Source organism: Candoia aspera, chromosome 18, assembly GCF_035149785.1.
Source record: "Candoia aspera isolate rCanAsp1 chromosome 18, rCanAsp1.hap2, whole genome shotgun sequence".
NCBI lineage: Eukaryota > Metazoa > Chordata > Lepidosauria > Squamata > Boidae > Candoia > Candoia aspera.
Genome location: NC_086170.1, coordinates 1923603 through 2061043, shown reverse-complemented (window position 1 = coordinate 2061043; position 137441 = coordinate 1923603). Strand labels below are relative to the sequence as shown.

The following is a 137441-nucleotide window of genomic DNA, read 5'->3' as shown; positions in this document are numbered from 1 at the left end:
GATTTTAGAGCTTTCCCCCACTTGCCTCCCAGGTGCTCAGTACCTCGAAGCATCTTCTCAAGGTAAAATTGCAATTTCACACCTTCAGGAAAGACGATCTGGTGGGGGGACGGAAGGGGGAGAAGGGCAGTGGCATTGGCAGGACTGAAAACAAAGCAAAATGCCAGGAAAGTGAGGTGGGCCTGATTTTTCAGCTACGAAAAGAGGTTCAGTGTTGCAGGTGAATGTGTCCCCTATCAGAGCTGACTGTTTTACTTCCATCCACAGCATGCTAGGATCCGTACGCTGGATTGCCAAAAGCATTTTCAGGCAAGACCCTCTGGGCATGTTAAGAACTGGCCAGAACTCTTGGATGGAACAAGCAGGAGAGAACTCAGTTCACATTTCCCAAATCTTCCCATGCAGGTACTTGAGCTCAGAAACCTGGCATTCCTTCTGTCTGGTCATGTCCTATAAGTGTGGATAGAATAGCAGAAATTACAAGGCAGAGGAAGAGGAAAATAAATATCAGATTTAGGTTTTTAAAAGCTTTTCTTAAAAAGAAAATATTGAAGGGGGTTCTCTTAGTAAGGCAATAAGACTATCTTCTGAGATAGACATATTCTGGATTCAAATTCCATTTCAGCTGTGGGTTCTGGCTGCAGGCTGTGATGTGGGAATTCCAACGTGTCAGGTCATTCTAAAAAGCAAAAAATGGGAAGAAGGTCTCCCAAAGGGTTTTGGGTTTCACAACTTTTTTTTTTCCCATAAAGATACACAGACACACACGCACACACGTTTCAAGGTGGCCTATCGGTTGAGAAAAAAGCCAGTTTGGACCCACCAGCATGCCATTTGGTGCAAAGGAGCTGCTCATTCATTCTGATTAGGCAGCCCTCTGAAGGTGGGCGGAAAGGTGAGGCCTGGACAGCTGCCCCGTGTGCTGTGAAAAGAGCCCCATATGGAGAGCTCTAATATCTATTAACAGGCATCTGTGAGCTAAATTGAAAGAATAATGGCTCATCCCTTGGTGTGGCAGCCGCGACGAGGCAGACTTCAGCACCAATTCATCAGAGGCAATTTCTGGTCCTTACAACCCTGTTAAATTCAGCCTAGCAGGTGGGCAGGGAATTAAGCCCGTGTCAGTGGGAGGGATGGTGTGATTTTCTTCTTCTTTTTCTTGTTAATGGTTCCCGTCAGCCCTGATAGTAAATACATGTAATTCTACCCCTCTGGTTCTTTTCCTGGGTCTTCTCCCTTGCATGGGGAAGCACCTGGTTTTCAGGGAGCCTCTGCGTGATTTGGGAGGAACTGGACAAATTGGCAATGATGGTGGCAGAGGAGGCCCCAAAGCCTGTGCACCTCTGGGTGCACAGAAATATTGGATGTACCTATGTTTACAATATGTGCATGCTCTGCACCTGACTTCAGTCACGGACATGCTCGATGATCCTTCCCTACATGGCCCTTTTCCTTTTTTTCTCCTCCCCACCCTTAATTTTGAGCCCTTACTTGGTTTCCTTCTACCTTGCTTCTAAAGAGCATGTTGAGACCTTCATCCTTCTGGTCAATACCATCATTTTGCCTTCATTATTATCCTAAATTAGCACATCAGTTGCTGTTCATACAGGGAGTTGGTCTGGTAGAGGGATCCCCCTTCCCTCCATAATGAGTGGATTCTGAATTATCTCTGCAGAAATGGAAATTGTCTGCCTGCCTCTGGTGGCATTTTCTCCCTGGGGAAAGGTTTTGCCAAATTTCATATCCAGGTTGACTTGGTGCTGCTCCTGCCTTTTAGCTTTTGCTCAAGATGGTTTTAAGTGTTTGTGCGTGTGTACTTTTTACCTACAGTTCACCTTGAATGTTTTATGGGTGAGACAAGATGGGTGAGATTTCAACTTATTTATACTCACGGCCACATCCTTGTTTAGCAGAGGCAGGAGGAGAAGTAATAAAACACTAGCATGTCAGTATGGAGCATGGAAATGATAACTGAGCCAGACTCTAAAATTACCGAAGAGGATTTGGCTTTTCCCCCCCAGAGGAGAAGGGGCAGTTATATGCTCAGCTGTACAGAAAAACAGCCTTGCTGCTCTGTGTTGAAATCTGAAGTGTGAAAACCAGCCCTACCGTTGTGCATACCGGTCTGCAGCTCGGCTTGTACTTTCACAGAGAATGCAGAAGGGTTCTGGTCACACAAGGCCCTGGACCACAAACTGCGTTTTAGGGTATTGTCAGAACGCAGCTTCTGTGCTTAGCTTGTATTCAGTGTGCTGTGTGAACCCCCCAAATTAGACTAGTTGAGTAATTAACTTAATCTGAGCGCTTAGCCCCAGGATGGCCTGTTCTATAAAAGCAGTGCTTTCTGTGAAACCATAAATTTATGGAGCCTTTTGATCGGCAGGGATACTCTTCCATTCAGATTGGACTTCTCAGTCCTGTTCCCTGGAAGAAAAATGCAACCCTTCCTCTTCCGTTCCCATCCTGCTGGGCTCCTAAGCTGAAGAACTTGGCATCTGAGCCAGAGACCTACCTTCAGAACATCCTTTTGGACCTACTGCCACCTCCTCTTTTAGCAGTAGCCATTGCAGACACGTTCAGAGCTGGCTGGGTTTTCTGCTCCGCCAGTTTGCAGGGGTGGATCAGCTTCTCTTAGGCTGAAGCCCAGATTTCGAACTTGAGTCGTGCTTTGGATCTTACAATGTTGGCAGCTTGCTTGTATGTTCAAGGGCATAACCAGCTTTTAGAAACACAAAGGACGGAAGCAAGACCACCACCTTCCATCCGTGCGTAACTTTCGCTTTGCTCTTACAAAGGTTGCATCCAACATCTTACCCAAGGTTAACCAAAGCAAAGGCTTTTGGACTGTCGCTCATTTGTCACCAGTGAAGAACTGGAGGTGATGCCATGGAATATTAGCCAACATCCCGACAGCTCAGGGCAATAGCTGGCTTTTGGAGGATGCCGTTGGCGGGAAGTAATCAAAAGAAGTTCGTCTTTGCGGGGGGAATTACCACCTTGAGTTTAGGAGCAGGACTGTGTATGGCTAGCAAATGTGCCTAAGGGAAGGGCTGGCCCCATAGCTGAGGCTTTGATTTGAGCGTGGATGCTATTGTCCCTAGTACCCGTTTTTCTCCACCCCAAACATTGCTCCAGAACTCCATCAGATTTTGAGCACAGCTAAGTAAGAGGTGACCTCGGCTGCTTTGAAATTGACTGGTCCTCAGACCACCATTCATTCTGCTTCAGAGCTAGTAGTGCCTTGTGTGTTTGCTCTTCTAACCACGGCGTGCCTAGTAGATTTACGGGCCAACTGTTTCCCCATGCAACTCCCCACCTCAGGATGGCTTTCGGAGGGATTAGAACAAATTTGTGGAACACCATAATATCTGTCTGTAGCTGCTAGTCACACCTGTTGCCTCAAACATCGACTCTTCTTAGGTTTTGACATTTTCCTGAAGTTTTTCCCGGATTAAAATCAGGAGCTGAGTTCCCCCTGGCTTTTGAAAGGGAGACAGAGACAGGAAAATAAAGGTGAGACTGTGCATCCCGAGGTCCTCAGGCCATGCTTTATTTGTCAATTAAATCACGAAATCAAAGTTTGAGCTCAGTTCTTTGATAAGGAAAAGGAGAAAACCGAAAAGTAAAGGAGGTGCGACACCACAGAAGGGCAGAGAGAGTTTGCCATAGTTTAGCACAACCACGGATGGGAAGGGATTAGCCACGACCGAACCAGTCCTTTGCCGCAGTTCCTTCGTGGTTCTGTTGGATCTGCAGCACTTTGCAAATATTCATGGACTGACTTACATTGCGAAATGTGATGGGAAAGCCCCCTCCCCTCTTTTTGCAGATCAAAGCTCAGCTGGAGGGGACAGGAGCAACGCAGACTGGAGATTTTTCTTTCTTTTTCCTTTTTTCTGGCCCATGGGCAACCATACACAGCAGGACAGCTCCGGAAGCCAGAAGGGCTGTGGATGGTTTGTTAGCAGGCAGTGAACGTTTTCCAAAAGAAGTTTTTACACGGAGCTTTGCGGACCCTCTCGGTGGTGTGTCGTGACTGCCCCAGCATCAAGGGTTCTTCCTCCAATTTTATTTCTAGAGGGTTCTCTACGTCAGAAACAACTGCAGCATCACGATCTACATCTACTCCATTTAGGAGCCCTGCTAGCATTTTCAGGATAAGAGCTTTCCGAGCTTTGGGCTGCTCCTATAGTCACAAAAGAGGCAGGAGAGAGAGAAGGGGGTTGGGGGACAGAGGAAGGGGCTGTGAGATTATTCATCCTTGCCGGAAAGGGGTTTTCTTTTAAGGAAAAAAAACACAGGGAAATTCACAGAGATTCTAATAGTCACATCAGGTTTTAGATTTTGATTACCCCTTCCCATCACTGTAAGGAAACCGTAGCAGATCCTTGGCATTAACAAGATCCTGCCAGCTCCCAAGGCAATTCTTTTCATTGTCTTAGCTCATCCTGAAAAGCTAACCAAGATTGGACAGGGTTTGAACCCAGAGGGGAGCAAATCCAGGAAATCCCAGGGCTGTAGGCTACAGAGGGACACTGCAAGAACATCCCAGAAACAACCATCCCCAGTTGCCGGCCACCTTCCTACTGTCGCCAAGAAAAGAACCCAGAGGTTTCCACGTCACCAGAAGTCCAGCTCGGCTCAAATGTGACTTCACGCTTCCTGATGCAACAGGTCTATCAGCGATTTTATTCATCTCTCCCCACCCCGCCCCCAGTTTCAGAGGCTGGTGGGAAGCAAACCCGTGGATATCCATCCTCACATGCCACTCCTGGTCTTCTCAGGGCCGTGGGGCATCTGGCTCGAAGAACAATAGGTCTCCTCAGCAGAACTGCTGTTGCGTCACATTCTAAGCCATTTAGTGGCTATACTCAGGACCCAGACATCTTTTGAAAGGGACTTGTTCCAATGTTTTTCAGGGCCATCTGCATGTATTGCTACAACACTGGACTGTGACAAATGCCCTGGCACATGAGAATATAAGCAGCAGCTAATTCTACCCTTTCTGACAGTGCATAACACTGCAGGAGGGTTTCTCCCTACCTGCTCCTGATCCTTTCAACTGGAAGAGCCTGGGTTTAAATTTTCCACGAGCAGCTGGTGACCTCTGCGATGGAGATAAAGCCCTTTCCGAACCAAAGCACCAGCAATTTATGTCCCTTCAAATGGATTTGGGACACGACTGATGATGCAACATAGGTTATTTTTAAAAAAAAACTGCCCTAGTCTGCATTTGTCTTGGGCACAGCCTAATGAAACAAGGAGGGTCCTGGAATTCTTTTCAGACTGGGTGTTTTAAAAAAAAAATCTCCCCCTTTTCTTCCTTCTCTGGAGAGAAGGCGTATGGAGCTCTGGGGGGACTTCCTTGTGAGGGAACTCATAAAAGGTGGCATTGCTATTTTTCAAAATTCTATTCACTCTTCCTTCTTTTTGCAGTTCTCAGTGCCAGATTAAACTGAAAATCTACATTAAGGCCCTCGTTCTTCTGATCAGTTTGGTTGTCTTTTTTCCCCAATACGTGCTTGCTTTGTCTCTGATTTCTCCTCTTTGTCTTCGTAGGGACCATCTCTTTAACCCACACCCTTTTTAGTAGGATGAGAAAATATTTTTCATGCACCGACGACCCACCAGCCAGAAGCGTTGACTACTTTATTATTTTCCATAAAGCCCAATTCCTTAAAAGCCTCCTTTTCCTCAGATTCTGAAGGAATGTCATCCTTCCCGACTCACCCTGCTGCTATGTGCAGAAAAGTTGTCTTCTCCTGGCAGGGCAGCTGCGCGCATACTCCATGTCAGCAGAAGCACTGCAACAAACCTAGCCACCATCTGCATGATGGGTAGATCTCAGGAAGCTTTTGGGAGAGGCTGAGAGGCAGACCAGCTTCAGCACATTCTGCCTGGTCGCAGCATCTCCTTTTATAAAACCCTCCCTGAGCTGTGCCAGGTGACGGAGACAGGAAAGACTGTCTGCCAAGCCAATGAAATTTCAGAGGAGTGCCAGCACCAGCCTGTGTGAGGAATGAGGAATCTGTGGTGATCCAGAAGTCTGACAAAACGCAGCGGGCACTTAGCAGAAATTGGGGGGGGGGGTAATTCCTCTAATGATGATGATGATGATGATGCTTGAAATCTAGACACAAATTTCCCCAAGTTCTTAGATCTGCGACTTGAGTAAAATTTCCAGGGTTGTGTAAAACAGTCAGCTTAAGTCCTATGGATCCTTCAGTGCAGAAGCGAAGAAATAGTTCTGTAAAGGCGGCCAGGTTCCCTGCATTCCCTTACGCCTTTCTTATTTCTTTTCCTTGACAAAAGGCCAAGTTCTGCAGACTTCCTCCCCACTCCAGGCTAAGTCCAGTGAACAACAGAAGTGAGAGAAGGAATGAAAAAAATGCAAGGCATTGGATACACAGATTGATAGCATGCATAATCCTGTGTGTTCAGAGAGACCTTGGGTTAAAGTAAAACATGCAAAACAAAGGGGCTGCAAGGTTCAGGGAAGTTTACTTTTTTTCCTGTTAAATGCAAATTCCTTTCCTGGTGGGGCTGAATTCTACCCTGAGAGGCCAGAATTTGCAGAATCGTCTGTCTTTCCCTCCTCCTCCCGTCACAAGTGAGAGGCTGGTTTTACCAAAGCATGAATTGCTTACAAGGAACTGGTCGGGGGCCATAATCACTGACCAGACCCTGTGCTTTTAAAACAGCATCCATTCGGCGTATCCTTCATTCTCATCCTCCCCAGGTAAATATGCTAAAGTTTTTAGCTGATCCATTTACTGCTGACAACTGGCGACTTTATGCATCTGTATTATATTGGGGTCATTGTTTGGTAAACAACAGATTATTGTGGTTTCCTGCTAGGCTTATCTTTGGGTTGGTGGGATTTTTACAGTGACATCTTCCTTTAAAAGCTCTCCCGTTTCGCTAGTTCGGAATATGACATGTGTTCCAAAGGTGGGCCCAGTGCTGCAATGTTCCTTTAAAGAACATATCCAGGAAAATTGAATTGGCACATAAATAGCCGTTTTAAAGGAGTCTGTTGTTTTGAATTGCCGTGTAAAAATTAGAAATAGCCAATAGCTAAAGATTCAGAAAGGGAAGTTATGTAAGACACCTCTGGAGAACATAGAAGTGAAATGCACACACAAGCACCCAGCAGATACTTTGCTGTACATATTACTGTGTTACAGATGTATTTAATAAAGTGAACATTTCAACAATCTTGGGTTGTTGAAGGGACTTTTTATACAGTGCTTGAACTATAGGAGAAAAGAGGGAACCTTTGAGAAATCTACACACTACCTCCATGTCCTCTTTTTCATGGTGAATTCGTCCACCTGAAACGGAAGTTGCAGGCACCTTTGGTCGTGCCAGGTAGTTTATGGCAGTGGATGTTCTACACATCTGGAAAGCACTAGATGGGGCCCCATGCCCTAACCCCAGAAGTTCCAATGTTCTTTGATCTGGTGGAAGGGGATTTCACTTGAGTGCCTGCTTCCTGCCGCTTTTAGTTTGGGGAAAGGTGATTCTTCAGTGATAATTCCCTTTTTTACAGGCAGAAGATCTCAGGTTTAACCCCTGGCACCACCAGAAATTGACTGAGAAAGGGCTGTACCTTGCAGGGAGAATTCCCAGGTTCAGTCTCTCCCATCTGGCTTTCTAATGACCTCATTTTTTCACCGTATACTTTCCACCTTTATCCTCCTAGCTCGGATGCTCTGGATGTGCATAGTAAGTGCCTGGGAGAAAAGATTGCTTATGGGAAGCCACAGTCGTCCCTTCTAAAGGGCTCTGGAAATGAATGCGTGCAACATGAAAAGGCCAGACTGCTTGTTGGGGCATCCATCATTTTTATGCCATCTATTTGAAGCCAGTTTTGCAGGCTCCAGGAGAACATACTCAAGGACGGACTGAGCATGGAAGCAGGAGTGTGACCCAGTGGGAAAACTGGTAAGCTGGGTTGGGTGTTTGGCGGACCAGGCTTGCAGGTTCTCCACCAGTAGCACAGCCCATACTAAGAGGGATGAGCCACAGATCTGAAAAAAGAAACTTTTAATCTTAACTCTTTAAAGAAAAGCATTCATCAGCCTATTCAAATCTGTGCGTAAAGCACAGAAATGCAATATAACTGCAGTGCTGTGCAGTCACTGCAGTTGGGGCCTTGCTCTGATTTGCAGACTTTGGCTCCCAAAGACTGACGTTTCCCCTGGAAAACCCACTTGCATCCTTCTTCCTGAGACACCAAAGTGTCACAGTGTTTGCTCAACGGCCTCACTCAGCTCTGCAGTTCTGAAACCCAGACTTCTCATCATGCAGATGTGATGGAGAGTCAGTTTGGTGTGCTGTAGTGTAGTGGTGAAGGTGCTGGCCCAGAAACCAGGAGACTGTGAGTTCTAGGCCTCCCTTAGGCATGAAAGCCAGCTGGGAGACCTTGGGTCAATCTCTGTCTCTCAGCCAAACCCACCTCACAGGGTTGTTGTTGTGGGGAAAATAGGAGGCAGGAGCATTGGGTATGTTCACCACCTTGAGTTATATATGTATAAAGCTGTGATAACAATCTGAAAATAATGATAATAATAAAATAGTCATGTAGCTGGAACAGAATGGCTGCTGGTTAATTCACTTACTTAATTAAATGCGAGGCAGTCAATTTGTCATTTGAGTCAACCTCAGGGACTGCTGTACCTCTGATTCCAAACTTGCCTTCCGGCTCAGGTGTGTGACACTGACACACTTTTAACACTGTTGTATGTGTAAGAAAATAAGAGAAAGAAACCTTTTAGGCAGCGTTTCTATTCTTCCTCATGTTGCTCTGCAGCTGTTGCATTTGGTCTCTCTATCTAGAGTTGGGGAAGTAGCAAACTACAAAAAAATTACTGGGTGAGAGAAGGAACTTCCTCTATGGGGAAATGTTACAACATTGGAAAAAATATTAGGGTCCAGTGATATAATAACAATTGTGCAATTGACTGGTGGATTGGAGATGGGTTTTGCAGAATTGCATTGTACAAACACTCTGGTACTACTCAAGATTCAATTCCAGAACGTGACCCTTTTTCAGCACCTTGGAGAGAGCTGGGCTTCTTCTCTGAGAAAGGAGAATCTGGCTTGACTGCCAGATTTTAAGCAAACAAAACAAACACCAGATTCTGTGTAATCTTAAAAGGTCCTTTGCTTACAGGTGTCACTGTAAAAGGAATGGCCAATGACATTGGTTGTGTATGGGCATGGCCAGAGAAGGTGCGGAAGGGGGATTTAAAGTCTCCAATACTTTAAGATTGTAGGAGAGGCAGTTTAGTCTGTGTTAGCCAAAATTCATGCTAGTTTTTTTAGAAGTGGCAAAGCATCAAAGCAGCTAACAATGAAAAACAGAATATAAACATTTAAAAACAGCAATTTGGACTGACACCCCCCCCCACACACACACACAGAAAACCCCTAAGTAGGACCAGTCCTTATTAGGTGGCGTAAACAATTAAAACACAACCTAACAATCACATAATTCATTTTTATGTAATTTTATTAAAGATTTTTACAAGAATAAAAGATAAACATGAAAAATATATGAAAAAAGTTGAAAAAAAGAAACAAAAAGTGCAAGCAACAGTACAGATAAAGATAGAAAAAAGAAAAAGATATTTTAAAAAGCGAGTTCTGATCTCCTTTACAGCAGGTAAAACAAACTTATTGCCTTACCTCCCTCTTTAAGATTACATTACATAATCCCCTTCTTCACACATTCAACCCTTTTTAATCAGCAAATCCAAAAATCACCAACTCATTTTTTTCCCCATTTTCAGCAAAAAGTCCATAAAGGGTTTCCAGTCTTTCATAAAAGTACTTGTTGTTTTACCCCCGATCAAACAGGTCAATTTTGCCATTTCTGCAGATTCTGCTATCTTCACAATTCACTCCTCAATTTTCATAGGGAAAGCTTGTCAACTGTTCTATAAGTTGTTTATAAAGAATTCCTTTATCTTTGTTTGGAGCATGAAGTCCCAAAGCCATGGTTTTGACTCCAGCTAATTCAACTTCCACCCCAGCAAATCGACCATGTTCATTAGTCAATACAAGTTCTGATTTTAATTGGGGATTAACATATAAAACAACTCCATTAATTTTTTTTGGTCCTGCTGAAATAAATTCTTCTCCCAAATTTTTGCAAGTCAAATACTTTCTATCCTTTTTTCTAATATGAGTCTCTTGTAAGCAAACTATGTCTTGTTTTAATTTTTTTAAAGAATGAAATATATATATATATATATATACACACACACTTTTTTGAGGAGCATTTGCTTCATTTATATTTCACGTTAGACATTCTTCTGGAAGAATTTGAAAACCTGGTTCTGCTGCCTCACTTGGGGTGGGAGGGGCACCAGTTCATCTTGCGGGTGGCTAGTATCATAGATCTCTCCCCAGCAAATAAGATCTGCGCTGCTTGGCTTTTATATTTTATATCTATTTTATCTTTTTACTGATCTATTTATATTGTAATTTATATGTTTTAATTGTGATTTTATTGTAAACCGCCCACAGTCCCCTTTTCGGGAGAGATGGGCGGCGATAGAAATCTAATAGATAGATAGATAGATAAATAAATAAATATCTTCATCTGGATTCTCTGGAATGGCTCTAAATCTCAAACAAAATTCCTTCTAAGCTCCAGCAGAGCCACATTATCCATCCCTCTTTTTAATTCTATATCTCTAACTTCGGATCTACACTCTAGGATTTCTCCAGACGTTTGTTTTATATCTTCAGTCATTTTACACAATTATCCATCTTATCCAATCTTTCTTCTGCCTTTTTTTTCCCCCCAAGGGTCATACATTTGGCTTCAAGTGACTGGGCCAGTTTAGGCCCTAATTCATCAAACGTTGATTGAAGTAAACTTAAAGGAATTGCTTTCTCTATCTTCCTACTCTGAAGAGCTGTTCTGAAGAGCCTCTTCTGGCTTCCATTCTTCTTTGCGCACTGCCATTTCAGAAGTGAAAGGGTTAAGCAGAAAAGAAAGCAAACACACACTTCACTCCCTCTAGTCCCTTTAAAGCTGCAATCACAGGCATGCATCCCAGCCAAATACACAGGCTACTCAGACCAGTGTGGACTTTCGTTTTTGTAAGTCCAGCCAATTATCAAGCATGTTGAGACAAAATGAAAAGCATTCCCATGGAAGGGCTAAATCCAGTTCATGCCGTTGAGATTTTTATAATGCAGATTCCTTTAAAAATTAAACCTTGAAAACTAAATCTTCCCCTTCTTCTGTTGTTAGCGTTCTTACATGGTCCTTATTATCCAGCTTTTTGCAAAATATTCAATATACTTTAAGTTACTAAATCTTCTTTTAAATTTATAATCCCAGAAGGAATGAAAAAACACCGAGAGAAGTACTTGCTTGCTTCGAAATAAAGTCTCTCTTGAGCTGAAGAATAATTATATTCGAAACGTGGTTAAGAAATGAGGATTGGTAGGTCCTAGTGCCCATGTAGGCTACACCCCAGCTGCAAAGGAAGATAGGGTCCCTCAACTCCCAGTCACTCACGTCGCAAGCCAACCACAGCAACTTCCGTCTTTGCAGTCAACTCCTGGGGAACAGCCGTCCAGAGATCAGGATGATTCCTAGCTTCCTTTTTTATTCGGAGGAAGTTTGGCATTCAGCGCTGGCTGCCAGGTGTCAATCAAGCTGTGGTGTTGTCTCCACTCCTTGAAGACGACTAGATCACCATAAATCCTCACTAGAAGTCCAGTGACTGTTTGAAGTTATGATGGTGCTGAATGAAGGGGACTTACGATGGGTCCTCATAGTTGCAGCCTTTGCAGCGTCCCTGCAGTCACACGACGGGCACTTGGCAACCAGCTCGCAATTACAGCGTCACAGTGCCCCCAGTCACATGATCACAATTTGCGACCCTCACTGCCGGCTTCTGACAAGCAAAGTCAATGGGGAAGCCGGCAGGAGGTCGCAAATGACAATCACATGACTGTGGGATGCTGCAACTGCACAGGGTTCACCTAACGACGGCAACTGGGACTGCCACAACTGCCGTCATAAGTCAGTGCAGTCATGTGACATCGCATTTTACGACCATGCAGCTTAGTGATGGCCAGTCCCAAATACCATTGTTAAGCAAGGACTACGTGTAATAGCAAAAAGACGGGAGAGTGCAGTCTAAACTTATACACAATGCAACCATTTAATGAGCTCCACACTTCCATGAGATCCCCAGCCCAATGGCAAAACCAAGTTTTGAGGGCCTTCCGGAAGGCCAACAGGGTAGGGTCCAATCTCACCTCACAATTTAGAGGCCATCTAACTCCAAATGACTCTGGACAGCTAATGCTAAGAGCAGGAACAATGAAAAAGGAAAAATAAAAAGAAATTAAGACATGGCATTGATGCTTTAAGACTCAGCAAATTATGCTTTATTGTGTTTTCTTTGTTTAGAAAATCACAGAAAGGGTGGGATCATGTTTTCCTAGTTAAGTTGCCGAGATCATGTGGGATGACAATGCCAACATCGTAGTTGGGATTGTAGTTTGACATCATCAGAAGACTGGGAGAGGCAGCGTTAGATGTCCCACCGTCAAGCTGATCTGAAGATTTTTGGAGTTAATCCATAGCTCATTCCGAGAAGTCAGGGTCATCTGTGCCATTTGAGATTTTGCTGGGAGTTAGTTTTTTGGCAGGCCCAGCATCACTTTCAACTTTTCCCAATATTGTTTAAGCTTTGAATAGGAAAAAGAAAGTGTAACATTTTATAATAGTGGCTTCTAAAATTTCAAAACTTTTCAAATTAACTTTCTTGCCAGGTATCTCTCTTTGAAATGTTTTCACCATTACGTCAAGAAGATCAGTACGTAATCAGGTCATATCTCTTTACGGCAGTGTAAAACAGGTGGAAAGTCTATGTTTTTGCTGTTAGCAAAGCATGAATTCTACTGGTTAAAATTGCAAACCTAACAACAGCAAGGGTTAATTTAGGATCTTTATCAGCCCAAAGAGGGGGCACATAGAATTCTTCCATCTATCCAGGAAATGGGCTAAAAAGAGGTAATAGTAGCTCATTAGAAATATTTCAGTCAAAATTACAAAAAAGCAAAACATGCGCCTGGGATTCAATATGTCCATTTCTACAAAGCAAAGCCTTTCAGCATTTTTCCAGAATTTAGCCTCCAGCCCTGCTGAGCAAACTGTATTGTTTGTAAATTGGTCAGAATATAAGTTGTATTGAGAGATAGCATAATTGTGTTTTAATTCTGTATCAAGAGTCCTTTGACTGAGAACTACCATACCCCGTTCTTATCCTAGGAACATCAACTTCTAAATGTAAAATTCCAATCTTTGTAATTTATCTTGTATTTGTTGTTTCAGGAAGGAGCATTCTGAAATATTTGTCTGTCCGAATAAGATGTATCTGACCCTGGGTTGAAAATGAGCCTTTAGCCAATACTTAAACACACATAATCATGCCCCCATTTCCATTTCTATGAGCCCTGCATGCAGATACATGGCCATATTACTAAAGTCTTCCAGATGTGCTAGCCTACAATTCTGGGGGGAAGGATAAGAGTTGTAAAAAAATGCCAACTCTGATTTAGCCCCTCCAACGTGACTGAATACAGACCTAGACTTTTGGCAGCCAAGCACAGGGTTGGCTTTATTACGAAGCAGAAAGAGGCACTTGCCTCAGAGAGAAGATGCTGGGAGGGAGCAGCAAGATATTAGAGGGAAAAGCAGTGTGTTATAGAACTGCTCTGTGCCCCTAAGCTATTTTATTAAGGGCCACAAAGCATGGAATCTATTGCTGAGGTTGAAGAATGATCTAGCTCCCAGTTCTTTCAACTTGTAGGGGTGGAAAGGCAGGGTGATAGCCTTTGGTTCTTTGCCTCCAGGAGATAGCAAAATCTTTCCAGGCACACAAACTTGAGCCCTCTAGCCTAACAGGCAAAATCACCAGCTTTATTTGTTCAAAATAAAACAAAAATGAAGAACTTTTTTTTTTCCTGGAAGGAAAGAACTAACATTTGTTGATGTCCCTGGCCAACTTGACACAATTTCCTTGTATTCCTAGGCATGAGTTGGCCACTGCTAATTATTCCATTGAGGAAGTTGAAAGGTGCAGCCTGGAAGGTAAGTACTTTTGTGAAAAAAGTTCTCTCCCTGCTAGGATTTTCAGATCTGAGCCTACTTGCTCTTTCTGCTAAAGTAAAACTGAAGTGCATGAAATTGAATTAGCCCCGTGAAGTATTCTCTATCATCAATTTTCTTCCAAATTCTGGTTTTATTGCTCCACCATGTATCTGAGTGCATATTGCTTAATGCCAGTTCATGAGATTACAAGTACATTTTTTTCCAGATTTCTTTCGGTGGGGTGTTTTACCAATATGTTACCAAGGCGGTGCAGAGAAAAATAATTAGGGTACACACCAAAGGACTCTAAAGTCAACCTATGCACGCAATAATCTTGCAACAGGGATTTGAAGAGAGTTCTTTCAGAATGGGATGGGAGTTCAAAGAACTGTACACTGTTCTGCCTTGTGACTAACTCACATTTTAAATATTGGCTTGGAGCAGAGAGAGAAATAGGCCCATCAACCCAAGACAGGGTCTTTAATTTGCTGTCATTCCATCTACCTACCTTTTTTCTGATGCTGAAGGGCTCTTCCTCTCCTTTGTCCTGGGGTGTATTTGAGAACTTGGTGTCCTGGTTCTTACTGTTCTCAGCCTCCTGGGCTTCAGCTTCCCCAGTTCCCACAATCAGAACCAGGAACAACACTGCTGACAGGAGAGGCAATAACTTCATGATAGGCGGAAGGGCTGGGGTCTCCTTGCGCGAGTGGAAAGAACGGGCTCAAGGAGAACTTGCCTGAGGGGATGGGGGCTGCTTTCCTTAAGTAGCCCTTGCTCAGCTCTGTTGAGTGACCCCACCTGTTTCTGGACTAGAACCAAGTGCAGTTTAGGACTACAAATGGGGTACATGCTGAGCTTGTTTCAGGGACCATTGGATGGACTGCATTCCATCAGTTGGTCCATAATGGTTCCACTGTGCAACCTTGTTGAACTAGGAACAGATAGTTGGGGAAGTGTAGAAAAAATAATTGCAAAAGGAAAATCTCGATATGACTTCCACAGTAGGGACAACGGTGGATGTCTAGTTGAACCCCACCCCTCCTCCCCAGGAACCTGGCTCTCCGCTCAGATTCACTTCCCGCCTAGCAGAAGAATTTTGTCTGAGGAATTTACCAAACTTTGGGCCTGGCAAGCTGCTCTTTTTCTCCCGCCCTGCATTTATTCTTAAAGCAGAGAAGGTATGGCGACAATGCCGTCATAGCTGTCTTCCAGTCCGCCTTCCAGAACTCTGGAAGAGGAAAACCCATCCTTGTAGCCGTCTGAACTCATTTCGGCCATTAATCGGGCTGAAGGTCTCTCCGGTGAGACGTGCACTAGGACCGTCTGTCCAAGCGTGTAGGCACAAGAAGCATTGGCGAGCTGGATTCAGAGGCATCACGGGCAGTTGAGAAGTGACCCACGCCTGTTGTTTCTCCAGGCGCCTTCACCTCAGTCATGGCCCATGCTGCCTCTGCGGCAGCCCTTGCTGGCCCTTTGCCCATGGATGGGACAGGAGGAAGAACAGGGAGGGCAAAGACTTCTGCCTGGCAGCTGGCAAGGACCCAGCCCAAGACCTTCCCCTGCTTAGTGGTGCCCGAGAAGAGAAGAGAAAACTGGGGGAAGCAGTCAGATCAAAAGAGGAGGCGGGCTCAGAGGGGTGGCTGGTGTTTTTGGTAATCTCATGGGCCAGGCGGTGGGGGACTTGGCTTTTGACCGAGGCCCTGGAGTAGGACCGCACAGATAGAAAGCATGGAATGACAACCGGAGCGTGCTGCGGGGCATCCCAGGGGGATGATTAAGGCACGGGGTTTCTGCCAGGAACAGGCAGCTCCCACGATGGCAGCTATCTATCTTTGGGTGGATCTATGTTCTTCTCTGGTCAGTAAATCACCCAGAATGGAAATGCCTGCAAACATGATCTCTATTATTTCTTAATGCTCTTCCACTTTTATAGCTGCACTGTAGGCACCAAATGTTCCTGATAGCAAATGGGCAAGGGTCTAGCACCTTCTTTGCCTTGCGCTGATGGGTGCCCCCAGGAGCCTTCACCACAAGCCATAGAGCCAGCTCTGCCAAAAGGAAGGGGAAGAGTCCGCGGCCCAAAACAGTCCGGCCGATTTGGGTTATGATGCATCCCGAGCGTCCAGTGCTGCTGCTGCCACCAGAGGCAGCAAACAACACAGTTCGGCCCTGACCTGCTGGGGGCCGAACAAAACCAGCTCAGCCCTACTGACCCGCAGCAGCGATGAAAAATAGAATTGAATAGAATAGGTTTGGGGACAATCGCCAGTACCAAGAGGACTGAAGTGAAATCGTTTCCAAATCGAGGCCTGGAGGTCAAAGAAAGACCCCTCGTGCTTCTTGCGAGACTTAGGGATTCATAGGGATATTGATCCAGCAACGTGCTATCTTTTCTGCACGCTCATCTAGTGCACTGCTTAAATAGGTCCAGTCCATGAAGCGACTGCCCTGCCAGCGGCTGATGGATTAGAGGGGCCATGCTTCCCTTTGCCATTACCCAGGAGAGGGATGACTCCGGAACACTCAGCGGTAGCCACCACGGAAGGCTTGGCGTGCCCCAGACAGGCTGTGCCCGAGTCACACCCAACGTATTTCGCAGGAGCTGGAAATGTGAGTGATCTTTGAAAAGCTGGACGGGGAACAGCATTGGTGGCCTTTTCCTTCCTCAGCCGTTGGGAGCCACACCGATAGGATGCTCTGGATCCCTGCAGCGATCTTCCGTATCTTTTCCCCAGCCTCCCAGGCTGAAAATAATCCCAGCAGCCAACCCAAAGCCTCACGCTGAGATTTTGCCCTGCTACCACTACTCCTGACCAAACCAAAGGCTGTTTTTGCCCAGTGTTTAACCCAACTACTGAATTAACCCGTTTTCTTGCTTTGCACAATAGCCACATAAAACACCAATCTTAGCATATTACACACACGCAGCTGCCATTTTTTGCTGGTCTGGTGTTATGTGAACAATCGGTTTCTTTTTGGAGGGTGGAAAAAAAGACCTGGCTTGCAGTCATTCATTCTAATTCTGTTCCTAGCATCCCAAGGTAGTTTTTTAGAAGTGACCAGAGGACCAGCAATTTCAATTCCAGTCTGACACAACAGGGAGCAGCGCGGTATGTACTGGCATGCCTAGACTAAGATCTCAACGCTCAGTTGCTTCACAATGGCACCCTCTGGTGGTAAACCAAAAGTTTTTGCCTCTGAAGTAACAATGTGTGTAGCACTGGCAATTGTCCTTGACTGAACTCAGAAAGTCAAATTGATTTGCATTTTCGAAACAAATTTTCAAAGCTCTGAATCGTTGTCTTAATCTTTCTGAAATTATTTGAAGGTAACTGACTCCTTGTATCAAATTAATATGGCAATTCGATTGGAAGGCTGAGTTGCCTTCAAATTGCATTTTCAAATCAAAAGTTTGCATAGCCTTAATAGGGGGGAAATTAAAAATGATGAAATTGGAGTTTTTCCAGCAATACCACACTAAGTACACAAAGAAAGCAAGGTAGTTTTTGTGTATAATTAATATTTCTCCTTTTTCTGAGACTCAGCATTTACTCAATCCCATTTTTTAAAACTGGGAACAATATTCCCCCACCCCACCCCAAAATAATTTCATTAAAACACTGCAGGAAATCAACACACACAAAGAAATAGCAGGTGCCTTTAGAGGGCTAGCAAGGAAAATAAAATAAATCCAGCTCAGCTGTTTTTCTGCTTAAAAAAGAAATTAAAGGTGCCATCTTTACATTTTAAAGGCTTTAGTTTCATTGCATCAGTAGGAAAAAAAATAGTTTAATCTGGGAGCAAAAATGAACCAGTACTGTCTTCAAAATCTTTAGTCTGTGATTTCCATAAACCTTGACCACTTGCCTTGGCCGAAACACACTGGCCATTCTCACCACGCAGAGTTCTATAAATATTTGGCAAATTCCAGTGTAAACACAAAAGACCAAAATAAAAAGGCTGTTTTGAAACCTTCTGGTTCTATTGGCAGAAATATTAGTGGTAATACAAGCTTTTCTTTTTTCTGCCTGCTGTCCTCAACCTCCCCCCGCCCACCCCAGGCCAAAAAAAGTTAAAAAGAAGAGACAAAGAGTTTCAGGCATTTTTTAAAAAAGAAAACAAAATTGTGTACACACACACACACACACACACACACCTCCAGCCTACTGCCTAGGCACGCTGTTTTCCCACAAGGCAGAATTAGTGACATGGGGGCTGGCTGAAATCAGGGGCCTCCAAGAGTCCATCTTTCCTCCCCAGGTGCTCTCCAGATATTATGGACTGCAGCCCCCAGAATTCCCAGCCATTGGTCCTTCATTTTGAACCAGGAGGATTGGAATCTGCCTCGGTATTTGAAGGGGAAATGGGTACGGCTGGATCTAAGGGCACCTGCGTCATCATCAATCTGGGAATTTGGGCACTTGCAGTTCAAGAGGTCCCAAAGAAGAGCCGGCTCAAGGAAAGGTGTATTTCATTTGGCAAACCACCTATAAAATGCTCCAAGGTATCTTGTTAAAAGGTGGACCATTCTCTCATTTGTATAGAATGCTTTTGGGAGAGACAGTAACTCATTTCTAGGCGGCTGCTGCCCCTCCTTAACAAAGACACATGATTACAAAGGCAATTTGGGAGTGATGCGGCAAAGGTCCAGACTTGGTGTTGGTTGGGAGATCTCTGATTATAGTGACCGTTCCAGCAGTACAAATGGAGGGAGCTTAAACGCCTCCTCCCTCTTCTCTCTGATGCAAGCAGGCAAAGCAGCTTTTCTGGCTGGCAGATGCTTGGGCCAACTAAAAAGTCACATCTGAGAGCAGAATCCAAGTCAAGGGCGGGCGGGCGGGCAGGCGGGGCATTCTGGGGTGGAAGGGGGGAAATACCCAAACCAGTGAAACAGAAGGGTCTGCTTCTCCTATGGAAGACGAACACAGGAGCATAGGAAAAAGGATGGAAAATGAGGGCTTGTTTCTGAAAACACTAAACCATTAGGCAAAGGGGTGGCGGTGGGATCTGCCAAACTAGCCCCTCTGCTGAGTTACAGGGTGGGGGATATATTTGTTAGCTATAAATACAGAGCCATGAGCAGGAGTCGGGGGCTGTTAAAAAGGAAAGGCCGAGAGGCGGCCGAGTTAATACTCAGTTCTGCAAAAGCCACCCCAACAGCAGAGCCTGCAACCAAGGCCTGAGCAGTTGTTTTGGATTCTTGCCAGGGGCCAAACTCCAAGTCTTTTTCTTTAAATACAAAATAGGAAGGAACGTTCAGCTGGCAGAGGTGGTGCCTGGACTGCAGACAGGAGTGGCCGAGCCATCGCTGGAGGGTATCTGCTACGGTGATGCCACTTCAAGACCCCCGGAAGTTTGAGGAAAGAAGCCAAGCTGTCCAGTGGCATTTTTACACGGTACTCAGTGCCTGGGGATGGGGGTGGAGAAAAGCGGAAAGGCAGAGCTGTTAAAGGAAACTGATGGTAAAGCATGGGAAAAATTCTGCCCCAAATGAATAAAACATACACACTGGACAGGTAATTGTGTAACAGCTTACTCGACGATTGCTGCTCCTGGGGGCAGTGAAAAGTGCATGGAGCAAAGATTATAAATCAGGTCCATCCTACTTTTTCTAGGCTGGGAGCTGAACTCCAGAAGGAGGGAGGGATGAGGTTGGGGTCTGACAAGAAAACGTGCCTGGAGAGAGATTATGGAAAACGGCTCCAAAGAAAGGGTGTGGCAGTTAAAAGGAAAACCTCACTAGAAACGGCAGGAAATGGGTTCCATCAGTGTCATGCAGGATTCATCATGCTAACACCACAGCCTCGGAGGGAAAAACCAGACTGGTTACCTTTCGTGCAAATTCCGGCAAGACAAAAGCTGCTCGGTGGACGTCTGAGTTGTAATACTTGAGGGACATTTTTTCCACTTGTTCCTGGGAGAGTATTTGGATGGGTTCCCTGAAGTTAGTGTTCTGCAGAAGATTTTGCACACACAAACAGCTGTGTTTATCCGTTCACAGCCCTTGGAATCACTAGGGCAGCTTTCCCCAGCCGGAGGCGCCAGGGCGGGAACTCCCAGACTTGCCCACCAGCAGGGGCTCAGAGTTGCAGACCCTGCCCGAGTGGGCGAGGCCACCCCGGACGTTTCGGAGGAAGACCACGGAGAAGCAGCCAGAAGCTCTGGCTCGAAGGAAAAGCGGCCACTGGAGGTTCCCAAGTATGGGCCACACACGATTGCACCAACTTGGTTAGTGCAAACTTGGGGGAAAAAAAGCTCTCCGCCCTTACTGGATTTTTGCTGCAGAGCATAAAGCCAATCTGGCCGCTGGGATACGTTGGGATGGTACAGTAGGCGTACTCAACCACCGGAAAGAGTGATTTGCAGAACTGACGCATCTCCTTAATGAGGTCAAGGTGCAACCACTGGCATTCACCTGTTCGAGAGAAAATTTGGACAGCAGGATGTGTCCTGACTGCCTGGCCCCCCCGCTCGCTCTCAGGAGGCAGCTCAGAGGCAGAGATGTTGTTTCCCTGCAAGCCTCATCATTTTCCTTGTTTTTTGTCACTTTTTAAAACCACCGGGTGAGTAACCATGTGACCAAAGGAAACCATTTTCTGGGTTTGTACCACGCCTCCAGCTCTAAGCCCACCCAAAGACTTGGGCATGTGCATCGGGCCCGGCCACGAATAAGCTGGCAAAGCAAGGTTAAAAGCCACCAAGTTTAGCGTGTTTTGCAAAGGTGGCTACTCCATTTGAAACTGACTTGGCTTGACCATGCTGAGGTTCAGACTATTTGAGGGTGCTTGAAGAAGGATCTTAAAGCAAGCTTGCATAAAAACACAAAGGGGCCAAAGAGGGGTTTAGCTCTATCAAGGGAGAGCTGGACAGCAGGGGTCTTAAAGGGGGAAGACCTGGCACTCCGGCCAGGAATCACCTTGGCAGCAGAGAATCCCATCTTCCCGCAGAGCAGTTTTCATCAGCTGGTAATAGGATTCCTTAAACAGGCTTTCAGCAGGACCTGACAAGAAAGGGGGTGTTAAAGGAGCATGGTAGGGTCAACGCTTCAGACTAAAACCGGAGAGACGTAGTTCCAAATTCCCACCCCCCACCCCCTGGCTTGCAGCTCGCTGGGCGATCAGGGCAGCTGCTTTTCTCTGGGCCTAACCGCCCCGGCAGGGTCACTTGGAGGATAAAATGGAGGGGGGGGGGAGAATGGCCTTGACAAACAGGCAAGAAGAAGGTGGACCGAGAAGGTTCCAGGTGGGACCCGGTCTCTCCACGCTCACCCATGGGGTCAGAGGAATCGGTGATGATCACATCAAAAGCCTCTTGATTCTGCTTCATGAATTCAAAGCCGTCCCCGACGTGGAGCGTCAGCTTTGGGCTGGAGTAGCCCACGGCCATGCCCGGGAGGTATTTCTTAGAGGCCTGGATCACGTCCTGCAACATTTTATCCATGGGTTTTTCTATGTCCGCTGAGCCACGGGCCATTCCCTCAGCAGCTCAGCCCAAGCTGTCACTCAGGGCAACTGACTGGACAGGCATGGAACTCTTTTGCCAATCACGGTGAAGAGCCAACCCATCCTTTTCCAAGGGAGGGCGGCGGAACAGAGAAAGTCACTGGTTAAGGTGCTGGGCTGGAAACCAGGAGGCTGTGAGTTCTAGTCCCGCCCTAGGCCTGAAAGCCGGCTGGGCGACCTTGGGCCAGTCCCTCCCTCTCAGCCCAACTCGCTGCAAGGTAGACCAGCCTCCTCGTGGTGCACCCCAGGCAACGTGGCTTGTCACAGCTAAATAGTCTACACCTCTGGCTGCTGGACCTCACAGGGATTTCCCAGCAAGAAGAAAAAGCAGCATGAGCACCAAACTGCCATGCCATATGATTATTTTTTTTTTCATTTCAGACCATTCCAGGTCAGGGAGCCCCTTTCTGCTTTCCCAATTCACCCCGGATGGGCCCTTTCTGCTTTGCCTCCTCCCACACACCCGCCCCAGGCTGTGCCATTCGGCCCAATAAAGACTTTGCCTGCGTGATATACAGGCTGCTTTACAGCTGACAGTAAATTCGAAAATAAGCAGTTAGCCTGTGAATCACAACAAACACGAGATCAACAAATTCCAATAGTAACTTTTATAGCAAACGTAACTCAAGGGCTTGCCGAGTTTCTCCCAGGAAGGGCCTTGTTTTTCTGTCTCACTTGAGGTGGTTGGAGGACCCGGAGGGATAAAATCCACCGCCAGAACATTCCTGCCCTGGAGTTTGATTTTCCCTGGTGGCATCTTTGGTGAAGAACAACCTGTTCCAGGCTGCACACCTCACCCTCCAGTTGGGACAAGAATTATTTCCTGCCTTCAGGAAATAATCTTTTATTTTCTCCTCCACCCAACTCTGGAAGGTTCTGCCAGCTGGAATGTTTTTCACCCCAATGAAATCCAACCAGGGCAATGTGCCATTCAAGAGGAAATCAAACGCACTCCTGTTTGGGGGACCAAGAGCAACCAAGCACAAAGGCTCTGGTCCTCCTCCTTGTGCCGGGACTTAGGGCAGGGCCAGAATCAAAATAGGGAAATTTCAAGGAGGTGGATTTCAGTGCTACATTGGAGTAAACTTCCTAAGGACCGTAGATCTTTGGCAACCTCAGGCAGTAGGGTGCTCTTCCTCACAAAGCCTGGATCCAGGACAGTCCTGCAAGCCCAGCACCAAGCAAAGGGACTGGATTAGCACAGCCATCCTCAATCGGGACACGCTCCGGATATAGGGACTGGCTGCCAAGGACTTTAGAGTTCTGTGCTATAAATTTATATATGATCTTGCTGATAGTCGGTATACATAAATGGTGATGTTTGGGAAACTTAAATCAGGAGGAGTCTGGTAGCACCTCTTTGGACTAGCAAAGTTTATTAAAAGGCAAGCTTCCATAGCTCACAAAAGCATACCCCTTTTAATAAAGTTCGTTAGTCTGAAAAGGTGCCACCAGGCTCCTCCTGAGTTCTGGCTCCTACAGATTAACATGGCTCTCCTCTTACGACGTCTATAGTTCTAGATGTCATATGCTGGCCTTGGCGTGAAGTAGAATAAATCTGTATGTGTACACCTCCCTGCTGGTAAAATACTTCCGTACCGTTTTGAGCATCCGTGTCTGAGTTTCACACAAAACACGGTAGACCAGTCCCCAGAATAAATCAAGTTTTGCAAATCAAGTCTTAGAAGACATACCTCGTCAATTTCACACTGAATTACAGACTCAACTGAAGGATGCTTCGCCACTTCTCTTAAGACTCCTCCATCACCGCCACCAATAATTAGAATCTGGGCAAAAAAGGAGACGGTGCTGCCACGCGGCACTGGGCACAAGCTGTGTCCCCAACCTACTGCGAGCTACGTGAACCTCCATGTAGAGGCCACCCAACGCCACAAGACTCTGGGCATCTTACAGCGTTTAAAGCAGGAAAACAATAAAAGCACAGATCACATACGTCTCCAAGCAGACAAACGCCTAGACGTAATTCTACAGGGCTTGGCACCCACACTCCCTCAAGGCCTGGGGGAACAGCCAGATTTGCAACAGCTTTTTAAACATCACCAAGATGGGAGCCTTATGGATCTCTGGGGGGATGTTATTCTACCAGGCGGGCACCGCAACAGAGATTTCTCCCTATGAAGACTAAATGCACGAATCATTGGCCAACATTCAGATGCTTTGTTCAGCCCCGATGGGGCAGCTGTGACCAGGCAGAAACCTCAGCGTGAAATGCTGCTCCACAGCAGAGTCCCAGCTTTGCCAACAGAAGGTCCTGGGCTCAGCGCACACCATCTCCACCATCAGGCTCTAAAGCCTGACACCCGCTAGAGCCGTCACCAGCCCACGTAGCCAACAGCAGGCAAAGCGCGAGAAAGCTGTTCTTGGGGGGGGCTGACCGGAGAAGCCTCACCTTCTGAGGATTTGGGTGGCTGCACAGAGGGAGGTTGGCAATCATTTCCTGGTATGAAAACTCATCTCTCTCGGTGCACTGGATGACTCCGTCAAGGACCAGGACGTTCCCGTAGGTTTTGCTGGAAGGAGAGAGGGTCAAGGACCCAACTGAATTTTAAGGATGAGGATTACAAGTGAGGCCTCGCCTCTCCGCTTAGACTTAATTTCATGTCCCTGTGACAAAGAAACTAACCTGTATCGCCCAATGAAACATTGTCACAAGGTCTGTCTGCTCAGCACCCTGCAGATGGCAAAATCAGGCAATCCTTCTTCCGCAACTTTTTAATTCTTTTTTGCCCATCTGCAAACATTAGGATCACACACACACACCCCAGATTCCACACAATGTCCAGACCACTTTTTAACCTCCTTTAACTTTTTTCCGCAGCTCCTTTCTGCTGACACAACATCAGCACTCGCCCCTTGCTCAGGTGTCCGCGATGTGTATTTCTGGGCGATGCAGCCTGTCAGACCCAGTGGGGGCTCAGCAGTAGAAGCCAACGGGAGTTTATGCCACAAACCACGGCCTGGCTCCTTGGCTAAAGCCGCCACCGGGCCGGTTCTGCACGGAAGGGCCTTCGCCTCGGCGCCTTCGCTCCGTTCGGTCCCCGATTCTGGGACCAAATGCGCGGCTTTGGGGACGCGGAGCCAAGGAAGGGCGGACGGCCGCGGGGAGAAGCCACGGACCGATCGCGCGGGCCACGCTCCGCCCAGACCGGACCTCGGCCGGATCGGCCGCAGCCGCCCTCCAGGCCGGCCGCCTCCCCGCTCTCCCCTCGGCCCGCCGGGGAGGACCAGCCCGCCTCACCTCCGGAAGACGAGGATCTCCTGGAAGGGCGACCGCTGGTGATGCAGCACCTCCTCCACCTGCAGGGAGAGCGCCTGCCCGGGCCACAGGCTGCAGGTCTCGCGGAACCAGCCCTCGCGGGAGACGGCTCCTCCGGCCGCCGCGGCCTCCCCCGTCGCCGCGTCCATGGCGCCCGGCGGGGCCCGGGAGGCGCCTCCCCTCGCTGCGGACCGGGCGGGCGGGCGGGCGACCTCCCTGGCCACTGCGGCGGCCACCTGCCACCTGTGCGCGCGGCAGGCGAACCACGGCTCCCGGGGGGGCGTGGCCGCAGCCTTTCCCGGGGCTGGCGAATGGGAGGCCGCGCCCGCCCGGGAAGCCCGCCTCTCATTGGCCGGCGCGCGGGGGGAGGCGAGAGCAGGCCGAGTGAAGCCAGCAGGGTAGGGTGCGCGCTCCAGGGCTGGCCACGTGGGGTGCGGGGCGTCGCTGCGCGGGGCTCTGCCGGAGCAGCCAAGCGGGGCGGGCGGGAGGCGCGACCCTGATTGGCTGGGAGAAGGGGGACGGGAGCGAGGGGCCGTCCCTCCACGTGGCTCGCTTGCCGCGGGGCTCCCTCCGGAGGAAGCCCATTGGACGCCCGCGGCGTTGTTTCCAGCCGTGCCTGAGCTGGGGCCTCCCTGGGAACTGCCCTCCCGGGCCGAAAAGCGGGACGGAAGGGCGAGACACCGAGAATCAAAGGGCTGGGGTCGCAGCGCGCGTCAGTCTCAGCCGAAAGCGCCCCCCTCCCCAGCCTTTCTCGGGGTCGGTCACCAGCTTGGTTAACCCTGCAGTGTTGCTTAAACTGTCTTTTTACATGTCGCCGGTTAGCTGCCTTGAGTGCCCTTCTTGTGGGATGTTTGCTGGCTTCCCAATCTACAGCTGTGGGATCTCCTGGTGGTATCCCATTCTCAACTGGCCAGGCCTGACCCATTAGCTTTTGGAGGCCAGCCACGGTCAGCTTAGTGGAAGAAGCTTCTAAGTGGCCCTTGCAGAGTGTTTTTACCAATATTCAAGAGGGAGCTGCACTCTGCACCTGCTCAGAAACTCTGCAACAATCTTAATAAGGGAAAGGGAGGGATTGGAAACAAAACTTGCACTCCAGTAGGTTTGTGTGTTTAATTTCCCTTTCCCCTCATTGTTACTATACTCACTTGAATGTTAATTTAAATAAAGCTAATTTAAACTGATAATAAAATGAACAGGCAAACAAATAAACAAGAGGGGGAAAGCAAAGCAAATGAACAATCGCCATTCAATTTAAACTTTCCTCCCTTCCTTTTCAGGGGAAAGAAAAGCACTTTAATCATTTCTTTAAAAAAACATCGAAAACAGGTATCCATACAAAAAGTGGCAGCAGTTGCTCGATTTGTGGCGTCTTCCAGGAGCTTCCTTGGACTGTATTATCTTTTTGGCCAGTTGTGCCGAAAGCCCCTGTATGAGGATTGCAGAAAGAAGATAGCTAGCTTGGTAAGGTTTAAAGTAGGAGCAATTTGAACATCAGGAATTGCCCAACTATTTACTTCATTTTCAATTTCACTGCAGGATGGCCGCCAAACAGTGGTATGAAATATTGTGGACTAGAACATTCGTAAGCCTTACTTGCGAGGTAGTCCCAATATTCCAGCTCTTTAAAAAAAAACTTATTAACTCAACCTACCTGCTGGATTTTCCAGCTGTGTAAGAGACGCTTTTTGTTCCTGCTGGCTGCTGTGTTTTGCTGGCTCCTGAAAATTTCTGGAGGTTTTTTTTTGGGGGGTGGGTGGGGGGGGAGAGAACAGAAAAAAAGAACAATTGAGAATTCTGTCTTTCCCTCCATAACAATAATTCTTAGAAGCCCATCTCCAGCTTTGTCTGGCCGAGCGTCAGTCCCTCTCACCCCCACCCCCACTGCAACATCCCTCTTGGATTCCCCAAATCTGAAACAGCCACACCAGAACACAACACACAGCAGCCTGCTTTTTGTGATCTGTGAGGTGGGCCGAGGAGAAGTGATGTAGGTGTGATGTCTGGAGCGTCTGCTCGTGCCAATTCTGGAGCGGCGAGTGGCAGTTGAGGAAGAGAATCAAGGATGAACGCAACCGGTTTGCAGGTAACACAGAGCCACTGCTGACTGGCAACAGGAGGCCTCCTACACGTTGCTGGGCATCTGTTCCCAACAACCCGAGTGTGAGTGGCCTGGAGACCCGGGGAGACACGCTTGAGCAAAACCTGGAGGGCCAGAGTTCTTCCGCTCCTGGCTACAGGCCACAGCCACGCACTGGACATCACTGGAGAGCACAGGAGTCCTTACCTTGCTGCCGTGGGACTGGCTCGCGGGATTAAATTGTGGTGGCGGCTTCGATTTGCTGCTCCCTGAAAAGAAGGGAAAAGCCGGAAGCTACGTGAAGGGATCTCTTAGGAAGGCATGTCGGCGCAAAGCTGCCAAGTCAAAAAGGTGGCAGAAGACAAGAAAAACATCGGAGCTGCTTGGCGTTCAGAGACCAAGACACCGCATGCCTCTCTCAGTTCTGCTGCCCTGGCACAAGATCACACCACCTTCCTAATAAGGCCCTGCTGGGCCCATAAGGCAATCGCAGCGGCTGTGCACCGCTTGCGGCTGCGGCACCACTTAACAGCCCCGTCCCCTTGGGCAAGGGCTGGCGTGGCTGGGTGGTAGCTGAAGACCTGAAGGAAGGGTGGTTTTTACCGGCAAACACTCGGAGATCGGATTTGCTGTAGTCGAAGGGAGTGAAAGGGTTGGCGGCAGCATCTGCTTCCAGCTGGGGAGATGGCTTGGCCCTTTTCCTCTTGGGCGTCTCCGTCGCAGGATTGCAGTCTGCTGTCTCCTGCTTCAGAGCGGTGTGCTGTTGCTGGAAACACACCCGAGGAAGGAGAAAAGATGTTTGCGTTGTTTCAAAGGATGCAGAACAAATTCTCAGTCCCATTCCTATTACAAAGGCAGAAACTGAAAGACGACTGCAGCTATTTCAGCTGTAATGTGTGAGATCCAAACTGCTACATGCCAACTGTAATCCAGCATAAATGAACGACGTTTGGAAGGATTATTAAAAAGGATTAACAGGCTTCAGGTTCCTTGCGTGCTCCAGAGCTACCCAGCGCTGACACTTACTGCGGCTAACTGGCGAACAGAGACCTCCTTCACGTCTTTCAGTTTGGGCTTCTTCTCTGCATCCTTTGGGGCTGCTTGGGGAGAGGAGGCTGTGGGGGAAGGAAGGAAGAAAAGGATGGAGAAATTCAAGTCTTGGCCAGACAAATCTGGGCTGACTCGCTCTCCATGTTGAGGGGAGAGAGAGGTTTCTTCTTGCGCCCCCAAGAACACAGGGGAAGCTTTGCTGGATCATGGCTCAGGACCATTCAGCTCAGCTTTGGTGGGAACGGATCGGTAATGCAAATCTCCCCCGATTCTCCCCACCCCAAAGAAGGCAACCCACACCCGCCTGGTTTAATGGCAGCCTTTACTCTTCCAGAGTAATACGATGCCCACGGGTATGTTCTAGATTGCAGCCCCCTTGGGGAAGGGACTTTCCTCCTCCCACTCATGGGTGATTCTGTGTCAAAAGAAGGACCTTTCGGCTCACTTTCCCATGAACTGCCAACCGGAAGAAGGCAAAACCCACCTGCCTGAAGTTTTCGCTTTGCGGATTCTTTCTTTGCTCCTGCCAGGAGCTGGGCCTGGCTCAGCAGCTTCCACCGATTACTGATCTGGAAGACACAAACGCAGAACAGGCGAGGCTGCCTTTGTGAAGCCCTCTTCCGATGCCGAGATCGGCCCTGGCCTGCTTTTGGTGCAAAGGAGGGACAACTGCGAGGGACAGAAGGCCACTTCAAGGTCCCCGGAGTCTCTAGTTAAAGCACGCTGGTCACTAGACTAGGAAGAACCTCCTTCTGAAATCTTTTAACGAAAAAGCTCTTACCTCGTAGATTTTTGAGGACGGGTCAGACTTTGCAGCCTGAGAGATGTGAACCGGGTTCAGCTCTGCTGGCAAATACTAAGGGAAATAAAAAAGCAGAACAGGGAGGGTGTCATGTTCACATTCTAATGTCTGGTTAACATTGTAACGTTTCACATGTCATTCTCTGTTCCGTATCCCTTCACCCGGGGTTTTTCCATTCTGTTGCCCTCCCTTGTTTTGAGGGCTTGGAATGCATGTTTGGGTTTGCGCTCCTGTTCAAGGTTACTTTCCCAGGCGCATCTAACGGCGTTCAGCACCTGGGAGGGGGAGCGTCCTGACGGGCGACCGGGCGGGACCTGCCCACAAGCAAGGCTTTTAAGTTTGTATTTGGCGCGCTTTTGCTCATTCTCAGCTTTCTCTGTATTTGCATACTATTCCTTTAATAAATCAGTTATCTTTAAGCCCGAGCTTGTGAGACTGAGTATTTGGGTTTAGGCAATCATTACATAAAGCTGAGAGAATCATTTTTTCCATTTTCCGCTGGCCCCATCCAATCCTTGGATAAGAGGGAACGCTAGCGATGACAGAACCTCAACTTCGCGTAAGTGAGGGAGGCGAAGAAGAGCGGGAGGTGGTCAAAAGCCGGCCAGCGCTAACCTCGAGAGCGCAAAGAGCAGCACGTCGGGAGTTGCGAGATACCCAATTGGACGAGCTGTTGACATCCATACAGGAGAGTCTCAGGAGTGAACAGAGATCTGTTATGGAAAGAACCACGGGGAGGGGGTCTCCCCAATTGGCCTGGGAGCACGAAGTCCCTCTGTCACCGAAGGTGGTGATAACCAACCAACCCCCGGAGGAGCCGGTCACTCCGGCCCGTATGAGGGCATTGGAAGATAAAATGGATTTAATAGTGACGATCCTCAAGGATCTACCCAGAGAGGATCAGCCCAGAGAGGCAGAGCCCACCCCGGAGGATTGGGAGGAAGAGCCGTCACAGTACCCCAGGCACAGCACCCTGTCGACCCGGGGGAGAAGTAAGACTCGATCAGCCCATCAAAGGGGAGAGCGAGAGGCAAGACCTCCTAGGGATCGACCAGCTGTGGGGGCTCGGCGTACGCTGTCATTCGCGGCACCGCCACAGCCAGCTGAGCCGGCAAGAACCTTCCCACCATTTGGAGTGAAGTTTGATGGGGATCCCGCAACGCTCTCCTTCTTTATTACGAATGCCAAGCATTATATGGAAGATTGGGGTCGGAGCTTTCGGTCTGAACACGGCAAGGTCAATTTCATTGCCAACAAGCTGAGAGGAAGGGCAGCGGATTGGTATGTGCAACTATGCCAAGCTGAGGCAACTGAGTTAGAGGACTTCGATGAATTTTTGTGGGCACTTAAAGAGCATTTCGAAGACCCCCTAGCTCAAGAAACGGCTAAAAATGACCTGCGGAAACTTTACCAAGGGTCCCTCTCAGTTGCCAAATATGCGTTGGAGTTTAAAGCTTTGGCAGGAAAAGTGGAAGACTGGTCTGAGCCAACAATCATCGAATTGTTCAAGCAGGGGCTTGAACCCGAAATCCTTCGATGGGCTCTGGGCAGAGATGATCCCAAAACGCTATATGGGTGGATTCAGTTGGCGGGAAGCGCAGAAAATGCCCTACGAACCTATGCCCATACCAAAGAGCTTCGACAAACACGTCTCGCTAGAGGAGCGCGCGCATCTGGACTTGCCAGCCGCCCCAAACCGAAAACCTGGGAAGAAGAGAGGGAGCAACGGTTCTCCAAGGGTCAGTGCCTCCGATGTGGGAAAGAAGGGCATCGAGCCACGTCGTGCCCGAGACGCCGTCCAGAGGAACGACAGACGAAACCCGCGATAAAGACGCCTGCTCCTGCTCCACCGCGAAAACTGAAGGCAGCCCTCGCGGAACTGGACCCCCCCGACCTACCCTTCGGAGAAGAGGAGGAAGAGTTGCAATTCGAGCAGCCGGCGGGAAAAGCCTACCACCTGCCCTGAAGGGCGCCCTAGGGCAGGTGGAAGAAACCGGGCGTAACCATGATTCGGTGAGTGGAAACTTTCCCACACTGACTGTTAAAGTTAAACTGGGCTCACAAACCAAAACGGTGGAAGTGTGGGCCATGCTAGACTCGGGTTGCTCCCGTTCTCTAATGCACCCTGATGTCGTAGCGGCTCTAGAACTGCCCACGTTCCCTTTGCCAAGACCCATGATTTTCACCCAGTTGGATGGAACTATGGCGGGAGGGAAAGCAGTCAATCTTTCCACGGGACTGGTCGCCTTGCAGATGGGCTCCCATCAGGAAAAGCTGCCATTTGTGGTAGCTCCAGTGGGGGGTCCTCTGGTAATTTTGGGGATGCCTTGGTTTGTGCAACAAAACCCTTTCATCAACTGGCTGCATAGAACTGTGACGTTTGCGGATGGATTTTACAAAGTACCCGAAAAGGACCTATTGGAGGACATGGAGGGTGGAGGGGTAGCGTATACCACTGTGCAAACGCTTCAACCTCTTGAGGGGCTACCCAATCAGTACCAAGATTTTGCTGAAGTATTTGGGGAAAAGGAAGCAGATCGCTTGCCACCCCACCGGAAAACGGACTGTGCCATTGAGTTTTTACCAAATGTAAAATTGCCTCACCCAAAAATATACCCCATGTCTCCCAAAGAGCTTACCACGCTAAGGGAGTTCATTGACAAAAATCTGGCTAGGGGTTTCATTGAGCCTGCTAATTCCCCGGTAGGAGCTCCTGTCCTATTCAGGCCAAAAAAGGATGGGTCATTAAGGCTTTGTACCGATTTCCGCGGGCTCAATGCGGTCTCAATATTAAATAAATATCCTTTGCCCCTGATCAAAGATATGTTATCACATCTGGCCAGAGGCAAAATTTTCTCAAAACTGGATTTGAGAGAAGCTTACTTCCGCATTCGCATAAGAGAGGGGGATGAGTGGAAAACAGCGTTCAACTGTCCTCTTGGGGCTTTCCAATATAAAGTTTTACCATTCGGTTTATCTGGGGCACCCGGGGTTTTTATGCAGTTAATCAATGAGGTCTTGCATGACCACCTATTTAAGGGGGTACTAGTATATTTGGATGATGTATTGATTTATACTGAAACCATGTCAGAACATATCCACTTGGTGCGTCAGGTCCTGGCTAAATTGGAAAAAGCAGAGTTGTACGCAAAACTGTCAAAATGTGCGTTTCATCAGTCGCAAATTGATTACCTAGGCTACCGAATTTCAGCTCAGGGCATTGAAATGGACCCTGCAAAAGTAGAAGCTATTGTAGCATGGGAGCCTCCCCGTACCAGGAGACAATTACAAAGTTTCCTTGGATTCTCTAATTTCTATCGGGCATTCGCCCAAAATTTTGCAGAAATCGCCCTCCCCCTTACTGAACTGTTAAAAACCAAAGGACAGGGGGATACGCGACGTTCGAAGAACCCAGGCGCGCTCCTTAAATGGACTCCAGCCTGTCAGCAAGCGTTCCAAACGCTCAAACAACTTTTTACCACAGAACCAATTTTACAGCATCCAAACCCCTCTAAACCCTTCGTTGTACAAGTCGATGCTTCTGATTTTTCCATAGGCGCAATTTTGTTACAATCTGACCAATCTGGCGCTTTAAAACCCTGTGCCTACCTCTCTCGCAAATTCACTGAAACAGAGAGACGATGGCACGTTTGGGAAAAGGAGGCTTTTGCTGTAAAAACGGCTTTAGAGACGTGGCGACACCTATTGGAAGGTAATTCCAACCCTTTTGAAGTCTGGACTGACCATAAAAACCTGGAAGCTCTAAGCACCAGCCGAAAACTCAGTCCTAAACAGCTGCGCTGGGCTGAGTTCTTCAGCCGCTTTGACTTCACTCTTAAATTTATACCAGGCAAGAAAAACTTTTTGGCTGATGCACTCTCGCGCAGGCCCCAAGATGATGGCCCAGGGCCAACGGTCCAAGGCACCGTCTGGACCGACAAACAATTAAGTCTGGCAGCAGTGACTCGCAGCCAGACTCGAGCACAATCGGCTCCGCCTCCAGCCGCTCAGCCTTCCAGCAGCTCACCTCCCTTGTCAATTCCCTCCGATTTGCAACAACAGTTGCTCTCCCACCTTAAAACAGATACTTGGTTACAAGCCAACAGACACATGTTAACTTTCACCGATGATCTTGCCTGGCGCAACGATCGTCTCTATGTACCCGCAGCTATGCGAAAAACCATACTCCAGCGCTGCCACGATGACAAGCTAGCTGGGCATTTCGGCTACGTGAAAACTTTGCACCTCGTTCGCCGGCAATTCTGGTGGCCAACTTTACTCAAAGACTTAAAAGAATATGTCACTGCGTGCCCTGTATGTGCGGCGATAAAGCGCAAACCGGGCAAACCCCAGGGTCTCCTTCAACCCGTAGCCACTCCGTCGGTCCCTTGGCAGGATATCTCCATGGATTTTATCGTTGATCTACCCCCTAGTCAACGCAAAACTGTCATTTGGGTCGTCAAAGACTTTTTCTCCAAACAAGCCCACTTTATCCCATGCGCTTCTATCCCTACCGCGCAACAGCTGGCACGCCTCTTCCTCATCCACGTGTACCGTCTCCACGGTATCCCCGCCCGTTTGGTGAGTGACAGAGGCACACAATTTACGTCACAATTTTGGCGCGCATTTTTGAAACTTCTGGGTACGAAACAATCACTTTCTACTGCTTGGCATCCAGAAACGGACGCATCTACGGAGGCTGTTAATTCTACCTTAGAGCAATACCTCAGAGCTTTTGTTAACTACCAGCAAGACAACTGGGTCGATCTACTCCCATTTGCTGAGGTCGCTTACAACAATTCCATTCATCAAACCACTGGTCAAGTTCCCTTTAAAACAGTTTTTGGACGCGAATTTGTTCCCATTCCTGAACTTCCTCATCCTCAACCGCTCCCAGCCACCCTCGCTGGCTGGGCGGACTCTCTCAAAGACTCATGGTCTAATATTCTACTTGCCCTCCAACATGCCCAAGCTGCCTATAAACGCCATGCTGATGCAAAGCGTTCCCCAGAACCATCCTTTGCAGTCGGGGATAAAGTCTACTTATCAACTAAGTTTATCAAGTCCCCACAACCCTCTAAGAAACTTGGTCCTAAATTTGTCGGTCCTTTTTCAATTGTTGCTCAGCTCAACCCTGTTACGTTTAAACTCGATTTACCTCACAACCTTAAACGTTTACATCCTGTTTTCCATTGTAGCTTGCTCAAACCCTGCCTGTCATCGGACCGTTGGCATCCGCAACCCACTCCTCCACCTCCCCTCATGATCGACAACCAGCAACACTTCGAGGTGGCATCTATTCTCGATTCCAGACGCCAGCGCTCTACTCTACAATACCTCGTCCGCTGGAAACATTTCCCTCATCCTGAATGGGTTGCTGCTCCAGACGTGCATTCTCCTCGTCTCGTGGCCCAATTTCACTCTGCCTATCCTGACAAACCGGCTCCCTAATTTCTTTTGGGGGGGCAATATGTCATGTTCACATTCTAATGTCTGGTTAACATTGTAACGTTTCACATGTCATTCTCTGTTCCGTATCCCTTCACCCGGGGTTTTTCCATTCTGTTGCCCTCCCTTGTTTTGAGGGCTTGGAATGCATGTTTGGGTTTGCGCTCCTGTTCAAGGTTACTTTCCCAGGCGCATCTAACGGCGTTCAGCACCTGGGAGGGGGAGCGTCCTGACGGGCGACCGGGCGGGACCTGCCCACAAGCAAGGCTTTTAAGTTTGTATTTGGCGCGCTTTTGCTCATTCTCAGCTTTCTCTGTATTTGCATACTATTCCTTTAATAAATCAGTTATCTTTAAGCCCGAGCTTGTGAGACTGAGTATTTGGGTTTAGGCAACCCTAAATCAGCTTAGTTAAGGCAAGAGTGTGTGGACCCACCTAAGGGCTGGGTTATCTATTAACAGATCGATCTGCATCTTCCGTTCGATGCCAAAAGGCAACCGTCAGTGCCGGACACAGAAATCCAGTGTGAAACAGCTACATTTCCTGTAAGTTGAGACAGTCTCCTCTTCCCCCCTCAAAGCAGAATGTTGAACCGAGTGGGCATCGCATCAGGCTGCGCACCTGACTAACGCGGCTGGTCCAGAGAGGGGCGTTACCTGAGGAGCCAGGATGTGGCCTACGGGTTGTCACTTGGTCCTCCCGGCTCAGATCGGGACCTCCTAGATGGGAAGGATGGCTCCTCCTCTCCCTCTCCACCCACATCGCAACAGCTTTAGCCAAGCCGAGAGACTGAAGAAACTCAGCAGCTCTCGATGCGCAACTGCCGACCGACCTTGACTTCCACTGGCAAGGGGCCCGAGGACTACTCCCCTAAGTGAAAACAAGGCCCCAGGTGCTTATTCAGCGAGGAAGGTGATTCTTACCATTCGAAAGGGGTTCTCAAAGGACTCCATGATATGCTGAGCTTTCTGTTGGGCCACCGTTAAGTTCTTGCCTTTTTCTTCATCCTCTTTGGGCTCCTTCCGGAATGCAGGGAAAGTATAATTAGCGCTAAATTGGAAGGACCGAGGCTTCCAAGCAAAGGCTCCCGATTCATTTAATTCCGTGGGGCTGAGGATTCAACCCAGCCCGTTCTCCCTCCCATCTCACGGCACCCAAATCCCCAGGGCACATGCTTCTCAGCTCCCCGTACTCACGTTAAAAATACTGATGCTAGCTCTTAACTGGAGGCACAGTGAACTCGGAGGCTTGCCCATCTGGTCTGACCCTGGTTCTGGGTCTGAAAAGAGACTTGCGTGTTCCAAAGGCAGTCCAGGGGCTTCAAGAAAGGGAGGAAAAGGAGAAAAGAAATTAGGCTATTTTTTTTTTTATATTCTCCCAGAAAGCTTTGGACAGGGCCGATTCCCCACCCCCCTTTTTGCATCAGCACACTTCTGATCGGCAGGTTAGAGCTGCGATGATCATGACCCACAATTGGAACCCCTGCAAACTAATTTTGGAGGCAGGAGAGAGAGAGGAGGGTGAGTCAGAAGAAGAATAAAGTGGAAGGCCCACACTGTTGTTCTAGTTTCTACCCTGCCCACAGGAGGCTTTGCATCCACCCATGGTCATGATCTGACCCCCTTCGCAGGCTAAGCATGCCTCTTCCCCCATTCTGGAATTTACCGAGATCCAAATAGTTTAGCTTCTCGTCCTGAGGACTGTGGGAGCTGTCGTGGGGCCCAAACAAACGGTTCTCTGGCTTCTGACAAAACCAAAAGACATTGAATAAGCTCTCAAAAGAAACAAAGGAACGATAAATAAAAACGCAGGGTAGCTGGGGATTCTGGGAGTTGTAGTCACCCCATCTCAGCTGGAGGGCATCAGATTAGAGAAGGCAACTCTAGCAGCAAGACCAGGGTTAAAAACAAAACAAAACAAGTTTCTGTGGACCATTTTAATTTTTTAGTCCTGCTGGACCCAAACTCTTCAAGGCAAGAGGCAGGACCCCAATTAAAATGACTTAAAGTTAAGTCTCTCTGCAATCAGCAAGATCTAAACTCAGAGGAGCTTAAATGGGATCCCACCCAACGCTTTCTCTAATTTCTCGACCATTTTTGCGAGGAACCCTGAATCAGGTGATGGAATAATGGCAATCGGAGGGAAAGAAGACAATAAAATAACGCGGGAACCTTGCTGAAAGAGGGCTAGAAAAAGGCTGGGCAGCCCAGACAGTAACTTGAAATGTCCTCCAGGTGCGCAAAGTTCACATCAAAAATAAACGGGAATGGGAAATGGATATCAGACACCGCGTACCTCTAAATTCTGAAGCGGCTCTTTCTTTTTCATGCCAACTGCGCATTCGGACTAAGAGGGGACAAAAAGTAAACAATAAGGAAACTGAACCGGAAGAGAATTCGAAGAAAAAAGATAGCCAACATTTCAACTGCTCAGAGAAGCTGCGCCCAGGAAAATGGTCACCCAGCTGGATTTTAAACACAGGGCTCCAAAGCATTTATCTCTCTTTCTTCCAGCCAGTCCCTCTGCTCTGTCACTTTAACGAAAGAGGCCATTCGTCACCTTGGAGTCTTCTCCTTACCTTCAACAGGGGCATCTCTCGAGCCTGATGGATGAGCAGATGCATTTCATTCAGCTGCTGGCGAACAAGAGGGGGAACTGGGTTACAGCAGGCAGTGATTCCCTGGGGCTCTCTGGAGGTGTGGAAAGGAAGAAGAGCGAGTTTGGGTGAAGGAACCGCCTGGCAGTAAAAAGGGAAGGAAATCAGTTTGTGCTAGAAATGGCCCCCGGCTTCTCCGTCCCCAGGAAATCACGTCTAGCTTTGGTTCCGAGCCGGCCCTGGAAGCGAGGAGCAGGTGGCGCAGATCGGGGGAACAAGACAAAACCTTGAAAAGGTGACCCAAGACTTTAAGGGGAGGCTCCGCGTCCTTGAGAGGAGCTGCCGAGACGTGCTCTCCCGATACACTTACACAAGACCCTCTTTTGGAAAACGGAGGAGCGATTTTAAAAAGAACAGCTCAGATTTCAGCCTTTCCCATCTGTCTATTTCAAGAAGTCTCCCTCTTCCCCCCAACTCCCAATACGCATGGCTTCAGCGTTTCTGGAAATGCTTGCATCGTGAACCCCCAAATGTTTCCTCATCTCATTCAAGGTACCTGCTTGTAGAATCACTTACTTGGGCAGCTCTTCAGCTATTTTTAATAACATGTGGTTGGGAAGGATGTATCTGCAGAACAAGCCGAAACAGAAAATAAGAGTTAGTTGCTTGCCTCAGATGCCTGTTTGGGGCAGGCCTTCCCCAGACTCCACGTCGTCTGTTCACGGGTAGCTCGGACAGACCTCTTTTAAGTTGGTCCTGATAAAATATTTGCTCTGCTATGGAAGCGAGGGGTCCCCCGTTCCTGTGGAGCTTCAGAGTCCTTCTCTAGTGTAACTAACACAGCAAAGCAAAACGGCTGATTTGGTAAAACCCGATGGATGTGCCCAGTGGCCATTCTCCTCACCCTGTGCTCTCATCCTCTTGGCGCGCCATCCTGTCCCTCCAGGCAAAGAGCAGCCGAAAAGCTGTTAGTTGCTGGGTGTTAAGGTGCTTTTTTTGCTTCCGGTAAAGCTCGAGGTACGAGTCGTCTGTGAAGATGGGCTTGATGTATTTCTAGTCGGGAAGAGACCAACACATTTAGTCTGGGAGACATCCGTGATTGTGCACTAGAGAGAGAGGGCTGCTGAATCAACCGCTGCCCCTTTTCCAGGAAAAAAAAAATAGGGAAGGCCTTCTGTGTGTGCACCCCAATATTTATTTTAAATCCCCATTTCTATATGGCATATTTCTTCCCCCTAATGTCTGCATGTCAAAATTCTACATTAAAAAAATCCGTTCTGTGACTTGCCCACGTTAAATCCACTTCAACAGTTTCTTTCTCCCTGCCCCCCTTGCAGAATTTGTCCTGCTGTTTATCCCAGGAAGGTAAAACTAGCGCAGCGTGTAAATGCTAATTCCAACCACCCTCCTCGCTTCCAAAATTGTAACAGCCAAGACCCAAGAGATGCCCTTCTAATGCAACCGCTTCCCTTCTCTGCCCAAGTTGTGCCTTAGGGTGGTGGTTCCGCTTTCTCTGCCCGCACCTTTAAGCAGATGTCTCTGCTTCGCTGCCAAACCACTTGGAGCTGGGCGGGCTGCTCGTTGGCCGTTTCCCAGAGAGCTTCTCTCAGTCGGTCGTAGATGTAGAGCAAGTAGTGGGTGTCCCCGCGGGCGTAAACGACCATTTCCTCTGGCAGCGGACTGGAAAACAGGGCCAGAGAAAGGCAGGGTTACCCCAAGGGTCGCTCATGGATTCTGAAATATTTCTACCCCGCCTGTTCCTAAAACACTCAAATCAACAAATGTGGTAAAGAACCTTCTCTCAAAACTGGGGTGTGGAAATCAAGAACTGCCTTCAGGCGTCTTGGACTACAGCCGCTCAGAGCTTCGGCCGACGTAGCCAAGGGTCCGAGGGAAATACAGACCCTAACGGGCGCAGTCAAGATTTATATTTCTTTTTACCAGATGAATTCAGACCAGAGAATCTTTGTTTTTCCTCCCTTGGCATTTGCAAGGACAGACTGATACTATAATAAGCTTTAAGGAAGCAAGCTAGAAGGAGCAAGCCGAGAGAATGAAGTAAGACACGCAGAAACCAAAAGAGGGGACCTGCATCGGAAAGGCTCTTTCCACAGTCACAGTGACCAACATTACCGGATCCTCCAATCCGCCAGCTGATACTGTTTCTTGGCATCCACGGTGCAGTACAGCTTGAGCAGATGGTCCAGAGAGTGCCGCCCCAGGCTGAGCAGCCGAGCCGCCTGGTGAGTATCAAAGACGTTCACCAAGTAGAGGCCGAAGTCCCTCTGAAGCCACTCCACGTCCGAATCGGCACCGTGAAGGACCTGCAGAGCCCCCGACGACAGAACGCAGCCTTGAAATGCCACCGTTTGCCTTCCCGTTTGGCCAGTGCCCGCTCCACCTCCCCGCAAGAGTCTGGCAAAAGGTGCCCCATCAGCCCAGCTGCAGCGCGAGACACGGGGAGTGACGGGGCCCGATGGGTTCCCCAGCCTTGAGCTTCCCACGCCCGTCCACCCGATTCAGAAAGCCCCCTTCAACCTATCTCAGTTCATTTCCTCTGTCTCCGACGAGGAACTGGAGGCCCCCCAGATGTGGAGGACGTTCAGTGTCCAGATGTTTGCACGATCAGAGCAGAGGGATGCTGGTGCTGTGGCTCAGCTACTTCCAGAGGGTCGTAAGGTCCCCATCTCTGCATCCCAGACCTTTAGCCATCTTCCCTTCAGAAAGGCTTGGTGGGCCCTCCGTTGGGCCCTGAAGGGCTTGATGAACTCAGGGACGGACTGGATGGATGGGGAACTTGTCCATACCGCAGTGAGCAACCCCAGTGCCCGAATGACCCCCCAATCGAGTCTGCCTCGTTCTCATCCCTAACTGCCTGTTCTTTCACCTTGACGATCGCAGGGTCGGTGAACGTTTCGTTCAAGATGTGCAAGTCGCTGCGGAGCTCTAAGGTGTCGACAATGAAGTCTTCGGTTCGGGTAGAAATCTGCATCAGGCACGTCAGCCCCAGAAAACTCCGGTACGAATGGTGCTACAGGGGAGAAACAGAGGGAGCTTTTCAGAGTAGGTAACAGGAAGCACATGGCAATGTCCTGTTGTTTGTTACAAACACACACATCCTACGTTTTAGAGTAACACCTCCCCCAAAGCAGGGATCTTTCCCCCAAAGGGGGGAAAAAAATTAATGACAAGCGGAGCGCTTTGAAGAATAAGTCTCCCGGATTTCTCTTCCTCAATTTTAAGTCCTCCCGGTATTTCTCAATTTCCAGTACTTCAGGTTCAAGTCCTGAAAGGCCCCCCCCCCGCCCTTTGCAAGCATAAAGGAAAACGGGCCACACCAAAAAAGCCTCACCTCCAAATCCAGCGCGAACTCTTTGCAGCCCACCAGCTTCTCGTTCAGTTCCACCAACCCCTCCAAGCTGGAGACGAAGTGACAGGGCGTCTCGGCAAGCGGCTGGAACATCTGGCAGGGGAAAGAAAGAAGCAAGCAAGCACCGCGACGTCAGCCGCAGAGCCCAGAAAGAGCTGGCCGGCTGGAGGTGGAGGACGTGGCCCGACGCTCACCTGGACCTGAGGCTTTTCGAGAAATTCTGCTGGCACCGAAAAACGTTCCAGCTCATACCGGTAAGGGTGAGCAAACCTACAGGAACCAGAAAGAACGACGCAGTCAAGAACAGAGGTGGCGATTTCTAACTAACGGACGAACCAGGGAACGGCAGCAATCGGAGCAGGAGCAACAGGAGTAGATCGAAGACAGCGGACGTGGCAGGACGGCTCCCAGACTTTCTATCGGATAAATCTTGGCGGATAAATCTTCTTCCCTCGGCAGGAAATGGCAGGTCATCCCTGCCTTCTGCTGCTGGATGTCTTGGGACTGAAATGTATGTATTTGCTATAGATGGGTGGCTATACAAATCAAATAAATAAACCAGTGAATCCCCAGGACTCCAAAGTTAATGCTGCTCTGGAATTCGCTGCAGGTTTCGCACGGTAGAAGCCACGCGTTCCGCAGATTTCGTCCAGGCTGCCTGTTGACGTGGCTTCTCGCTGTTTTAATTGTGGTCTGGAGTCTGTAAGCTGCTCAAAGTCTTAACGCATCTAGTAAGTCAAATTAACGGTGGACGTAACAAACCCAATGAATTAAATTAAACTAAATTCCCGGTCCTCACATGTCTTGCTCAGTCTGCTGGGCTCTCTGCTGGTGGAGGAAGTCAGCCAGGGCAGCCGGCACGTCCAGGTCTTCCGGGCGCTCCTTCTGCTCTTGCCGGCTTTTCAGGAGCGCTGGAGAGTGGGAAGCAAACCAGTGAGACCCAACGGCACCCACCCAGACGCCCTGGCGCTCACGAGGCGGCCAGCTGCCCACAGCCTTTCGCTGCTGGAAGGAAGATGGAAGGGGAAGGCAGGACGCCAATCTGCAGCCCAGCGCTTCTCAACCTTGGGGACTTCAAGACGTGCAAACTTCAACTCCCAGAATTCCCCAGCCAGCATTCTGGGAGTTGAGGTCCACACGCCTTAAAGTCCCCAAGGCTGAGAAACGCTGCTGTGCCCCTTACCCTCTCAAACCCCGCCACCCTGCCCGTCCCTCGCACCTTGGGGCAGGGGCTTCAGAGCATTGGGCTTCACGAAGAGCTTGGGCACAAACGGGATGTTGGAGTTGTCCACCTTCTCACGGAACCTGAGCTGAGGACGGACAATGTTCTTTGCGTGGAGAAGGCGAAATGTCTCCGGGTTGGTCCTCGTGCTGGCTTCTCGGTTTTGCTGGGAAAAGGGAAATTGGAGGCCAGGATGGGACTTTCATCCAGTTAGATACCTTTGGAAAACCCTCCCAGCTGGTAACAGTCCGTTTTTTCTCCTCAGCTAAGATTTGGGGGGGGGACCACCACCTAGCCCAATCATCAGCCTGGACCCTGCAGAAGTGCTGATGAACTCCCGTCTTCCCCAAACTAGCCAGAAGTGAGCTATAATCTAGAGAGGCTACCTAGGGAAGCAGTTTAAGGAAGGTTGACCCAGAAATAAACCGTGCACTTTAATATGCTGAGCAAAAGCGACCTCACCTTGCGATTCCAGCTAGAGATTATCGTCTTGGGAGGCTGTAAACCCATGGGAAGGACTGGCTGTTGGTTCCTGTTCACCCCGGCAGCTTCGTCCAACAACACGCCCTGAAATTTCGGAGAAGGAAGTTCTGGGCCTGTCACAAGGGAATAGCTGGGGAGTGGGAAAAGGATAAAGGCTACCAAGTGGGCGCCTGTTTGGACAAAGCACATTAGTTCTACCCTGCAATAAGATTCCAAATCTGGGGGTTTTAGTATCAGTTGGTTTTTGCCAGAGGGCTAATAAGTGAAATTCAAGCTGATTCATGTGAGTGGGCAGGACACAAGAAGGAAAGGGGAGCCACAGGGTAATCTCCGCCTGGGAGCCTGGCACGCTCACCACTCGCTCTAAGATGACATCGTTGGCATCGACCAGCAGGTCAAATTTGTCCTCCAGCTCTGTGACCTTGCTGTGGTCTTGGAGGTGGCTTCGGCACCCGTGGTACTGCATCACCTTGCTCATGCTGGGGAGGCAGAGAGAGAATTCAGAAGGTCACGCAATCCCAGGCACGGAGGGTAACGTAAGTGAGAACTAACAGTAGGAACTACGCTGCCCACTGCCACGGCCACGGCCAGTGGAAACGGCCTAGGGACCGGGGTCAGGCTTCCACCAACGTGGCGGGCTGTTCTTTCCTGGCCTCGTTTCCTGTGTCTTAAACTGGGAAGCCACCCTCCGCCTGTCAGAGGACGCTCCGGGCAGGAAAACAAATGCTTCCGGACCCCAACAGGGCGTCCTCGCCGCGCAGGGCAAGTTGCCTTCCTCTGCAGGCGTCACGGCTTTGCTCCGACCGGGCAGCGGGCCGAACCGCCGGCCGAACCACCCTTCTTGCGCCCGCTTCGCATCTGGCCCACTTGGCCCTGGCAGCCGCCTGGAGGGACTCACCACTGCAGCAATCTTTCTCCTTGCATTTCGCAGTACGCCTGGAACCCCGGGAAGCTGCGGTAGAAATCGTATTCGTCGCCGGGCTGAGGGAGGCCGGTCGAAGCCTTGGTGGCCGAGACCACCGTGCCGAGAGCATGCTGGGCGACAATGCAACACGTTGCAAGGGTCAGGCGCTGCACGTTGCTCCGGTCTTTTTATTACCGTAGCCAGTGGCTTGTTATTGTGAGCGTAGACGCCCACCCAAGCCCTCTCCTGCCGGAATAAATCCACCCACGCAGGAAGGGAAGGGCCAGCGACCCAAATTCTTCACCCGGACGACCTCAAACAGCAGAGCAGCCTCGGGCCTGGTTGGTACTTGGAAATCTCAGACACCAAGGTCACTAAGCGTTGGGCTCCTCCCAGAAAATCCACCCACCCGCTTTCAAACCAGCCAGCAAACCCGTGAACGGTTTCTAACAATTCTAGCTTCCCCTCTTTCGCCAGAGGCTTGTAAAGGCCCGGTGTGCGCCGACCCATTTCTGTCGGCCCCTCTTGGATTTTATTTTCCTTTTCGATCTGCGCGCGCTTTCAACGTAGTTCCCTTCGTATGCCTACTTTGCACTTTGAATGTTCGAGGTCTGTTTTAGGTAAGCTCAGAAGGGCAACGGAACGGGGGCAGCAGCTCCGAGACTACAGTTCCCGACACGCCCAGCTACCCGCGGCGCATGCGCACTCCGCCCCCGACTACCTTCACGAAGGCATCGGCGTCTCTAAAGCCGGGGAGCACCATCTCCGCGCTGCTGCTTTCCGTCCCCGGCGCCTGGGACGCGCCGCCTAAGCTCTGGCCGCCCTCCGCCGCCGCCATGGCCCGCCAGGATCGAGGGCCCCCGCGGTACCGTCAAAGCCCCGCTGAGCAGGCAGCCGCCATGCTGAGCTGCGCAGCGCGCGTCGACCCCAGCCAGGGCGAAATCTCGCGCGCTCTCTCCTTCTCGCGAGACTTCATCCCAGCGAGAGCCGCCCCGAATGCCAAGGAATCAGAGCGCGGCACAAGTTGGGTGGTGGGGGGGGCAGTTTCACACCGCCTCCTTTTAGTGGGTCACGCTCGGCTTCGACGGACTCATGAAATAAATGCGGAGTGGCAGCTCTTACGACCTGGAGAGGTAATTCATTTCCAGGTTGGAAAGCTGAAAAGTTGCCCCTTTGGAAGAACAGGCCATTGAAGTCAATGGGGGAGTCCGGGGATTTAACAAAGCACTCACTGAGCAGCAAGAGGGTCCCCCAGTGCAGAAGCTGGAAGGAACGCGGGGGGGGGAAGCAACTCTTCTGTGCAATGCGATGCAATGCTGCCCATTCCTGAAGTGGTCCCTAAATCCCTGCAAGTTAATTCGCCGATCCAGGGATCTGTTAACGGCCAGTACTTTTGTCCCACCGAGAAATTGCATTTTTTCTCTCTCTGTCTTTGAACAGCGTTGTTAGAAGCATCCCTTTAAAGATAAAAGAGGAAGCCAACTTTCGAGCGGATTCTGCTTTCCTCTTTCTATAATTCAGCTGCCATCGAGCGATGTCAGACCTTTCATCCCCAGGTAGCGTTCTCGGGACGAATTGCAACCCGACGAGAAGGGAGGATTTGCTAGTGAAATAAATTGCTTAAATTTAACGGAACAAATGAATGAGCACGGGGATGATTTTGAAATGTGCGCGTCAACCTAGTAATTACGGTAAAGAGGGCGTGCTCCGAAAAGCAAAAGGGAGCCGCTCTACACCTCCCGGTCAACCATTGAGATGTATGACAGATGGGCTCTTGAGGCGTCAGGCGCCTCGCGCACGCGCATTCCTAGCCCTAGCTGGCACTCGGGCGGAAGCATTGGCGGCGTGACCTCACTCGACCGGCCACGCTTTCACTCCCACTCCCGTTGGCTCGCGTCCGTATCAATCTTCTAGTCCTCTTTCCTGATTGGACCTGTCTTTCCGCCCCCGAGGTCGCACCGTAGAAACTTCAGGGGGAGGAGAAAGGTTGGTTTTGCGGGTGGGGAGCGGAAGTAACCTTCCGCCATTTATCTCTCCCGCCTTTCTATTGGCTGGACCCTTGTCCGTCTTTGGGTGCGGGCAAAGGGATTGGCCGGATTCACCGGCGACCAGCAAGGGCGGAATGAAAAAAGTGGAGGCAAGAACAGGGCCGGAGGAGTCAGGCGGGCCGCGGAGGGGGAAGATGGAGCCGTGAGGCCGAGCAGCCGGTCAGCGACAGGCCCGGGCGTGAGTGGGGGGGATGCCCCTCAGCGCCCTCCCGCCCTTTCCCCAGAATGCCCTGCCTCGCCGCACCTTCCGCTCCCGCGCAGAGCAGCCCCCGCCGTCCCGCCGTCCAGGGCCGCCAGAATTGAGGGGTTCGCCGAACCGCCCTCCGCAGCCCGGCGGCGCCTCTCGGCCTCTCCCCTCGGACCGTTGGCCCCGCCCACTCGCCAGGGCCCGCCCCTTGGGCCCTTGAACCCCTGCGAGGAACGTGCCTCTCCCCGCGGCCCCGCCCACTCGGCGGGCCCCCCGCTTCGGGTCCCGAACCCCCAGGTTGCCTGCCGCCCCCGCTGGACCCCTCCCACCGCTTAGGCTCCTCCCTCTCGGCGTGAATGCCCCCCCTCAGGCGGGGGCCCCCTCCCAAGCCCCCACCCGTCCCAGCTGAGGGGAGAACTGGCCGATGTGGGGGTGATCTGCTAAAGCTTCTGGACCTTCCTGAGCTGAGGGAGGTAGATCTGCAGCGGGCGTTAAGGAACCCCGACGTCAATTTTTACGCCACTGGCGGGGGCTCTGTGGCTCCCCAGAGGTTCATGGCCTACAGGCGGTCCTCGCTTAACAACCATTCGTTTAGTGACGGTTCGGACTTACGATGGTGTTGAAAAAAAGATGTACGACCAGTTCTCACCCGTATGACTGTCGCCGTGTCTCCATGCTAACATGATCACAATTTAGGCGCTTGGCAGCCGGTTCGCATCTATGACTGTCGCAGCGTCCCGAGATCACCATTTTTTACTTTCTTGGCCGGCGCCTGGCAAGCAAAATCAACGGGGAACTGCGCGGCTCACTTAACAAGCATGTGGTTCAGTTAATGACTGCCACAAAAAAGGTCATAAAATCAGGTCGGATTTGCTTAATGGCTGCTTTGCTTAGCTACCGAAATTCCGGTCCCACTTGTGGTTGTCAAGCGAGGACTATCTGTACACCTTTGCAGCAGTTGGCCAATATTGGGAAATGCTGAGAGGGGCCACGTCTGAAGGTTGCAGGTTCCCACTAAAGTCCATACCTTAGTGGGCATTGCTCAAAGCTCGTAGCAGCAACAGTTTCCAATAGGGAGTTTCCCCCAGGGCTGCGGAAAATGCGGAGGTTCGGTTGTCCTGGGGGCAGGCCCTGCATGCTTCTCTTCCTTCTCTTCTCTAGGTCGCTTCCAAGTAAGATTTGGCTGCGTCTCCTTCTCCCCCTCCAGAAAAACCAGGAGGACTCAATGCCAGGATGTCTGGAACGGTTATTATCCTCCAGCAGTTTGCTGGTGGCCTCAAGAGCCGTAACGAAGAAACCCGGGCAAAGGCTGCCAAGGACTTGCAGCATTACGTTACCATGGAGCTCCGAGAGGTGAGTCAGGAAGACCCTTTGTGCCCCGGCACTGGGTGGCAACTATGAACGGGGGGCAGGGAGGTGATCTGCTCCTGGACCTTGGAGCACCTTCTCTGCTCTGAACTTTGCTTTCTTCATCAAGAGCAAACAAGTATCTGCTTTTCCCCTCTTTGAGTTATGATCATAACGTATTTCTTACACCTTTTTTTAGTTCTTTTCTGGTAAGATTTATAAATGGTTTTGGGCAATCGGCAGCCAGGAATTTCTACTCTTTCTCCCTCTTTTGCCTCCTGCGCAGATGAGCCAAGAAGAATCCACGCGTTTTTACGACCAGCTGAATCATCACATCTTCGAGTTGGTCTCTAGTTCAGATGCAAACGAAAGGAAAGGAGGCATTTTGGCTATAGGTGAGTAGCCGGGTAGCTTGCCTAAAAGACATCGGTGGAGAGATCTGTGATATCGGCTTGTGGAGCGTGCCCAAAATGATGCCACGGGTGGCATGGCTATTCACTGTGCCAGGTGCCAGCAAAGCGTTTCATTTTCTACGTTGCACAATTCACTTCACTTCTCTCCACTTTCCTGGAGAACCTGCTTAAAGACAAAGGTGGTGGGAATGTTCTGTTTCCCCCAGTGGACTTCCCACACTCACTGGTCCTTTAGCAGCTCTGACGCTTTAAGTATTTCTTCTTTTCTCTTCCCCAGCAAGCCTCATTGGTGTCGAGGGGGGCAATGCCACGCGCATTGGCAGGTTTGCCAACTACCTAAGGAATCTTCTTCCCTCAAATGACCCTGTCGTCATGGAGATGGCCTCCAAAGCCATTGGGCGTCTTGCCATGGCCGGCGATACCTTCACCGCAGAATATGTGGAGTTTGAAGTGAAGCGGGCTCTGGAGTGGCTCGGCGCAGACAGGAACGAAGGGCGGAGGCACGCGGCGGTAAGGATGGCTGTGATTCGAGGTGCCTCTGAGATTTTGGCATCCAGTGGCTGATTCCCTTTTACTTCCTCCCACAGCCATTGCGGAGCCATAAACGGATGCTTCTTAAAAAGTTGTATCAACAGCTTTTTTGACACAACGTCAATGCGCTTATAATTAAGTGATATATAATCCTGATTTAGAAAACTGTTTCAGTTTGATAACGTTTCCATTTCTCAGTTCCCAATGGGCTGTCTCCTCTTCCTCGTCCAGGTCTTGGTTTTGCGAGAGTTGGCCATCAGCGTCCCCACGTTCTTTTTCCAGCAAGTGCAGCCGTTTTTTGACAACATCTTTGTGGCTGTGTGGGATCCAAAGCAGGCCATCCGGGAAGGAGCCGTTTCTGCTTTGCGAGCCTGTCTTATCCTGACCACTCAACGGGAGTCAAAAGAGATGCAGAAGCCACAGTGGTACCGAGTAAGGAAGGGGCGTTCTCGGCTCTTTCTCTGAAGCCATAAACCCATCAGAGTCGGTTGAAATTATGCAAAGGGCCAGAATCTGCTTTCAGGATAGGCGTGTGGGATTGTCATAGACGCAGTCAGATGATTTCTTTGATCAAACAGGGCACAGCTTCTTTTGAGAGGTTAATACTCCTCAGAGTCGCCCAGAGTCCTTCCTTGAGCGAGATGGGCGGTGATGAAATTCGAAATAGAAGTAAATAAAATCCGTTTAGTTATCTGCTAAGCAATAGTCACTGTGGTTCCAGCAAACCTATGAGGAAGCCGAGAAGGGTTTTGATGAGTCTGTGGCCAAGGAGAAGGGTGTGAACCGGGAGGACCGAATCCATGGCGCCCTACTGATCCTCAATGAGCTGGTGCGGATTAGCAGCATGGAAGGAGAGGTGAGTGAATGAGTTCGGGTGGGGGGAGCGTGTCGGGGTAAGACATTTCTGTCCTTCGGTGTGGATTAAAAAAACTTAAATAGTTGCTTGGGCAGCCTTGAACAGGGCTAGTTGGACTGAGTTTTTCACAGCAGCGTCTCGTGAGCTGCAAAAAGATACGTGGCTGCTCCCCCACCTTTTTTTCCCCTGTATGCTGAATCAAGTTTTTTCCCAACAGAAAAACTGAGCAGCCGCTGGCATTACAGGCTGCTGCTGATGGGGTGATGGGCGCAGTAAGCGGGTTTTTTGATCCAACGAGGCTGCCCTTGCCCGTTTCCCATGCTGAGCCAGCGGCCTGCCCTCCTGAAACTGTTTGGGCCTCCCAGTCTTAACGCTCTGCTTCCTCTCTCTGTTCAGCGTCTCAGGGAAGAGATGGAAGAAATCACGCAGCAGCAGCTGGTGCACGACAAATACTGCAAGGACCTTCTGGGCTTCGGGACTAAGCCGCGTCACGTTACCCCCTTCGCCAGCTTCCAGTCGGTGCAGCCCCAGCAGTGCAACGCCTTGGTTGGGCTCCTGGGCTACAGCCCCCATTCGGGAATCCTGGGATTTGGGGCATTACCTGTCCCAGCCAAGTCGACCTTGGTGGAGAGCCGGTGCTGCCGGGAGCTGATGGAAGAGAAGTTCGATCAGGTGAGCTTGGGGGCCCCCTGTTTTCGTTCTCCCAATTACAGGCGGCCCACGAAGAGCAGCCTTAAAGTCCTGATGAGGCAGTCAGTCCGCATATTGCTCCCAGCTGTGATTTGAACTTCTTTTTTGAGGCAGAGCAAGGGCGCGAATTCAGATAAACGGTGAAATGCCAGCTAGCGCTTCAAAGCTCCTTTCAAAACTGGCTGTCAGCTATATCTGGCTGGGACGTCAAAACCAAACAAAAACGCTCTTTTGTGCTTGGGCGAGATATTGCTGGTGGCAAATTCTGCCTGATAGAAAGCATTATGCAAGAGCTTTGTTTATCTAGTGCTGCAGACTTAACATCATTTCAAGCTTCCTTCGAGCCTCTTCTGTCCAAAGAAAAAACGTATTTTATTCATTATCTTAAAAGAGAAAGTGCTTCAGAAAGCCTCTCTCTTTCTGTCTCCCTCCCTGCTCTCAAGCTTTCACATCTGAAGCAGCTGCCTTGTTGTTTTGGGGGACCTGCCTCAGCCATTAACGGAACGTCTTCCATTTTAAAGGTGTGCTACTGGGTCCTGAAGTGCCGAAGCAGCAAGAATACTTTGATCCAAATGACCGTCCTCAGCTTATTGCCCCGGCTAGCTGCTTTCCGCCCCTCTGCTTTCACAGGTAGGAATTTCCCAGACACAAGGCTGACGTTGGCAATCTGGAATGAGGTACCAGAAGGATTTAGTTTCCCTTCTTTTAGTCTATTGTTTCTTTTCTGTAGAGGATGCGCAGAAGCATAGAACAAAATATGCCCGTCCCACAGGTTGGTTCTTTCTCTGTGCCGCTGATGGGGGAAATGAAGTGTGCTCAACTTGATGAGGTCACTAAGCAGCTGAAAGAAAAGTTTTCTGCTTAGTGTTAGTTCAAAGTTTAATTCAGGAAGCCACTAACCAACTCCAGTTCCTGCAGTCTTATAGGAATGACATCTTGGACACGTGTGACCTGTGTCCCACTCATCACTGATTAACATGTTGGTTGTCTGTATTTTCTGTAAGCTGAGCTTTGTGAGAAAATATTTGAATCCTCTGGATTAGCAGTCTGTGTTTTTTAATGAAGGTGTGTGATTTTTATTCTTCCTCCCCCAGGTGACCACTATCTTCCTGATACCATGAGCCACGTCCTGAGCTGCGTCAAGAAAGAAAAGGAACGGACCGCTGCTTTCCAGGCCCTGGGCTTGCTCTCTGTAGCTGTCCGATCGGAGTTCCAGGTTTACCTGCCCAAGGTGCTCGAAATTATCAAGGGTGCTCTCCCACTGAAGGACTTCACCCACAAGTGAGTGAGGGCTTCCAAAGGTTAAAGTTGATTGTGATGCATTCCGGACCGCGCATCACCTTTCACTGGGAATGGCAGCGCCTAAGCCGTTGAAGCAATTCCGTCATACCTTGCTTAAAATGCCCAGGAGCTGTGCTAGAATGAGCTGAGCTCACGAGCTTTGGTGGGTGATTAACAAAAATAGAGGTTCGCTCCCACTTTGGGGCCAGAGTTGGGAGTCGTTAAAAAGGGATTCCATGGGAACTTTAAAGCTCCCTCCAGCATGGAGTCCATTGCCACAAATAAGCTCAGGCTGTGAGCTCACAGTCACAGCTGTTTTTCCACTTCTGCCACCCGTAAACCACCTGTTAGGCGGGGTGAGAATTGTTACGTGGCTAAGTTGCCATTGCGTATGAAATGTTTTGCTTGCTGAAGAAACGTAATTAATGCCTCCTTAGGAGACAGAAGTCCGTGCAGGTGGATGCCACGGTCTTTACCTGCATCAGCATGCTGGCACGAGCCATGGGTCCCTCCATACAGCAAGACATCAAGGAACTTCTGGAGCCCATGTTAGCTGTGGGGCTGAGGTAGGACTTGCGTTCTCTCCAGCAGCCTCTGTCTTCTGCTTTGGGCATGCGTTTCTCTATACCAGTGTTTCTCAACCTTGGCAACTTTAAGATGGGCGGACTTCAACTCCCAGAATTCCCCATCTTAAAGTTGCCAAGGTTGAGAAACACTGCTCTGTACTAATCACCAGATGTTATATTTTCACAATAGCTGACAACAGCATCATTTTCAGTTCCATAACAAACAATGCAACGGGTGAGCGGCTGATAAGTTTTTGTTTTCTTGGATGCTTGCTTTAGTGCCTGGAAGGTCCCTTAGACTTGAGATCCAAGGCATTTCTAAGCACTTGCTTGCCTGGGAATTGGGTTTCTTCACCGGCCTTGAACCAAAATCCCCTGCTTGCTCCCTCTTTTCCAGACACCAGATCTTTGGCTTGTATGGGGGAATCTTCTGTTGTTGTCGCGAGCCGTCCCCCACAGGTCCCCACAGTTCCTTCCTTCTGCTGCGGGCATTGGGGTAGTGGCTTGTATGAAAACACCCAGCAGCTTCCTCATCAGGGTTTTCCCTACGTAATCCAAAGGACTTGATGGGATATGGGAGAATAGTTTTCCTCCCCTCCATTGCCCACAACTCTGATGCCGGTGGGAGTGACCTTATGGGCTGTGCGCGTTTATGTCTGGTGATATAGGAGGATCTGCTAGGAAAATGTGAATTCATTGGTTCTTTCCAATTCATTGTGAATTCACTGGCTCTTTCCATGTCTGCGTGACTGGGAATGCAGGCCCTAACAGCCCACTCCTTGATAGTGGGCACCAGCTTTTCATATCCCTTCCTTGTACCAGTGGACCCTGCACTGGAAACAATAACTGTAAAGCTGGTGTATGAGAAGAAAGGGTGCCTAACTTACATTCTTCCCCCCCCTGTTTCCTATACTTTTCTCTGTGAGGTGGGCTGTTGTATATCGAGGCTTACCACTTCAGGCTGCTTGGTGGCAAGCTCCGATCCGTTCCCAAAACTTCACTGGAGAAAAATGAAGGCGGTCCAGTTTTTCTCCTGACATACGTACTCATTTTCAGCCTGGAGTGATATTAGGCAATAAAGAGCCCCTGCTGAAATGATAAAATCCATACTGGCCTGGCAAGGACCTGAAGCCCCAATTAACAGCTTACCGAGCTGCAAGAACTTAATGGGTCTCCGTATCTGGCCCTCAGCCCCGCCCTGACAGCCGTCCTGTATGACCTGAGTCGCCAGATCCCACAACTGAAGAAAGAGATCCAGGATGGGCTACTGAAGATGCTGTCCCTGGTGCTGATGCATCGGCCGCTGCGCCACCCGGGCATGCCGAAAGGGCTGGCTCACCAGCTGGCCTCCCCCAGCCTCACCAACATCCCAGAGGCCAACGACGTGGCCAGCATCACTCTCGCCCTCCGCACCCTGGGCAGCTTCGAGTTCGAAGGTAAGCGGGCCGGAGAAGGCCACAAGCAGAAGTCCACCAGAGAAAGCCCGTGGCCTGCTGCAGCTGATGGCGCAGCAGGGGCCTGGGAGAGAGAGCTGGCCAGACCACCTTGTCTTCCTTTGCCCGCTTCTGTCAGGGCACTCGCTGACTCAGTTCGTCCGGCACTGCGCGGATCACTTCCTCAACAGTGAGCACAAGGAGGTCCGCATGGAGGCGGCACAGACGTGTTCCCGCTTACTCACGCCGTCCATCCACCTGATCAGTGGCCACGCCCACGTGGTCAGCCAGACTGCGGTCCAAGTGGTGGCAGACGTCCTCAGCAAGCTGCTGGTGGTCGGGATCACGGACCCCGGTGAGCAGTCAGGGCCGAGGGAAGGGGGGGCTCCGGCTCTGGGCACATAAATCCGGAGAATTGTTTATTCCGGGCATCCCTACTTGGGGGTATCTTCATGGGGAGGGGGGGCTTTTGTGGGCGGATTTGCATAATGAAGCTCTGAACCATTACTTGCCGTCTGCAATGAGAACAATTCAGCAGCCAACGATGAGGAATACCTCTGGCTCCCTGAAGATTGCCTGACAGTCTGCGCAGAGGGCGCTGGATCAAACTGTCTGCCAAGAGCGAGTGGACTTCCTGGGGGCTTGATAACGTCGCTTCTCTCCAAGCACCTGCTGTGCAAATCTCTCCTCTCCAGACCCCGACATACGGTACTGCGTGCTGGCGTCCCTGGATGAGCGGTTTGACGCTCACTTGGCCCAGGCGGAGAACTTGCAGGCGCTTTTCGTCGCCTTGAATGACCAGGTGTTTGAAATCCGCGAGCTGGCCATCTGCACCGTCGGCCGGCTGAGCAGCATGAACCCCGCTTTCGTCATGCCGTTCCTCCGCAAAATGCTAATTCAGGTAACAGCGCCGGGAGAGCCGTCAGGCTGGTGGCACACTCTGTCTGCCCCCGGCAATGCCCAGAGAAATAACTTAATTCCAGCGCAGAGGTGAATGGGGCCATTTTTCCTTTTATTTTTGTCTTTGCGGTAGACGCTTTATGAGCATTCCTCACCTGGTTCTGTAGGTACAGTTGTGGGTTTCCAGATGTTTTCGTTATTCCTTTTTCTGCTCCGAAGCGGAAATTGTAGAATTGTGTGAGAGCTCCAAAATGGAGGACGGTGGGCCCAGGTGGGTTCCTTTTGCGGGGATAAGTAGCAGGTGGAGCAAGCCAAGAGAAGCATCTTTTGCCTCTTGAGGTTCAAGGCCATCAAAGCCACGCGGATCGGCCCTTCTCTCCTGAGCTGGAATTCCTAGTGCCCTTCTCTTGTCGCTGACCTGGCGCCGTCATCTTCTCCCTTCCAGATCCTGACTGAGCTGGAGCACAGTGGCGTGGGCAGAATCAAGGAGCAGAGTGCCCGGATGCTGGGTCACTTGGTATCCAATGCCCCGCGGCTCATTCGACCTTACATGGAACCCATCCTCAAGGCAAGGTGGCCATGAAGTTCGGGGGCGACTTTCAGAACCCCCCAGTACACCCCATCCTTAAGGTCCTGCCCTTTGCCCTCCAGAGTCGTCAGCCTCCAGCTGCTGTCTTCCACCAGCCAGAACGCTGAGCAAGATCAATTCAATTATGGCCTCCAATATCTCTTAGCGAGGAGAGGGCTTGAAACATCTTCCCCCCAATAAGATGAGAATGAAATGTACATTTTTTTCTTCTCTTTGTCGTTTTGCCTTGTTTTCTATGTCACTGGACAGGCGCTAATCGTGAAGCTCAAAGATCCAGACCCTGATCCAAACCCTGGTGTGATCAATAATGTTTTGGCTACTATCGGTGAACTGGCACAGGTACGCTGCGCAGCATCTCCTTCGGGAGCTGCCGAAAGGAGTGAGACCCTTCCCGCCACTGGCTCATCATAATTCTGCCCCTTGCGTTCTGGACTCCGCCGTTTTTTATGCATGGATTTTTTTTCCCCCAATAGGTGAGCGGGCTGGAGATGCGGAAGTGGGTGGATGAGCTTTTCATCATAATCATGGACATGCTCCAGGACTCCTCCTTGCTTGCCAAAAGACAGGTGAGTTTGGCCTGCAGAGGTGATGACCTTCTGGTCCACCTCTTTGTCCCTGAGGTGTTGCCTCCCCCCGCCCCTCTTGATGTCGGGGATGATCTGCTCTGTTTACGAGCCTCCTTGAGATTGACGGCCAGCCAATGAATCCCCTGCTCCATCTTAATGCTTGGCACGCTGGACGGGCTGTCGATTAAGAGCTGGACTTCCTCTGTGGTCAGACGGCAGGCCGATCTAGCCAGATTTGGAAGCCAAGCTAAGCATGTTCTACCATTGCTGCTTGGGCTTTTTAACTGAGATGCCAGAGACTGAACCTGCATTCAAAGCTGGTTCCCTACCCCAGGGCTGAACTGTTGTTGCCCTTTTGAAATGGAAGCATTGCTATTCTGAAAGCTGTTTTATTGCTTCTGTCGTGTGCTGTTTGCCTTTTTTTTTTTTTAATATAAACCACTTTTGCGTAGAAAGGTGTAGGAATAAAATTGGTGCCTGCTGGAGAAGCTGGCGTGCTGTTTGCTTCTCTCCTTGTCCCTCTGCCTATGTGGCTAAACAGTTGGCGAAATATTTGGATGGGGCTGTAATTCTGTTTTTTTTCCCTGTGGTGGACCTTCCCCAGGTGGCTTTATGGACACTGGGGCAGCTGGTAGCCAGCACTGGCTATGTGGTGGAACCCTATAGGAAGTACCCAACTCTCCTGGAGGTGCTGCTGAACTTCCTGAAGACGGAGCAGAACCAGGGTACACGAAGAGAGGTAGGCCTCTTTGCTCTCTCTCCTTGGCAGGCTGAGAAGGGAGGAGATGCGCTGGAAAGTTGCCTCCGGTTAGCCTCAGATGAAGAGTGTGGAGGTAGCTTTCTTCAGCTGCTTTGTTGACATTTTATGCATGCGAGAAGAGCAGGGCCACGTGATCCTTCAACAGGAGAAATTGTGCCCAGGGAAATGGATTGTGCAAATCAAGCTTTTTGATTTTTGATTTTTGATTTTGATTTGATTTGATTTTTGATTTGATTTGATTTGATTCTTCTATTCTTTTATTTCATATTTTATATTTTATATTTTATTTTATTTGAGCTTCACATTATATAGTTTTTCCCCTTTTTTCCTCTGTTAGGCTATTCGTGTCCTTGGTCTCTTGGGAGCTCTGGATCCATACAAACATAAAGTGAACATTGGTATGATAGACCAGTCCAGGGATGCTTCAGCTGTGAGCTTGTCAGAATCTAAATCAAGCCAAGATTCTTGTAAGTGGACTGAGAAAAGAAGGCCCTGTGTCAGCTTCTGTCAAAAAGAGGCAGTTGTGTTATTTAGTAGTTCACTTTAAAAAAAAAAGTATTCTCCACATTACTAGCCCCATGGTGTCGATTAATAATAATCCCTCATTTCTTAGCAAACAACGACATTAAGTGAATTCATCAAATCTGTTAAATATGCATACCTAAGTAAGCTGCTGTAAACTTTTTCCCACTTCGGCTTTTTGGACCTGAGCTTTTCTACGTTAGGTCTGCCCAGAAAACTGCCATTGGAACACAAGAAGGAAACAGAGTCAGTATAAGTAAAAGAGATTGTACGAGCCGGTGATTGTATAATGGATCAGCCTGTAAGCTTTCCTTGAATTCAAAAGCTGCTTCATGCATTGGTCTTTTTATCAATGCTTATTCAAGAAATGGTTAAACTTACTTAGAAGAGAGGCTTTCAGATGCCAGCAAAAAAGATAGTGCTTTGTGACTGAGTTTCCTTACTTCTTCCCATCCTAGATGTTGACTTTGCTGTAGGAATGTTGTCCAGCTTAGCTCAATTGAGCTTGGATGTGGCATGGGGTGCTTAGAAACAGGACCCTTGTGTGGTTACATTGGATTATCAGAGCTGAAATTTAAAAAAAACAGCAACATTCAGGGCATCTAGTGAGTTTGATGGCCAGCTCCATCCTTCTGAAGTTTCTTGTATCTCTGATCTATAAAGTCATGAAAAACACTCCAATTTTGGCTTGCTTTGGGTGTTGGTCAACTGTTCTGTTCTGATAGGGGAGTCTCTCCTTTCCAGCTGACTACAGCACCAGTGAGATGCTGGTTAATATGGGGAACCTCCCCCTGGACGAGTTCTACCCTGCGGTCTCCATGGTGGCGCTCATGAGGATCTTCCGGGACCAGTCCTTGTCCCACCATCACACCATGGTGGTCCAAGCCATCACGTTTATTTTCAAATCCCTCGGCCTCAAGTGCGTGCAGTTCCTGCCTCAAGTTATGCCGACCTTCCTCAACGTCATCCGGGTTTGTGATGGGGCCATCCGGGAGGTGAGTGTGTCCCTGCTGCCTTCTCCTTCCCATGTCCCCAGAAACCCAGGGACTGCTTCAAACAGCAAACAGTAGAAATGCAGTTCTGCTCTTTTGGGAAGCGGGACTGGCTGAGTCATCTGTGCTGCCAGCGGGCTGAAGAAGCGGGTGATCATTTCCACTTCCGGCTTCTTTTTTGTTCATTCTGGAAAATGATGTGCTGCCGGCCATTCTTCCCTTTTTCATCCAAAAGCTGGCTGCCCCGTGGCTCCCTTTTTAATGGCAAATATTCCCAGGTGGAGCCCCTCTCCTGGCCCGATAAATGAAGCCTGTTTAGCGCTTGTCCAGCTGCTGTTGGCCTGCTTCTGCTGAGGGGTCTTCCAGTCTCTGCCACCAGTCATGTGTGTTGTATTGCCCTCTTCAGAAGGGGAGAGTGTGGCCCGTCCCTACTAGCCAACTTCTCCCGGCTTCCTGCCACCCATTGCCAATCTGCTGCCCCTCGAGTCCCTCACACATCCTGCGTGGTCCCAGGCCACTGTCAAGGAGACCACGGTGGTGTGGAGGCGGTGCCTAAAGAGGCCGTCACTGCCTGCAGAGCTCTACGGTGAGTTTGCTGTAACTGCAGGAGCTGATCTGTGGGGCCGAGGGAGAGAACGCCTTGTTTCCGGCCGGCCGCTAGGTTGATGCCGATCGACCCACATCTCAGTTTATCTCTTCGATCAAAGCTTGCCTGGAACTGCAGGAGCCAGAATGCAGTCCAGGGAAAGGAAGGAAGGGCCCCCACCGGCCCAGTCAGGATCCGTTCGGTCTCAGCCTCAGCGTCTACCTGAAAGGCTGGAACCCTGGATTATAAATCCAGTGCTGGGATCTGCAGGGCACAAGATGGGCTTTCAGTGAGAGCCGTTCTCCGGAAGCCTCTGTAGAACCACCTTCTCCCAGAATGAAACCACTGAGTGGATGCGGAAGCCCACATTTTGGTAATCCAAGGATTGTTGTGTGACTGGACCTGGCCTGGCCTTGATGCACTTTGCCTACTGTCTTTAAAAATTTGCAGGTAAAAGAAGATGGTGATAGTGTGCTGGGGAGAAGAGCCGAGGTGGGTCCGCTTGGCGTTTAAGTGCCCGAGCAAGGCACTTCCTGAGATGGCTCAAGAGCGCCTCAAATTCCTAATCAAAGGCTGGATAGGAAATGCTCTAGGCACCCCTTTGCTGCTGCTTTTAGATTTCCCCCAACTGGTCCTTTTCTCTCTCTCCATTCTGTTTTGCATTGCCAAGGTGAATGATCAAGGGGTCCTGATTTGCACCACTCCTACAAAATCTCTCTTGATCACTGGATTCACCGCCTGAAACCTTACCACCTCTCTTTTGCAAGCCACCTTGGTTCCCTGCTGTCTCCTTTCCCCACCAGCGTGCTGGGCACCCAGGGAGCGGAGGCGTGTGGGTGACGTGGAAACATTGAGTGTGTTTGGAGGGATTGAGAGAGGGCGGGGGCAGGCTGGAAAGCAGAGCTGGGGACCTTCTGGGGCTCTTTGGCTCCGGCGTCCGTCCTGGCACGCCTGGAAACTTGAGCGTTCGCCATTGTGCTTGCTGAACGCTGCTGCGCGCTCCTCCCCGAGATGCCGCGAAAGCCCAGCGGTGCTGGCAAACCGCGGTTCTGAGCTGCTGAAAGGAGCTCTTTGCCCAGGGGATGTAGCGTGACGTAAAAGCGCAAGAACACGCAAAGGGGGGCGGGGACTGAAAACCGTCCCTCCAAGCGCACCTGCGTGTTTGTCCCCAGCCACTTGTCTTTCTCTCCTCCTAGTTCCTCTTTCAGCAGCTGGGGATGCTGGTGTCTTTTGTGAGAAGCCATATTAGACCTTACATGGATGAAATCGTTACACTCATGAGAGTAAGTACGCCCTTTGAACGTTTACAAGAACGTCCGACCCGGAAGAAAGGTTTTAAGGTGGACATAAATGACTTCCTGGGCCTGGATTTCCTTTGATACTAATCAGCCCTTGAAGGCGAGATTAGCCCTTACAGAAGGCAAATGCTTCTGTTTGCACCGAGAAAGGCAGTGGCGCAGCGCACATTCCGGGGTCAGTTCATAAATGCGGGATCAAGAAGAACATTTGTTCAGCTGTTTTGCTACAACTCCTTGGCTCCTCTTCTCCAAGCTGAAGTTCCAGCCCTTTGGATGCACCCTCTGATACCCGCTGCATTGTTGGCAAACATATGTCCGGAGGGTCTCGGGGAAAGGCAGGAGGGGCAATGTCCTTTAAGGCAGTGTAGGAACTCAGTTTAAAAAAAAAAACCAGAAGCCGCCATCAAAGAGCAATGTTCGTTCTACACTGGTGGGGAAAAAATCCAGTCCCAGGTGTCCACAGAGATTTGGCTCAGTTCTCTGTTTCGAAAACACAGCTAATTTCCATCTTTCTCAAAACAGACAAAAATTGGGATTGAAGTTCCTGATGTTGGAATTGTTCTTTAAGGATGGTAATGCCATATGCTTCCTTTTCATGCTTTCTCAGTTTCTGTCCTAAGTTTGCACCACTTTCCACTTCCCCCCCCACTTCCAGGATTTCTGGGTGGTGAATAATTCCATCCAGAGCACAATCATCCTGCTTATTGAGCAAATAGTGGTGGCCCTCGGCGGGGAATTCAAGCTCTACCTTCCTCAGCTGATCCCGCACATGCTTCGGGTCTTCATGCACGACAGCAGCAGCGCACGCAGCGTTTCTACCAAGGTGAGGGGGGGGGGGTTGCACCACACGCCCTGGCCTGATTCGAACTCTGATCAGCCCCCCTAAACCCTGTGCTGCTGCAGGGCTGGGTCAGTTAATCTTCAGCTTGACCGCATATGTGGCCTGCATTCCCAGGAAGCCCTAACTTCGCTTGCTTTAGTTCTTGTCAGGGCACCGAAGGGTGTGTCTTGCCTGTTTTCTACTCACTCAAGTAAATTATGTTCAGGGTTACAGTTTCTCCTAAGTCTCTGGGGTCCTGGGGTGGAATGTGACAGAGCCCATCCCCACTGATCTTGGGGGAAGGATGAGAGCTCTAATCAGACGTTGGCTTGACTTTTAGGAGGAAAACATGCGTGTGGTTAAACCTGGAATTGCCGTTTTGGACATTGCACTTGGTTGCGATTGAGTTTGCTTTCTCTCTGCAGCTGCTGAATGCCATCCAGTTGTTTGGAGCCAATCTCGACGATTACCTGCATTTATTACTGCCGCCCATCGTGAAGCTTTTTGATGCGCCAGACGCTCCTCTGTCAGCTCGCAAGTAAGGATGGGTGCTGTCCATGTGCGTCTTCATTGTTTTACAGGCTTGAAATAGAAGATGCTGCTGGCACTGCCCAGATACTTAAATTTTCCTGAAAAGACGTTCCGACTCGTTCCTCTTTGGGGTTGCCGCATTGCGCGAGCCACGTCCATCTTCGCGGCAAATTCGTGTCCGTTTTATGCGTACAATTGCAGGGTTTTGTTGTCTCCCCATTTCCAGAGCTGCCTTAGAAACCGTGGACCGATTAACAGAGTCTCTTGATTTCACGGATTACGCTTCGCGGATCATCCATCCCATAGTGCGAACTCTCGACCAAAGCCCAGAGCTTCGGACAACTGCCATGGACACGCTCTCGTCGCTGGTCTTCCAGTTGGGGAAGAAGGTAAGGTGACTCTTACTTTTCCAAGGAGAGATCCCGAGTGTCCAACCGCCCAGAGCCCCCTTTTTGGGAGAGGTGGGTGGTGGCAGAAATCTGAAAAATAGATAAATAAATAAACGTTTTGGTTTTTACGCAGAACAACATCATCTTTGGATTTGAATCCTTTTATTTGATTAGTGTAGGCCTTCTCAGATGGGTCCTTAAGTTCTTGGGAAAGTGACACTGTGAGTCTGTACTTTTAACGGGGCATTAGATTATAGAGTTTTAAACCAAACGGCTGTATTATCTAGATCTTTCTGTTGCAAAACGTGAAAATACCTCTTTAATTGGATCAGTGGTGCTTGAAAGTGTACAAGATCGCTTTGGCCAAAAAATTAACACAGTAGCAATAACAAAGAGCTGAAAAATACCCTACAGCTAAAGGACAAACTCAGTTAAATGTACCACCTGTTATTAACTATATTAATGTTTTTCCTCAAGCTGTTTTGGAAAGCAGATGTCGAATGTGATCGTTAATATGTGGGATTTCAAGATTGTATCCCTATGCAGATTTGAAATCTTTATCATAAAATTTACTCTTCATTTGTTCTGAGCTGCTTTTCTCTTCAGCTCTTGTCATTCTTGCCATTTTGCAAAAAAGAAAATAAAGCTTTCTGGATACTGACTTTCCTTCTCACCCCTGCAGTATCAGATCTTTATCCCGATGGTGAACAAAGTGTTGGTGCGTCACAGGATAAACCATCAACGATATGATGTCCTCATCTGCAGGATTGTGAAGGTCAGTGGATTCTTAAGAAGCAGAATGGGATGGCAGAGTTTTTTGTTGTTTATTCATTCAGTGGCTTCCGACTCTTCGTGACTTCATGGACCAGCCCACGCCAGAGCTTCCTGTCGGTCGTCAACACCCCCAGCTCCCCCAGGGACAAGTCCGTCCCCTCCAGAATATCATCCATCCACCTTGCCCTTGGTCGGCCCCTCTTCCTTTTGCCCTCCACTCTCCCCAGCATCAGCACCTTCTCCAGGGTGTCCTGTCTTCTCATTAGGTGGCCAAAGTATTTCAGTTTTGCCTTTACCTGTTCATTTGAAGGAAACCTGTCACTCATCTGTGGTCCTGCCCTGAGTTTATCAATGCGCCTGAATTTCACTTTAATTCCAGAATCCTCCTTCAATTTTTTATATGAGAAAGGGGCAAATCAGTTCCTTCCCCTTGGCCACATTTGCTCAGCCATTTATTTAAAAAACGCAGGTATCCAGCTAAGACACTTTAATACACAGATTTCATACATCCTGCTTTTTCATTTTGGTAAATGTCCAAAGTTGCTTAGATTATTGAGAATCTTTATGCCAGGGTCAAAAGTAGCCATGCATAATTCCTGTCTTTTTTATTTTGGAAGTATTGCAAATCTTGAATCCTTGTTGGTTTGTTTTTCTCTTGGTGCTTAACAAGTCCAGTGAAGATGCCTTGTGAAGGACTTTTTAAATCTTGGGGGGGCATGGGTGTTCCCAGAATGCCTTGTATGACACTCATCTACCCTGTGAAGAGGAGGAGGAGGAGGAGGAGGACTGCAAAAGGGTCCAGATAGTGACTTTCATACATGGCTGAGCTAGTGCAGGCAACAGGGATTGCTGAGATATCCCAGAACATAGGAGAAGAAGAAACGAGGGGGTTCAAAACTACAGCAGTGCTACACAGGTATGAAATGCTAGGTTTAATTTTGGTGACTAGCTGAGCTGCTCTGCATCAGGGCTACACTCTTGCTGATGAAGAAGACGACCCCCTGATTTACCAGCACCGCTTGCAGAGGAGCAGCCAAGGAGAGGCCCTCGCCAGTGGCCCTGTCGAAACGGGGCCCATGAAGAAGCTGCACGTCAGCACCATCAATTTACAGAAGGTAAACCGTGGGACATGCTGCTCAAGGTTAGCAGCGATTTTCAGAAACCATTATGCTTTCTGGCATCAGAATTGGTTTCCAGGACCAGTTTTTGATTATCTAGCAGACTTCACGTCACTTTCAAAACGGAGGCAGTGTTTGTCAGACGGGATTTCCCACATGCAAGGAACTTTAAAAAATGACACTTCCAGACGACTGGAGGAAGAGGGAATGTTGTCCCTGTGTAGACCCTCATGGAGGATCAGGCCATCATTCGGCACTAATACTTTACTGAAAGTTGTTTCTTCCTCCTCAACTACAGGCAGCATTAAATGCCTTAAAGACTGATTGTCGGGGAGCATCATCAAATGAACTCTCAGTCCAGGCTTGTGAGTTTCCGAAGTTAATCTAGTTGATCAAAGCAAGAAAACGCTTGGCTAGATAGGACTGAGATCTGTTCCAGCACAGCTCTTCTGAAAAAAGGAATGGAAGAAGCTGGGGAATGATAGACCAGTGATATTGAGGAAGGTTCTAGATCAGTGTTCCTCAGCCTTGGCAACTTCAAGCTGGGTGGACTTCAACTCCCAGGATTTCCCATGCTGGCTGGGGGATTCTGGGAGTTGAAGTCCACACAGCTCGAAGTTGCCAAGGTTGAGAAACATGGTTCTAGATCAGACATATCTACAATTATGTGATAGTCTTCGTGCCATCGCAAAACAGGTCATCAGAAGGCAGTGATTTGTCACTGAATTTCAGCCACGTGATTTTGGAGGTGCTTTGGGGGCCACGGAAATGGAGCTGGGGCAGCATGGCCCACGTGCCAGAAGTTTGTCTGGCCTTGATGTTCCCGATTGCGGCAACTCATAGAAGTGTGTTTTGTACTCTAGGCCTGGGGAGCAGCCCGTAGGGTTTCAAAGGACGATTGGCTGGAATGGTTGAGGCGCCTGAGCCTGGAGCTGTTGAAAGATTCCTCATCACCGTCACTGCGCTCCTGCTGGGCCTTGGCTCAAGCCTACAACCCCATGGCCAGGTAACTCCTCAGCATTGTTCAGGGAGAAGACAAAGATGCGTGACTTCCCCTTGGTGGTCTAGCGCAAGCGTGAAAGACGTAGAAGGAAAGTTTGTGCAATGGTAGAACTGTTTTGGTCTGGGAGGCAAACTTTTGTAGGCAGGTGGCCCCGTGTAGTTGGTTGAGAACCTGAATGTTTTGCAGCAGATGTTAAACGCCAATCGAAGCGAATATTTGTAGCTCAGGGTTGAACTGTGGAGCCCTCGGTGCCTTCTGAGCCTTGTTCTTTTCTTGCAGACCTTTCATGGCCAGGCTAGGCGACATCTTGCCCAGGCACGGAAGACGTTGCCCAGTCTGGCCATGAAAGGTCTGCAAGAAAAGAACAAGGCTCAGAAGGCACCGAGGGCTCCACAGGTGTTAAATAGACAGTACGCTGTGCGTTTGAAGATTAATGTATCAAAGACCTAAGTACTTGTACTTGATAGGGAAAAAGTGACAGATTCTGAGTTGGGCATCATTGTGGAAAACTAGAGCCAGGGAATGACGTACGCCGGTAGAATGTTCACGGAGGATGGCAAATTGGATAGAAAAAAGCTAAGTTGTTTGAATGCTGAAAGAATGAGAAGGTGTGGTTTGAGAAGGAAGGATTTCTAGTTGGTGATCAGTTCCCAGGCCTGATGGGAAATTCTCCCCCGTGCAGTTATGGGCTCCCATGGGATGTGGCTGTGGGTTCACTTGGGATCAGCGGCGTGGTGTGTTCGACCCTTGCAGATTTACAGTTCCGTTCTCCACGTCCCCTTTCCTTCTGCTGCTTTTCCCCGTAGGGATCTCTTTAACGCAGCCTTTGTTTCGTGCTGGTCTGAGCTGAACGAAGACCAGCAGGACGAGCTGATCCGGAGCATTGAGCTGGCGCTGACATCTCAGGATATTGCTGAGGTCACCCAGACCCTGCTTAATTTAGCTGAGTTCATGGAGCACAGCGACAAGGTAAAGGCCACGGAGGGCAGGAGAGCAAACGACTGTTTCCCACCTTGGATGCCCACAATAGTTGCTGCCGCACACGTTTTCATAGCTTCCCTGCCTTTTCTGAACTGTGGAAAAGGAAATGCTTCCAACCCAGGAGAGAAATTCTACGCTTCGGATAGCTGCCGTGTCAAGTTCTTGGCGTGTCCTTTGAAGCTGGGTGGAGGGAAGAAAAGGATGCCCTTTCGGGGAGGGCGGGAGGGATCTCCATGCCGAAGCACGTGCTTTGCCATAGGGCTCTCCCAGTTTCCAGTCCTGGAATCTCCAGTTAAAAGGATCACGGAGCATCTGCTAGGAAAGCCTCAGGTGTGCCTGAGACTCTACAGAGCCAGTGCCAAGCTAAGAAGCAAGTCTAGGGGAAGATGGCTCCCTGTGTTCCTTTTTTTTAAATAGTCTATTTTAAGCCCCTTTCTCTGATCATCCAGAGACAGATCTCTCTTCCCACAGGCAGGCACACTAATGTCTGTAAGAAGTATTTTTCATACTTGGATGTGCTAGGAAGTAACGGAGACATGTTGTCTCCATTACTTCCTAATTAGCAGGAGCTAATTAGTCCCACCCCAATTTTCCATTCAGCTGCAAATCCTGGAGGAATCTGAAAGAAGAGAGTCTCACCAACCTTGGCCTCGTATATCGGGCAGCCAGGCCTCTATCTTTAGGCTCACTTCTACTGTGGGCTGCCGGACCTTGGGAAGGATTGACGCTTGACCAGGCTCTGGGATCCAGTCCCTGTCCCGGCTCTTCACTTCCCTGGGCTAAGCTGCCAACTGCCAATGCCGGACTCTTTGGCAGCTGCTCAGAACTGAAAGCGGTTCTTGTCCCAGCAAGTTTCTCACAGGTCCTCTTTGGCAGCAAGCCTCAGTGAGGTGGAAAGGAGATAGTTACAAAAATTCCAGCGACTGAACTGCTTCCAGTTTAGGACTGATACACCCCTGTGCATGCTGGGATGGAGGTTTTCTAATTTTCTTTCAACAACTTTCCTCTGATCTGGCGAGGTTCCTTTGCTGATAATGTGGAAGTAAGCTTGCAGCTGGCCACTTAAATAACGTTCTCCAGAACCTTTTAGCGGTCTGGAAACTTGCACCCTAGCACAGCCCTGACGCTTTGTCTCGCTTCCTCTGTTACAGGGTCCACTGCCATTGGGGGACGATAACGGCATCGTCTTATTGGGAGAGCGGGCTGCCAAATGCCGGGCATATGCCAAGGCACTACACTACAAAGAGCTGGAATTTCAGAAGGGTCCCACCCCGGCCATCCTCGAGTCCCTCATCAGGTAGGCTATTTCACCTCTGTTCTCTTAGTGGGTGAGCCCGCCTGGCCGAGGACTCAGGGCACTCGTTGGAGGAGAAAAACAATCACCTTTATTCCCATTCTGGATTCTGCCGAGGGTGTGTCTGAGCATCAGAATGCAGTATGGAGTAGTGGTTACAGTTTGGCATTAAGACCACAGAGCTCCCAGTTAGTCCACCCGCAGCCATGAACACTCACTGATCCGCTTTGGTCTTTCAGCTCTGCCCCACCTCATGGGGTGGTTGCTGTGGGAAAAAGTAGGGAGCTGGATTGCCATGGAGGAAGGACAGAAATCTAATGAAGCACTTCACCCCTTCATGCTCTCGTTCTATCACTGCATGGGCTTGAAAAGTGTTACATGTATTATAGTTGCTTTAAAAAAAAATCTAAAATAGGTAACATCAAGAGCTAAGCTGGGTGATCCAGGAAAGCTGATTTTTGTCTTTTCCAAAGTACTAGAATATTAGACTACGTAAGGGTCTTTACTCACTTGTGCCTAAATAGAACATACTGAGACAAATCCTGTAAATGTCTTGTGGTTTTGAAGCCCTGGCTTCTGGATTATAATGATTTCTATGTTAGCTGAGATGTATTTCAGTGCAATCTCATCAAAACTCCAGGAACTGACCCTCCCTTGTCTTAAATAGCATGATCTGGTATTCAGATGCCTGGGCTGAATAGTGTCCCAATGGTACAGCTTTCTGCTAGAAACCGTAGGCCTTTTCTTCTCTGCCTTTGCTCCTTCCTGGTCCTAGACTTGGGCCTACTGGGAGAAACTGGTCATTCCTCATGTGACGAGAACCACGTTTCTAACCTTTTTCATCCTTAAAAAATTTCTTATCGCCACAGAATGGTTATCTCTTGTCCATGGAGGTCCCTCAGGTAGCAGGAAGGTGTGTGGACTCTGGAGGGAGGCGGCTGATGTTTCTCTGGATGTCCTTTATCAAGGCAATTCTGGAGCAAGGACTGGAGATATCTCTATGCCTACGCTTTGGCAACACCCATATCTAGTCCTAGCTTGGGGAAATTTATCTCAGGTTGAGGAAGAGAGTAGGCGGTAGTTATTTAATGGGAAATGCGACACCACGTGAAAAATACTCATGCTAAATTCTGTCCTTCCCTCTGTTCTGTAAGTAGACAGAGCCAAAAAAAAAATATCCCAGCACCAATATCCAGTTGGTATTGTCCAGTTTTGTTTCAGTCTCCACAGTCCCTGGATCAAAGATTTAGAGCTGCCCTCTGCCGGTAGCCAAGTGATCTCTTTGCAACCTCAGATTCCTCCCAGCGTTGGCACAGGATTGGCAACTCCCCGTCTTAGTTGGCATTTCCAGAAATCCTCCAGGGCTGCTTTGCAGCCATTCCTAGATTATAATGAACGATCTAAGAGCAGTCCTGGCAGAGATGTTGGACGGGAATGCCACAGCAGCCGCCTTTTAGCGATTCTAAGAATAATGAATGACGTCCCTTGTCCTTCTAGGATGTTAGCAGAATAACAAGGCCCTTTTTCTCACCATGAGGAGCAGATTCGAATGCATGTTTTGTTTTATTTTGTTCTTAAACTTCATGATGCTTTGCCAGGTCACCTCTCTTAATTGCAAACACTCTTTTGTTCCCTGTTATCTTGCTAGTTTTCATTCCTCCCCCCCATACCCTCAGTATTCGTTTTATATTCTGTGCTAGTTTTGATCGTACGGCCCCCACATAATACAATAATCTTTTACCGGGTCTTTGACTGCAAACGCTTTTGTTCTGAGGACTTCGAAATATAGTTGGCCTGAAACTCAGTTTTAGAAACAAGAGGATTTTATTACACTATCAGGGGAAATTAAAATCCATTACAGAAACATGGCAGACTTTGCACAGAGCACTGTTTGGTTTACAGCCTGCAAAAAATGTCCTAAGCAGCCAGCTTCCATAAGCTTCTGGTGTTGGATAGTCAACATAAGCAATATATTTCCCAAAGAACTGGCATCTCCAGTTGCTCAGTAGCAACCTTAAGTTAAGCTAAATCCTTGTCATTAAAAGGAAGTACGTACAGAGAGAGGAATTAACTGTGATCCCCTTGACAGAATGGCTCAGCAGGGAACAGGGCTATAAGAACAATTCTTGGTAACTCTTTTTTTTTTAAGCATCACAAATAAGATGGGCTTGGGTTGTCTTGCAGTGAATATTGAAAGTTATTTCTGACATCTCTTAATTCTTTGTTGCTTGGTATATATCGAGCTGACTAATTGGCCCTCATTGCCATTGTACAAATTCTGTAATTCTAATATTACTGATTTTTTAAAGTAACATTTCATAAAGCAGCAAGAAGTGAGCCTCAAGGCACAACTGTTGGGCTTTCAGATCTGAAAAAGCCTTGTAGGTCCCTCTGTGTCCTTTTAGTGGGTCTTCTGACATCACAAGGACCTGCCAACCATTTCCTCCTTATTTTGGGGCAGCACCATCTCTTTGGCAGCAGCTAGATCTGTACACTTGCAGTGACCTAAAACAGCAGAGCTTGCAAGGCAGATATCAAAGGGATCTGGTACAGCCCCTCTCCTGTCACCCTCAAGATCTCTGCCCACGAGGAAAACGAACGAAGGCAAATCTACATTAATTCCAAATTGCTGCAGGGGAAAATCTTGTCCTGACCTCTGTGAGCATCCAAGTAGAGAACATTGCCACGAGAAAGGTCCAGAAAGGCTCAGGTAGAAGCTGAAAAACTTGAGCATCTGCTTTGGCCTTGATGAAGTGCATTCTCTGTATACTTGACACCAGTGATTGTGCTTGCCCCCTCCCTCCCAACGGTCCCTCGTGCAGAGGTGATATCATCTCCTTACTCAGCTCTATCGGGGTCCCTCTGGGCGTTGAAGTCTGCTGGCCGAATCTTCATCTCGACCCCCTGCAGGGAAGAGGTTGTGCCATGCCATCCATACCAGGTGATGCCATCGGTGCTCTTGTTAAGTTCATCCTTGCAATAGTAAACCCCATTCAGGCTGGAATCTGTGCAGTGGTTGTACCATTAGCAACCTATTGAGAAAGAAAGAGGTAGCAGGTTTTTAAAACCTTTAATGCCGAAGCAGTGACAATTCTGAGAAGGCCTTTGTCATCAACGGGTCTCTGCGTTGGCATCTGCCAAAGGGCCAACAGATTGCAAAGCACTGAGGAGATGGCCATTGCCAATGGGGACCTGGCCCACTCGGCTCTTTCCCACTTGGACTGGATGCATGGAATTAATCCATGCCTCCCTGCAGCTGCGCTGAACAGCAGATGGCTTGTCTACCACTTCTAACCTCAACATGGAGACAATTTCACTTAGGGTGCCTTTTGCAGCCTGTCTGAGCGATCACCACTGAAAATGACAACGATCGTTTCACCAAATGTGGAGGATTTTTTTTTTTTTTTGCCACTGCTAAGTACGAAACAGGGCAATTGAAAGGAAGTGGGAAGATCACCGCGAAGCACTACGCTTACAATGAAACTGGGATGTTGGAAGAACAGAGCAATCAACGGTGGATTGCCCTTCTTGAAGCAAGAGACGTCAATCTGAACAACGAGGTGGAGCTGGGCCGAGGGACAGACGGCTGTTCCCGAGTAGAATTTGGAAAAAGTTCTTTAACCACCAAGATGCCCGTGGTCCTGCTTAACTAACCCTTGATATAGGGCGGGGAGGAACGTTTGCCTATGGCTGACCTTTGCATAACTGCACGCAGTGATCTACACACTTGTCCTTGGTGCTGAAGGCGGTGGTGTTGTGGTACCACATGGAGTTGCATGGCACGTTGCCACTGAAGTTGGCCAGGAATAGGTGGTAGCTGTTCAACTCATTGCCCAGCACAAATCGGTTGTATTGAGCAAAACGGGCATTGCCATGCCAGTCCTGGGGGCACAAAAAGAAAATAGAGAGGAGGCACCTCTTATTAATGCTTGATTCAGGAAAATATTTGCCAGGGATGCAGCCTTTTGCTATCCCCTGCTGCTTCACAGAGGTCCCAGGGTAGGAAATGACCTGATTGTTCAACCAATCTTTTACATTTCTTTTATGCACCAGCCACAAACAAATCTGGTTTACTAACCTGAAACTAGCCATCGCTTTCTGCGTTGGGAATGTAATTAAAGTCTTAAACTGGATAATGTTTTCAGGACGTAATAAATGCAGTAACGTGCAAGGGAGTCCACGTCTTTCATGCTCTGCACCCAGTTTGGCAGTTCCCCTCAAAGAATATGCTTGTGCAGCCTAACCACTGTCTGTGCTGTTTGAGTTTGATGGACAGAGGCCACGACTAAGCTGCCGTCATCAGACCCCCTTTGGTGACAGCTCCTGAACGTGGCGAAAGGCCAGCCGAGCGTGTGAAGCTACTTACCTCCAGCTCCGCACGCAGCTGATGGATGCGTTCATTTCCCAGCCAAAAATCTCCCTGGAGGCTTCCAAACCCTTCCTTGTACTGCTTCCAATTTTGACCGAAAGAGATCAAGCCGATTTTGTACCTCTGGATGACAGTCCAACCTTCCCCGTCGGTCTCCATGTCACAGTATACCTGGGAAAATGAAAAGAGTGGCAGTTTCAGACATTCCGAGAGATTAGGAACTGTTCAGGACCCTTGGTGTTGCGGGAATGTACCGATGCAATGAATATCAGTGTAACTTCTGTATTAGATGTCTCAAACATACATTAATGAACAAGATAAGTGGGGCCCGCCTCCTCCTCTTGTGGACCGAAAAAACCTTGCCTGGAATGGGAAGGTACCCAAAAATTGCATGCAGTTTTGGGAAGGTGTAAACAGCAGATCAAGTGACTTAGTGCTGTAGCTCTTTTGTACACAACTTAGAGTCCTCTAAAATTGACACCGTTTCTAAGTTTAAAGGAGTCCTGAACCTTGCATAGCTTCCTGCCTTTCCTCTATCCCTACAATGTGTGTAATTCCTTACCTGCAGTTCTGGAGTTCCCAGAAATTCGTCAGGGGGAAGTCTGTAGATTCCAGAAGATCTGTAATTCCTCTGGTAAAGGGATGAACAATCGTACGCGGCGTCTGAATAAGAAAATAGAAACACAGTATTTGAACCTGTGATGCATTTACTCAGCTTCATACATTCGCACATGAAAAAAAAGCTGTGCACTTCCTGAATTAACCGGTATGAGCTGGGCTCCAGTGTGCTCCATCAGTTGGAGGAAAGAGTTTTGATCTTCTCAGTTCTAGATGACTCAAGCAATTGAGCCAAGTTACATTCAGCTAGCCAAAAAAGCCTGGGAGAGCAAGGTGAGGTTTGCTGAGTTGCATGGTCCGCGTTCCAAAAAGTTTCCCCAACACCATGGACTATTTTAGAAACAGAAGGCCCCCCAGTTTGTGGATGATTACTGTGGCAGGTGTTCCCCCAATCAATAAAAGTAATGCAACAATAATCCTGGTTAGCAAAAAGTAGAGATCCCCTAGCGTACAACTTCCCAGAATACCAAATATTGGAAATGTAGGGTCAGCTCACTTGAGGGAATGATATTAAAGGCAAAACTGAAATACTTTGGCCACATAATGAGAAGACAGGACACCCTGGAGAAGCTGCTGATGCTGGGGAGAGTGGAGGGCCGACCAAGGGCAAGGTGGGTGGATGATATTCTAGAGGTGACGGACTCGTCCCTGGGGGAGCTGGGGGTGTCGACCGACAGGAAGCTCTGGCGTGGGCCGGTCCATGAAGTCACGAAGAGTCGGAAGCGACTGAACGAATAAACAAACAAGGGTCAGATCTCACCTAAGCTCATTAACCTTGGCTTTGATTCCATTCATCTGCTAAATTGGAGGCGGTAAGGACATGGGGCAATAATCTGGAAATCCCTGATTTTGACATTCTTGAACTCTACTATTCCAGATTGCAGGCTGAATTATTTCCACCTGTCAGGAAAACCTAGGGGCCACCTCTTCCTTCTTCACCTCCAGGAGTTTGAAGTCACACACGGCTGCTACGTGCGTCTGTTCCTTTGACTTTTCCGTGTTGTGATTTCAGCAAATGAAGCAAAACCTGGTTGGGAATGAAATAATGACTTAAATGAATGCCTCTTTAGACAGCCTGGCTGCTCTCTGCGTGGTTCTTTTTTTTTTTTTAAATGTTCAGTCTGATTTTATTCATAATGTCTTCATGGTCAACGAGCAAGGTTTTTGATTTATGTACTCTGGCCTTATCCATCATCTCAAGTCTAGTGTTCCTGCGTCAAAATGGAAAGCGTGTGTCACTAGGCCTTACTCTGCATTTGGATATAAGTGCATACCAAATAATAATACTAAGTACTAAATGCTTAAATAAAAAAAAACTACCCCTAAATATATGTGTAGGAACATTCCATCCTATTTTAGAAGGGCAGCTTCAGCACAGACTTAATGCTTGCGTGAGAAATTTACTTAATACGGTTGTCCAAAATAGATAGTTAAGAGAAGGAACAAGATTCTCTTGAGATCCAAACAATTGTCTTGATTCATCGGCTTGAAGTCTTAAAGGAAAATCAATAGTGCTTTGAAATGGTTAGCAAGGGCCACTTGACGAAGTGTCTAGTAATTAAGTTGATTTGGATTTCATTGTTATAAAAAGGAAGCTTGAAAGGAAGCTTGACATCTCGTTCTTTTAAATCAATAGAAGCACTGAAAGCTCATGTTTTTTGGCCAAGGGCTGTGTTTAGAGTTTGGGTCTGTTCTCCCCAGCCCTGCTAGTTGTATGGGGCTGATAACGTATAGTTTGATTCGGGCTGGAAAAAAAAGGCTGAAACGTCTCTTGTGAACGCGCCATGCCCTCCAGAAGATTCTCCCCAAAATTCAGGCTTCAGTCGCCTTCAGAATAAACACTGGTAGAATTGGGTTCTTCCTTAAGGTTCGTCTAGGTCTCAAAATACCTTTTCCCCCCACGCTCATAGTCTAACGAGAGATTTCAAAGACCATCTACGGCTTTTACATACAGAATAATTCAGTTGTTATTTAAAATATTCATGCTCCCTTGGAGGAAACAAAGCTCACCCCAAACCGAGCGCAAAGGTTTTGCCGTTGCAAGGAAGCGCACGCAAAAAGCTTTGTTATCCCACCCCTTGTTTTCTTAGCAGCAGGAATAGCAGCGATTTTTACATATTCCAACTGAAAGGTTTTCAGCAGCTTTTGCAGCTGCAAAGAAGTCTTCTCAGAAGAATGTCGTACAAGCCAAAAAGAGCTTTCTCCCCTGAAAGCCGGCAGTTAATTTCGGCTTTTTGGAATTAAAGATTTTAACGAAGGGAAGGGATAAAGCTCTTTTGGAAGGGATTGCTAAGTATGGCCTCGTGTGGGTTGGGAGGGATGTTGCTTGTCCCAAGTGGGTGTGAGAAGTCCTCAGATGATGGTCTGGGGCAAGGTTAATCCTTGCAGTTCCCCCCACCCCTGCCCCAGTGTCGATGGGACAATGTGTGGTTGTGTGAGGACAGCAGGAAAGGATCTCTGTGGATTTTTCATTAGGGATATCAGCCTATTCCCCAGTTATACTTCACCTGTTCCTGGGAGTCGAGGGCTGAGGGCTGATGCTGCTCTTTCTGCATTAGCAAGCAATGCCCCTGGGAAGCGGGGTCCCCTTCTTACCTGCGGATGTTTGTGTGGCCGCCTGAGCTGCCTGAAGCTGCACAATGCCGAGCTGGTGGTTGATCTCCGAATATTTCCCTTCAGCATCACCGAGGCGTGCCTCCATCAGCTGGATGCTCCCTTCCAGCGCCAGCGCCTGCACGATGGCGTTTCCCAGGGCATCGTCTCGCTTCTTGCTCATCTCTCCTGTCAAGGAGGAGAGATCGGCCACTTGGGCCTTCAGCTTGTTTAGCATCTCACAACAGCCCGGGGCCTTGGGGTTCCCGTTCATCACCGTCTTCCTCGGAGGTGCCTGCAGCCATCTGGATGTGTAGCCAAAGAGAGGGGCAGGGCACATAGCCAAGCTCGCTGGGTGCTGAAGGTGGATTGCATGAGCCGTGCTCTCTCATTCCTGATCGCTCCTTAAAAAATTCCAAGCCTTTCTCCTGGCAGTTTGGTTTTTTTCCTGCGTCTCCTCACGGTGAGAAACATCTTGGCACTGAGGAACAAAGCCAGGGGCATGCCTGTAGTTGTTTTTGTAGCTGTCCCTCTTTCTTAATTCTGTCCCTCTTTCCTCCTGTCTGACTGAGTCCCTGGACTCCCAAACATTTTCCTACTTTTAAGAAAAGTAATTGTTTCTAAGACTCTGGTTTAGCTTTTCACATCCCACTAGACTAGCCTCAAATAAGTGGAGAATAACAACTTCAAAGCAAATGATTTCTCCAGCATGCAAAGGTACCCACTTGTTTTTTAATCAACAAACTTGTGAATCCCATCAGTCACATTTGCAGTGAAAACCGCTGCTGGTTCTGCTAGATACTCTTGGGAAAATCTTCATGATCCCAGGTATTTATGTCCTCCTGTGCTTTTCTGGAGTTGAGCAAGGGAAGCTGCAGAGCAGTTTTCTAATTCTTGAAGACAAGTGTTGACAGCTGGCTCCTAAGTCAGAAGGGCCAGAGCATATTGCTTATTGAAATATTGCTTATTGAAAGTTTCTAGGGAGGAAAGGGAGGCTGCACTAGATGCTTGTGAAGTATATGGACTACCTTTGAAACAGAGCTCTGCTTTGAAGGTAGTCCCATAACTGTTCAGCCAGCCACTGGCTTTTAGGAAAGTATGTGTGGTTACCCATTTCATCTGCTCTGCTGTAGCCTTCAAATACATCCAAGCTCCAGTCAGTTCCAGTAAAGTTGATTTCATAATCTGTCCACAGGCCATTCATAGCAACTCTGGATTTTATTTTTGAAATAAAACCATCTTTGCATGTGATGAGCAGATGCTAAATGTAGTATTTTTACTAAGCCAGGAGTTTCATACTTCCATTCTGTTTACCATAAGGAGCCAAAGTTAACCTGATAGTTGGCATTAGAGAGTCCAACCATATTTTTTTTCAAAGATCTGTTCAGATCCCTTCTTGGTTGTGATCAAAATAGCAAGATCCAGAGGTATCATTGATCTGTTCTTTCAATGTGGGTCTTACCTGTGGAAAAATGAGATTCCTGGACTATCTTTGCTGAAGAAAGGGGTAATCTTTAATGTTTTTCCTTAAAAGGGGATTTTGGGTATGAGAAGATCTATTCATGTTTAAACTGGCATAAAGCAATACCAATTTTACATAAGGCTGAGCAGCGTCAGAAAGAGAAATTCTATCGATTAAACTTGATTTGTCTGAGAAGCTCTGTTGAAAAAGCACTTTAAATGGCTTTGCCTTGTTCTCCATTATTTTGATGTGGTTTTTATGTTAGATTATGATAGATCGCATATTGGTGTTTGCATCTGAGCCTCAGCTGGGTAATGCCTTTCTTAAGATCGACTAAAATAAGGATAATGCAAAAAAGAAAAGAAAAAAAAAGCATGCTTTCAGTTCAAAACCCATCGTTAGGCAAAACAATACAGAATTCAGCTATAATCATACCTAATAAACCCTTGCACACCTAGGGGTCCCTTTAGTTGATCACAAGACATGGGTTGCCAGCTACAGATTTTGGGTTGTTTTTTCCTGAGTGTTGCTCATCGTGGTCTATAATTACTTTTGCGAAGCAGAGCGTTACAAAGGCAATAATAATTTCTATGCAACATCTGCTAAATGAGGGAGCACCAAAAAGGACCGTAGGAATTGCAACATCTTGCCTGTCTCTTTCCCGCCCCCTTTCCTGGAACTTCGGAGCAAAATCAGTTGAGCTCAGTCGAGTTTGAAGTCCAAAGCATTTCCTGTCGTTTTGCCTCTGACAAGTCACAAAATGAAAAGGCATGCTAGGCAGCAGGGTGCAGGGAGCAGCCACAATTGTAGAGAAAAGGGGGTGGGGGAGATGATGGCCTATTTGTCAGTAGGTGTTGACAAGAGAGATAAAGTTGGGGGTAATTAAGTGCCCGACAGGCAGAGCGAGATGTTCCTATCTGTCAAGCAGAATGTGATAGCCATTTATCACTTTTATAGCAGCGTGTTGATTTTCTTTCTCAAGGAGGAAAGCATTCTTACTCCCGGAACGGCAGCGCTTTATTGCCCACGGCCATATTTGAGGCAGAACAAACATGACTTGCTGTTTCATCAATAACATTGGTGCTGACAAGTCACTGAAAGACGGTTCAGGAACTAAAAAAGCCAGGTCCTTTCCAACGGAGGTCTTGTCACAATCATGCTGATACCTTTCTACAGCTGCTCATAATCTGAGATTGTGGATTTCACCCGTGGGCTCCTAACAACAGGATGTGGCTAGCAAACCCAAGAGATTTCTATCTTGGATCCTTCTAGCTGAGTGGTAGGCTGATAACCTTCAACTATGAGTGAGAAGACGCTGCCCAGCCACCTTCTTCAACCCAGGTGGTTTGGCCTACAGCAGGCAAATCCCCATTCCTGGTTTGCTTCCCGGGAAGACGGAGCCGGTCTGAGACAGATTGCTTGGTCAGTTCATGGCCACGATGATCCATGAATCCAAGATGTGCTCATTGTGTGTGGTACCTCCTCTTACCACAAGGGACAGGTCAGGTAGAGAGATGTCCATGCGCTGAATAACTCTTGGTTGTGTGTATCACTTCTGTTTAGAAGAAGCTGAATTTCCGACAAAGTAGAGGACCTAATCACAAGAGAACAGCGTTACCAGAATCCCCAATCCACTCTATGAAACGGGCAATCATAACTCAAAATGGGCATCTTTCGCTAGAGCTCTGAAACCTTCCCTTTGTAAGGCTCCTGTTCTATTTCCAGCAGCCCATAAAAAGCTTGCAATGTAGTTCCCAGCTCACTGAGCTGGTCTCAGCTAGCTGGGAAGACCCACTGGTTTTGCAGGGGACCTAATGGTTCGCCTTCCTCTGTTCTGTTGCAGTCTTGGAATCTGTTTTATGATGACAAGCACCCTGCTTTTCTTGGGGAAGGGGTAGGGGAGGCACTTCTCTGCGCTTCAGAGCCTGTTGTATTTTCTGTGCTTTTATTCTCTCGGACTGCAGTTAATTATTATGCTTTCCAGCTCTTTGCAGGCACACCCTCACCAATACTGGTGATGTGGATTGCTGGGGGGAGCTGACTAATACTGTTCCTAATGAAGCATAACTGAAACATTAAAGCCTTTCAAACAACACATCTGAATGAAGATTATGATGGAGACGATAAAGTTTTTTTTAATTCCCTCCTCCCAAGGAGAGAGTAAATGATGTAGTCAGTAATGATGTAGTTCCCATGTCAGACAAGATGGGGGTGACATAATTCTCACCATAGCAACACTCTGCATTGAGAACAACAGACTTGACTTTTGTGAACCCCATGAAACTTGTAAGATGCTTACGTGTCCGGTAATCATTTAACAAAAATCAGATTTTCCGTTGAACAGAAACGTTAGCAAAGGAGCAAGATATTCCATGTCCTAAAAGGAATTAACATAAAAGATCCTCCACAGTAGATTGACCCGGCTATTGGAAACCTGGCACTATGCTCGTTCGTGACAATAGTTTTCTGAAAGTATAATTTCATGTTTCTTTCACAATCTGCCTGATGTTGGTAGGTGGGCAGCGTGTTAAACTGAATAGGCACCTACCTTCACAGACTAGCATAGCAAATTGTATTTGTTCATGTTTGATTTTTTTTAAAATGAAACAGTCTCAGTCTACAAAGCTACCTGTTACATCTCAGCCAAAATTGAGCTGCAGGGAAATCACTGCCTTACTTTCCTTGGAATGGAATAAAACTGAGAGGAGCTGACTTAGTTTTCGCAGCCTTCCCACTGGTTGTCTTTGAGATGGGCTGGACCACATCTCTCATCTTCACCAGCTAGCTATTTTGGATCTCAAGGGCGTAGCTGATCTTGCTTGCTTGAAAATGGAAATGCTCTCTGGGCAGATTATCCTTACAATTAATCTCACCCCAAGTTCTGTATAAGGATTGCAGTGGCCAGTTGGCCCTGGTGTTCCACCAGAAAGACTAGCATGAAACAGAAGAAAAGGAATGTGGTGGGGTCAGATGGGGGAAAGAGTAGAGTAGGTGGGGACAAGAGAGAAATGATGCCATTTTGCCTCTCTGCTGTTTACGTATGGGACAGTTGCTTAATTTAAGACAGTGTGTAACTTAAACTTGCTTAATACTACTTGCAGTATTAAGTTGAGCTTCTAAATCTGTGCTAACCTTTCTGGTGGGGAGAAAATCTAATTAATAAGGCCCAAGCATTTGTGGCTGGTGTTTTGATAGTGGACAGGCAGCAGGGCCTTCTCAGTTGTGGCACCCTGATAATGGGGAGACTTTTCAGGCATCATTATTTTTTCCTCGGCCTTCACAGCTGTTAATTTTCATTTTTTGCATTGTTCCATTGTTGTTGAATACTACCTTGCGTTCCTTAAGTGTTTCTTAATGTGAGCTACCCCGAGAATATGTTGAAGGATGAGTCCCATTAAATAAAAGTGAACGTTACAAGAATTCAGCAACACAGCCGTGTCTCCCAGTCTTGAGAAGGTGGATTTTTACTACGTTTTAAACAGAAACCGCTCTAAGTGATTCTTTTTTTCTTCGCAGTATAAACAACAAACTGCAGCAACCGGAGGCTGCATCTGGGGTGCTGGAATATGCCATGAAGCATTTTGGGGAGCTGGTGAGTGATCCCACCCCTTCTGCACAGGGGCACCCCTTGAGTTCGCTCGGCTTGTCTGCTTGGAAGCATCCTGTCTCAGGTGGAGGGGCGGTGTGTGTGCCTTGATCCTGCCTGCAGGCTGCGAAGGAATCCGCTGCCTGGCATCTGTTGCAGCAGGAACTGCCAAAGGCCAAATAACCTGGGCTGGAGCCTGCATTGGGGCAGGGTCGTTAAGCAGAAAAAAGGGGGAAAGAAAAGAGAAAGCTTTTATATTATTATTATTATTACTATTATTGAAAATGAAATTCCGTAAAGTAGCAAAATCAGGAGGAATCGGGTAGCACCTTTTCAGAGCCACCAATTGTAATCACGCCTTGCAATAATGTCATCATTTTACTTTATGTATTAATTTATTACTTAATAATTCCATCTGATGAGGTGAGCTGCGGCTCACAAAAACTTACTTTTAGTAAAATGTATTAGCCTGAAAAGGCGCTGCCCGGCTCCTCCTAATTTTTGGATAACACAGACGAACAGAACTCTCCTCCTACAGCATCTCAATGAAGCAAGTATCTGGAGGAAGATTTGTGGGTTTCAAAGCCTTTTTGAGTTGGTGCTATTTTTTTTTTGCACTCGACTTCTGAAAACCGGTGCATTAAGGCCCATCTAAAGCATCTTCCTTCCCTAAAGAGAATTACTAGGCCCTCTTATGTATCTGAATATTTCCAACCTTCCCCAGCCAGGCGCTCTTTGCGTGTGCTGGGATTGTGCCGACAGGCTCCAAGCGGAGGGAGACAATCTAGCTACCGTTGTCCAAAGCTTAGGCGCCTTCTAAAAAACGATAAGAACGTAGGAAGCTTTTTTATTCCAGAAGGGGAGGAGTGAATTCGGGACTTCTTTTTTGAAAAGCCTAAGTGCAGAGCTGCAACCCATTTCTAAAAGGAAAGCCTCTGAGGAGGCTCAGGGCAGCTAAATGAAATGGGTGAGGTGGCCCTCTGGCAGGTTTCAAGACCATTTTAACTTCAGAAAGACTTTCAACAGGCTGCTCCTTGTTGGACTGCCCAACCGCCCATGGTTGCTGTGCGCCAGCTGGTCGGGGGTGTCTGTTGGGATTGAGTGCCCCCCGCCATTTCCTGTCCCCTCCTTCCAGGAAATCCAGGCCACCTGGTATGAGAAGCTGCATGAGTGGGAAGATGCCCTTGTGGCCTACGACAAAAAGATGGACACCAGCAAGGACGACCCGGAGCTGATGCTGGGCCGCATGCGCTGCCTGGAAGCCTTGGGGGAATGGTAAGAGGCCCTGCCGTGCGTTTCGCCCCTCGTGAGCTCCTGGACCTTCGTTGCGCTCTTCCCCTGGTTTTACCGGGTTCGTCTGGGCTCGGAATGGGATTTCTCAGGGCCTACGTTGTGCCGTATTTTGTTGTAACCTTCACTGCAAACGTTGTAAATCTGGGGGCAGCGAGTTCCAGAGATTGCTGCATTAGTACTTTGGCTATTTGTGTGGAGAGAAGATTTTCGGGTTCACTGCTGTTCTCATGCATCTGCGTTTGTGGGAGGGAAGGAGCAAGGAGGATTTTGGCTGGATCTTTAGCCCTCGGCTCTTGTGTCTGTTCCCAGGGGACAGCTCCATCAGCAGTGCTGTGAGAAATGGACCTTGGTGAATGACGAAACACAAGCAAAAATGGCCCGGATGGCGGCGGCGGCAGCTTGGGGCTTAGGTGACCATCCACCCCGCCCTTTGCTCCTCAGGGGTCTTTGGGAGAGAAATCCCTGTGGTTTGCATTTGGCAAGAGAGCCTCGAAGAGGCCGAGCCACGCCTGGCTGTGCGAAAGGGGCTCTCTCAGACATTGGACGCCCTGCTGCAGAGGCTTCGGCACTGCCTCAGCCTGCTTCAGCCCTGAAATGAAAAAGCATCCCAGGTTCCCTCTCAGGCTGACATAAAGTGGTCGTTCTCTCTGCACCCACCCACCCCCCCAATCTGGCCCAGGTTTGCCAACCTCCTAGTATCAGCAGTGCCTGTAAAATCCTAAACGCAGGTGAATGGGAAAGGGCAAAAAAGCCTGCCTGCCTGGAGGGTGCTGGAACCTGGTTCCTGCATTAACTGATGTCCTGGTTTCACACAATCAGGCACTAGCTCTGGCACTAACCAAGTGGGCTGGGTCTGTGCAACAGGAGAGCAAACCTAAGCCAACATTAACCAAGCTTCCTTTCAGGAATGCCAGGGCAAAGCCTCTTTCTTGGGATCAACCGGATCCTCCTGTTGATTTGAGCTGGGCCGCTTTCTTTCCTCAGGCCAGTGGGACAGCATGGAAGAATACACCTGCATGATCCCGAGAGACACCCACGACGGCGCCTTCTACCGGGCTGTGCTGGCCCTCCACCAGGATCTCTTCTCCCTGGCCCAGCAGGTATGTCCTAAACCTTGGCCCCCGTTTGGAACCCGGGGCTTGGGGGCCTCTTTTCTTTTCAGCCCCTTCCTAACCTGTAACGAGCAGGAGGGTTGCTTTGAGCCTATACTGGGCAGCAATAGTTTTTTACTAGCCACCTGCTCAGTGTCAGTGTAATGAGCTGCCAGGATCATAATGCCATTCTTATCCAGAGATGCAGACCATTGAACCGCACGGGGCGTCGTTCTGCGGAAGCGTTATACAATGGCGCATTCCTCGATTACCAAGCGTTTAGAAGCTCTCTCGTATTTTGCCGAGACAGACCATCACGGTCATTTTTGCGGCCTAACTTAAGAAGAAGCCTGCTGGTAGAGCAGATGCCTCTTTGAGAAATCAACATGATCCAAAGCGACCCTGTTAAAACTGCCTGCCACTAGCATCGCAAAGAAGGAAACACGCTCAGGCGTTAGAAAGGCATTCCCTTTGCCGTGATCCCTTTTCGCATTTTGAAACAGAGTGGAGGGAAAGCTATAGACGAAAAATGATATAATGCACGATCCGGCTGTATATCGGCTTTCGGTTATGTTTGGGCAGAACGAGGACCAGTTCAAATTCCAAATGAAAGAGTGGGTCCCGTAACCCCGGAGCCATCGGGAGAACGTGTGGCGTATCCTGCGAGCAGGGAGCCGTGTCCCTTCAGGGGAAATTCATAAAGGGCTTCTTGCACAGGAGGCCAGCTGAGGTTTTAGGAAGCTGGCGTCTGGAGAGCCTTTGCCTGGCAGGGCATCCCCAAGATCTGAACCCTGCGGTCTTAGAATATCTATTTATCAAATCTGTAAGGCCGCCCAACTTACGACACTGAAAGCAAACTTACAGCCCCAATGAAAAATGAGGATTGTGGCCATCTGGATGAAATAACGCCAAGACCATCTCAAACCTACGGCATTCCCACCAGGGCCCCCCACTCTACCTACTCTTCCTGGGGGAAGAGCCAGGAATCAAAGGCCTGTTTGAACAAGGCAGGCGGGGAGGCAATTCCCAGCAGCGTCCATGCTTGGTAGGGAATTCTCAATGCTGAAGATCACACCGAGGGTTAAATTTGTTCGTTCGTGTTTGCTTCAACCTTTTTCCTTCTTTCAACGTTGTCTTCCTTTCTCTTGGCACCCAGAGGCTAAACTTCTTGTACCTCCTTGTCCGGATCTCAAATTTTTTCCTCGGCTATAACGGTCTTGTCTATCTGCTGCTCTGCAGAGTATCTCTCTCCTCCAAAACTTTGGTTTCCCTGCCACAGAATGTCTTTTGACCAGATAGCTGAGTGACTCCTTTCTCTCTCTCTGCTTCTCCACATTCTCTAAGCTGCATCTGTTCCCTCTGGCTTTATCGGTTCAATTCATCCTCTCTCCTGCTTTTTCTTTTATGTGGTTTTTTTTAACCTAGCACCTCTTTTCTTCTCTTTCTATAAACTGCTTAACCAGTTGCGTTGCTAATGGTGAGAATAGCCATCAAAAGGGCGGGACTCTGGAGACAAAAATAAGAATTCAGCCTCCTGAGAAAAGCAAAAAGCCATTTTAGCACTGGATTCTTTTGGAGAGCTTTTCCTTGGGGGTGGTGTTACTTTTTTTCCTTGTCTCTTCTCCCCCAGTGCATTGACAAAGCCCGAGATCTCCTAGACGCTGAGCTGACGGCCATGGCGGGAGAGAGTTACAGTCGAGCTTACGGGGTGAGTCTCTCAATTCCACCCCATCCCTGGACCGCAATCCATTCCGGGGCAGGGATGATTGTGCCAACCTCCTTCCTGTAGGCGATGGTCTCCTGCCAGATGTTGTCCGAGCTGGAAGAAGTCATCCAGTACAAGCTTGTGCCGGAACGGCGGGAGATCCTCCGCCAGATCTGGTGGGAGAGACTGCAGGTAAAGTGGCCGCTGGAAGCAGCAGCTCTAAAGCGGGTCCAATTTTCAGAACCATTCTGGAATTCTGGAAGTGGGGGAAGAGCATCCGCAGGCTCTTCTGGGCTAGGACTACAGTTCCCAGAATTCCCCTGGAGCAGTTGCTGGAGCAAACACGTCAACAGCCAGAAGCCAGCTTTTTACTTTGAAGGGCTCTTAATCGCCTAATGTTTGGATTGGAAAACCATCATAGCAATACCAGACTAGGGTTCTGCAGGACACTTGGCCATCGACGCCATGCTGCCTGCCCGCCCACCCAATTTTACAACCTGTAGCCAGGGCCTCCTGGCCTTTACCGGAAGGTTGGTCTCCTCCCCATCCAGCCCCACAAACAGAATGCAGGATCCCAGCCTTGTCACCCCCCTCTTTTCCTTCCTTCCTGTCGGGCCCCTGCCGGGTCCACCCAGCACAGGAACTTCGTGCAGGTCACGCTGGCAGCTTTCTTCCTTTTTCCCGTGCCATCTGGGGAGCATTTTCCCTCCAGAGCTGCGTTCCTGTCTGGAAGAGCTCAGAGGACATTCCACCGGCAAGGAAGAGCCACTGGGGAAAGTCTGCAGATGGGGCTGTTCATGCCCCTGAAAAGAGGGCAAAGGAAGCACACGTATGAGCTCTGGCCCTTACTCATCCCATCCTGCCAGATGACTTAGTGGAAAGCCAGTTTTAAAAAAGGCTTCCAGGAGCATCATGCTTCTAATTTTAGATGGGTGGAAGTCACCCCAAAGGATCCCTGAATGCAACACTGCCTATCCAACTGCCTGCGGTTGGTCTCCTGGCTTCTAGGGAGAAAAGATTATTGGTGGAAGGCAGAGAAAATTCTAGGCAGCTCCTGGGTCCCTCCTAGATGGCTAAATAGTTACAAAGCAGGTGCAGTTGAATCCATACCTCTCTGGCAGTGAACGCGTGCAACATTATGCCCAAAGGAAACCCAGTCTTTCTGGTATGAAAATACAGATTTATACATAAAAGAGAAATTATGCCAAAAGGCGTCTTCCAGGTCCACAGGGATGCAACTCTCTATTAAGTTACCAGTGGGAGCCATGGGTTGGTAGTTCTCTCAACATCTGGTGCCCTTCCCGATGCCCACTTTAATTCCAGGGGGCCAGGAGTACCAACAGGAGGAGGCTATTGAGAAACCCCTTTCTTCCTAGGGTTGCCAGCGGATCGTGGAGGACTGGCAGCGGATCCTCATGGTCCGATCGCTTGTGGTCAACCCTCACGAAGACATGAGAATGTGGCTCAAGTACGCCAGCTTGTGTGGCAAGAGCGGCAGGCTGGTGAGTAACCCTGGTCTCCACTTCACACCGAGGTTGAGCAGTGTTCCTCAACCTCAGCAACTTTAAGACGTGTGGACTTCAACTTCCAGAATTCCCCAGCCGGCATGCTGGCTGGGGAATTCTGGGAATTGAAGTCCACACTTCTTAAGGTTGCTGAGGTTGAGGAACACTGAGCTAGCCAACCACGGGAAGAGCCCTAGGCCAGAAGTTAGGGCACCTGGCTGGTGTGTCTCTAAGGCAGGGACCGTTTCTTCATTTTGACCCATAGGGCCTTTCTCCAGAACAAGCGAACCCCGACGGATAAAACGCATTCAGAGTGGGGGTTTAGAAAGCAGAGACGATGGTACAGCTCTGCCTGGCCCCAGAAACGAAAAGGCCTGGATGTGGGCCCTGCATTTACCTGTCCCTCCTTTCTCTTTGCTGAAGGCTTTAGCCCATAAAACCCTGGTGTTGCTCCTGGGGGTCGACCCCTCCCGACAGCTGGACCACCCCTTGCCCACTCTTCACCCTCAGGTGACCTACGCATACATGAAGCACATGTGGAAAAGCGCCCGCAAGGTAAACGGTGCGACGGTTTTCAGCATGGCGTCCCTCTTCCTGCAGAGCGCCCTCCCTCGGAGCCGCTGCGTCCTGGCAGGGAAAACGGTGCTTTCCCAAGGCGCCTTCCCTTCCTTGCCCCCTTCCCACTGCATCTCTGGTTGCCGGAGAAATAAGCTTTTTGCAAGGACTTTCACACCCAAAACAGTTCCTTGCAGATCTTGCCTTACCAGTCAAAACGGGCCCAGAACATTGATTTCAGCCAAATACTTCCAGAGCTTTCTCAGCTATTTTACCTAAGAACGGAATATTTTCTTAGGGAATAATTTTAGGGTTTTTTTTTTCCTGTCTGTTTCTTTGTCTATTTTATTCTTTTTGTTTGTTGTAGTGTTAACCGTTAATTTGTGTGTATATATTACTGTTTCTCTTTACATCTGTTTCTCTATGGGTTTTTTCCCCTGTATTTTTTTAATTGCTACCTTTTTTTAAAGCGGAATATTTGAGAGCGGCCTATAATTAGATAGCGTTTCCAGGTCAAGGGAACTATTTTCCAATTAATTCTGCTTTTTAAGTAATCAAGTATTTTTTTAAGGAAAAAAAAGAAGGAAGGAGAGACAAATGCAGGTTCAGCTGAGCAGGTTAGGCATTACAGACCCAGCGAATGGCCCGTCTGACAAACGGCTTTTCAGAGCAGAGGAAATGGGGCTTAGCTGGGGGGGAGCCCTAAGTGGTCCCTGAGAAGGAGGGAGGCGGTCCCCTAGTCCTCAGGAACCCAGCGGTGACGCATTGCAGCGCCTCAATTTGCCTCCTGTCTCACAGATTGATGCCTTCCAGCACATGCAGCATTTTGTCCAGATGATGCAGCAGCAAGCGCAGCACGCCATCGCCACCGAGGATCAGCAGCACCGGCAGGAGCTTCACAAGCTCATGGCCCGGTGAGTGACTGCCTGGCCGAGCCCAGAAACGGCAGCCTCCCTTCCCGGGGGCTGCCGATGAGGAGAAGCAACCATCAGGTCCTCGCTTCTTTCTTCTGCGTATTTAGAAGTTCATCTCCTCATGTCAGCTGGATGCTGATATTCCTTGAATCCCCTGAAATCTAAGCAGGAGTTTCAATAAACCAGAATAAGGTTGCTCTTGGCGTATTTATTAATCTAAGCGTGCTGCTTTTTTGGATTAGTAACCTCATGATGCAGCCGCTCCGTGAAAACGGTCTTTTGACATATTCTGCGTTGTCACCTATCTTAAAGCAATCGGTGTGTTTCTGCTGTGTTGCAAGAAGGATGTGAGTGTCTCCTTAGGTAGCTGTTAGATCTTGCATCAGTGACCTCTTTGGAAACTGTGTGTGTGAGTAGTGCAAAAAGTAATACTCCCCAAGGACACGTGTGAGCTCTTAGAGTTCCCTTCCCGGGGCCCCGATGCTGTTACACCTCCGGACTCCTGAAGGTGCCCCCAAGAGGTGGGCTGTGCCTCGTTCTTGCCGGTCATCCATGATCCAGAGCCAGGACTGCGGCTGGTCAGCTCCCAACCGTTAACCAAGAAGTCTTCTTGGTAAACCAGATGGCGGCCCATTGTTTCTCCTGTTCCCAGGTGTTTCCTGAAACTGGGGGAGTGGCAGCTGAACCTGCAAGGCATCAACGAGAGCACCATCCCCAAAGTCCTGCAGTACTACAGCGCCTCCACGGATCACGACCGCAACTGGTACAAAGTAAGCCTGGGGGGGATGTGGCAGGCGGGTCTCCCCGGCGCTCGGTGCCAGAGCACTTGTGCTGCAGGTATAAGAAACCAGAAACCAGGTTCTCTCTCCAGGAAGGACTCACTCTGGTCTGGGGGGAAGCGATGGCAGTGCTAAGCAAGGCTGGACCGGCCTGTGGCGTGAGAGGAGGTTCTGAAAGTTTTAAGAAGCAGCGCAAAGTCCAGCTTAAGATGCTCACCTGGACCTGGGCAGCCTTGCATTCAGACCCCGACTCAGCGCCACCATTTTCATTTGGATTGCTAACAGGACAACCGGAATTGGCTTTTTACTGCCAACAATACACCGGGATTGGCTAAGCGGTACCCAACATTTAGGAAAGGAGGTGTGGCCTGCATGGTCACAGTTTTAAAGTGAACAACTGGGTAGGTTTGAGGGAAAAGCAAAGTGAAGCAAGGGGGATCGATCAGGAAGAACCAGGGTGAATCCATGTCTTTGAAAGAGGCAAACGGAGGAAGAGGAGAGGAATCACGGCTCTCAGATGGAAGGACGTTTGGGTGGCAGGGAACTCCCTGCTGACTTGGGCCTCTCATTCAGCCCAGCCTGCTTTACAAGGTTGTTGCAGGGAGAATTGGAGAAGGGGGGATAAGTCCGTTCTCTTCTTCTTCTGGGGAAAACATGGGCTCTGGAAGCTAAAAGGTGGACGAATAACTTGAGGACTGGGCTGCTGCTTCAGTCCCCGGCCTTGAGGGAGGGCCGAGATCATCCCGCTGGCACCTGTCCTCTTCCAGGCATGGCACGCCTGGGCGGTGATGAACTTCGAGGCGGTCCTGCACTACAAGCTCCAGAACCAGGCCCGGGACGAGAAGAAGAAGCTGCGCCACGCCAGCGGGACCAGCGTCACCAGCGCCAACACAGAAGGCAGCAACAGCGAGAGCGAGGCCGAGAGCACCGAAAACAGCCCGGCCCCTTCCCCCGTGCAGAAGAAGGTCACCGAGGTCAGGCTGCTCCCGGGCACCGCGGGGTCCGAGCCCCCTCCTGCGAGAAATCCTCGACTCCCGCCTACTCTGGGGGAGGCTCACCCCGCACTCTCTGTTCCCTGCAGGACTTGTCCAAAACGCTCCTGATGTACACCGTGCCAGCAGTCCAGGGATTCTTCCGATCCATCTCTTTGTCCCGTGGAAACAATTTGCAGGACACTCTCAGGTGCCAGATGTCCGAGAGCGCGGCCCTTTTGATTTTACGCCCTGAACCATCGAGAGTCTGGGGGTGGGTGGGCAGCTGCGGTCCAGTGGCAGAGTTGAGCCTTCCCCTTGAGTTGCTGCTCTAGGAAGAAAAGGGAGCTGATGGAACCTGGTTCTCTTTCTCCAGGGTTCTCACCTTGTGGTTCGACTATGGCCACTGGCCAGAAGTCAATGAAGCCTTGGTGGAAGGGGTGAAGGCGATCCAGATCGACACCTGGCTCCAGGTAAGGGGCTGGTTTGAAATGCAGGCTGCCTGTCTTCCTCTAAGGAAGGCACGAGAGCGGTAATTGTACAACAGACCAATTTAGTCTCTGTTATGGGTGTGTCCTCAAGCTTTAAAAGCAATTAATCTCTCCATCCATCCATCAGCCTAACCCTGATCTCTCTGCTGGGGGATTTTGCATCTTCTTGGATGGATGGATGGATGGATGGATGGATGGATGGATGGGTTGTTTGCCTTGCATCACCCAGACTTGTCTCTGTGCACAGCAACAAGGAGGGAGACCCAGAACAGAGACCTGCTTGGTGACTGGTTTGGCTTAGGACAGGCAGATGTCCTTCTTTGGCTAAACCTTCCTGGGGGGGAGGCTGGAAGGGAAAGTGGTGGGCGGCACAAGGCAAAAACAGCCGCCGCACCCCAAAGCCGAACGCCACTGGGGACCAGGCACTAGAGGCTGTAGCAATTGTTGCTCCCTGTGTTGTTTAGTCTGGGAAGCTCGGTTGCTTGGCTGGGAAGTCGAGGGACTGACCCAGCCAGCCAAACTGACCCTCACAGGTTACAGCTGAGTATCTGGCAGCCCGCTTTCTGCTGGCTCGGTGTGCCCACTTCCATATGGGCGTCTGCTGATATGTGACATGTCAGGGGGTTGGGCAAAATATTCCTCCTCCTCATGCGGTTTGGTCATTCCTTTGGCAGTGGCAGTTCCGGTGGAATTTTCTCTCCGGGTTGAGTGGCAGCCGCGTGGTCCCGTAGCTTTGAAAGGGGGCAGAATAATTTCCCCCGTTCATCTCTCTCTCTCTCTCTCTCTCCTGAAAATCAGGTGATCCCGCAGCTGATTGCAAGAATTGACACGCCTCGCCCTTTGGTGGGTCGACTTATTTACCAGCTGCTCACAGACATCGGAAGGTACCATCCACAGGTGAGATCACCCTCCACACACATGCGCGTGCGCCCACACCCACACACACCTTTCAGACTCCAGACCAAGCAAGCTGTGTTGAATTGCTCCTTTCTGGTTCCTCCTGCAGGCTTTGATCTATCCACTGACAGTCGCATCAAAGTCAACGACGACAGCCCGGCACAACGCTGCTAACAAGATCTTGAAAAATATGTGCGAACACAGCAACACCCTAGTCCAGCAAGCCATGATGGTGGGTGATGTATGCATGCGCACTTTCCTCTCTGCAGCTCCCTGCCATCCTTCTACCACGTGCAGAACTGTGGGAGAAAAGCCCTTTTATTCTTTTATACTTTCACCCTGATTTACGTACATTTGTATCGCTTCAGTTAATTTGTACTTCCACTCATAGTTCAGTCCCACTTACTAGGTTTGCCTTTATAGAAATGCTCTTCCCTCTTACTCTTCTAGCTTAATTACAGTTTTACAAACGCTGATTTGCTTAATTTTTTTTCCGGCGTGCATCTTCATAGTATGCAAAATTTGAAAGCTCTGATCAGGGCTCTGATGGAGTGGATTTTTAAAAGCTTCCTAATAAAAGCCCAAGAATTCTGTCTGTTTCTCCACCAATGTGTGTGTTCCTGCCACAGACGGTTCTGCTCTGGCTTATTAACTTTTATGATCCTTATTTGGATAATCATTTCCAAGCCACTGCCCCTCCTCAGAACCGTAACTACTACATACTGGTTCCCTAAGCTCCACTTAAAGCAAGCTGGGGTAGAGAATGAGATCCTTTTCCAGAATCTTGGCAAACGGCTGGTCTGTTGACGCTCTCCTGCCCCCATGCTAACGCCCTCTGCTGTTGCTAAGATGAGAAATGGGAAAGAGCTTGCTGGAGCCCACGCGGGGATCCCTTTAGTTACGAATGCTGGAATTGTGTATGAAGCGGCTTTCGGCCTCACCTGAGAATGATGGCGTGGCTCCCTCTGGCAGTCAGCCTGGATTAAACTGCCCTCTGGTGCTGCAGCCGTAGCTGCTGATGCACAAACTCCAGTCCATGCAGGAAGTTGTCACTGGCCGAACACTGCCTGGTTCCACATACGTAGGGGCTGCATTAGCCAGGAAAACGGGGGGACTCCTGCAGTCTGCACAGCCAGTCTGCCACAGATGCCCAGCAGTGGGCCTTTAGCCTGCAGATAAAAATTCATCTGACAACTTCCCTAGTTTTGCCTGGGCCACTTCCACTGCCAGGAGCGTGGCTCCCCCTTTACCCTGGCCTTGATCGGTCCAGCAGGGGGGGGATACAGTGAAGAGACCCAGAGCCAACCCACCAAGCTGTTGAACTCCAGCACCCTCCCTTTGCCTTTGAACCTCTCTCTGGGGCCTTTCTCTCCTCTGCCACCCAGGTGAGCGAAGAGCTGATCCGGGTGGCCATCCTCTGGCACGAGATGTGGCACGAGGGGCTGGAAGAAGCGTCTCGCCTCTATTTCGGGGAGAGGAATGTGAAGGGGATGTTTGAGGTGCTCGAGCCGTTGCACGCCATGATGGAGCGTGGGCCCCAGACGCTCAAGGAAACCTCCTTCAATCAGGTGAAAGGGCCACCCTGGTCCACTGCAAGTCCAGGAGAAACCAGTCCTGCTCCATGCCACGCAGGATAGGTAGGAAAGACATGCAGGAGCTTTCCCGATACTGAGTGTGGCTGCTGCTGCTCCAGTGCAGGAATTTGAGTTCATATGGGAGCCCTGACCTGAACGAACAGCCTCCGTCTTGCAGAAGGAATTGCGAGATGCCCCTGCCTCTTTTGCTTCCCGACTCGGGCATCTTCCGGCTGTCAGCCAAAGGCCACGGGCAACGAATTGCTTGCTCTGGTTGAGGATGAGGAAAGAGAAACCAAAATCATTGCTATTTGAGATTGCTTGTCCGCTGGGGGAAAGAGAGGGAGAAGGAATTTGCAGGTGCGTGGCCCACGAGAACTGTCTTTGGTCCATCCATGAGCCCAGAGCAGTTCTTTCGTCTTCTGCAGGCTTACGGCAGAGACCTGATGGAGGCGCAGGAGTGGTGCCGGAAGTACATGAAATCGGGGAACGTCAAGGATCTCACCCAAGCGTGGGACCTCTATTACCACGTCTTCCGGCGCATCTCCAAGCAGCTGCCTCAGGTGTGGGGGGAGGGAACCCTCCCTCCCTGTGGGGGTCTGCCATCGTGCAGCATCGCGAAACCTTCGAAACAAGCCCTAATCCGTTCTGTTTGCTCGTTTCCCATCTTGCCGACAGCTGACTTCCCTGGAGCTGCAGTACGTTTCCCCCAAACTCCTTATGTGCCGCGATTTGGAGCTGGCTGTCCCAGGAACGTATGACCCCAATCAGCCCATCATCCGCATCCAGTCCATCGCCCCATCTCTGCAAGTGATCACGTCCAAACAGAGACCGAGGAAGCTGACTTTAATGGGTGAGAAATCGGCTTTGTTGAGTAAAGACAGTAAAAAAGTTCCTCCTTCAGGCCATAACGCCGGGCTTCTCGGAGACCTCTGGCTTGGACTGCTGCTGCGAGTCCCCTCTGGCACGACTTTGTTGCTCGATCTCAGAGGTGTAAATTTCCAGTTCTCTCTTGCAGAAAAGCATCCAATTAAAAAGCCATCGCATCAGAATAACAAGCCGGCGCAATGAATCCTTTGGCGGCCGTATCCCATTCGTGTACCGCTCAGGATTCAGAACAAATCAATTACATGTCGGCATCCAGTTCATTAGCAGTTCCTTTGAGGGGGCCAGACCAGTAATAGAAATGCATTGAGGCTAATGAGGTAGAAGAGTTAAATTAAGGGGTGTGGGGACAACTGAAGAGGCTTGAGAAGGATCAGAGAGCAGTTCCCTGAAGGGAGGAGATGGGCGGGGACAAACAAACAAACAAATGAATTTGGCTTAAAGAATGCTTGTTTATTCTGCTATATTTTGCCCTGCCTATAATCAATTTAACAAGGGCAATGTGTGTTTGTTATTTGACAGCAGGAACTTAACCAAAGCAACACAATATTAAACCTCCACCTTGAGGGGGGCGGGTTGTCTTCCAATTTGCCTCGGACACACGTTCTTTCTCGGCTTCCCAGATTTTCACCACATCCACACCCCTCAAGAGATCTTTTCCTCTCGCGCAGGAAGCAACGGGCATGAGTTCGTGTTTCTTCTGAAAGGACACGAGGACCTGCGCCAGGACGAAAGAGTGATGCAGCTCTTCGGCCTTGTGAACACTCTCCTTGCCAACGACCCAACGTCCCTCCGTAAAAACCTTAGGTGCCTTTGCCACAACCAGGACAGATGGCTTCTTAGGAAAGATGGGTGGAGAGGTCTCCTTCGGCACAGAAGGGAGAAATGAGGAATGCCTCATTTTTGACGGAACGATACAGTAGAAGATTAAAAGTGGAAGCTCTAGAGGTGTTGGGAGAGAGAGAGAGAGAGAGACCTGTAGTTGAGCTGCCATAACATGGCCAGAGGCTTTCTTGAACGCTGCAATAGGTAGTAGCCTTGTTGTAAGGCTGGGAGAAGGTGGCACGAAGGGGCCAATGCCAGCAGAGCAGTCTTTGTTTGGTGCTCGCTTGGCCACGTTTACAGGGTGCTCCAGCTAAGCCGACAGACAGCAGACGGTGCGAGTCAGGTGCAAGAGCATGTATTTCAGCCCCCATGGGTTCCTGAGCACATTTTTAATTCCATTTCAAACGGAACCCGGCCTTTTCAACACGGATTCTCCTCCTCTCTTCTCCTCTAGCATCCAGCGCTATGCAGTGATCCCACTTTCTACAAACTCTGGCCTTATAGGCTGGGTGCCCCACTGCGACACTCTGCACGCGCTCATCCGGGACTATCGGGAGAAGAAGAAGATTCTGCTCAACATTGAGCATCGCATCATGCTGCGGGTGAGCTTGTGCGGCCTTGCTAAATCTGTAGAGCCATGTTTCTCAACCTGGGCAGCTTTAAGTTGGGTGGACTTCAACTCCCAGAATTCCCTAGCCAGCATGGCTGGCTGGCTGGGGAGTTCTGGGAGTTGAAGTCCACCCATCTTAAAGCTGCCCAGGTTGAGAAACACGGCTTTAGAGCTTTGCAGCTCTGATATGCCAACCCTGAATCTGCGGGTCAGCCTGAGAGAACCCAGTTTACTAGCCATTCGCGGCTGGTTTTGCCCATCGGAGCAGCAGCCACACTCAGTATCAGGAAAGCCCCTGCATTTCTTTCCTACCCATTCAAACTTTTACTCTTCCCTGGAAAGCGTATTAACGGCTAACGGATGTCATTCACCTAATCCTCTTTAGATGGCTCCTGATTACGATCATCTCACTCTGATGCAAAAGGTGGAAGTATTTGAACACGCGGTCAACAATACGGCTGGAGACGATCTGGCCAAGCTTCTGTGGCTGAAGAGTCCCAGCTCAGAGGTACGGCTGATTTGGTAGTTCCTGGTCGTTCTTGAGACGCCTGACAATCTTGTCTGCCAGCAAACGAAGTAGCATCCCTGGAATGACACACTGCCCCCAATGGGCATTTCAGATCAGCTGAAGTGGAGTCGCTCGGACACTTCACCCACCAGCTGCCGTGCTTAACTAGCAACCTTTGTGCAACACGCAGAGCTGGCTTAGATTTTTTTGTCCCCTATCCCGATGCACAAGCTCATCCCCTTTATGCACTGGTGATGCAGGGTCTCGTCTGAGCCCAGAACAGACACGCCTTTAGTGTTGTTGGAAAGCTTTTGAGATTCACTGCTATGTAGTTCAGGCAGGAAGGCAAGATTTGAGGAGGAGTTTGGGCAATAATAGAGCAGAACTTGGACAACCTGTCACATCAGTGAAAACTACCCACTCCAAGAGCCGTTCCCATTATCAAATACCTGTATGAAGAACTGAAATTGCTATTCCACCTTCATTCTAAAAAAGGAAATTATCCCCAGTCACCCACTTCTTGACTTGCCGTTTCTCCTTAGGTGTGGTTTGACCGAAGAACTAATTATACTCGTTCATTAGCCGTGATGTCGATGGTTGGCTACATCTTGGGTCTCGGGGACAGGCAAGTGAAACTAAACTTATTTCCCCTAAAGAACAAAAAAAGGCATTCACTTGGGGAATCCTTTCCCTGCTTTAATTCAGTAGTTGAATAATCACAGGAAATCACAGGAATGTAAGCCAGCTGCTTAATTGGATGCAGTACCTGTGGATATACAGAAGCTAAAATTTTGTACAGAGAAGGGAATAGGAGGGCTGAGCAGAGCAGAATTTTGCTTTATTCTATAGATATGGGGTTTTAATCATGGGGTACGAGAGCCTGAGTTCCTGCCCCAAATTTACTAGTAAACAGTGTTGTTCCTTCAAACAGGCACCCTTCCAATCTTATGCTGGACCGACTGAGTGGCAAAATCCTGCACATCGACTTTGGAGATTGCTTTGAGGTAAGCTGGTGAGATTTGCTTTTTAAAAAAGGAAGCACTCGGTGGAAGTTAAGATAGAGACGGGGGGAAATCAGCACTTACTTCATATCAACTCAGGGCAAAGCGACAAGACACGCAGAGAAATCTGATCCCTCTCTCGTTTAACGTTAACTTAAACGCAAGCACTTTGGGGTTTTCCGCTGTGGCGTTAGTAGGAGCTGAAGCCAAAGAATGAAGATCAGGGAAGGGCGTTAAATGGGAGGATTAGGCATCGCTTCGCTCCCCACAACCACAGCCCTGAGTCAGTCTGGGCAATTTAATTTAAAATCTCAGGAACGCGAGCCCCAGCTCTTCCCTGCTTTAATATCTTTCAGCATTCACAGTTCCATAGTTTGGAGCATCTCCTCATTTCTTTGGCTTCCATTTGTCTGGATTTTAGGTTGCAATGACCCGGGAGAAATTCCCTGAGAAGATCCCTTTCAGGCTCACGAGGATGTTGACCAACGCCATGGAGGTAAGCCGGATCCCGCAACATTCCCGACCATTCCTTAGGGCCGAACTGGGCACCGGGGGGCCACCACGGGAGCTCTGCCTTTCCTGCTCCCCCTCCACGTGAACGATACTGCATCGCAGGAGGCATCCTAAACATATTTTTGGGACTGGATGTTCACAGCCAGCTGTTCCCCGGCAGCCTATTTTGACAGGGCTACATTGCCCCTCATCCTTCCACCCCTTCACAAGGCATTACGGACAGTCACTCCAGGAAACTGTTGCTAGGAGTCAACACCACCGTTACCGCTGGTTAGCAATGGACTGGAAGTCCTGCTCACGCACCTCATTGGCATCTCAACTTTGGACCGCCGGAAGAGGGACGTTCCACCTAAGCCCTGTGCCACCTATGGAAAGCCCACCAGAATGCCCACAAAGCCTTCCGGCCTACCAAACCTTGAACTCTGCGACCCGGAGGGTATTTGGGTCAGAACCCCTTGCCGACTCTTTCCCCCCTTTCCTTTCCCCTCCCAGGTCACCGGCTTAGATGGAAACTACCGAATTACCTGCCACACCGTGATGGAAGTCTTACGAGAGCACAAAGACAGCGTCATGGCCGTCTTAGAAGCCTTTGTGTATGACCCCTTGCTGAACTGGAGGCTGATGGACAGTACGTTGGCCTGAAGCGAGAGCCCAGCAGCTTGAACCGCCTCCCTCCCGTGCAGTGTCCCCAAAACCAGCATAGAATATTATTCATCCAAAAAGCAAGAGTCTGGTTGCCCATAACCTGACTAACCCGTTTTTTTAAGAGGCACAAGCTTTTGAGAGCTGCAGTGCACTTCGTCAGATGCACAATTGAACGACAGCTCGCGAAAGCTCCTGCCTTTTAACACAATCAGGTGCTACCTGATTCCCGATTTTTGGCTACCTTAGAACTGACACGGCTGTCCTCTTATAAAGTCTGTTAATGTAAAGAAACAGATCTCCAACTTTTCTGCTGTTCTGACACTGTTCTAGGCAGGTCGACCGTATAAAACCAAGTAGGTCTGTTAACAGCACAAACAAATATAAGAATAAAGGTAGTAAAATAGAGACTGAAACAGCAGGTTTGAACAAGACCAGTAAGACTAATAAGTAGACGTCAAAGCAGAGAGGTTTATAATGAGCAAGAAGTAAAGGTGAATGTTTAATTGGGTAAAAGAAACAAAAGCCCCTTACACTTAGGATTGACGTAAATGCCTCCCAAAAACTGGTTGGCTCTCTCAATAAGAGACATTGCTTTTACATGCTCCTGTCGGGGGGGAACCTGAACTGACCCACTTCCTTCCTTTGCAGCAAACACAAAAGGCAACAAGCGATCTCGGACCCGGACAGATTCGTACTCTGCCGGCCAGTCAGTCGGTGAGCAGGGGCCATCGTGTCCTCCGTTTTTCTTTACGTCGCGTTCTCATTGGACGGGGACCGTGTTTTAGCACCTCTCCTTTCTCTAAGGAGATTAAACTGCAGCAAGAAGGAAGCATGAAAGGCGTTTGGCCTTTTCCCCTCTGTTGGTAGGGAGGGGAGGCGACTTGAAGCCCCACGAGGCCTTCTCAGTTGCAAGAGATGAGCAGGGGGCTAGGCCAGACCTAGCTATTCCCCCTAAACTTCCTCTCTTTTACCATCTGGGAATACAGTGGCTAGTAAAATTGTCTCTCTCCCAAGCAGCTTGCGGCTCTTGGCTGTTTGGACCAATGCTATGCAGCACGAGAAAGGTCACGAGCAGAATGTTTTTTTCTTATTTGACCACTTCCTTCCTTTTTTAAGAAATGTTGGACAGCGTGGAGCTGGGTGAAACGGCCCATAAGAAAGCTGGAACGACGGTGCCCGAGTCTATCCATTCCTTCAGTAAGTTTAGAAAGCGTATCCCTTCATGTTAAGCCTCCAGATTGTGGAGGAAAAAAACATTTAAAAGTCATAGAAGGATGTGGGCTTGGCTTGGCCGAGTTAGACCAAAAGGCCCAGCCGGTAGAGAATCCAGTCTCCTTGAGTAGTTAATTCAGTATTCCCCTGAGATCTGTTCCAGGTGTTATGGCTTTATGTCTCTAAAACTGAGGTTCTGCTTTAAGTGTACATTGTAAAACAATGTTTATTAATAAGATGGCTGGTCACGTTCCTGGGGGATTAGTTTTACCCCTTTATAAAATTAATCTGTATTAGGTGCCATCACAACATTTCATGGTGGCAGATTCCTCATTCTGTGTTCCATGTAAAAGTGTCTTATTCCGCCCTAAATCCATTGTTGCAGTTCCTTTGAGTATCCCAGTGTTCTGAGAAGGAAAAATGTTGTAATATTCACAGGCACAAAACCCCCTTTATCCACTTGGCCCGCAACTCAGCAGCCTCAAGGACTCCAATCTTCTCTTGCAAAGAAAATTATCTGGCCCCTCTTTATGGGAAGCTTCCCTTTGTGGAAATACAAGGGTGGGATGTTCAGAATTGGACTGAGGTGCCTGTTATGGATATGATGATTTCCCCCTTTAATCAGGGTCAGGAAAACTGAGTTTTAGGATTCTAGCGGTGATGCAGATAAGTAATTGCAGATGGATTGCTCTGAATTTTCAGATCGAATTATTGCCCATCTTTTTCTTTCCAGTAGGGGACGGTCTTGTGAAACCAGAAGCTCTAAATAAGAAAGCTATTCAGATTATCAACAGAGTCCGTGATAAACTCACTGGTAAGTGTGTTGTGCTTCTTTTGCCAAACACGCACATGGAATTTGGGGTGGGGACAATGCTGCTCAGGGTTTCTTGGCATTTTGCACGGCATCCCCACTCTCAGGATCCCTTTATGAGGACACGGTAGCAGAGGACCCTGTCCCGAAGAACTCACAATCTTTAGCTATCCTCCAGGGACATGACAGTGAAAGGTGGGGAGGAGCAGAGAAGCCAGAAATAGTTGTACTTAGGTGATGTGAGGTCAGGACAGAAAATGTGGGAGCAAGCCAAGACTTGATGGGAAAGGGTGAGTCCTGGAACGCAGTTCTAAGCGCTCGCATCCAGCAAGCGTGGAAAATCCTTAATCCAGGACAGAGAGAAACCACCGTTGCTGAAACCACCCACTGCCGGTCTTGCAGAGGAAGGCACCCCTTGCCTAACGCTTCTCTCGTTCTGCCCTTGCCAAGGACGAGACTTCTCCCATGACGAGACCCTGGACGTGCCCACCCAGGTGGAGCTGCTCATTAAGCAGGCCACTTCCCACGAGAACCTTTGCCAGTGCTACATCGGATGGTGAGTTCGCGTGCTTTTCGGCTCGGCCTCGGAAAGGGCCTGCCGCTTGCCCACCGTGCTCTGAGCGAGTCGAGTTGGAAACCACTAATCGGGTGGCTTGTGCATTACCTGCCAGCTATTCCTGATGGGTTACCTGAAGTTGCCCGGCCGGTTGCCGTGCTCTTGCCGAGCCTGTTGGGGCAAGGAGCATCGTTAAATTGATGAACCGCTGCTGTGTTTACAGCGCCCTGAAATGCAGGAGTAGCCAGGAGTCCTCCCTGTTCTGGGAAGTCGGGTTGGAACCCAACTTAAGAAAGGCCCTTCTGGGTCTCTTCTAAAAGGTTTTTCTGGTCCTCCGACAGCAGCCACCCAGGTAGTGATGGAAAGGTCACCAACAGGAGCTACAGCAGCCTCCTGCGACTGCTTATCTGTAAAGTACGTGTTGGTGACGGTTGTTGGAAGATGGTCTGTAAATGCCACCAGTGAACTGAAATGGTATCGCTGCCTCTCGTTTGAGCAGTGGCTTCTAAGCCTTCTGGCTTGGTGCTGCGCACACGCCCCTGTTCAAGCCACCCCTCTTCATTGTCATGCCATAACAAACCACATGGTCGATTGATTACCCGCTGCAGGAGGGAGGATATTTTATTTCTTCTTCATTGATGGGGGTCCAGAAAGAAATTTTGAGTGCTGGAAAACACTTCGGTTTTTTAACATTCTTTTTTCCCCCTATCATACAGCCAGCTCGCTCTCTCTCTCTGGTTTTTTTTTTTTTTACCCATGCCATATCTTTCTCGTGAACTCCCATGGAAGCTCAGTTGGACTTCAAAAGTAAACTTGTCCCTGTTGTGTGGGGCTCCCAGGCCAAGTTGTTTCACTGCTTCCTGTCTGGTCTTTTTTCCTCCAGGTGCCCCTTCTGGTAATAGAAGACTTGTGTCCAAACATTTTCCTGGCCTCCCTCTCTAGGGTCTGGTATCCCATGTGAGTTTTTTGCAGACGCAATGGGGAGTAAGGATGGACTGCGGCTTGAGGGTGGAGGGAAAAGAGCTTTTCTCGGACTTCGGGACCTGTGGAGGAGAAAAAAGGAAGGCTTTTTTCCCCCAAGACACATCCTCAAAGACACGGCTCGGGAATGTAGTTGAGCCATTTCTGGGACCCAAATCACCTCGCTTAGGTGTGGGAAAATGCGGAACGTCTAAGAACCAGGCGTCGGTCGATGTGACTTGCCAAGCTCAGAAGTTAGCCCAGCCAGACTGCGGTTGAAGCTTGTGAAAACACAATTGGAGCATGTGTTAGGATTGCATGGAATGGCAGTTGCTGTAGAGCAGGGTATTGTGGCAGGAACAGGGGCCTCACAGAAGTTTTTATTATTTGGACCATTGTCATAACAGCAGAGAAAATAAAGGCACAAAGTATTAACCTTGGATGTTAACAGCATTTGGGGCTTTGGAGGAAGAACACAGAACATTCCCTCTTTGGGGGGAAATGACAGCTGAAAACCCTAGCAGGATACCCACGTGTTTCTCGCTCTTTTCGCTTGTGTTCCTATTCTTTGTGCGTTGGGGGGGATCCACAAAGGCATTCAAAAGCTTTGGATGGCGGTGATTTTGTCAACGGTAGATATTTCAAGCAAAATGCACAAAGCATTCCTGTGTTTAGATGCCTTGCGGTAGCCTAATTTTTGTGCCAATAAAGTCCGTCATGTTGTAAAGCCTGGATTCTGGACATGCTTCCGTTAAAAAATGCACAATTTCAGGGGGGAATGACAAGCAGATAACCAACTCTGGGCCATTTCACCCTGTTTCCAGTCCCAAAGCTTCAGTTTAACTTCTGGGGGAGAAAAGGGGTCGCAGGAACAAGGCAGAATAGAGCAGGGGTGTGTGTGTGTGTGTGTGTGTGTACACGTGTGTGTGTGTGTACACACACTCTATCTGAAACTTGCACCAAACTTAGACAATTTAAGAAGAGCAGAGAGCATTTGAAACCGGTCAGTGGCAGACACCCCCTCTACACTTTGCCTGGACCAAAGTGACTCTGGGCAGCTTACAGATGAAAAAGTCATAAAAACCATTAAAAAAATGCGAAAGGGAGAAGGAGTTAGAAGAGGAACACTAAAAGGCCGAAAGAGCGTCTTCAAGCCACCAGCCATCCCCAGGGCTGCCTGTCACTCTCGGGTCCCCCAGATCTAAGAGCATCTTGACGCTCTTCCGGAAGGCCAGAAGAGTGGGGGCCAACAGCCTCCGGGGCAAGATGTTCCAGCCACGGGGCAGGCGGGTTGAAGCCCCCCAGAACCGTGAGCCTGGGGAACTCCACCGCCAACCCTGGGACCGCCTCCAGCAGCTCAGGCAGGGAGGCTGCCACGCAGCAGGGAGGCTGGCACAGCAGCAACACCCCCAACTCATCTCGCGAGCCTTGCTTCAGGAACGGGGTCGCACAACTGGCCACTTGGGGAGCAGCGCCCCTGGGGGCCAACAGAGACCCCCTGATGACCATGGCTACCCCCTCCCCTGCCCTGGGGTCTCGGCTGGTGCCATGCCCTAAACCCAGCCGGGCACATTTCCAAAAGGGGACCCCCCTCCTCCAAACCCCAGCCAGGTCTCGGTAACACATGCCAGGCCAGCCTGCTCCCCCCTAATAAGGTCACGAATAATGAATATAGTTCCCACGGCAGGGACACTGGCTGAAGTGACAGTGCCTAATGTCTCGGCCGTGCCTGTGGTACATGGCCTTGTCTAGAGAAAACGGTCCAACGGTGATGCTGGTTTTGGTAATCCTCATTCGCTTCGATTTGCTCCTTTCTTGGGCCATCCTCAGACATTTCATTACTTTGGCGCCACATCTGGACTGCTGCCAACTGAAATTCTGGCCTTGGTGCTGAAAAAAGACGTGACGGATTCCCGGAGGGACGTTGTGAAAAGCGTAGGAGACCTGCCAAGGAGGGGGAGAGAGAGAGAGAGAGAGCGCGCGCCGGCGTGAGCTGGCTTTGCGACGAGCCTCGGCGGTGGGTGGGGAAGAGGACCGGCCCATTCCAGGAAGACCCCTCATCTACCTGGCGCCATTCGCCGTGATACTCAGAGTCATATCTGTACTTCTCTTTGGACTGATACTCTCTGATGACCTTGAAATCGGCAGACAGCAGCTTCACGCACAACTCGTAATGGCCATAGAAGCTGTTGTAAAACCTGTTCAGGGGCAAAGCAGAGAGGAAAAGCTCAGGCCCGGCACGTCCTCGCCCCAAGGCGGCCAGGCAAGGCTTGGCCATGAGCCTTCTGGAAGAGCAGCAGCTTGGGGGCTGAAAAATATAACAAACAGGAGCTCCTGTGGCGATCCTGATGGGCATTCCTGGTCTCCAGTTGGAACTGGTTGCCACCCCTGCAATTTGCCTTGGTTATTGAACGTTGACCTCCCACTTCCTGACGGTCAGCAGAGGTTTGATTTTTATTCCCGGGGAGCCTCATCTGAGCCTCCACAAAGACCTGCTGTCTTCCTATAAGGGTGCGGTCTTTGTGGGCTCTTGAGACGGATGGGCATTCTGCCATACCTAGCTGGGAACACCGTATTTGTTTTGGTTGAACAGACACTAGTGACCTGGTTCCCAGAGAACACCAAGCCATAAACCATGACTGACAAACCACGGTGGTCACTTTCATACTGGTTTGGTTGACCTCAGTGTATGAACCTTTGAAACCCACCGGAGCCCTAGGGATTCAGCGACCCTGCATCTGGGTGAGTGGCAGCCAGAGGAGGCCTGGCTTATCGAGAGCTGGACCTGGAGCCAGAAGTTTGCTGCCCTAGGAAGGCTTCACAAGGGAAGAGCTTTAGAACTGTTGAAGCCTTGCTGTCCAGATCTAAACCCATATTTCTGTGTCTCTCAAGAATTATGTCGGGCAGCATACGTCTCCTCCCCTGTACCAGGAGACAGCGCTCGGGCACTCACCAGTCCTTCACCACAATTGTGGGCCTCCCGTCATCCATCAGCTGATCCCAGTAACCTTCATCCCTCAAAGTGATGAGCTGCGACTTTGTGCAGAGCCTGCAACAGAAATTACAACGATTAAGAAACACCCCATCGCGCTTCTGCAGGCAAATCCCAGTTGGAGAGCTTTATCAGGTAACGGGTCGGCCCTTAAGAGACACTGGATCTTGGAGCAGAGGGAACTGGGCCTAATTGGGTGAAACGAGTCTTTTTAGGTCCCTAACCATTGAACAGGAAAAAAAGACATCAAGTTCTTTTGGCTATAGCGCTTAATGAACTGAAAAACCAAGAAAGTAGACAAGCCCTTTCGAAATGTCCATTGGACAGAGCCAAGTTCAAGCTGCCTGATTTAAATCTTGGTAAGACTAACGGGAGCATCCTTCCTGCTTGAAAACTATTTACGTTTGGTAATCTTAAAATAAAAAGTCTGATTAGATGGAATAAATTCATGTAAACCGAAACTCCCTTTTGTATCATTTTGAGAGATGGAAAGTCCAGCTCGCATGCGGAATTCCACATCCACACACGAATTCCCACGGGAACAACTAAGAACCCTTCCCCGTCAATTAATGTCAGAACAAACATGGCTATAATCCTCACCCATTATATACAGCGAAGCACTTTTTAACTTCTTGATAGGGTATGTCTTTATCTTTTATATAAATATTCCTCTGAAGGAAATCCCACGCCTGGAGCCTTGATGAATCTTCTTCAAGGACGTCCTTAATTTTCCACTGCCCGTCTGAAGGCATTGCAGTGTCCCAGAAGTCTAATCCTTCTGTGAAAAAGCCACAGAAAGTCAAGGGAGAGGCATCGGCTCCATGCTCACATTTCCCTCGAGTCGGGCTTTCTTGACGCTGCTTTGCTGAACGAGCCACAGGTTGGTTGGATTTGAGCTCAAACGTTGAGGTTGAGTTTGCAAAGCACAGGTTCTGCTCTTGTCCATTCTGCTAAATCAGACCAAATAAACCACTATATGGATGAGTCAAACGGTAAAGCGGTTGGGCAGCTGTTGTGCAATTACTGGACAAACTGTGAACGTGATCATTATTTACACGGGCGCATGTAATCCATATCAATCCCCAGAGTGATAGAAGATGCTGGTCAAGGTATAAAAGAGCTATTCTCAATGATAAAGGCATCTTCTATAACGACTATTACCACTGCCTACCTGGAGGATAGGGCCTTCATGCCCGCTGTACCACTGGGCTATAGAAAGTTATAGAAAAAACAGTTCTTGAGACTTTGGACGCACAAGGTGGCATTTGGCAGACGTTCCATCACCTTGGCCTTTGGAAGAAGTCCAGCCCCCCGGCACGGTCTTTGCGAACCCCCCGTCCTTGGGAGGACGGCCGCTCCCCCGTCCCCTGCCTGTTGGAGATGAACTCACCTTCGCCACAAGGGTTCTTGATTAGGTTCTTCTCCAGGTGGCAGAAAATGTAGAACGTCTTGGGCATCCTCAGATTGGCGTCCTCCTCGTGATACTTGTGCTTCCACAGAAGAGGGATGTCCACAACGTCTCGCCACCTCGAGCACACCAGCCGGCAGTTCCGTATCAGCTCCCGTATCGGGAGCAGGCGCAGCACCGTCAGCAAGATGTCTTCGGGCAGATCTTGAATGCTGGCCATGTTTGTGCCCAGGAGGACTAGAGAGGAATGGGCGCAGGAGGTGAGCAAATGCTGGGCTGAGCAGGCCGGTGGGGCACAGACCACACCTAGATGTGGGAGACAGTCCCTACCAGACCGACGTGCCTGAAGCTCCTTTTCAGCCCTGTCAACAGTTTTAATCCTCCCTTTGAGATTCACACTGAGCTGCTCAGAAGGGCTGCAGGTATAAACCTCTGCTCCGATGCTCAGAAACCCCATTTTTATTTTAAGCAGGGGCATTACTGAGTTCCAGTCCATGGTTGCGCTCATGTGCTCTCCCCCCCCACCCCTCATCCTTCACCCTGAACTCCCAAAGTTCGTCAGTGATATATCTGGGGAGAAAGAGGGGGGCTCTGCCTGGGTTCAGCCCTGAAGACCAGGCTCTGGATTGAGAAGGGCCTGCCCACCGGCCTGGCGTGGATCCATCCCTCAGCGGAGAAGTTCTGGGTGGTTTTACCTGGCTTAGGAGGGAGAAGCAGTAAAGGCAGCAGCGCCTCCGGCCTGGAAGATGCGCCCTTTCCCTCTCCGGATCAGCGGCAGGGGGATGCGGCTAACGTGGCCTGCCGCGGCTAACGGCCCTGCGAGGGAGAACTTTGCAAAGATGCGGAGGAGCGGAAGACACTCCCTGCTCTGCTGTTTATGAGGCTGGGTGGGGGGGCGGGAGAGCAGCGCCTCCCTCCTGGGTGGGGCGGGGGCGTGGGCACGCCAGGCAAGGCTCTCTTCGCCCAATGACGCGCTTCGCCCACCCCGGCCCTGACCACTTCCTGGATGCTGTGGAAATCTACTAGGAAGTGACTGTCTCTGACTCCCGAGGGAGCACCATCCCAGACATTTGACTTACGTCTCGTTTACCGCACGTCTCGGCTTGCGAGAGGAGCCAGGCGTTGAAACTGAAAGCGTTCATTGGTGAGCCGGCAGATGGGATCTCCGGAACGATGCGAAGTTGAGCCAAGAGCTTTCTGCCCTGTTTTGGGTGCTTCCTTCTTACTTGCCTCTTGATCTCCTCTGGTAGCCGAAAGTGGGATGAGAGTTGGACAAGGAAGCCTTTAAAATAGTTCAATCCCCCCCAACACCCCCCACCCACCCACCCAAGCTTTGTCTTAACCGGCCCTGCCGCTGCGAAAACAGTCGTGAAAAGAGGCTGTGGGGCCCGTGCAGAGGACATTCAGCAGCTGAGCGTGGCTCCCTTGCACCTCAACATCTGGATGGTCAGCTGGCACGAGCTGCTTCTCCCCCCCCCCCAATTTCCCTAACCCCAAATGTTTTGGGGTTGTCAATGGGTGGAAAAAGGCAGGGCAGAAAAGCCTTCCCAGTTCGCATGCAAGTGGGTGGCTGTTGGCATAGATTAAGCTGACTTTTGTGGACCCTTAAGACACCCCTTCCCTGAGGACCCCCCCCCCTCCGTAAGTTTTACCTGGCTGGTTTCTCGGACAGCGGAGAAGGGAATCCCAGCCAACTCATTTGCATATGTTGACACCGCCGAAAGAGCCCCTCCCCTTTAGGGTTGCCTTCGCTGGCCAGCAGGGGCCAGATGTTTGCTGCAACAGTCCAAACTGGGCACCCTGTCCTCCAAGATGAGTGTTTGTCAGGTGTCTATAACCTTCCTGGATGCTTTCCAGGCCCAGAGAACTACAGTTCCCATCATTCCCAGCATGCTTGCGCCCTCTCCTCAACAGATATGCTAGCCACACAGAATGATGCCGATGAGATCCCTCCTCCTTTCCAGACAGGGCAAGGAAGGGTGTATCTCTGGTTCTGCAGAGGAGGGGGAGTGTGTGGTCTGTGGTGGCTAAAGCTTTCCCAGTTGAATTTCAGCCTGCTACAAAGCTATTCTCCAGTTTTTCTCCAAAAGATTCAGGATGCCTAGGGCTAACCTCCAAAGAGGAACCTGTAATAGGCAATAGGAAACATACTGGTCCCATAAGGGCTGAGGTGTTTGTTTTGATAGTGACAAGTATGCCTCTTTTTGTCACAAGTGTGAAGCAGCCACAATCTCAGTGCAGAGAGAAGCCAAAAGCCACACAATCCAGGCCACTGTCATCTTGGCCACTATTTTATCTTCAAAGAGGGAAGGAAGCAGAGACACATTAGAAGTTTAAAAAAAAAAAGCACCTTCCAGAGCCCCTGCTGACGTTGTGCACTCCAGAAACCAGTTTGTGTTGCAGGAAAACAGAGTGGAGCTCAACCTGCTTTGGGTAAGTCTCTGAGGCAGATGCCTGTTAATTTTTCCACCTTTGGCTAAGAGGAGGAGGAAGCTGGCAGGACTGGAATTAAAGAGTAAACAGAAATGGGCCCAAAAAGATGAGTTTTGGGGTTTGGGAGAAATTGCAGCACAAAGGAAAATTCTGACCTCAAGGGGTGAAACCCACATGCCATGCTAAACTGTGCTTCGTCTAACCACAATTTATTAAGTGAGCCATAATGGGCAGGATTCGCACATCAGGCTACTCCAAAACGTAACGGATCCCCTTCTGGCTTGGGTATGCAAGGCCAGCTGAGGCCGTATAAGTCAGCTGTCTGATGCCAAGATACATCTCTGCCGCCTCCTTCAGTTGCAGCTCAGGTCCTGGAGCATTTGGGCTGAAGAAACAGCCCCATCACAGGCGGGCAGCCAGCCCGTGGGTCAGTCAATCGAATAGGGACTGACGGTGACACAGCTTTGGGTGATTTTCACCCCATTGTCTCCGGAGGGTTTCCCATTAGTATAGAGACTCTGATATTGAAAAAGTATGTGGCGAACTCCCATGCCAGCAGTTAAGTCAAAGATATGTGTCACCTAGAAAGAAAACAACACATTAGATTGGGGGAAGCTCATGGCTTTAGCTCTGAGCCTGGGAAGGGAGCAGAGCTTGTCAGGTTTACCTATCCAAGGATAAACTTTCCCCTCAGCCCGACTTCACCTCATTCCAACGCTCGGTTTCCATCTCCCTTTCATAGAGCTCTCCTGTGCAAAATTCTCCAATGACTTTGAAGTCGGCGGACAGCAGTTTCACACAAATTTGGTAACGGCAGCCAAATCCACAATAAAACCTGACAGGTTTGGAAGAGGTGGAGGTTGTAAAAAGAAAAAGAAAAAAAGAAAAGGCACTTGGGATACCCCAAACCTTTCACTTAGCCTTGAATGAAACAATCACAGTTGTTGCCTAAAACATCATCTTTGCGTGCCAAGTTGCTCTGCCTCTGGGCAGATCTCTCCATTGCCTTGAAGAGGGGTTCTTAGAAACTGAATAAAGGGATATACTGGGTCTTCAAAACCTGCCCATGTCCCGCAGGGGACGGGCTGGAATGTTAGTTAAGCTGAAAGGACTGTGGTTTCTGCTGGGAATCTGTTACACAGGGCCTTGGTTGCTGCATTATGGTTATTTTAATTCTGTTTCTGTATTTTGTTGATCGAGGTTGATTGTTGTTAGCTGCCCGGGATTATGTACCTCAGATGGGCAGCCATATACTGTACCTTCCCTCAATAAATACATTATAATGGTTTGGAATGGAGTTAGACCAGTGTTTCTCAACCTTGGCAACTTTAAGACGTGTGGACTTCAACTCCTAGAATTCCCCAGCCAGCCATGGAAGTCCACACGTCTTAAAGCTGCCAAGGTTGAGAAACACTGAGTTAGACTATATCTGGAGCAAGGTAGAAATGATGGAGCTGTCCATAGTTCTGGAGTTGACATTCACACACTCTAGAGTCCCTTCAACAAGGGCCACCACCCATCAGATCTTGGCACCACCCTCAAAACACTGGCATTGCATCGTCTTGGTCCTCCAGCCATCCAAGGCCAGCGGTGGCTTGTCCTGTACTCCCCAGCCTGACACCACTAGGGCAGGTCCAGCGCCAACCATCAGTTCATCCCAGTAGCCTTCATCCGTCAAGGTGATGAGCTGGCTCTTGATGCAAAGGCTAAACCACAGATGAAGAGGATTCAGAATCATGGCCTCAACCGTGGCAGTCAGGCCTTGTTCTTCAGCCCTGCTGGTGGCGTCCCTATTCGTGGCAAGAGCAGGACTTTGGGATGATGCACCGGTAGGTAAAGTTTTACACTGGCAGGGACTTCTTTGAGAGAAGGTCCTGGGCATACTCACAAAGGGGCTGCCAAGCCCTCATGTCAGGCAGCAAATGGGGTGGCCATTGCCCAGCATCTGCCCTAAGGAGCTCTTTACTGTCCCACTCCACCTTCTCTCCTTGTGATTTCTACAGCTGGAGTGCTTTCTGATTTAATATAATTGATCCAAGCTCCCTTTGACCAGCAGCTTCTCTGCAGAAGATGCAGTAGATGCCTTCATTTCTCGGAAGGATTTATTTTGGGACAACTGATCGTGCAAAATCGAATTTTTTTTCCCCTTGTTGTAATTACTGGAATTTCTTGCAGGGTGTTTGTGATGTGTTCTGTATGGGGAATTTTACATCAGCTCAAGAATGCCCAGAACTCAGTTTCAGTTACGCATGAACCCTCGCCCGTCAGAGGCAACAAAGCATTGCTTAATCTCCTCAGAAGGAATATCAGCTGGTTTCAAAAGGCAGTTTCGACAGAAGACTTCCTTTGCCTGGTAGGTCAAAGCATCTGCTCCAGATAATTCCTTGGTTTTCCACTGGCCATCCGGAGGCATCTTGATTTCTCAGAAGCTTAAGAACCAGAAAAGAAAGGAAGAGGCAAAAAATAGCAGTGGTGACAGGCAGGCCTCCGGCAGACATTTGCTCTCCTTTCAGTAACAAACAGGATGCCATGACTAGAAAGAACATGGAAACTACATTATTCTAAAAAGTGCCCAGATCAGGATCTAATAATATAATCAAGAACACAGGGGGCCTCCCTGCCAAACTTTGAAGGGGCTTTCTGGCTCTCTGAAACATGCTCCTTCATCGTTCCCATTTTCCTTCAAGCCCTGGCTTAGCCAGCATCGCACAGCTGCTGTTAGAGCTTTGCTGCCAAGCAGTGTAGAAAGGCTGAAATACAAAACGTAAATCCGCAAACAGGCAAGGAGCTGCAACTCCCACGCCGCCTGTGGAAAACTAGTATGTTGAGACCACATGTTTTGCCTGGTCTGTTTGAGGAGCTTGCCTTCTACAAACGAGGAGGCTTTTTTTCCTTTAAAAGGAGAGGAATTCCTAGATGTGAGGGGATTCCAACTTTCTTGCCTGGAGATAGGTAGGTAGGAAGGTAGGTAATGTTTTTAATTTGGCTTTCCTGTTCTTGCCTTCCAGAGAAACAGGCGCACGCGCACCTTCGCCACAAGGATTCTTGATTAAGTTCCTCTCGAGGCGATAGGACAGGTAGACCTCCTTCCACCCTTTCAGGCACACCTTGTGCGTCTCCCGGTGGCCTCCCTTCTGCTCGTACTTGCGTTTCCACAAAGCCGGCAGATCCACCAGGCTTCGCCGCCGCCTGCAAACCAGCCGGCAGCCGTGGAGCAGCTCCTGCATCGGACACAGAATGAGCACGTCGAGCAAGCGGTTGTCGCGTAAGTCAGTGATGCTCGCCGTCTTCCCTCCCAGAAGCTTGGTCCGCCTGCAAAGAAGGGAGAGAGAATCACGAGCATATTGGTGCAAGATGGAGATGATGGTTGTGTCGGCAGAGTACACTTTCCACCTGCTTTCCACAGCCCCAGGGCCTTCTCGGTATGGCGGGTTAGGGTTGGGGTCCAGGGCTTGACGGGCACAAGGTTGGGGAAGGGGGCTCGATGGCAAAAGCAGTGCTACCCACGGGGGATCCCTGGCACAGCGCTCACGTCCGCCCTGAGCCCTTACAGGGCCGTTGCTGGTCCCTCAGTGGGAACACTCTGACGCAGACAAGCTTCCAGGTTGGACGATGCCTCTCCGCCCATCTGGCCTGGAAGCAGGGAGCCAGGGACAGCCTTCTGGCGGGACGCCCAGATCTGGGTGTGACATTCAAGCGGCCGCCGGGGGCAGGGAGGGCTGGGTCTGCCCGTATCTCTCTTCTTCTTGGAGCCCTGCCTTCCTGATCGGTAGCCCTAATTTTTCAGACTTCCAGAGGGACTCTTACCTCTTGACACATGGACAGTCTTTCGGCCGGCTCCTGCTTGACTGCAAATGCCCTTCAGAAATTTGGCTCCCCCTCCACCGCTGACACTTCCCCGGGCAAAGGATGAGTCTCCGTCATCCAGCAGCGGAAGGACGCACAAGGAAGTCCTGGAGATGTCGGCAACCTGAAGGCAGTTCTCTGATGTCTGTCTGGCCGAGGAGGAGGAGGGGGGAATCCCTGGCTCATTTGCAAGCAATGACGCACGTTGCTTGACGTCACTCGTGAACCTTCAATGCAGCAACCGAGTTGTTTGTTTGGCTCCTGGATGCTGACCCGCGCCAAAGAACTCAAGAGCCAGCAAGCTGTTTTGTGCACTTGAGTCCCGTGGACTTTGGATTTATTGTGTGTTTTGAAATCCGATACAGCACCACTTTGGTTTTGCGATGGAGTTGTGGCAGCCTCCCATGCGCAGCTGCAGCCTGTGAATGAGCCTCTTAATAGCAGCTGCCAAGAGGAGGAAAGACCCTCTACTTAAAGGTTTTCAGAAGCCTTAACCACTTTCCCTGTGCATTAAAACTTAGTTTCCAAGCTGGGCCCAGCACTGAAACTTTTAAATCTAAGAGCGTTCCTTCGAACACAGGCAGAGTGCTCCCTCCCCTCGAGAATGCAGCTGGGCTTGCTTGCTAGGAGTTAAAATTCAGATCTTATTTGCTGCAGAGCTTTCAGTCCTTACAAGAGGCGCATAATGCACTTTTATCTTCCCTTCCAACAATACCTCTGTAGATTGGACAGCAGGCTAAAGTTCATGGCTACAGTGGGGAAGATACGCCTGTCTTTTAAAAAGGCATCTAAAAGGACTTCCTTCGGCTGCCAGTGGTTGAGTCAACTGACCATTTCCCCTTTCAATAAGCTTCAAAACGCAACTCAGCGTGTCAGTCACGGACCGTTAAAGCACAGAAATAAACAGGAATAAACAAAATCCCTGCTGTATCGAAATGCTGCTGCTGCTCTGTCTTCACCTAGACATCCATTCCAAGGAATATTATGTTTTTTTTTAAAATTCTGGAACCTTTATACCCATTTTCACAGAACTCAAAGAAGGCATTCAAAGCAGCTTACAGCACAGTGTAAAAAAATCCAGGGATTTTAATTTTACAAAGTAATTCAAAAACATCAGATGACAGCAAGAGACATGAGACCCTGACAAAGGGAGTTTTCAACTGTGGAAAACTGAGAATTAGAACGGAGCCTGAGCAGACAGTCACGGCAGGGAGATTCCAAAGAAGAGGTGGTTTCTTTTCACATTTGCATCACCATTGTTAACCGTCTCCTGCGCTCCACAAGAAGGGATCAGCCTTCTTTAGATTGTTCAGACGACAGCCTAAAATAACTTTGACAGCTTGGCCTGGAACTTCAGAGGTCTTACTTTGAAAATACTCAGATCAAAAGCAGACTCTGAATTTGCATTAAAAAAAACAGTATGGGGGAATGCTAAGTATTAATAGTGAATATCAAGTTGCAGCCGAGGCAAAGTAAAACTTCTCGGTTGCCTGCATGATTGTTCTTGCTGCTTTTAAGAACTTCTCCCAGCGCTGCTTGTGAAGTCAGTGCTTTGGCTCGGAGAACCTGTGTGCAAAACCTCACCTGAAATTTAACGGGGGCCTCAGTCCACAAAAGACCTTCATGACCTCTCCTGTTTCTCATCCCCCCCTCCACAAGATCTGAAAATATTGCCTTTATTCCGTGTAATTATCGGCAGCTTTCGTGGTTTGTATTAAGTGTAAACATGCAGCCTCGGAGAATACGTACCCACAGCAGAGAAAATCCCCCCTCCAAAAAAAGGTACAAAAGCTTAAAAGTGCTAAATAAAGAGACCTAAGCCAGGCTGCTTCCTCCTCATACAGATCAACTGTAATACCGCTGTTGGTTACTTTCACTGCTGACCGCCAGCCCACTCTGGGCTCAGAATCGAGGTAGCGCACTCCACGTGGGCAGTTTTCAAAGGTGTACAAAACCTGCAGAGGAGAGAGACGCAGGAGGAGCCCTTTGGTCTGGAGAAGAAGGCGGCAGGAGAGAAAAAACACTTGCTGTAAAATGCAAACCTAGGTTTCCTCCCAGGGGATATTTTACCCCCCGCCACTCTTCGACGGTGGGCACTCTTTCGTGGACTTCAAAGACCTTGCAGAATTTTTGGAGGGCTTGAAAATCGGCCGAGAGCAGCTTCACGGTCAGCTGGTAATGGGAGTTGTCAACGTTAAAATAGCTATTTTGACAGGGGGGCAAACAGGACAGAAAACAAGCGTCAGCTGGTCACACCCAAGGGCCGTTCTGTGCCCCGAAATAATAAAGGGTGTATTGAACGTGGCAAAGTAAAGGAGTCATTGCAGCCTAGCAATGGAGGAAAAACCAGGGCTTCCCCCAGAGACACAGGGAATCTCATTTAACCCTCTGTCCTGGTCTCTGAGTTTTGGGCGTGAAGAGCCCAGCCCAACTCCAAGCATCCTTGACACGCAGTAAGGACTAGAAACTTTATTTTTTTTTCTTAAGTGAAATACAGCATCTGGGGAAGCAGAATTCTCTTCACATTTTGAAAAAAGGGAGCCCATTCATAATTGTACAACACACACACACACACACACCATTTTTGCAGTCTTCAGCACTCACCAGTCCTTCACCATGATGTTGGGCTTAAATTCGTCCATTACCCAGTTCTGGAATCCTTTGTCCTGCAGGGTGACACGTTGGCTCTTCTTGACAAAAAACCTAGGCAGAGGTGGAAAGGGACAAAGGCCATCCTCCGTCTGGGGAAGGCACTGGCGCTGGAGAGGGTCAGCAGCTAGGAGCTCCTGAGCCAAATCCACCCTCTGCAGACATATATGGCATCTGACTCTTTGCACAGGCCTGGTTTGGGCTTGGGGAGGGGGGTTACTGGTGACCACGCACAATCTCCAATTCCTGGGTAAGTCCCAGGTGAGCCCCAGAATCCGTGATCAAATTCAAAATACCTCAGACCACCAATTTGGTGCCACGTGGGTACGAAGCAAGTCCAAATGCTGTCCGGGAGAGGGGATTTGTTTTTCTTTTTAAATATCTTGGGGAAATGTCTCCTGAAACCTCTCGGGATGTCCTCAGCCATCCAGTCCACAGGACGAAGTTCCCAGTATCTCAGCCAGGCTGCAGGAAAGAAAAGGAGGCGAGTGAAGAAGAGACAGCCACTTATTAAAACGGGCTCCCCCGGCTTGCCGGTCCTCATCTCTGCTTTCCCTGCGATGCCCTCCTTCCTTATCCTATCAAGGAAGAAACTGCATTCTGGAATGAGGGCCCTCAAAGACTTCCTCGCATGCTGAAAGCTAGCTTCCCAGGGAGAAGTGTTCCATCCTCACCTCCCTTTTTGCACCCAAGCTGTGTGGCTTCCCTGTCCCTAAAGGGCTGGGCTCCTGCGTGTGTTGGCTAACGGCACGGATGCTTTGGGGCCCATCTGCAGGAGGGCTTGGGAATCACCATCAGGGACGGACCTCTTCCGCAACTGTTCCGCAGGAGGTTCCTCTTGCTCAGGCTGAAGAAAAACGCCCTCCAGTCCGGGAGGCCACCCTCCAGCTGCTCCAGGTGGAACCCGAGGCGCTCGCATTTCCGCTTCCAGACCACGGGAAGGTCCACGAGGTAACGCCACCGTTTGCACACCAGCCGGCAGTTGTGGATCAGATCCCGCTTGGGGACCCTGGACAGCACGTCCAGCAAGGTGTCTTCCGGCAGGTCCCGCAGGGTCGGCGCCTTCCGTTCAGGAGAACTGAGCGGGGGCGGGGGGGAGAGCCACCATGAGGACTAGCGCCATCGAATCCAAGGACACAGAACGGTTTAGCGGGAAGCAGGCGAAGAGGCGCCCAGCTCCTTAAGCTACACCAGGAGCTAGGCAGGAAGGCGGACAACTCTGGACATGCTCAGAGACACCTCGCTCCTTTCGCTCTTGCCGGGAGCTCCGGGGAAGGAGGTGTGCTTGGCCTGGCTGCGGCTGCCTCCGGCCTCCGACCTCCGCCGGTCGGAGGAAAAGGACGGGATTCACCCCCGGATCCCGACTCGCTCGCACTGCTTATCAGCGGACGCGGCGCGGGAGGCCGCTCGGCTCTCTTCCTCTTCCTGGAGCGTCGGCTGCTCCCCAAGCCCGGGACTTACCTGGCCCGGGAACGCGGCGGCAGGCGGCCAGGGGGAACACCGGCGCAGACGGCGGGGTCGGGCGGGCGGTGGCGGTCGAGGGAGCGGGCGGCTTTGCTGCGGAGTCAGGCAGCCCAGCTGATGTCGGGCAGGGGGCGTGGCCGGGGGCGGGGCGGTGCCTTCGGGGCAGGAGGGCGGGTCCGATTCCGGGCGGAGACCCCGCCCCTCGCCCCGCGGCTGGAGAGTCCCCGGCCGCTGGCCTCCCGCTCCCATCGCCCCCCGCCGGCCCGGCCTTCCCGCGCAGAAAGCGACCGGGGCTGCGGGCGAGGGCCGCCGCCCCTCCTCCTCCTCCTCCTCCTCCGCGAAGCGACTGAGCTTGCCCAGCCTCTGGGCATGTGCAGAGTGCCCGGGAGCCGCGAAGCTGGGTTTCGCGCTCCGAGCGGGAAAGGGACGTTTCCTGGGTCCGCCCTTTGACTCCGACTGTTCCAAGTCAGTGGATAAGAGGGAGGAAGCGGCCGCCGGCGCGGGCTGCGAGCGCAGAGGTGCCGAGGCGGGGCGGCCCTGCTGCCGGCCGGAATAACCCGTTTTCCGCGCTTGGAGGAAAGGCGGAATGTGAAGCCCTCAGGTGCGTGCGTAGCTTAAATAAACATTTAAGTCATGTTAAATAGGCAGTACTTGATTCAATAAACGGGTATTGCAATAATTGATTACAAAAAGTAACTTTTTTTTTGAGACCGGGGTTCTTTCTCTCCCGCCTTCGTAGCAAATCAGCCAATCAGCTTCCTGGGCCGCGTAGATAAGCGTGGCGTTAGCCAATAGCAAAGGCAACAGCTTGAACCTCGGCCCCGCCTTTGTGGTTCTCTTTCCTCGCCTTTGCCGTTCCCGGCCCGCCCACAAACGTGACAAGGCGGGGTCTCGCAGGTCAATAGGAGCCAATAAGATGAGGGGCGAGAGTTCTACTAGCCTTTCCGCCTCCGTGAAGGCGGTGCGAGACTGCGCATGTGCCAAGAGCTTAAGGCATGGGCCCTAAGAGGGTAAGATGACATCTCTATGGTTAACGTGCGCTGCTGAAAAGTTTCCCCCGTTAGAATTCAACGTCTCGTCCGTATCAAGGTCAGGAAGGGTCCTCCTTTACCGTAATACCCGGAGAAGGCACGCGTGTGTTTTTTTTAAATACTATGCACCAGTTCTTGTAAAAGAAACAGGACTATTTATTTCTCAAATTCTCAAATTATCGCCCATTTACTTCCAATAATCAATCACCTCACCCGCCGCTCGACCGGTGCTACGCCGCTGAAACGTTCTTACCGTATTCTATGGAATAGATCCTCCTGTGCATTTACTTTTGTAAACGCATTTATTTTTCCTCACCGCGCCGCAATAATAGATTTTCGTCCCTGAGCGAAGGCGGCGTTGAGGGCTCCCCTCCTTAACTTACGGGCAGGCCGGATGGCGGGGGGAGCGACGGCGCTGCCGTTCGGGGCAGCCCTTTCCCCGGCTGCCCGGCCCGCGCCGGCGGAGGAGAGGCGGAACGACGGGCTCCGGCTCCGCGTTCCCCGCCCGGCGGCTTTGGGAGGCTCACCGCCCTCCCCGGCCAGGGGGCGGGGGGGGCGGGGGCGGCGGGGGGAAGCTTCCCGGGGAGCCGCGCCGTCCCGCCTGGTGAGTCCGGAGGAGGCGCTCCCCGCCTTGGACCTCGCGGCCCATCGTCCCCAGCCGCCCTGGGCCGCGGGGTCCCCTCCCAGCCGTCGGGGGCGGGAAACGGGTCGGGGGCTCCAGCTGCCGTCTCAGCAGGAGGAGGAGGAAGTCCTCGGACCGCAGAATCCGGAGTCCGAACGCGCTTGGCTAAAAAGCAGACGCTTCCCGACTTCGGATTCCTCCGAGTCCCGGTGGTCCGTCCGGACCTTCCCCCCGTTCCTTCCGCAGCGGCTGCTCTAGGGCGTCCCCGGTAAAGGCAAGTGCGGGGCTTTGCGAGAAAACAAACAAACCAGGCGCACTTCAAGGCATCAGCTTCGCCGGTTTATTTCTTGAGGTGTCCCCCCTGCTTTTTAACGTAGCTTTTTTACGGCTGGATTCCTTGGTAACCACTTTTTGAGAGGTTTTGCCTTCGGAAGTGGGTCATGTGTTTTTAAATACCACACATGATTTTTTTTTTAATCGTGTGGCATGGCAGTTTGGTGCTCATGCTGCTTTTTCTTCTTGCTGGGAAATCCCTGTGAGGTCCAGCAGCCAGAGGTGTAGACTATTTAGCCAGGACAAGCCACGTTGCCCGGGGTGCACCCCGAGGAGGCTGGTCTACCTTGCACAGAGTTAGGCTGAGAGGGAGGGACTGGCCCAAGGTCGCCCAGCCGGCTTTCAGGCCTAAGGCGGGACTAGAACTCACAGCCTCCTGGTTTCCAGCCCAGCACCTTAACCACTAGACCAAAGTGGCTCTCATCACACACGATAAAGCAATTAAAACAGCAGCATGCCAGCAGAGGAGTCAGGTGTTCAGAACAATGGGCCTTCTTTCTCCCTGGGTCGGTGCATCAGTTGAAACTCAGCCAGCCCCACGTGAGACCAGGACTTAGTCTATCCAGTTGGATCACTTGTGTCTTGCCAGTAATCCATCCGGTTCTGCTGTGTTTCACAGTGTTTCTCCCAGATTTGGAGTTAAGATCTTTCCTGATTACCTGATGCAGTTGTTCCACTGGAAAATGTCTGGCTTCCTATACAGAGCCTATTGGTCTGCATAATCCAGGGCTGCTGACTTCAACTCGCCGAGCCTTTTCCACCCCTCTGCAGCTCCAGAGAAAACCTCCGATCTGCAAAGAATAGATTCCAGGTTTAGCTCCCAGCCTCTCCAGGTAAGGCCGCCAGGTCACTTGTTTGGGATTGGGGAGCTCTGCTTCTGGCCTGGAAGACTGCAGTAGCCGTTAGATGTTTTGATCTTCAACTCCCCTCATCCCAGCCAGTGTGGCCAGTGGCAAAGAGTGGCGAATTTGCCCCAGCGTTGAGAGAGTACTAGCTTGCCTATCTCTGAGCTAGACGGCTTGGTAGAAGGCTGTTTCCTGTATCGGATGCTTTTTATGGAAAATTTGAATCCAAGACTTTTTTCAGTCGCTTGATCTTGAATTAGAGGCATTTTGGGTCAGAAGGTTCTTTGTACTGAATCCAGAGCTGGTTGAGTTTCAACAGGAAGAAATGATCAATAGCCTCCCTGTTACTATTGAATTACCCCACTCCTCCGCAGTAGCTGGGCTGAGTGGCTGCTGGGATTTGTAGTTCCACCACATCTGGAGGTTCCCTTCCTTTTTTTGAAAAACATACCATCTGAGTTTCTCTGAAATTCCTCACTGGGAAAGGAGGGCTCAGGCCCATCTGCATACATTTTTTTTTCCTCCACCCACTTGTAATTCCCAGAGTGTGCAGGAATCATGCAGCATCCGTGGTCTCCTTGCATCCCCCACATTTGAAAGCGGCATTCGGGGTACAGGAGAGTGCTGTGCCTTTAAGTGGGCGATCAGCTGGGTTCCTTGGCAATGTAAAGAATTTATGAGCATGAGTGGGACTTCAGACTGAGCCCACTTCGGGGTCATTTCTTAATGGGGGTGGAATCAGACTTCTAAATGAGGGAGTCCATTCCTTCTCTCCCCTGAGGGCCAATGGAGGAAAAGGATTCTCTCCTGCCAAACTGATCACTTAACAAATTCACTTGCAATCAGCAGCCAAGGCTGGTAGGTTGCTTGCCCGCTGGCCCTTGGGGTTTGTTAATTTGAACAGTTTGCACTTTTGCCCAACAGCCTTTTCTCAACCTACCATCCATTGCATTATGGATTTACAGTTTCACGCCTATTATACTCATACGGTATATGCCTTGGCACATTTATGATAACCAGGTGGGAAGAGCTTCCCTCTTCCAGATTAATTCTGGTGCTCCTAAACAATTATTTGGCTAAATTAGGTATTTAGTTGTCCATTTTTACAGTTTAGTTCTCTAAATTTTTCCAGTTGCTTCCTTGCCTTTTTTCCCCCCCTCTAGCTGTTTCTGATCGGTTCCTAGACTTTCAGAGGCATGTGCTCACCTGGGGAGAATCGCATCTCTCTTTTCCTCCCCACCCCCGCTGCCCAGCATTTCCTTGTCCAAATATAATCATCAAAGTGTCTCCTTTCTTTTCTGAAACATCCTTCAGAAAAGAAGGGGAGACAGGAAAAAGATTTAAAAAATGAGCAATTGCACAGACAGTCCTTCCTTCCTTCCTTCCTTCCTTCCTTCCTTCCTTCCTTCCTTCCTTCCTTCCTTCCTTCCTTCCTCAGGTCGGTTTCTATTACCTGTCCTTAGAGGAGCGTATTGGGCCACGGAAATGGAAGATGAGATGGAGAAGATCAACATTGTGTCTGAAGGCCTCCAGAACAGTGAGACAGCAGAAGAAGGAACTCAGTCCCACACCTGGCCCCGGAAATGTGCCTCCTATGTCCTGGCTCTCCGGCCCTGGAGCTTCAGCGCCTCCCTCACGCCGGTGGCCCTGGGGAGTGCCCTTGCTTACCGCTCACAGGGCACCCTTGACCTGGGGCTTCTGGTTGGCAGCGCTGTCACCGTCCTGGCAGTCCACGGAGCCGGAAACCTCGTCAACACCTACTATGACTTTTCCAAGGGCATTGACCACAAGAAGAGTGACGATCGGACCCTGGTGGACCAGATCTTAGAGCCTCAGGATGTGGTCAGGTTCGGGGTCTTCCTGTACACTCTGGGTTGCATCTCTGCAGCGTGCCTCTATTGCTTCTCCACCCTCAAGCTGGAACACCTGGCCCTGATTTACTTCGGGGGACTCTCCAGCTCTTTCCTCTACACTGGAGGTAAGGATTGTTTCTCTGTGGGGCTCCCTTCCATACTGTGGAACCCAGGAGAAAAAAAAAATCTGCCTTCCGTTAAAATGCCGTCAATCCAAATTCCAGGCCATGCACAGAGCTCGAGTTCTGGGGCCTGTATGTGTGAATCAATTAAATATGGGGAAAATACTGCAAACGTTTGCCCCGTCTCCTTGGTTTGATCCTGCTCCCATGAGTAAAGGGGCAAATGGCAGTCAGGCTGGAAGACCAGATCTTGTGTCTGGCGTTCCATGAGCCCTTTCTGTGTTTTTGAGTATAAATGTGGCTTTAGCAGTTGCTAGGAGGCTATTTAACATTCCGGGTTTTTTTTCAAGAAGGAAGAAGGGTTTCTTTTTTCTTGAAGAAGCGTCAAGTAGGGTTTCTCCCTGGCTTCAGCAGAGAAGACCTTTCCCATCACCCCTTCCCTGAAAGGGTTTAAACTGCAGACCCTGTTAAACCTGGGATCTCCTGTAAGGGAAGCATGCTGTGGCAGTGAATTGGGTTCTCTTCATTTGAAAGAGCCTGGAAAAGAGAAGATTTGGGGTGGGGCAGGCTCGGGGCAGATGGAGCAAGCATGTCCTTGGTTACCCCAAGACTCCAGTCTTGGGCAGCTGTTTTTGGCAGAATATTAGGAGGCTGTTCCTGATGGCAAGAGCTGCTTGTCAGTGGAACTTTCTGCCTCAGGAGGAGGAAAGATCTCCTCTGCTCCACTTAAACAGAGCCCGTCAGGAGGCTACAGGTCCGTGCTCCTGCGTTGCTGGGTTGGGCTAGTTGATCTCCTGAGCACCCTTCTGGTTCCCAGCTTGGAAAGGTGTCCTGCTCCGTTAAGGACACGTTGAAGCAGAAGGCTGCTCCCTGTTCTCTTCCTGCTTGAGCTCAGTTTGAAGGCCCCCAGTCCTTCCCTGCCCCATCTGCCCACTCCCTCCTGACGCCTTTCCCGTGACCTTCCCCCCTTGTCGTTGCTGCAGGCATCGGATTTAAATACGTTGCGCTGGGTGACGTGGTGATCCTGATCACCTTTGGGCCCCTGGCTGTGATGTTCGCCTACGCCCTCCAGGTGGGCTACCTGTCCATCTTGCCCTTGCTCTACGCCGTGCCCTTGGCCCTCAGCACGGAGGCCATCCTGCACAGCAACAACACCCGGGACGTGGAGTCTGACCGGCAGGCGGGCATCGTCACGCTGGCCATCCTCCTCGGGCCCACGCTGTCCTACGTCCTCTACAACAGCTTGCTCTTCCTGCCGTATCTCATCTTCTGCGTCCTGGCCACTCGCTACACGGTCAGCATGGCTTTACCCCTGCTGACCCTGCCCATGGCCTTTTCCCTGGAACGGCAGTTCCGGAGCCAGAGTTTCCTCAGAATCCCGCAAAGGACAGCCAAGCTTAACCTCCTCTTGGGACTTTTTTATGTGTTTGGCATCCTTCTGGCTCCCCCCGGTGCCCTCCCCAAACTCTAGGTGGATGTGAGTGAATGGAAGATTCACTGGAGCCTTGGGTTGTGGTAATAATTCTTCCCAGAGAGCTTTCACAGAACGCACACACAGACACACAGACACATGTATATACACACATGTGCATATATTTATATGTGTATGCCTATGGTAGCCTTCACCAAAGCTGCACAAGGGTTTTTTTGTTTGCGAACATCAGATTTCCTGAAATGCTTCCTTTGTACAAGGAGAGAAATCATCTTTATAAAGGATAGTTCTCTTGACTTTGGTTTTTGCTTTTCTCTCTGGTTTCTTTCTTTACCTACATTTCATAAATAAAAATAGAAAGGTTAGCACTCCGGGGTAGAACTCCTTGTTCCTACAAGACCACCTAATAGAAATCCCTTTTAAAAAAGAATTTGAAAAAACACACCAGCAAGAAGGAAATCTAAGTGCTAAAGCAAGTTAATCATCTCATCTAAGGCATTTTCCCCCAGCTGCTACTTTTCTGTCTTAAAGCTGGGCTTTTTAATGGAGGGAGTTCTAAAGATTTCTTTTGGTATCCTAGGAAAAATTACTTCAGATCGTATCCCAGCTGTTCCAACCGTGGGACGCTGGAACCTGTACCAGGCCTCCTGTTTAAAGTTCAGGTGTTGACATCCTCCATCTTCTTTGAGCAATTGGGGCCACACCTTACTAATAAAACCCTCCACGGAATGCTGTCTTTAAATCAGGCAATCATTCACATCTGTTGTGAATGTCACCGTGCATCATCTCCTCCCATTTGTTCCTCAAAAAAACCCCCAAAATGTTGCTCAAACACTGAAGGATAAGCAGGATGAGTCCAAATAACCATTCGGTGATATTTTGGAGTAGAAAGATGGGAATAGCATCCTTTCGGAGGGAGGCGTGCCCCAGATTCTTTGCCTTTCTCTGTGTCTGTGACGAGGGCAATGTGCCTCTCTGGATTCAGCTTCGTAATGCTTCTGCCTGGAGATAAGATGTAACACGAAGTCAGTTATCACCGAAGTGAACCAACTTGCTGTCAAATATGACTCACGAGGCACGTTCCAATTTGGGTCATGCAGATGTGTTTTGACGAGCATTCAAGATGCTGCTGCTGGCTTATAGTGGCTTTGGATGGCGCCTCTCCAAGGCAGTTTTGGCAGTACTGAGAGCAGCCTGTGGCTCACCTGCTCTGTGTTGGGGCATCGTCCAACCACACGGAGGCTCAGCACCCTCTGGGAATGCCCTTCTCGTGGGGGAGCTAGGCCGAAGCACACGGGCGCTTGGGGGGGGCTCCCAGATGATGCTTCCAGTCGGTGTCCCTCCCTCTTTGGGCACCAGAAAATGGAGCTTTGTTTGGCGGCCATTAAGAGGAGGCGTCAGTCTTTCCCAACATGCTCCCTTTGGGGCTCTGGTGCTTCAACGCCCTGCTGGCTGGGACGCCTGAAGGGCACTAGGTTGGGGGAGACTGAGCTGGCCTGGTTTCCCGTGGATTTTCAAGGGCTCTTGGTTTTCAAGCTTCCACCAGAGGATCTTCCTCTGCTTCCCTCTCCAGGCTGGGCATGCTCTTCTGTCTTCGCTCCTGTCATTTCATGTGAGAGTCACCTCCCGTTTCAGGGTTCTGAGTCAAGTCGCCATCCCACCAGGCCTTCACCCACACACTTTTTTTGGAATAATCTGCTCCAGCTCATTTTGTGCCCTGATGCGTTGGGGTGTGAGCTTTGCCCTGCTTTTTCTCTAAACTGCCTCAAGTCCTTTTCACCATAACTGGTTTGCTAAATCAAAATCTCTCTCTCTCTCTGCCCAGCCACCCCTGTGGAGGACTGGCAAAATAATAAAGCTGGCGTGGCAAGAGCTAAGCCTCACGGGATTGCTGGGCCCTGATCTGGCCCAAGGACTTAACGTTGCACAGGGATTTAAAAAGAACATTTGGGATCCTGCACTCCTCATCTTGAGCGCTGTTTGTTTTCATTGGTACCTGCATTATTTTAAATAAAAATAAGAATGCAAATCCTTAGTAACTTGTCTTTCCTTTCCATTTCTTGCTTAGATTTGGTTCTCTTTTGGGGACAGAGAGAGAAGCAAAGCTTTTGTGTGACTTCAGTTTGCACACACGCTGGCAGTGAGCTGTAAGGACTGTGCCAGGAACATCTCGTAACATCAGAGCTTGGTTCCCGTCAGAGGACATGAAATATAGGCACAGCTTTGATCATACTCTCATGGCCGCCATCCCTGCTGGACACCCCGTTCCAATTTAAGCTCCCATCTTTCCAACCCTGAGTTCCTTTTTCTTCTCCTGCAGAGGCAACCCCCCCCCCAAAACCCAGCTCTGATTTTGTGCATCCTGAAGATGGCAGCATTTTGCCATTCATGCTAATAATGACAGGTTGGATTAAATCTTCAATATTTTATAGACAGATGATTCCCACAAGCCCAGGGCCCGGATTTTGCATGGAGCAGGTCCCAGTTCAACTGCAGCATCTCCAAGTAGGATTAAAAAAGAGCAGAAGGGTAGCGGTTAACTGAACCGCAGTCTTTTCTTGAAATGAAGCATCCTTTCATGTTTCTATGACTTAAGAAAGGAGCCGTCGTTCCATTCCTTTTTCAACCTGCCTTCTGACATAAGGAAAGCCCACGGGTCACCCATCATGTCTTGTGACAGTGAGCTCCATATATTTATTACCATTTACACATCCCATACATGATTCCAGAATCTGAAAGAAGATGCAGGCATGTTTTTTCTTCCTTCCATCTCTGGATTTACCCAGTTTTTCTGGGTAAATCTCGGGCTGTTCTCTTAATCCAGCTGAAGAGCTTGAAGAGAACACCCTAGATCAGCATTCACGATGGACCCTCTGCAAGGAAGGCCCTCCCGGGTGGACCCTTTGTTGGCTGGACAAACAGGAGAATTTTCCATTTCAGAAGGCAGGGCTTGCTTTCAGGACGTGGGGCCACAATTTCCTGATCTCTAGCTAGCTCAGCTGACTAGCAAGAAAGGACTTGCCGGCTTACACACCGCCCTGTCACTGTACAAAGCGTTTTGATTTATTTTATTTTCACAATGATAAAAGATTTCTAAACCACCGTTTTGGGCATCCCCATTAGAGCTATATAACATTCTAAGAGAAAACGTAATAACATCGAGCCATCCATTTTTGAAAAAAAAACAACAGCCTGGAGCTGGAATAGTCTAAACTAATTCAAGGCACAGCAATTAATAAAATGCAATGAAACAAGAAGTCTTAAGGCGGTTTTAAAAAAACACTAGCATTTGTGATGCCATGTGAAATTTTGGGGAAAAGGGGAGAAACCAGTGTGCATTTTTTTCAGAAGTGATTCTAGTGACTTGTTTTGGTGGCTCGGAGCACAGTTCTCGCAATCTTGATCCTTGTGGATTCCCACCTTGGCTTTTCCCTTTTTCTCTTGTCTTCCCTCATTAAAGAGCTAATTGGCCAGGGCAAGTAAATGGGCAGCCGCTGTTGCTGTCTGTTGCACTTGAGAGATTTGCCCATCAGGTCCAGCGGCATGGGAATTGCATGTCCTGAAAAAGCCTTTAAGGGCTTTGGAGAAACGAGGAGGACAGGCAGCTCCAGTAGATAATCAAGCCAGGCTGGCCTCTGCTGTTCTGCTCCTGTCCGAAGGATGCACAAAATCATGATGCTGATGAGCGGAAGGGCCTCAACGCACCTCAGCCACTTGCCTGTGGAAGGTCATGGGGGAGAGAAACATCCAGAGGTAAAAATTCCATCCTGGAGAAGAAGATGGTCCTTGGTGGTCTCTCTTAACTGTCTTCCTTGGTGACTGTTTTGCCATCCCTGCTCTAGCCCGTTACATGGCTTTGGGGTTTTGTTTTTGTTTTTTTAATTCAGCAGGCTATAGTTTTGCTGACACATTTTCAAATTTGCCTCCATCCGGACCAGGCATGTAATTTGTTTTTAAGAAAAGCAGAAAAGAGCAACCAGAAGAACAACCAAGAAGCCCAATTTGATGACATCTACTGAATTTGGGGATATGGAGAAAAGCAGACGGGGAAGGTTGATGAATATTCCCAGGCCGTCCCAGAAGTTCAGTCTGTGAATTGCTGGGAAATGGGCTGGGAAAGGAATGGAATTGTGATTATAAAAAGAAAAATGGACCATCTTTTTCTCCTCCTGGCTCGCTTCTTTGGAGAAGCACCCTGATCAAACCCTTTAAAAATTAACTACCTGATATCCCACCCACCCCCCTCCTGTTTCTGTGCTGGAATTGACGAATTGCTTTCCCAGCTTTCAGGAGGTTGTTTTTCACTTGAAGGTGGAATGAAATATCTGCCTGTTTTCCCCCCTCCCTTTCCACTTTTAAAAAAAGCTTGCTCTGAGCAGTGCTAAAAATTCACGAGGCTTGATCAAACTCTGGGTTGCTGTGGCAGAGACGGGAGCCGCAGTCCAGTTTCCACTTGGAGTCAAGCCCATCTGTCACCGGCTTGAAAGGGAGACGCTAAAACGCAAAACAAGTCTTCGGTCCAGCCAGCTTTCCATTCCAATCTGTCTTTCGTGCCCTTATGTACCTGCCCGGTCCGTGGCCCGAGACTTCAGGGAACCCAGCATGTCGAGCACCGGGAAGCCTTGTTGGAACAAGGAAAGCATCACAAGTAACAAGCTGGCTGCATCTGTTTCCATGGCAACCACCACTGATGTGGTTCCCTGTTCCAGATTCCGTTCTCCATCCGGGTTGCAAAGGATGCAGTGAAACAGCTGTTGGGGTGAAGGGGGAGGAAGAGCGTCTGCAAGCATAACCCTACTTTCCCCACGTGGTTTTGTGATTACTGTCCTCTGCTAGATTTTGAAACACGGAGCTGTTATAAGCATATTTCTTCTGTACTGACCCTTTTGCTCCTCTTAGCAGCAGCCTGCACTGTGTTAGGTTACCGGTGGCTCCAGATATTGCAGTTTCAGGAGTTTTTTCACCTATGGTTTCAGATCCTTCTGTCTACGAAGAAGGGACTCTAGAATTGCGGTATGGCCTTTCTCTTGACGTTTGTATCTGTAAGTATACAGCTGGGTTCACACAACACGTTACTCCCAAGGTTCGCTTGTTTGACCCTTAGGTGTGCCATAGTCAGCCTAGCCGATGTAATTTGAAAAGCAGAGAATCCGCGAGTTGGAAGTAACCCCAGAGGTCATCTTGAAGGTTCCTCTCTGACAGATGACCATCCAGTTACTCTCTGAGGGGGGGAGAATTCACAATTTAAAAACTTAAAGTTAAGCCCCTCACCACCAGGCTGGGTGTGATAGAGGAATCTGGCCAGTTGTGATTTATTCCACATTAAGGGGGAAAAAAGCAGTAACCAAAAAAAAACAGAGATGGAGAAAAGCAATTATTTTTTTTCACGGAGCAAAATATCGCAGCGTTCCCGATGAACCCAGGACTGTGATGAGCATCTACTTTGGCTGCTTTAGAGCAAAAGGCAATCTGTCCGTTGGAATTTTAGTAATATAAAAGAATGCATCGATCAGTGGTCTGATCAACTGATGAAAAGCCAGGCAATTAATCAGAAAGGATGGTCTTTTCAGTCAGAACATGGGTTTATGTACCTTTCAGCTCTGGCCTGGAGGTGATTTTCTCCCAGTTAATCAGCTGGCTTTGTCACTTTTGTGCAGCGATGAAAGAGATGACGGGGTTGGGCAGGTGGGGACTGAGTTAGCAGTTTTGCCGGGAAATGAACTGGAACACCAACAAAAGAAAAGGGAAAAAAGAGCAAAACCATTACTTTGACTTTTACAGATTTTTCCCTTTTTTCCATCCAGGGTCACCCTCAGCCTGTCTGTGGGTCTAGATCCGCGCGCCATCAGAAGATCTGAAAGGGTTTTGTTTTCTTCACCCATCATTGGAGGGGGAAAAGAACATGGTGCATTTGCTAAAACAGAAGTTGGAGAGGAGTGGGGAAGGAAGGAGGGAGGGAGGGAGGGAAAGAAGGAGGGAAGGAGAGACAGATGGGGAAGGAGAGACAGGAGGGAGGGAGGGAGGAGAGACAGTCAGGAAATAGGGAAAGGAGGGAAGGAGAGACAGATGGTGAAGGAGAGATGGGAGGGAAGGAAGGAAGGAGGAAGGAAGGACAGGGAGGAGGGAGGGGGGGATGAAATTGACAGAACCAGTGAAGATTTCTGGTGCATCCTGGAACTGCAGCTGATCAGCCTGTTTCCTGCAGGCTTGTGAAGCTGCCCGGCCACTTTGGCTGCTGGAAAGGTAATAATGATTTCCAACATCTGGCTGGAGGCAGGAAGCAGGGGAGAGCAATACATCATCCTGCCATTTCTCGTTACATAAAGGGGAACTGGCATCTGCTTGGAACAATTTGGTAATTGCTGTAATGAGGACACAGCCCACTATTTACATATATGCAGACGAGCGGGGAGAACATAAAATCAGTCGAGGCCGGACTTTTACTTGAATGCTGCGGAGCCAAAAAAGCGAGGCTGGCTTGCACTGTTTATGTGGAGAGGTTTCCCACTGATGATTTTTCACACCAGTGTAGTTTTATTAAGCCACACCCCCTTTTCATAACCTTGTTTTGGTTCGCATATCGCGCCCGGATGGCACGAAGGGTGCATAAATATTATAAAATAAATAAAGCGCTGCTTCTCCGTGTGGTGAGTCGTGGAATTGCAGGGCGGTGGCGTCTTGGTGACTCGGCCACCCTGGCTAGCGAGTGGCAACTCCTAGAGAGGTAGCAGCAGTGTGGCCTTCCTCTCCTGCCCTTATTTAAACTCTATTTTGTGCAGAGGTCAAGCCTTTGGCAAAGACCTTTAAAGTGAGTCCTTTGGAAGCAAACTGATCATTTCAGCCCCCTCCAGCATTGCAAAACAGCGGTTAGCCACATTAAGGCTGACTTTGTGTATCAACCTGGGTTGCTTAATCATGGTTTAATGTGCCACTGGCTGGATTTGCGCCAAGCCGTCAATGATGGCTTCCCAGCCACGGGGGCTGCATTGTGGCACCCGCTAAGCCGACCCCGAGCCAGGTTGCGTCTTCCGGTGTTGGGGGAGCGGGTGCCTCGGACCCCTCTCTGCTGGGACGGGATGAGGAGCCTCGGCCGTAACGGGCAGAGTGTTGGCACGGTTGCAGATGCCCCCTGCCTGGCAAGGCCGCCCGAGATTGGCAGGCCCCGCTGTGGCTTTTGGGCAGCCCACCGCCCTGGGCTTGGAAGGGGGAGCAAGGACAGGCCCCGGCCTGTTGCCATCCCGAGCATGGGTTGGGAGGGGGCAGTTGCAGGTGGCACCCTGACTCCCATGTTGCTCTTCTTTCTCCCCAGCCGACAGCATCCCTCGCTTCGAGCTCAGTGAGCGTCCTGCTCCCAGCCACCCAGGTTGGCGCGCGGCGGTTCCGACTTGGCAGGGATCAGGGATGCAACAAACCGGAGAAGCAAGCCATCTTTCCCTGACGCTTCCCACCACCCAGCATTCCTCCGTGGGACCGGGTCTCAGCCTGGACCCCCACAGAGTCGCTCCGTCCGAGAAGAGGGAGCGTCCTTTTCCATAAAGGTGCTCATCGAGGGTCACTCCTGCCAGGGGCTGCTCACCCCAATGGGCCCCTGGGTTTGCCGCCCCCCCCCCCAGAAAGAGAGGGTCACATCTCGGAGCTGTGTCCAGGGATGGCCCCCTAGAGGTGCTTCTTGGTCTCGAGGCATTGCCCCAAACGTCTTCGCCTGCTTCTTGGGGCCATGGCCCTTGCTTCGCTGGGAGGGACAGCTGGGAATTGTAGTACACGTGGCTCTGGGTTCCCTATTATGTGGACTCTGATCCTGAATTTTATTTTTTGTGGGTGAGGAAGCACTGAAAAGGTATGCTGGTGGTTTTGCCAATAATAATACGGTAATAACAATAGCCAATTACTGTTAGTTGTTTATTAAAACCGATCTTTCCGTAAATAACCCCCTTAATGTTAACCCCATGGCCTCCATTCTCACAGCCCGCTGGACTATGAGCTAAGTATCCCAGTTCATAGTTTGCCCAGTACCATGTGCCAGCATTGTGTTAGCTACCCTGTTGCTCAGAGTGCCAGGGAAGGGATTCCATGGTTTAGTTTCGGAAGCTTTAAGCCTTAAGCTGGTGTCGGAGAACACATCCCAGAGCCTTACCGAATCCATTGCCCTCGGCTCCTTTCATGCACGTCACCGGCTCCCGAAAGGCTGCAGAGTGGATCAGGTGGGACAGAAAACGTGTGAGTCAGTCCTGGGGTGATTGATAATGAGCAGGAGCTGGGAAATCAATGGTGTTAATTCCTAGCCTGTCAGAGGGAGAGAAAATTAATGAGAAAATCTGTCTCACTTAATGATATTTGCACGTTTTTCCGAGGGTGATAAAATAGTTTCCAGGTGCTGCGAGGGGCTGCAGTTGCATACTTGACTTGGTTTGAAGGGTGCAAAAAAATGAAAGGCGGAGTGGAATAGCACTTGGGGGTTGGCAGGCGAAGCAAACATCAGGTTGCTTGTGGGGAAAAAGGCCCTCCTGTGCCATTTCGTAAAAATAAGTCACGGCCGCGTGGCGTCGTCGTTCAAGTGAATCCGCAGGACTGCCTTTCCCCAGCCACAAAGATTACTAGAAGATCTTCTCTGGCTTGTCATCCGAGCTTACCTCACAGGGGCATTGTGAGTATAATGTAGGAAGGGTAGGGAAGATTTGGGCACACCACCTTCCGGGGTTCTGAAGAGAGGAGAAAGGGTTTTGAACAATTTCTCCTCCAGGGAAGTGGACCAGCATGCAGCAGTGCTGCTCCCAACCCCTCCAGGGAATTAAAGCATTAAAAAACAACCCTGGAAGAGGCCCTAAGAAATGGGCAACAGCAACCCAGTCTATCCCTCCTGCTGTTCCCAGAGCTGGGTTCCTGTTGCTCTCATAACTGCACACTTGGTCCCTTGTGTATCATGGCTACTAACGCATCGGCGTGGTCTCTAGCTTGAATGGTATTGCAAGCTTGGTTTGGATTTCCCGCACAGCATTTTCCCAGACAGGGGTTTTCCCACCTGCAGGGCGGGCAGCCATTCAAGGCCTGAAACAGGTGCTGTGACCTTGGGCGGACTAGCCTGGCTCAGGGGGAGTGACCTCCTTGCTTAAAACCGAGGTCTGAGTGCAAAGGCAAAGGATGAGGTTGCTTGTTACGTCTCTGTATGATGCCCTGGGACTGCAGAGCCAAACAGAAGTGCTTGTGGCCTCTTGTCACCTTGGGCCACTGAGAGCAGGGATTATCTTTTAGTTTCTGCACAAGAATCAGAAAATCCCGAGCCTTCTAAGGCAGTTATTAAGAATTGTTGCCCATTGCTTCTGGCAGGGACTTAAATCGCCAACTTTCTGAATTCCCCCTTGAGAGCGAAAGCAACTTCTTTGCACTTTATCCTATCATTTCTTCTTCAAAAAAAACAAAAAACAAATCTGCAACTTCTCCCTTTCAAGCCCTTGGAAGAATCTCTGTTCTCAGCCATGGGGGAGATTTGCTTCTCTCTCCTGTAGGATTATCTCCGAGAACTCGGTGCTGCGCGATAAGACTTTGAGCCTGGGAGGGAAAAAAATGATGTGGCTGTAAGACCCTTAAAGAATAACAAGGATTAAAATCTAAAAGGCTCATGTGGCTGGCTTTCCTGAGCCGGCACGGTCCAGTCTTTGGGGAAGTGGGATGTGGGCCTCACTACTAGCATCGACTTGGGGAGAGCAAGTGTCTTTATTAGCAAGCTGGAGGATCGGGGTCCAGCTGTGCAAACCTCTTCTTTTAACCTCCATTTCATCTATCTTCTGCGCCCTTTATCCCAGAATTCATCAAGAGTCAAGCAGCACACGCTAGGAATGCCTGGAAGCGAGCCTTGGGAGCAAGCCGTGGGAAATTCTGCTACTTGGAGAAGGAAACATGGGGACCCTCAAATACATGTGCCAAGGGGATGTTTGCTGCTGATCTGGACGAGTGCCAAGGCTTCCTTCCTTTGGATCCAGCTGGGTAACTCTGCCTTGTCTTTATATCCCCTTCTCACCTGCTCTCCTTCCTCGGGTATTTATTGCAGCGGTCACTACAGGAGTCAGCAACGGTGGAGCGTTATGCAGAGTGAGCTCCTCTATTAATTATTTTCACTGCTTTTCTCGCAACTGGGTGGGCTGTGCAGTTTTGTGACTCAGGCTGGGCTGACGCAGCCCAGCGCTGACCTCTGAAGCCCCACAGCCTCTCATGGCCTCATTGCAGGAGGAGATGGGGTTGCGGGCCACCGGAACCCTGAACTACGTAGTCCATCCGGGTTAGAATTGTTTGGTAGCTTTGTGTGTGGCACAGACCCAGCCAGCCACATTTAGCTTGCCCCATTCCACAAACCTAGCCTGACATGGTGGGTGAATCCCGCCATATCCCGGTTCTCTGAAAGCGTGGATTGATTGATTGATTGGTTATTCACACTTCTATTACTATTCTATTTCTTTCCTTCCCTGTTCCAGCCTAGAGAATCTGCTCCTTTCCAGCGCTGGCTGGTTCCAACTCTCATCCTCCTGTTTGGGATAATTTTTGTTAAGGCGAGGATAAAAGAAATGCTTTAATGAAGTTTTAATTCTCCACTGCAGATCTGCAAGCAGGTCAGCACAGAGGAACTCCGTGCTGGAAAAGCCACCCCGTGGAGAGAGGCAAGGGAGGAGAAAGTTGGCCCCAAACACTTCCAGAACGCAGAAGCAGCACAGTAAGTCTTAACTTTCTTGCTAACTTGTCCAAGCCTGCAGGAGAAATGGGGAGTTCCTCTGGATCTGGCTGGCTAGCTCCACCACGTGGTTTATCTCTCCCTGCCTTCTCCTTCCACCACCCCAGTATTTTTTATTGGGAATGACCCTATAAACCATTATCTCCTCAGAATTAGGAAGCTTACAAAATATGGTTTATGTCCCTTCTTGATGACTGCAGGACGTTTTCTCTCCCTGCCCACCAAGCCGGACGACAGCACGAGAGTTTGCGTTAAATTGGAAATGACGTAAATTTACTGCGGGGCCCTTCCCTTGATTGCTGGAGAGAAGGTAAGCGAGAGTACTGTTCGGTTTTTAGGGAAACTCTGCCATTGTACAGACGGCCGTAAATACACCAATTAGTCCCAGCTCCTGGTTGGCAGATGGTCTCGCAAAGCACCCTTGTGGAATGATAATGGGTTTGTTTTGCTCACAACGAATCTGCTCTCCTACGAAGGCAATTGGTGATCAGATTGATGGGAGTGCAGCGAGGGCAGTTGAACGTTGAACGCTGCTGCGTTTACACAACCTGGCGGGGTTTGGTGGTTGTGGCTTGGTGTGTTGTGGGAATCCCAGTCGCCTCCTTGGCCTATTGGATGAACTCAGCTCTAATGTTCCACCATAGGAAGCCCTATTTCATGTTATAGGAGAGCAGCAGTAGCTTCCTGTAACCCTGGTTGGGGTTTTGCGTGCTGTGTGGACCCAGCTTCTGAACCGTGAGCTAGCCAACCACATTTTAGCTTTGTGTGTGGGGCCAGCTCACCCCGTCTTGCTAATTATTGGTTCAGTGTGCTCTGCCAGCCCAGAACATGGGGGTCATTGAATCAGCCATGATTCAGTTTACTGAGCCAAGGAACCAAAGTGGTGTGTGAACCAAGAAACTCCAATCATTTTCAGGCCACGATTGGATTCCCTGGTAATCCAGAGGTTGACCAAGTCCTGACGTATCACCTGAAGCCAGGAAAGGAGCTTGAAATGGAGTCAGGCACACCTCTGTCTGTGGAAACAGAGCTGGGAGGCTAGAGGAGCCCAGCAGAGGCTACCTCCAGCCTCTAGGAGGCTACCCTAGGCATTCTACATCTATGCTTTTCTTTTCACCTTCCCCATACTGTCCAGCCAGGTTGTTTGGGGCCCAGTTGTGGCCAGAAAATGGCAGCATTTCTGAGTTTGCACAACGCCCCAGGCCATAAACAAACAAGATGATCTGTTTGCATAAAACAATCACAAAAACCAAGATTAAACTGACTAAGCCTAGCGCATCGTTTCAATTTCTTTCCCTGACTTACTTAAGGGTGTTGTGTGAGTCTGGCCACTTTTTCCACAGCTGTTGTGAGGGATCAGCTAGATCCTCCCAGGAGCTGAGAGAGGAGGGGGCAAACAAGGGAGAAGGGAATAGCCGCCCCCATCCTGGTTTGGATTTGCGTCAGCCATTTCCAAAAGCGGGCGTGAAGAGGTGTGAGCCTTGTAAGTGTGTTGTCAGGCGGGGTGATGAATGGGCCCTGTCAGCAGTTCAGCGATAAACTGTCTGTTCATTATTTATAGCCTTCCTTCCCAAATGGCACAATAGATGGGGATGTGCCACGAGAAATAAATTAAACAATTACAGTCTCCCATGATCCCAAAGCCTCACAAGACAAGCGTTTATTCCGTCTCCCTGCGACTCTGCTGACCCGGGCCGGACTCCTTGCCATCACGGTGAACAATTAATTTAGAATATTCCATCCTTCCCAACCCGGTGGAGTTACGTCCCCTCCCAGAAGGCCAGCTGGGGAATCTCAGTATGGTTTGCAGCCCTGGCCTTCCTCTCTCCCAGTTAGTCTTTGCCTGGAAGCAGGAAATTATTTGATCAGATAGTTCTGTTCCAGTAGGTGGGGAAGTGGAAAGAGAAGGATGACGGGGGCTCCCTCCCCGTGACTTGGGAGAAATCTTTGTCGTGATCAGACCTGGCCTTGTGCTCGGCAGGAGGAAGGCTCCTGCTTCGGGCTGGCTAGCCAAGGGGGGCCGTTCCTTCCCTTGATGGTCTCCTGACCAGGAACAACGTTGTTTTGCTGCTCGTACAATTGCAGGCCTCGCAGCCGTGCAGTCGTGCAGCTGTCCTTGCATTTTGTTCGTCGCGCGGCCTGACAGCTGGCTGTTCTCCTGGTTCGCCGACACACTGCATTGCCGATTATGATGACAAATGAGTTTAATTTACTTGGAAACAGGAGCGTGCTGAGGATCCGGGGCCAAGAAACCCATCAAAGGGGGTTGTGTTAGGGCCAAAGGAAATCTGTCAGCAAGAGGTTTTGATTTCCTGGGCATTAGCGCAAGGCAAGCTCCCTCCAGAAACGGTGTTTCCTCTCCTCCTTTGCAACCCATTAATGGGGTCAGCCTGGGTGGTGGTGGGGGCAGTTCCCATCTCTTCAGGGAAATCCCTGCTGGACTCTCTTCCTTTCTTCCTAATGTTTTCTTGAACAGGGTAGTCAAAATGTCTTCTTTGCACATCAGGAAACATTCTGGCCCTTACCAGAGCATGGAGGTGGTGGGGGAAACAGGCAGAGAAAGGGGATGCCACTCTGGAGCATCCATATGATGCTTCTGAAGAGCCGGTGCACGGTGCACTTTCTTTCCAGACCTGTAATCCTGCTTCTTACGTGGCAGAAGCATTGCTAAAACATAATAGAAAGCAGCACCTCAGATGCTTAATAGCAAGAACAGCAACAAAAGATAAACAAAATGATAACAATAGACCTCCTCTTATTAATTCCCTCCCTCCCCCGAGAGTTGGGCTCTGAGAATAATCATAGCATCATCAGATTTATCACTGAAAATGTTCTCCGTTGGAAAGATGGTTTTTAAGGCTCAAGAGTGTTCAGCGGGGAAAGATTGCATTAAGATAAAGTCGATTATAATACCCACAGACATTAAAGCTTGTCACGGTGTGGTAAATCACATAGGGAACTCCCAAAGAGCCTTTTTAAGCACAGCCAGGGCAGGGGGATTAGAAATGGCTGGCTTCCTTCTCCAGGCCTGCTCAGGGATGGTCGGGGAAACGAGACTGGAGGGCCCAACCAGGCCAGGGTTTTATTTGATTTAGAAAAGGTGGTGGGATTAGAAGCTGGACAGAATAAGTGAAATGAAACAGTGGGCAACAGGATTTTAGCGCCTCCAGGTGGGACTGAAACCCCCCTGGGGAGCCGTTGATAATTAGACTCAGAATAAGACCGACTGAAAGAGCAGAAGGCCAAGATGGGTTGTGCATCATGGGTAGGAAATCCAGGGGGAGGAGGAACAGATTCTTTTTTATGCCCTCGGGGGCTCCGACTTGTAATGGTTGAAATTAGGCAGCGAAAGGGTCGATTTTCAGCAGTAGATTTTTTTGGGGGGGTTTTCACAATCGGAGCTCAAAAATCCAGCCTTTTTGTCTTAAAAAGCAAAAGGGATTCCCAGAGCCAAAAACTAAGCCACGCATCCCAGCGGTGTAACTGCCGTGTGCTGGGTGACCTCTGGAGGATCGTCCTCATCGCCACCACCACCAAGCGCTGGAAAAAGTTTTCCACTTCTCTTGCAAAAGAAAGCCACTTGGTTGCTTTGGCATTTTCTTTTTTTTCCCTTGCACGGCCACCAACACCCCCTTCCATCTTCCAGGCTTTACAATTCCAGCGAGCGAGCGTTGCGAGGGGGCAGTCTCAATTCTAACGTGCTTTTGCCAAGATTAACGGCAGTGTGCGCTGGGAAAGAGGGCCCCAGCTGTTGGGCTGGCTGTTCTGGGCACACCTTCCAAGCGATCTGCCAGGGACGGGAAAGCAACGTGCAACTCTCGAAGGGCAGAAGGAGGGGAAATGCGGTGGGGGGGCATCCGCGGACCCGCCTGGCATTGTAGGAATGCTGGTATTTTATGTCGCAGCTGGTTGGTGTGGTGGCGAGGGATTGCGTTGCCACCACCAGGCAGCTTGACAAGAAATGGGGACTCATCGGGGAGGGAGGGAGGGAGGGACAGGCAGGACAAGCAAGTTGCCCCCTTCCAAATGGAAGCGGGGTGGGGTGGGGAGGAAAACCATCTGAACAGCGGCAATAAAGGGAACATACAAGCAATGCACAGTCCTGGTGTGGAAAAGGGATATCTTTCCAAGCCGCAAGCAGCGAGGTTCAGAATCAGGCCTGTGCTACACCTTCACAAGCTGGGCTGGATGCTGTTATTATTATCATTTTTCCCCCGGGAAACAAATGCCTTTTATTTTCAGCACGGCGACGGCTGTGCCAATCTCAGAGGCAGGGAAGTGAAATGTTTTTTTGTCCTTCTGGCTGGGCTGCGAGGGGTTGGGCAGAGAGCCCTGGATTTCCTGGGGGTGTAGGGATGAGAAAAAGCTGCTCAAGGTGGCTGGAGCATCATTTGGGGCCTGGTGCAGGGGACGGACTGCACAAGGCTCGGTCATTCCTATTTATCTTTGACTCCCTCCCCAGTGGTAGCTGGAGTTTTCAAAGGCTGCATCCTCGCCTCCCCCAGCCAGGCCCAGCATGGCTACGGATGATCAATGATGCGGTCCAGCCCACCTGCTCCCCAGAAGTACCCCCCACCTTTGTTTTGGGGGTTTGGAAGAGGTAACAGGGCATGTTCCTGGATTGCCCTGAAAACCAGCAGCAGCATTTACTTGCAGGCTCGGGAGGGGGGTCCTTTGAAGGAGTTTGCATGGCTCTTCCCAGCTGATGGGAATTGGCTCCTTTCCAGAGTGCTGGAAACAGCCTTCCAATCCTGGCTTGTTTCTGGGGTTCTTCCAATTCTATCTTGCATCTAAAATAAGCTTCGAGAGCTCAGTGCTGGCTCACTTCCTTCTGTATTCACAGGGGAATTAGCACTTTTTGTTCTCCTGTTAAGAGGAGCTGGAAAAGTTCCTTGGAGATCCATAAGCGTGTCCCCCCGCCCCCACATTTATTTTTAAAAAGTGTCCTTGCTCTTAAATGTAAAGGATTTTCTTGCTCCTGCAAGATAGGTGGTGAAGGAAAAACGGTCGTGGCCTGCTCTTGCTCCAATTTCTCTCTTTTCCCCCCTTTTTGAGGCAAGAGCGGATTGGCAGCAATTGTGGCTGAATCGTTGTTAATTTTAAAATGAAAATAAATTACTTGGCACAAGGCTCGTGCTGTGGTTCGTCAAGGGGAATGTGGCATAAAGGGTTTTTTTTTAAAAAAAATCACGCACCAGGATACAGGATTTAAAAATTTGGGAGGTTAGCAAAGGATGGTAAGTATGAACAAATATCCCCCGAAAGTCCTTTCATTGGCAAGCTTTCGCGCTCTTCTTACACAATTCTCCCTTTTCCCAATTTTCAAGTGCCAAATGAACATCCCTCTCTCTGCTTCTGAAATGCAGCCAGAAATTTTCCCCTAGCAGTTGGACATTTGGAGAAATGCATAACAAACACCCACCGCCTCCACCTCCCAGGTCTTCAAGCTGATAATAGTCAGTCATCGCTTGGATGGTCGAGTCCTCGTCTCCCTGCATCAAACAGAAGGTCAGACTAGCTGGCCTCCATGAACCCCCCAAACATCTGCTCCCTGCCACAACCAAACTCGAGAGGGCCACTGAAATAATCACCACTCTGTTTGCGAGACCGTTAGCTAAGTCCATGCTTCCTGGCCAAACCGTTTGCAAGCAAAAAGAGAGAAGTTCTTGTCATTTTATTATTTATTTATTCATTCATTCATTCAACTTTAATTACCGCCCATCTCCCTCAAAAGAGGGACTCTGGGCGGTTTACAGTAAAATCAGACTACGGCCGTAAACGCTAAAATCTCATAAAAATCAAACACATTACAATTATAAAATGCAATACATAAATATAAAAATATCTGTCATGCTCAAACATCCCCCCTCTTTAGGAATGTTGGCTCCTTGCAAAGACACTTGCGAGCACCCATCATGGCCACTTCCTCTCCTTCAAACTAATTTCCTCTTTTTTTTTGGCCTGGATGTCACTCTTGTGAAGCTCTTGATGGCTTCTGGGGAGCGCTCCCAGTCCCCGCTGATGGATTGGTCCTCAGCTGTGTGCGCGTTCCAGCTGTTGCTACCATTCCTGCCTTTTGGGTTGACAGGATGCATAAATCACTCTGGAAAGCTTGCCTTAAAACGCTCCGCCTTCCGTGCGCAAGGGAGGACTGCCATTGGGTAGCAGCTATCTTGGGCAGGTTTAGGAGAGGAGGTTGGCGAAGGCTGGTTTGGACAACCTGTGAAAAGTGTGTTGAAAAGCCTGCTCCTGTGTTATATCATGGATCTATTTACCCAGTATTACTTACTCTGACCGGCAGCTGCTCCAAGGTTTCAAACTGGTTGCAGCAGTCCCTGCTTGGAAATCTGAGCTGAATTTGAAACTCCCTGCCTGGAACGGTGGAGCCTGCAAGATACAGTATGTGAGGGGCAGTCTGATCCAGGGCTTTGCTGTTGATTATCCCAGGCTTCTGAATTCCCAGTGGTTTGGCAATAGTGGCGTTCTAAATGTCTCTCTCTCTCTCTCGTTCCTGAATTACGGCTCCTGAAATCAAGAGAGCCCAAGGAGCAAATTTGGGGAGCAGATTTACTTCTTGGGGAGGACACGTTCTCTGTAATTTGGGGGGTCAGAACTAGAGAAAAGGTGGCCCCAGGCAGAGAAGGGGGGAGGCCTCACCTGTCAAACCGTTGGGAAGGAAAGTCCCAGCTGCACGGCTCTGCTTGGGAACTTCGGCCCATATGCAAAACAAGCCATCCTTATTGCCCTGGTTGTAATTCCAGGAAAATCCCTCTGACTCAAGGCCCAAGGTCCCCCTTTCATGGCCAGCGAGCAGCATCTCAGGAAGCGTGATGGATCGATTGGGATTTGCTGGAGATGGAAAACCTATGGTGAATTTTGCAGGAAGGGGGCTTTTCTTCCTCCTGTGGACGATGCCTGCCAGCATACCAACTAACTCAACTCCTTCCTGCCCCGTGGGTTGCTGTGCCCGTTGGGAGCCCCCGGAGGGGATGGCCTTGCCCGTCGTGAGGCGGCCTTGGGGTTCATTTCATTCCTGCGATTGCGTTGTTTTTCTGTCTGGAATTTTCTAGGTCCTGGGATGTGAATGAGCTGTATATGCAAAGGAAGCCCATGAATATTCAATGCACACACCTCACTTTACAGTCATGGATTATTTATATATGGAAGAACGAAAGTGTCATAAATAATGGAGCAGGAGTGATCACAGTGGAGGCGTTTTATGCTCCCCTTCTTGGGGAGGTGTGTTGATCTAAGGCCTGCAGAAGAGCTGTTCTGTCACCTCCTTGTAAAATCAGGGGTGGTGGGATCAAGGCTAACTTGATGAGGCCGGCTAGCTGAGCCTTACCCTTTGGGAGAAGGGGGCGACCTCAATCTTGGCAGGCCTGGGGCCAGTGGCCCCACAGTGGGGGGCTTTCAGGGTCTTTGT

General features: G+C 49.7%; 8 protein-coding genes across 8 annotated transcripts; 2 read left to right on the top strand and 6 right to left on the bottom strand.

Annotated features, from left to right (window-relative positions):
- Positions 1 to 3532: 3532 nt before the first annotated feature.
- Positions 3533 to 5881, bottom strand: LOC134507158 (somatostatin-2-like). The gene is made up of 2 exons (XM_063317651.1): positions 5725 to 5881; positions 3533 to 4186 (listed from the first exon to the last, which is right to left on the bottom strand). Exons 1-2 carry the CDS (start codon positions 5830 to 5832, stop codon positions 3962 to 3964), a joined length of 333 nt encoding a protein of 110 aa, XP_063173721.1. The 5' UTR covers positions 5833 to 5881; the 3' UTR covers positions 3533 to 3961.
- Positions 5882 to 17775: 11894 nt separating this feature from the next.
- On the bottom strand, positions 17776 to 25080 carry SRM (spermidine synthase). The gene is made up of 8 exons (XM_063317322.1): positions 24893 to 25080; positions 24044 to 24164; positions 23328 to 23420; positions 21400 to 21553; positions 21048 to 21131; positions 20401 to 20546; positions 19962 to 20084; positions 17776 to 19538 (listed from the first exon to the last, which is right to left on the bottom strand). Exons 1-8 carry the CDS (start codon positions 25057 to 25059, stop codon positions 19521 to 19523), a joined length of 906 nt encoding a protein of 301 aa, XP_063173392.1. The 5' UTR covers positions 25060 to 25080; the 3' UTR covers positions 17776 to 19520.
- A 1075-nt stretch (positions 25081 to 26155) lies between these two features.
- EXOSC10 (exosome component 10) lies at positions 26156 to 43715 on the bottom strand. Its single transcript, XM_063317342.1, has 25 exons — positions 43584 to 43715; positions 42857 to 42993; positions 42314 to 42437; positions 41938 to 42042; positions 41473 to 41641; positions 41053 to 41164; positions 40448 to 40523; positions 40236 to 40346; positions 39771 to 39914; positions 39017 to 39207; positions 38407 to 38563; positions 37788 to 37936; positions 37460 to 37510; positions 36866 to 36977; positions 36583 to 36633; positions 35953 to 36031; positions 35484 to 35605; positions 35211 to 35306; positions 28819 to 28893; positions 28522 to 28606; positions 28014 to 28102; positions 27591 to 27753; positions 27195 to 27256; positions 26562 to 26638; positions 26156 to 26335 (listed from the first exon to the last, which is right to left on the bottom strand). The coding sequence occupies exons 1-25, from the start codon at positions 43698 to 43700 to the stop codon at positions 26305 to 26307; spliced, it is 2685 nt and encodes an 894-aa protein (XP_063173412.1). The 5' UTR covers positions 43701 to 43715; the 3' UTR covers positions 26156 to 26304.
- A 1249-nt stretch (positions 43716 to 44964) lies between these two features.
- Positions 44965 to 98992, top strand: MTOR (mechanistic target of rapamycin kinase). Its single transcript, XM_063317344.1, has 59 exons — positions 44965 to 45088; positions 46259 to 46450; positions 46731 to 46839; positions 47135 to 47367; positions 47620 to 47820; positions 48110 to 48244; positions 48641 to 48916; positions 49456 to 49564; positions 50029 to 50215; positions 50653 to 50781; positions 51973 to 52217; positions 52354 to 52569; positions 52910 to 53115; positions 53560 to 53682; positions 53953 to 54042; positions 54177 to 54269; positions 54874 to 55008; positions 55367 to 55496; positions 56296 to 56546; positions 57580 to 57621; positions 58326 to 58412; positions 59083 to 59250; positions 59673 to 59785; positions 60005 to 60167; positions 60850 to 60942; positions 61910 to 62056; positions 62923 to 63065; positions 63869 to 64031; positions 65195 to 65340; positions 77895 to 77970; positions 79100 to 79239; positions 79567 to 79667; positions 80242 to 80357; positions 81979 to 82056; positions 82138 to 82245; positions 83430 to 83555; positions 83982 to 84113; positions 84912 to 85027; positions 85680 to 85797; positions 86574 to 86780; positions 86888 to 86988; positions 87154 to 87250; positions 88067 to 88165; positions 88275 to 88397; positions 89551 to 89733; positions 90168 to 90302; positions 90418 to 90592; positions 91296 to 91431; positions 91904 to 92051; positions 92445 to 92567; positions 93110 to 93192; positions 93499 to 93571; positions 93990 to 94064; positions 94574 to 94709; positions 95375 to 95440; positions 95843 to 95923; positions 96672 to 96752; positions 97200 to 97305; positions 98189 to 98992. Exons 2-59 carry the CDS (start codon positions 46331 to 46333, stop codon positions 98202 to 98204), a joined length of 7608 nt encoding a protein of 2535 aa, XP_063173414.1. The 5' UTR covers positions 44965 to 45088; positions 46259 to 46330; the 3' UTR covers positions 98205 to 98992.
- On the bottom strand, positions 68176 to 73291 carry ANGPTL7 (angiopoietin like 7). The gene is given in 6 exon segments (XM_063317555.1): positions 68176 to 68369; positions 69033 to 69219; positions 69704 to 69877; positions 70269 to 70369; positions 72920 to 73222; positions 73225 to 73291. Coding segments are annotated over 6 exon segments (1026 nt in total).
- A 19-nt stretch (positions 98993 to 99011) lies between the features above and the next one.
- On the bottom strand, positions 99012 to 103020 carry LOC134506954 (F-box only protein 44-like). The gene is made up of 5 exons (XM_063317343.1): positions 102648 to 103020; positions 101858 to 102035; positions 101219 to 101314; positions 100331 to 100463; positions 99012 to 100209 (listed from the first exon to the last, which is right to left on the bottom strand). The coding sequence occupies exons 1-5, from the start codon at positions 102883 to 102885 to the stop codon at positions 99922 to 99924; spliced, it is 933 nt and encodes a 310-aa protein (XP_063173413.1). The 5' UTR covers positions 102886 to 103020; the 3' UTR covers positions 99012 to 99921.
- A 6993-nt stretch (positions 103021 to 110013) lies between these two features.
- On the bottom strand, positions 110014 to 114372 carry LOC134507157 (F-box only protein 44-like). The gene is made up of 8 exons (XM_063317650.1): positions 114342 to 114372; positions 113326 to 113626; positions 113055 to 113150; positions 112400 to 112671; positions 111890 to 112058; positions 111549 to 111647; positions 111015 to 111147; positions 110014 to 110899 (listed from the first exon to the last, which is right to left on the bottom strand). Exons 1-8 carry the CDS (start codon positions 114370 to 114372, stop codon positions 110621 to 110623), a joined length of 1380 nt encoding a protein of 459 aa, XP_063173720.1. The 3' UTR covers positions 110014 to 110620.
- Positions 114373 to 115697: 1325 nt separating this feature from the next.
- On the top strand, positions 115698 to 121330 carry UBIAD1 (UbiA prenyltransferase domain containing 1). Its single transcript, XM_063317415.1, has 3 exons — positions 115698 to 115876; positions 117327 to 117866; positions 118847 to 121330. Exons 2-3 carry the CDS (start codon positions 117374 to 117376, stop codon positions 119332 to 119334), a joined length of 981 nt encoding a protein of 326 aa, XP_063173485.1. The 5' UTR covers positions 115698 to 115876; positions 117327 to 117373; the 3' UTR covers positions 119335 to 121330.
- Positions 121331 to 137441: the final 16111 nt, after the last annotated feature.

Coding starts and splice junctions, on each gene's coding strand:
- MTOR (XM_063317344.1), top strand. CDS start 46,331: ATGTCTGGAACGGTTATTATCCTCCAGCAGTTTGCTGGTGGCCTCAAG. Junction 50,782..51,972: donor ATGTTAGCTGTGGGGCTGAG/GTAGGACTTGCG, acceptor TCTGGCCCTCAG/CCCCGCCCTGACAGCCGTCC. Junction 84,114..84,911: donor TGTGGAAAAGCGCCCGCAAG/GTAAACGGTGCG, acceptor CCTGTCTCACAG/ATTGATGCCTTCCAGCACAT.
- LOC134507158 (XM_063317651.1), bottom strand. CDS start 5,832: ATGCAGATGGTGGCTAGGTTTGTTGCAGTGCTTCTGCTGACATGGAGT. Junction 4,187..5,724: donor CACATAGCAGCAGGGTGAGT/CGGGAAGGATGA, acceptor TTGTGACTATAG/GAGCAGCCCAAAGCTCGGAA.
- SRM (XM_063317322.1), bottom strand. CDS start 25,059: ATGGACGCGGCGACGGGGGAGGCCGCGGCGGCCGGAGGAGCCGTCTCC. Junction 20,547..21,047: donor TGGGATTCTCTGCTGCCAAG/GTGATTCCTGGC, acceptor TCTCTCGAACAG/GTGAATGCCAGTGGTTGCAC. Junction 20,085..20,400: donor TGCTCTGCAGCAAAAATCCA/GTAAGGGCGGAG, acceptor AATCTTCTGCAG/AACACTAACTTCAGGGAACC.
- LOC134506954 (XM_063317343.1), bottom strand. CDS start 102,885: ATGGCCAGCATTCAAGATCTGCCCGAAGACATCTTGCTGACGGTGCTG. Junction 101,315..101,857: donor TGCTTCGCTGTATATAATGG/GTGAGGATTATA, acceptor TTTCTGTTGCAG/GCTCTGCACAAAGTCGCAGC. Junction 100,210..100,330: donor ATCACGGCGAATGGCGCCAG/GTAGATGAGGGG, acceptor CCTCCTTGGCAG/GTCTCCTACGCTTTTCACAA.
- UBIAD1 (XM_063317415.1), top strand. CDS start 117,374: ATGGAAGATGAGATGGAGAAGATCAACATTGTGTCTGAAGGCCTCCAG. Junction 117,867..118,846: donor CTCTTTCCTCTACACTGGAG/GTAAGGATTGTT, acceptor TCGTTGCTGCAG/GCATCGGATTTAAATACGTT.
- LOC134507157 (XM_063317650.1), bottom strand. CDS start 114,372: ATGCACAGGAGGATCTATTCCATAGAATACG. Junction 113,627..114,341: donor GATCTATTCCATAGAATACG/GTAAGAACGTTT, acceptor CTTTCCTCCAAG/CGCGGAAAACGGGTTATTCC. Junction 112,672..113,054: donor CCGCCGCGTTCCCGGGCCAG/GTAAGTCCCGGG, acceptor GCCCCCGCTCAG/TTCTCCTGAACGGAAGGCGC.
- EXOSC10 (XM_063317342.1), bottom strand. CDS start 43,700: ATGGCGGCGGCGGAGGGCGGCCAGAGCTTAGGCGGCGCGTCCCAGGCG. Junction 40,347..40,447: donor TCGAAAAGCCTCAGGTCCAG/GTGAGCGTCGGG, acceptor TTCCCCTGCCAG/ATGTTCCAGCCGCTTGCCGA. Junction 27,754..28,013: donor CTGTTCGCCAGTTAGCCGCA/GTAAGTGTCAGC, acceptor GTGTGTTTCCAG/CAACAGCACACCGCTCTGAA.